Source organism: Simochromis diagramma, unplaced genomic scaffold (assembly GCF_900408965.1).
Source record: "Simochromis diagramma unplaced genomic scaffold, fSimDia1.1 OVJJ01000293.1, whole genome shotgun sequence".
NCBI lineage: Eukaryota > Metazoa > Chordata > Actinopteri > Cichliformes > Cichlidae > Simochromis > Simochromis diagramma.
This window is the reverse complement of record NW_024386801.1, coordinates 1,223,101-1,354,945: the sequence shown is the minus strand read 5'-3', so window position 1 is coordinate 1,354,945 and position 131,845 is coordinate 1,223,101. Positions and strand designations below refer to the sequence as shown.

General features: G+C 41.2%; 3 protein-coding genes and 2 long non-coding RNA genes across 10 annotated transcripts; 2 read left to right on the top strand and 3 right to left on the bottom strand.

Annotated features, from left to right (window-relative positions):
- Positions 1-17,280: 17,280 nt before the first annotated feature.
- On the bottom strand, positions 17,281-38,951 carry LOC120729433. Its single transcript, XR_005694936.1, has 3 exons — positions 38,622-38,951; positions 29,034-29,040; positions 17,281-17,292 (listed from the first exon to the last, which is right to left on the bottom strand). It is a non-coding gene; the product is annotated as an uncharacterized LOC120729433 (long non-coding RNA).
- A 292-nt stretch (positions 38,952-39,243) lies between these two features.
- Positions 39,244-95,471, bottom strand: si:dkey-246g23.2 (solute carrier family 66 member 2). Its single transcript, XM_040024977.1, has 5 exons — positions 95,193-95,471; positions 92,491-92,772; positions 92,155-92,288; positions 64,549-64,765; positions 39,244-41,084 (listed from the first exon to the last, which is right to left on the bottom strand). Exons 2-5 carry the CDS (start codon positions 92,697-92,699, stop codon positions 40,910-40,912), a joined length of 735 nt encoding a protein of 244 aa, XP_039880911.1. The 5' UTR covers positions 92,700-92,772; positions 95,193-95,471; the 3' UTR covers positions 39,244-40,909.
- On the top strand, positions 75,408-104,590 carry LOC120729432. Its single transcript, XR_005694935.1, has 5 exons — positions 75,408-75,567; positions 77,361-77,362; positions 83,675-83,689; positions 89,103-89,118; positions 104,580-104,590. It is a non-coding gene; the product is annotated as an uncharacterized LOC120729432 (long non-coding RNA).
- On the top strand, positions 95,619-97,624 carry hsbp1b (heat shock factor binding protein 1b). The gene is made up of 4 exons (XM_040024978.1): positions 95,619-95,783; positions 96,698-96,764; positions 96,900-97,026; positions 97,125-97,624. The coding sequence occupies exons 1-3, from the start codon at positions 95,739-95,741 to the stop codon at positions 97,019-97,021; spliced, it is 234 nt and encodes a 77-aa protein (XP_039880912.1). The 5' UTR covers positions 95,619-95,738; the 3' UTR covers positions 97,022-97,026; positions 97,125-97,624.
- zgc:173742 (DNA topoisomerase I, mitochondrial) lies at positions 99,158-127,858 on the bottom strand. Of its 6 annotated transcripts, none has more exons than XM_040024972.1 (20): positions 127,772-127,858; positions 127,312-127,439; positions 126,122-126,176; positions 124,397-124,443; positions 121,645-121,764; positions 121,402-121,489; positions 121,196-121,323; positions 120,964-121,079; positions 118,971-119,092; positions 115,267-115,389; positions 114,943-115,130; positions 114,519-114,663; positions 112,166-112,309; positions 111,422-111,607; positions 107,013-107,081; positions 102,132-102,246; positions 101,334-101,461; positions 101,002-101,102; positions 100,255-100,404; positions 99,158-100,067 (listed from the first exon to the last, which is right to left on the bottom strand). In XM_040024972.1, exons 2-20 carry the CDS (start codon positions 127,425-127,427, stop codon positions 99,965-99,967), a joined length of 2,244 nt encoding a protein of 747 aa, XP_039880906.1. In that variant the 5' UTR covers positions 127,428-127,439; positions 127,772-127,858; the 3' UTR covers positions 99,158-99,964. The 6 variants fall into 6 exon arrangements, with proteins under 6 accessions (XP_039880906.1, XP_039880907.1, XP_039880905.1 ...); XM_040024973.1 differs by having other exon boundaries at positions 127,735-127,830; XM_040024971.1 differs by having other exon boundaries at positions 127,661-127,776.
- Between the last annotated feature and the right edge of the window lie 3,987 nt (positions 127,859-131,845).

Genomic DNA, 131,845 nt, shown 5'->3' with positions numbered 1-131,845 from the left:
TGAGGGAACTGCTAAAACAAGCAAACACTTTGGCCAGTCCTTTATGCCATCTAACAGAGCAGACAACACATTAGTGAGGCAAGAGATGGAAACTGACGAGGTAGGCAGGTGGTGCTCTGTGTGTGTGTGAGAGACATTCAGCTTATTTAATCCCTCCATCACTACTCATTAACCTACAGCACAGGAGGGCTGGTTAGTGTATGCAACATGACACTGATCACACATGCTGGGCTAATAGTTCTGTGTTTTCTGTTTTGGTTGTTTTTATTCCTGCACAGCTGAACAGATTAGGCACCGCACTGTGACTGTAATGCAATATAACCTTTTAATGCTGTGTGTCACTTTCTTTTGCTTTATCACACACGTGAAGACAGAGAGAGAGAATCACTCGCACACCCACATGGACACATGGAGTGTTTTCAGTCTCAATTTTAGCACAGGTGGTAGACAGGGAACACCCAAGCTTCTAACATTAAACCAGCTAACATCTTTATCTGCTGCACTACCCCCTTGTATCAACTCATTTTCCCCTCAGGTCACTGTTATTTTTTTAATCTCTCACACACACACACCTGCAGCTGTCCACCATCCGTCTCACAAACGCCGCAGTGCTAACACAGACATGCACACATGCATGAGAAAACACAATGAATACCGCAGCCCTGCTGGTACTAATAGCAAGCTTCAGTCTGGCGGATTAAGACTTTAATCCCTCACAGGCAAGCAGGGTTGAGATGAGATCGCTGCAGCCAGCATCCAGGGGTCTGATCAGCAACGGCATGAGGTGCGTGCAGGAGAGAAGCAATGAGTCACTGGGCTATTTCAAAAATAAATAAATAAATGTTTGAACAGATGCTTTCACACTGATGGCTACCTGGAGGTCCCACACGATGGAGTTGTCAAACTTTTCCACCCTAAAAGCTGCCTCTGTTCTCTGTCTCTGCTCTGATTTTACAGTCTTTCTACTCTTTCTTCTCTCGGTGATTCTCCAACCAACTTCCCCCGCTGATATTTGTTTGATCTCAGTTCTACCGAGTTTTGATCAGGTTAACTGAAGGTGGGAAAAGACAGAATGCCTCTATGCACACAGGATAAAGACCAGTGAGGGGGGGCTAAGAGAACTGAGAGTAAAAATAGTCTCAAAATGATTAAATAAAGGAGAAGCATGAAGGAAGCCATTTGGTGGAGATGTCATCTGAATTTCAGAAGCGGGACCACTCCTCCTCCACGCCCCCTCTGGCCTCAGCCTATAAATCGCAACCTCGCGTTACGATTTGGCGGCAGCGTATTCTGTCAGTACATTATTCAGTTTACTTCTCAGGCAGCTGCTCGCCTTCGGCAATTTAACCAAGACACCTTCCGGGGCAGTCCCGATCAGGAAATCTACTGCCGTCTTCGCCGCACGTCTTCTCTCTCCTGCAAGTTGTGTGGCGCCCCATCATGTCCCACTTCCACCTGCATAGTCTCAGCCCAAAACGATTCAGCCCTCGTGCCGTCCTTCTGTTCTCTCCCGCTTGACCCCAGCTCCCGTACCAGAACCTCTAAGCCCACAATCTCCACCCCAGCATGCCTTCGCCTCACGGTTCAGACAGGCGGGGCAGGCCCATCACGCACCTCGGAGGCCGCACCATTTGCCACGACTTCTACGAGTCCAGCTGTTCCTTGCCTCAATGCCGCTATATTCACTGCTGCTCCTTTTGTGGCGGCAGCCATTCCCGCCCCGAATGCCCCCTCAACCCCACCAGCCTCCACCCCCATCCACATTCCAGCACTAGAAGTTGCCTCATTTAAAAAATAAATAAATAAATAAATAAATAGGTGCTTCACCCCCTTGATGGCTCCCAGTCATACCCCCTCCCACGTCACCACCAGCTCACGGATTATCCACTCCGAGGTCAGTTTTCTCCGAACTCGGCGCCCCTTCGTCGGAAGAGGAAACGCGGGACCTTTAACATCCCCGGAGTTCCTCGGGATAACCCTCGACGCTGAACGTTTCCAGGCTGTCCTGCCCATCGAAAAGCTCAATCGCATCACCCTTCTCCTCCAAAACTTCCTCCTCGCTCTCTCTTGCTTCAAACAACGGCTGCTCTCCCCGTTGGGACGCTTAAACTTAACCCTCACTTGCTTTCACCCGCTACATCCAAACCGCCACTCCTCGACTCCGCCATGCTGCATAGCCCTCCCAGGGCCGAATCGCGTCTCTGGCAACTTCTGCTCGCTAACTGGAACGGCATCGCCTTCTTCTCCAACGATCAGCTGCCCCACCCCGACGACGTCCTGCTCTTCACAGATGCCCCCCCTTCTGCCGGCTTTGGGGGCTATTACGGCCGAAGACATTCAGAGCCTTGGCGCCCTACGCAGAGGCAGCTCTGACCCCAGGTCCTCCATTTTCAGCCACGTCTTTCGAGATCTAAACCCCAGCATCGCAGAACTCATCAGCATCTCCCAGAGAGCGATTATAAAATAGCCTTGCAGCAAGCACATTGTTCTCCTATTGGACCGCTCGGAACACGTTCTATTCATCGCATCACAACTTCAACCTGCCCTTTCCGTCACTTGACATCGCAACAGTTTCCAGCTTCATATCTCATGAGCATCAAAATTCCCTCCATAAAGACGTACTTCAGCGGCATCAATCCCAACTTCAGATCTACAACATCGCTGCATCTCTACCCTCCAGCTGAAGCATAGCAATTACTTCCTGGCGTGCACACTGGAGGCCACGTTCCTACTCGCCTTCTTTGGCGTACGCTGTTCCGAATTTTAACTCCTCATCCTCAAAGTTCCATCCGACTCTTCACCCGTGCATGAGTGTCATCCACCCAGCCTCCAAAGACCGCTTTATTTTCATCCTCAAACGAAGCAAACCAATCAATCGGGCAGCACCACGCCTACATACTACTTCAAAATAAGACCCTCCGAATCACTAACCCTTTACCTCGACCTCAGAAAATCTCAGCACACCTTACCTTCAGATCCTCTGTTCATCACCGAATCTGGCCACGCCCCAATCAGGACATGGCTCCTCTCAAACTTTCGCCAAGCGCCCTCGTCTTCCGGGATTCCTCCAAATCACTTCCCTGGCCTTCCCTTCTTCACCGGCGTTGCGACTTCTGCCTCCCGCAAAGGAATCCCTGACCACTTAATCGAGCTCCTGGGTCGATGGTCATCACAAGCCTACCTGGTATACATTCACAACATTCTCCAAAACCTCCGTTATGCCCAGTCTTTGCTCCTGCAGGGGATGCTGTCTTTGGGGGTTCTGCCCGGCCCGAGAGCCGTTTCCAGTCCCCTTCAAGGCCTTCCCCAAACCGCAGCACTAATCACACTTCCTCATCCCTCGTTGCTCATCGTTACCAAGGGAGTGGTCCCTGCTAGTGAAATTAAGAAAACAGAGGTAAAGCACTGACAATGCAAAATATGTTTGCAAGAGGGCAAGGAAAGGACCGGCTGATGAAACCTATGGCTGATGTAGGTAGACAGCATTTACATAAGGTCCATTTCAATTAGTGTCTCTAACATCTGAGTTTGTATGATACAAAGATAATCTTGTTGGTTTCTTTTCCTATGAATTAAACATATACGCAGCGTTTGATCCACCATGTTTTGCCTGAAACTGTCACTGTGGACCAAAAATTTAAGAGCAAAAACAAATCCTTTGGTTTGCACTTGTCTTGTACACTCTCAGGCAAAAAGAAAAAGAAACCACAACAAAGAAAAAATAACAAGCAGGCTCGTGTATATTTGAAGATGGAGACATGAGGAATCACAGCAACAGCAGAACACTCTTTAACAGCGTTTAGGCCCATTGACCTTATTAGCTCTGACATTGCACCACGCGTGGTTTGCAGCTTGTAAGACTATTGGTGTCCGACCCACAACAAGAAAACATATGATTTTATTCTTATAGCCTTTTAACATTGTTGGTCTTTAATTGTAATATTTGAGAGCAGCAGTAACATATTTATTTCACACAGTGTTTTATCAAAGAACCTCCAAACATCCCAGAGCACAACTGACAGATGACATTATTTTTGGCATAAAAACCAAGGTGTACCAACAACATGCATGTTTGTTCGTGTAATTCTTGTTTATATATTAAACACACACACAGACACACACACACAGAGTGGGTGGAGAAGAGCTGTGTTTCATAGAGTCAGAGTGCTCGAAAGAAAAAAACACGACATTAGATGAAATCCCCGATTTCAGGGTCTGGTCATCGTTGTCTTTAGATTAGATTAAGCTGGACTCATCATTAATCCAGTAATCATTACTAACGTCAGCCTCGTTAATAATAAGTGAAGGCGGATTCGCAGAATTCAAATGCATATTCCTAATGTAAAAATATTCAGACCTGCACACCCTCCAGTGGGCGAAATCACTCGAAATGAGCCAGCGTTGTGTTCGCTTCTCGGGATCATTTATATTCAAAACAGGTTCATAGCTTATCAACAAGGCTCCCTACTGACTTCAAAATCCTATTCAGCATAAAAGAAAATCCTATACAGCGGACCGCGTGGTAGGCAAAGCTCACCGCTGTCTCTGTTTTCGCCGTGTGTCCATCCCTGACATTAATTTAAATTTCTTCTTTTCATCCCACTTCAATCACGTCCAGTTAAAGATTCCAGTTTGGTCTGTCTTCTTCTGGATCCAGCCCACATCACTAATTTACTTTTAAGTAATTAAAGTCAGCATTGGAGGAATATTAAGGTAGGTCAAGTAGTTAATATTCAGGTTAACCGCAGGGCCCTCTGAGGGGCTTATTTCAATTACAATCACTAAGCAAAGTTGAAAGGGCACTTTGTTACTCTGCCAACTTTTGAATGAATTTTGGTAGTAGTAGTTTTTGCGTAATCAGCACTGACAACATACCCTCGCCAAGGTGAGAGCCTGAGGATTTAAAATAAGCAACCCATCGGAAACCTCCACCCTCATCTTTTCTTCCCTTCTTTTCACAGGGAAGCTATCTTTAAAAAGACTGCTCCAAAACTATCAAGCAACCACTGGAAAAACACTCAACACTCAATTTGTGTCTCAGCTGCTGGCTGAAAGCTTTGCTTCTGCATATTGTAAGAGCCCAGAGATGCAAGAAGCTGCCATCACCCAAAAGAGGAGATGTAAAAATGCAGAGATGTTGCTGTTCTTGGCCCAGAGAGATGAACGATCTCATTCTGGAGCGATTTCTCAGCTAAAAAAGGCAAAGCTTTGAAATTACTTTTGACCTGTTCCTCAATCTTGGCTCATATATTCCCACTGCTACATTCCAGATTTTAGAGATGATAACAAATCAAGTAAAAGCACTCGGGGAGTCTAGTTTTTATGTCCTTGATGACGGTGTAACCTGCAAAATAAATAATTGCCACATAAAGTTTGCAAGAGTTATCTGAGAGAAGTTACTGAGGTGTAGCCTGTTTCATCAGAGCTTTGGTCAGAGGTCGCCAGCGGTGTTTTTCCACCCCTCTACCGTGAGTTCATCCCTGAAGTTTCCTTTCTAAAAGGTAACCAACGAAACAGTATCTGGATGGTTGGAAACACAGTGACTCTCATTACACTCTCAAGCTTTTACGTGGGTATTCTTCCCTCTTATATCTTGTTACAGGAAACATAATACACAGTAACCTGGGATCAAAACAGAGCTCTTAATACAGTGATAGCATCTCTGGCAAGAAGAAGAAGAACCTAATCTAGCCAGGTTATTACCTGGCTAATTAATTATGTTAATTAAATAGATACTGATTCTTTGACAGAGGGAGTTAGTTGGTTTCACAACTCATGTCGTACCTTTACTTAACATTCCCACACATTAGATTCTTTCTCTGTTCATCAGTATTATGAAGTTGCTACTTGAGGAGTATGAAGCAGCAAGTAAGCTTCTCAATGCACGCATGCACACACACACACACACACATAAAAAAATAGTAGAAAACATGGGCTTCTTGCTAGTTTCTTGCTTCATTTCTGAGGTCAGCGCGACTCTTGAATGGATTTTCAAACTCTGGCAGTGGTGCACGGATTCACACATCCCTGAAAATAAATCCACACATGGCTGCAGGGATCGGATGCTCGTGCAAAAGTTACTTTTCATGTTCCTTGTTTCTTGCTTCAGCCTGTAACACCATTACATATTACATATTCTGAGGACATCATACCCGACAGCGTGGGCATAATTGTCATGCACCAATCTGCATATCTCTGACGTCATTATGCAGCTACTATTTACATTCATGATTTAATAAAGTGGAAGAAAAAATATGGATGTCAAATGAATTCATATCAAGCTGAACTATACAGAATAGACTCAATAAACATAAAACTGTGCAAAAGTCTTGAGCCACCCCTTCCCTCTGTCAGGGAGTCAGACTTTAGTGGTCATGAGCAAAAGTTCTCACAGTTTTCTGAAGGTCTTCCATTGTTTTCATTTAGACACCTAAAGGCAACTAACTCAGGGAACAAACCAGTGTTGTGTCTACAAAAAGCAGACAACTTTTTAAACAACTACAGGAAATAAAGTGTTCATTTTAAAATATTGTATGTAACTAATTTTGTTTGACATTGTGACTCAAGCACCATGAACAGAGAGTCTAGTTAAACAACCTGAAGAAGAGGTTTCTTTGACAAACAGCTGCTGTCATGGTTCTGGGTCCTTTTGATGCAGCATTTTCAGTCTCTGGTGCTTTGGTGACATTTTTTATTATGTTTATTCACTCGCTGGGCCCACACTCTCATTTTAGGTTTGGTTAGGTTTTTAGTGGTAAAGGTGAAGGGCTTGGTCATGCATTGAGCTGCGGTTTGGGGAAAGCCTCGAAAGGGACTGGTGGCGGCTCCCGGGCCTGGCAGATCCTCGTGTACGAAATAGAAGTGAAGAAGTTAAAGAACTGAAAAGGGGAGGGAGAGTGGGGCACGTGAACGCGAATGAACGGCTTGTAGAACTGCGGGAACATGTATAGATGAGAACTGGAAGGAGTGCGTTTGGAGGCGTGGCCCCGCTCCTGAAACTGCGATAAACATACAATTCTTGGTTACAATCCTGTTACATTTAGTTTCCAATTAAATCATCTCCAATTATTTAAGGCTCATGTAGTTAGTCCTGAGTTTCTTCCATGTTAGTTTCTTATACATTTAGGTTCCCGTTGTGTCTTTGTCCTCTGTGTCCCCTCCGTGTGTCTGAGTTTGTGTGGGTCTTTGTGTCTTGTTTCCCTTCCATGTGTTCATTCCCATGTTTCCCCAGCCCGTCATGTCTCCCTCCTGCGCTCCCTTTTTCCCTTCTTTTTCTTGTTCTGTTGTATGTTCCTGTGCCATGTTGGGAGTTTGTGTCTTTATGTTCCTGTTTTATTTTGACAGTCTTGTGGTTCATGTTCAGTGTGTTTAGTTTTGCTTCCTCTGTCTCGTTTTGTTCATTTGTCTCAGCTGTGTTTCCTGTTCCCTCGTCATTGTATTGTGTATTTAAGCCTGTTTCCCTCAGCCCAGTGTCGCGTTCTCTCTCATTCCTGCTGTGTATTGTTAAGAAATATATATTTTTAATGCTTATTTTCTGATTATATTGTTTTATGTATTTTAATATGAGAGGCCTTTAGAAACTGAGCTCAGAGGAGACGAGACTAGGTTAAGGGTGACAGGTTGCCCTGGCAACAGACCTCAGAAAGGGGAAGTTATTGCAAGCTGTACAGGAAGCTAAACAGAAAAAGAGGAAGCTACTGACATATAAGGAGCTGTTTGTATCGAAACTGAAACTGTGTGTGACGTCTGAAGTACAAAAATAACACCTATATGAGACTCATGTTGAGCTTCTAATGTTAGAGTTTCTGTAACAGGCTTTGGGCTGTGCAGGGCTCTCTCTCCCGGAAGATGATTGAATAAAGAATTATAAATGTTTTGACCACTCTGAGTCGGGTTTTCTCTGTTCTATCATGGGGATCAAAGAATCAGCGTTAATAGTTTCTCCCCCTGTGTTTGTTGTATGTTTAGGTTCCAGAATTCCAGTTTAGTTTAGTGTCATTTTGAAACACCTGCACACCAGCAATAAAGCTGTATTTCTGAGTTTCAGTCGTGCCTGTGAGTCGGGCATACTGCACAGCCAGGATATGACATATGTGCAAACACCTGCTAAATCACATTTCTCTCTGGTTACCTATTAGCTTACTGGAGGTGTTGCTGCTGCTCTGTGAACAGGGTCAGACTGAACACAACCCTAAAAGAAGCATGTCTAACTGACATAAAAAAAAAAAAAGGCCAAAAGTTTTCCTCGAGAAGGTCATCTGATGATTTATGCCACTGCCACTAGAGACGGCTCCAGATACAGGGGATTATTTTGCCCTTTTAAAGTGGAAAAAACTTGAAGTGAACTCTTAATTTTGGTTCAGCAACACAGTACCACCACCATAAAATAGCAGGCTCAGGATACCCAGGGAGCATATGGAGAGGGCTGCTTGCTGGTATTGCGACAGCGACAGTAACTGATAACAGCGATTTAACAGGCTGATAACCTTTGAAACAGGGGTTGGCTTTGAGGGAGGGAGGTAGTAGGTTCCAGCTTTTACAATATATACTTTTCTTTGCAAACTAGGAGGCACTTACAAGTTGAAAAATCTAGCAAAGAATAGTTGCTTTTCTACTCAGTTCTTCTCCTTTGCAACAACAAAATCTTCAGTATATTGAAGAACTGTTCGTGCACCAGTGAAGATCATATTTTCTGTTTGCTTGGTTACAATCCTGTTACATTTAGTTTGGGCTTTGCATGTAAGAATACCCACATGACTCATGTAACTTTGTTATCAGAAACACAGTTAGGTGAAGAACATTTTAATACTAATGAGGTTCACTGGAAGTTCAGCAACGTGATTGGGTATAATGTGGCACTGCATTACAAACAAGCATGATTCTCTTGTGGAAATCACTTCACGGGCTCAGGGACACATTCAGGAGTCATGGTCTGTGAACACAGTTCACCATGCCTTCCACAAATGCAGGTTAAAGCTCCGTCATGCAAAGAAGAAGAAGCCATTTGTGAAAACGATCCAGATGCCACTGTCTCTTCTGGGCCAAAGCTCATTTAAATTGGACTGAGGCAAAGTGGAAACTGTTCTGCGGTCAGATAAATCACAATCTGAAATTAGTTTTGGAAAGCCTGGATCCACGTCCTCTGGATTAAAGAGGAGAGAGATCATCTGTTTAGTTATCAGGTCTCAGAAGCCTGTATGTCTGATGGTGTGGAGGTGCCTACAGAACTGGCAGTTTGTACATCTGGAAATACTGGAAGGTATACGCAGGTTTTAGAGCAACACATACATCACCTGCTGGTATTATACAGTTCATGTACTGCTAATACTACAATTCCCAGAATGCTCTGTTGGTGTTTTGGCTGCAAATACAATTTTTATTTAAGAAATGAATTCCACTGATGTGTTATTTAATTGGAATTTCGATTTTGCATGTTATATATATTGTTTAGTATTAAGCTTTGCTTGTTCCATTCTCAGTTTTTCAGCAAAACTTGTTTGAGTCCATAAGAAAAGATTCCTTGTTATATTTGGAGGAAGATTTTTTTTCAATGAATGTTAATGTTAGCCCGCGACTTTGATCCAGTTTTGAATTTTGGCCCACTGTGTGTTTCAGTTTGACACCCCTGTTTTAGAGCAACACATACATCAGGTCTTTTTGCATGGTTCAGCAACACCATGCTAATCGTCATACTGCACTGAAGAGGCTTGACTCTGATCCTGACCTTTCACCTGCAGAAAACATTTCAGGCATAATGAGACAAAAATACAACAAACTGTTAAGCAGCTAGAATGTTGTATCAGACAAGAAAGTTCAAAATGACCTGTTTTTCTTAAAATGGCACATTTTCTTTGTTTAAATAAGTGATGTGTTTTCTATTTTGTATTATAAATAAAATACAGATTTATTTGCAATTCAATTTTATTCATACAGCGCCAAATAATAACAACAATCACCTCAAGGTGCTTTATATTTTAAGGTAGACCCTACAATAATGCATACAGAGAAAAACCCAACAATCATATGACCCCCTATGAGCAGCACTTTGGCAACAGTGGGAAGGAAAAACTCCCTTTTAACAGGAAGAAACCTCCAGCAGATCCAGGCTCAGGGAGGGGCGGGGCCATCTGCTGTGATTGGTTGGGGAGAGAGAAGGAAGACAAATCATTGCACTCTGATAAATTCTGATTATAATAGGGTTATTATTTTATTGTGTGCATTTGTGCTTTAATGGTTCAGACAAAATTTTGGAGAAGCATGGATCAGGCCTGTCGTGAGAGCTTGCAGACTCAATGTTATTACAGACTCAGAATAGTAACTAACACCTTAATTTATTATGCAGCTTTTAAAGTTAATAGTAAGGTGAAAAGTACATGTTCAACCATAACCTTTCAGCTTTTGATTATCATTAAAATCATATCACCAACCATGCATTTCTTAACTGCTTATCCAACTGTGGTGGTGGAGGGGTTAGATCCTATCACATCTGGACAGGTTGCAAGTCCATGACACTGCAAGCTTATCTCTAATCTAATAAGCAGACATATGGTGTGAAATGTTACATAAGCATTCTTCTGTCATGTTTGGCCATGTTAGCCTTTGGCTGCAGTGCGTGCCGCTGTCTTTCCAGTCATGTGTTTGCACTTTTCTCTGTTTATTCTGGGCAGCATGGTGTGTGAGCATTAGCTGCCCTCATTGTTAATCAGAGTGTCCCCTCTAAACATGTCAGCATGTTATAACACAGCTTGAGAAGTCATATTTTAAACTAACTGCGCCTGGGTTTGGAAAGGTGAGGAAATACAGACAAGTGAAATCAGTCTCCGTGACAGAGAGGAGAAAAAGAGGAGACAGAGTGCTGAGAAGGTGCTGGTAGAAGGTGAGGACTCAGACGAGTTTGGGTTATTGAACACCTCCATCACAGCACAGCGTCCAACAGTAAAGCATACGCTCATGTTGGGTTAATGTGCGACTTATCACAGGCCCCAGCTTCTTACTGTAGGTCTCACTCATTTGGATGGAAATGCATTAAGTGTAGCTGGCCTGCAGTCTGGCTCACTGTGACAACAGCGTGTGTGTTATTATTACAGCCTTATCAGTTTGGTACTCTGCTGCTGCCTTCTCTGTCCCGTTTGCTCTAATGGGATGCACAAAATTCAGTATTTTGCCGTGACTGAAAAGCCTGTTTCTAACACTTCTTGAGCATTTTGATTTGATAGTGTTAAACGCCTACATCATCTGTGGACACAACAAACATAAAGCAAGTGAGTCACCAGACAGACCATCAGCATCATCATGAAAGTGATGAGTCTCAGTTAGCGCTACTGTCATTATCCTACGATTCGACTTTAGCTTTTGAGGTGTTTTTGAACCTTTTGTGCAAATATACTTTGTGAAGATCTTCAAGGCTGTCCCACTCCTGTTTGAATCAGTGACCTTTATTGTCATTATACAAAGTAAAATGAAATTCAGTTCGGCTTTCTGTAAGGATAAAAGTAACAATAAATAGAATGAATAAATAAAAATAGGCGAGTTATTAAAGATAAAAATAGACTTAGCTGGAAACTTAAGCCACACTAACAGAGAAGAACAGCAACATTGTAGAGTGTTTATTTGAACAGTGTAATGTGTCAATAAGAAGGTCAAATGTCTACAGTGCCACATTGTGCGTTTGCATTGAAGTTTCTATCCGTGTCATATATACAGTCAATTGTGTAGCGTGATGAAAACTGGGGTGGTGAAAGTTTGAAGTTTGTATTATTTTTTGGATTCAGTCTTAGCTTCACACCAGCACACGGCTGCAGGGATCAGCACACAGTGCCGCTCCTCATTTCCTCATCTTTTGTTGGGAAAGCAAGACATTGGTGCAATGATTAGTTGGAAATATTAGACGGTACATCGGAAAACAGTTTGTAAGGCAAAAGCACAGTTTGTACGCTTCTAACAAGCTTGAAAGTCAATGTCTGGCATGACCATCTTCCCCTTAAGTAAGAGTACTTGTCATTTATTTAAGAGTCTTCTAAAACAGTTCTCCAGTCTTCTTAAAGGACATTCGGTGTTTTTCGATGTTGGGACCATTCAGGTGTACATTTACTGCAGTGGCAGTGTGTCTGGGATCACTGTCATGCTGAGAAATTAAGCCATTGCTAATCAGACACTTTCCAGATGGCATTACATGATAGATTAACATCTGGCTGGTACTTTTCTGTCTTCACTAATTCCACCAATTCTGACAAGATCTCCGTTTTCCTTCCATCCTAAAAAAAAGACGATATCTAAATAAAAACTAATGCATGAGGATAAAAAACGATGCGCTGTATAGAAAAATAAGAAACTTTGCTATGTGGAGCAACTGTCACTGGTAAAAACATAACAGTCTTTTACACTTTATATTTAGTCAGTTTTAGGTTTCGTCTGCTACGACAATGATATTTGGTACATATGATCGACTAAAACTAAGATAATTTAGATGCCTTAATTATCGTCACGTTGAAGCGACTGTTGTTGTGATTTGGAGCTGTATAAATAAAACTGAATTGAATTGGAATATAAAGGTTAACAAGCAGTCAGTGTGTTTTGTCGCCATTATTATTTCACTTTGCTTTGTGGTATAACGTGCCCTGAGTTGTGAAAATATAGTTCCTCTGTTTTTATCCTTTGATAAGATCAACAGGAAATGTAATCTTAATGGCCTCTCTCTCTGACGAGATCCACTCTCCCAGTACGAGAGAGTGCTTCCCATAATGTTATCGACTGTTCAGGTTCCACATTATACCTGGGACAGTGCTGCTTATTAACCTGCTGAGTATCAGCAAAACCCAGTAAGAAACAAGTTTCTAAAGTTATAAACTAAACTGAAATTTACATAAAGATTTACAGTTTTAAAGCTAAGCTTTGTGCAAAGGTGCTAAGCTGAGCCCATCAAAAATGCAAAACACATACATGATGGAAGTCTGCCTCCTTTAAGCACTGACAGTCTGACTGTGGGGAATATGTTTACGATGCACAATGTGCGAATGTTGAAGGAATCAAGGACCTCGCTCTTGGTCGCATCCCATTACTTCTACGCTTTCCTGAGCCGTGAGGACATCAAGATTGATCTCTGTAAGGTTGGTGGTTTAACAGCAGACGTTCACATGAAAGTGGTGAAAAAGGCTTACAGAGGTAAAGATGATCCAGAGGTGCACAAGATGACGACGTTAAGGGGGACAACTACCTTTGAATCAGGCCTCACAATATTTCCGAGCACACCTTGTGTTTGTGGATTTGAGATTTGTGGGACGCTTCAGTCAGCAGTCACTAAATTCCTGATGAAACCAGATCGCTTTGTGAGTTTCTGAGGCCTTGAGACTTCAGAGTGTGTTTGCGTGTGTTCACCAGTAAAAGGACATGCACACGTGTCCTCATCAATACATTCACGACTCTAGCTCTGAGCCGAAACTGAAACACTAGTTAATCTAAGAAGAGCAGAGTGGAACAGGCAGAGGCAGACACGTCAGCCGCAAACAGAATAACAACACAAGTCAAAGGTGGTAAAAAATAAAGACGTCTTCCTCTCAGTCGTCTCTCACCTTTCTTTGTGACTCTTCCAACCAAACAGTACGATCAACTGCAGCTTCAACACCAATTGGGACAACAATCAATATAATTCAAAAACTCATTCAGCTCAGTGGGTTTCTGCTTGAGTGAAATGTTTGTTTTGAGGCCCAGCCATCAATAATGTATCATACCTTACATATAGTCCTGTTTTAAAATTGATTGCGATTAATGGTCCAAACAGAAAGCCTTGACTGGAAACAGGAGAGTGGAAACGATTGATCCGAGTTTTGCCTTTCTTTTGGCTTTCTTTGAGTGCCTTTGTGAAGTGTTCGTTCTTTGTCCTAAGTTGACTCCAGCATCATAGATCAGGGTCCTGACCAAGAGTTCAGATGTGTAGACCTATCTTACTATTTGCATAACCTGATGCACAACACCTGTCACCATTTGACACCCTGGGAGTAAGAATGGGATCGTCCTCTTTTTGCATGCATGACAGCAGCTTTTGAGCGTGGGAACAATACGTGTAATTTTGCCTGTTTGAAGTTTGCTCTTTCAAACTCTGGCACTGGAACTCATCAAGGAAACAATGTTCAATGCCTGCAGAGTTTATGAGGAAAACGGCTGTGCATGCATGTGTGAGAAGAAGAGCTCGAGTGATAAAACAGTCCCCTCAAATGTACACGAGGTCGCTCACGCTCCTTTAATCAGTCTTTCCAGGTTTCCTTTTACTCGCTGCTTTTGTTCTCATTTACTCAAATTACACTGTGCACACATCAAGCAAGGGCATATTTAATTATAATTAACCTATGATTATTGTTCACTGTTGAATGGTACAAAAATGCTGCACAGTGCATCAACATATGGATGGGCAGAGCTATTCTAGGGAGGCAGCTGTTCTGCCACAAGACTCCAAACAAGGCAACTCGGTGCCACTGGCAAACTCGATGGTTCAGCAGAGAACCTACTGTTCACAACGAGAGTCAGAAAGCAAGAAAAGAAGAAGAGGAAAAAGAGAATTTTAACAACTTTTAATGATGTCCTGGTATTTTTTCAACAAATGTCTATAATTTCTATTCCTTTTATCCTTATTTACAAAACAAACGAGGTCTTGTTCCTTTTCCAAAGTAAACAATATCTTCAATTTTATAGGATGCAGTAATTGGCTCATTTGTAACCTTCTGGTTTACATCTGCAGTTTCTGATTGTTCGCATAGACAATCAAAAGATGCAAATGCAGAATAATGCATCATGTTGCTCTAGTTTAATCAGTGGACTTTTTATTTTTCTCTGTGGATATTATATGAAGAAATAAACAAGCTGGCTGAACGTCATGTTCAAATGCCAGCGGAGTTCCTTTCAGCGTGTGATTCACAACTTTTCACTTTGAAGAGGGAATTATATACATATATACATATTTATGTCTATACTATATATAATCCTGCCCTCCTCCCACTCAGAAGCTTCTGCCCCAACATTTGTCACTCATCATGATAAGCTGTCTACATTCAATAAATGTCTAAAATGAGGCAAAAATAACAAACTAAACCAAAAATACAGCAAAAGAACAAAAGTAAAAAAACCTGATCTCCTACATACTTATCAGCATATACAGCGCTGTGTTCCTGAGTTCCTATTTTTTGCATATTTGTCTTACATGTTTCAGATCATCCACTTCAATGTTAGATATTGATAACCCAGGTAAAGAAAATGTTTTATTTCATTATGAAGGCAAAAAGGTGATCCAAACATTCCCGACCCTGCGTGACAACAAAAGAATCGTCCGTAATCAAAATAATAATAGGTGGAGCAGGTCATCTGCTCACGGACAGGTTGGTGGTTTGATTCCTGGCTGCTCCAGTCTGCATGGTAACACATCCTTGGACAAAGATACTGAACCTTACATTGCTCTCTGATGTTTTCATTGGACAAAGATACTGACGAATGTCAGATAGAAAACATCAACCTGAATGAGGCATGTTGAATAAAGCACTTTGAGTGACTGAGTACAAAAATGCTTTATGTGAATCAGTCTGTTTAAAACTGATAAGCTTGGCAAGAAGGACTCAAATCGGTGTTTTGTGATAACAGGCAACAAGCTTTTCACATTGCTGTGGAGGAATTTTGGCCAAATCGTCTTTGCAGAATTGCTTTAAGAGCACAAACGGCCTGTTTAACATCACACCAAAGAATTTCAATCAGTCTAGGCATTTATTGGACCACTCCAAAACCATCATCTTGTTAGGGTGCCTGGGGCGTCGACCCAGTGTTTTGTGTTTTTGGTTCTTTGATTTAGTTTATTTCTTTAGATTCTAGCTTTCTTTGTTTTATAGGTTATTGGATTATTTTAAGTGGAGTTTCTTTGTGTGGGTTTTGTTACAGTTTTAGTCTTCTGGTTTTCTGTCTGTGATCCATAGTTGCTGTCTCCCCTCGTCAAGTCCGCGTCTCTGTGTTATGTTTCCTGTTTTGCTTCCCCTGTCTCGCTAGGCCTGATTTGTCCCTGCTGTGTTTCCCTCCTGTCTCGCATTCACTGATTGCTCCCTTTGTGTACTTAAGCCCTGTGTTTTCATCTGTCTGTGTTGCGATCTACCCTCATTCATGCTGTGTGTTCTGTCTGCCTGAGTTTATTCATTGTATTTTGAGTTTGTTACTTTGAGTTCAGCATTAAAGCTGTTTTTTGTCTCCGGAGTCTGCACTCTGGGTCCAGCGTTCCTGCCTGCACACAGCCTCAACATGACAGATTTTGGTTTTTAAAGACATTCAGAGGTGGACTTGCTGGTGAGTTACGGTCATTGTTCTGCTTCATATCTTGAGTGCAGTTGAGAGAGCAAATTTCATGGCCACTATGGTTCTGAACCGGAAAGAAGCCCCAAACCATCACCCTACCACCGCCGTGTCTGACTGTTGGTGTGGTGTTCTGCATTAGTTTTATGCCAGATGAAACATGAAACCAGCCTCCCAAAAACTTCATCTTTGGTCTTCTTAGTCCACAGAATATTTTCCCAAAAGTCTTGGGGATCATTAAGATGTTTTGGGGTTTTTTTTGTTTTGCACATGTCAGATGAGTCTTTGTGCACTTTTTGGTCAGCAGTGGTTTTTGCCTTGGGACTCTCACATGGATGCCATTTTAGCCCACTGTTGTCCTTATTGTTGAACCATGAACACTGAGCCGAGGTAGATCCTAATAAATAAAATTATATTTCAACAACTCCATTTCATATTTACATGAGTTAGTTTTGATCTGAAACAGCGTGACAAATATGCAAAAAATAAAATAAAAATTCAAAATACGACTAAAAAAAAATACTGAAAAAAGAAATCAGCAAGGAGGGAAAAGGTTTGTGACAGCGCTGTATACCAAACTGTGTGCACAAATGTAAAATATAGAAATAGGTTCTTATTTTTATTGTGATAACTGAATTTAATATAATTTCTATTTTGCATTGATGTTAATAAATTTTTGAAAAGTTTAAAGACTTCACACAGCCTTTGAAGTCCGTCCAAATAGAGAAACAATAATTTTATCAATAAATTTAGTTAACAAGTGTTTCCAGTATGAGTCCTTCTTTATATTAAGGGCAGAAAATCATCCAATCTATTATAGTTTCATAAACTCTGCCACTGCCAGATATTCATGTTTATATCTGAAATATGGCAAATAATGATAAATTCTTTTTGCCACTGGTGAAATTTCTATACAACGTTAACTAAGCGTGAAGGATAATTCTGGTTTATTTCACTTTCCTGTGGCTCAACCAGCTCAGATTGAAAGACTACTCAGCAGAGCAGTAGTTACTCCATTTTCCCAGCTTTTGTAAAAACCCAGTATAATTTACCAGTAAAGATAAGTGTGCCTCTGACAGTCCTGCATTGTAGTGAGTTCTTCACTTATTTTGGCTTCTCTGTGAAGGAATTCAGAAATAGTGGTTTCAGTTTTCTGCCAATGCAGGAGAGATGATTGGAGTTTAAAGAGAAGTATTAATTATTTCCACAATACCAATAGAGTCAAACACACCAATGAAAATTGAAGGAGAAAGTACATGAAGGTGGCTTGAAGTCAGTTTCCTATGCCCGAGCAGAGCACTGATGGTAAGGTAACAGGAGCAAAAGAGGTAGAGGTATCAGAGGTAAGCAAAGTGTCAGCGTGATGAGAGGATGATGGGGAAATATTAGACCTGATGGCAGCGACCTTATTTACAAAATAGTTCAAAAACTCATTACAATCAGATTTAGTAGAAACTGGTACACGAGGAATATCAGACAATATTCTTATCAAACAACATTTTAGGATTGTTCTTTTTTTGAAGCTATAAGATTTGCTAAATATTCAGTTCTGGCATTTTTTATCATGTCGCTAAGTGAGAAAATTGATTCCTTGAGATGAACCTGATGAACCTCAAGCTTGGAAGCCTTCCATAAACATTCTAACTTGCAACAATATCGCCTAAAAGTTTGATTAGTTTCATTTATTCAAGGACAGAAATTTGAAGAATGGCCAACACTTTGTTTCACAGGTGCCACTGTATCTAAAATAGATTTGCATTGATTGTTAAAAGACAAAATAAGTGAGTCGATGACACTATGAGCCATGCCCGAGTCAAACAGCAGAGCCTTTGGATCATTAGTTTGGGAGGTGAAGGATCCAGGTCAAACGACAAACCAAAAAATATGCAGTGATGGTCACCCACATGCACATATGTTTAAATCCAGTGTGTGGCTCGTTGCACATACAGTACTACCAGCAGGATGATTTTTAAAAAACTGATGATTTAAAAGTCCAAACAGCCAAGTTACCAATTCTTGCTCAGAAGAGGGAAGAACAGTCAAACATCACATGCTGCAAAGAACAAGGGTATCCATAATAATCAGATAATGAAAGGATTTCCACTCTCTGAATAAGTGTCTCACTGTAACATACAGCAAATGCATAATTTATGGTTTTGACCATGACTCCCAACATGCAGCTCAGCACACTGACCGTTGGAGCTGTCATTTACTTGCATGGATGTCCCATTAAATGTTTTCCATTTCAGGGATTTATTCAAACTACCGTATATCATAAGCATTTTCAGCCTTTTCCTCAGTACGATCAGACTCTGGCTGGAGAAGCTTAATGAAATCAGAGCCTGATGCTTTAAAGCAGAGTAGCAGTAAAAGGATAATCCCTAATGCTCCAATGCTCCACACACACACACACACAAATATACATGAGAACACACACTCACCTGTGGTATCTCTTATTGATTTCCATCTTCTCAATTGCCCAGCATTAGATTTCTCTTTTGGCTCAACGTTCTTAAAAGAGACAAAGCAAAGGAAGCAGCACGACAAAAGGCCACGTAAATGTAAATGTGTCTCATGATCGAGCACGATGACTACCCCACTTCACCAAAACACCCTGCACATTTCATTGTGTTTGCATGACTTGTTGGAAAGTGAGAGCGAAAAGTGCAGCAAAAAAAACAAAAGAAGTTCTCTGCTTTTAAGCCGAGTGTTTGAGAAATGCTCTCTTCTCCTCTCACTCGCCTGTCTGGGCTTGTAGAGCCAGTTAATGATTCACACTGGGAACAAGAGGTCCACAAAGGCTTGCAGTGATACAGCAGAGGAGACTGTTATAGAAAGCTAGGTGTGTGGGAGGGAGAAGTCCACTCTGTCCGTTTCACTCAGCCGCTCGTTCTTTCTCTGCTGCACGTCGCTGACATCAGTGGAGAGCGAGAGAAAAGAAAGACAGTAAGTGTGCAATTGTGCGTGTCTGACCTCATGATGCTTCCATGCAAGCCGTTCATGTGGGCAGGTAAATCACACAGAGGATTTGAGACTGGAAAAAGGTTGAGGAGTTGTTTACAGCAGCAGATAGGAGTGTGTGTGGGGGGGGCTTTGTAATGGTGACTAAGTGTGCTTTTGTGTGTCCGTGTATAAATAATATTGTACAAGCACATGTATGTGTACAGTATGTGATCTGTAAAGCAGCTTTTTCGCATTTTTGGTCATTTTTGTGTTTTCAAACACTGAATTTATTTTGGATTTTCTCTCTTCCACACACAAAGTAAATATCCAAACAGGCCCAAACAGACACAAACAAACTGTACTTTGAATAGATGATGCTGGTAACACCAACAAGCTTGTGGAATACTTCTGGTTGGATATTTGACCACTCTTCTTGGCAGAACTGGCTTTTAAGCATAGTTAGAAATGTTGAGTGGTTTGCGATCGTTGCTTTGGGAAGGCTGTCCAAGAAACTTAACGTTAGCCAAACTCAGCTTTTACATGTGTTTGGGATTATTGTCCTGTTGTGTTGTTTTAACCATCGAGCTTTTGATTTCATGTGAAGTTCAAGAACTGGGAGGTAGGGTCCTCCATCATCACTATTCCAGCTGGCAGCAAAACAACCCCAGAGTGTGATGCTACCACCACCATGCTCGACAGTGTTCTCAGGTTAAAAGTCGCACCTTCACTCCTCCAAACATACAGGTTGTCATTGTGACCAAATATCTCAATCATAAAACATTTTGTTCCTCCGTGTGGGCAGGTTCTTTTTTTCTATAAAAGAAGCGTTAAGAGTCCAAAATGACCATGAGACCATGAAACGACCACAACTGAATGTCTCTAAGGCCCATTTTCTGGCTCCGTTTTCTCAACACTTACATGCAGGAAAATTTTCAGTTTTACGAAACAAAAGTTTATGAATGTTATTATAGTGGGACTTCTGTCAACACCTGATTCATAGAGCATTATATGGATGGACTCTTTGTGCCAGTTCAGAGTATTGAGTGTAAAAAAAGAGGTTCCTCTGTGAAATCACAATGTCACCAAAACCAAACAAGGATTTAAAACCTGGAATTATTATTATGTTCTTGGATATTAATGATAACCTCCTAATACACAGGAAATAGCTGTCTTAGTGTGAGGAGTTAACTGGGAAAGTTTTGCAGGGAGAGCTACAGCAGGGCTAGAGCCAACCTGAAAAAAGGCATTAAGAAGGCCAAGGCGGACTATAGGAAGAAGATCGAGAACCACCTGGAGAGTAAGAACAGCCGGCTGGTGTGGCAGGGTGTCCAGCAGCTGACAAACTACAAGTCCAAATCAGGTATGGCTGAAGGTGACCCAGCATTGGCGGAGGAGCTGAACATCTTCTTCACACGCTTTGAGGTCACTGCACCCTATGCCTCAGAGGAACAGCTACACCATACAGCCCACAGCAGCAGTACCATCATCACTCTGGAGGAGCATGAAGTGAGGCGCACTCTGCGGGCTGTTAACCCGAGGAAGGCAGCCGGCCCAGATGGTGTACCAGGACGTGTGCTGAGAGACTGCGCAGACCAGCTTGCCTATATTTTCACCAGGATTTTTAACCAATCCCTTGAACAGTCAAACGTCCCACCCTGCCTCAAGACCTCCACCATAATACCCTTGCCCAAGAAACCTCATATCTCTAGCCTAAATGACTATAGACCAGTGGCACTAACCCCGGTGGTGATGAAGTGCTTTGAGAAACTTGTGCGTTACCACATCACAGCAGCCCTACCCAGCAGCCTTGACCCACACCAGTTTGCCTACAGAGCAAACCGATCGACAGAGGACGCCATAGCAACAGCACTCAATGTAGCATTAACACATCTGGAGAGGCAAGGAAGCTATGTGCGTATGCTCTTTGTGGATTATAGCTCGGCATTTAACACCATTCTTCCATACAAACTGGACGCCAAGCTAAAAGACCTAGGGCTTCCTCACAGCACCTGTAAGTGGATCAATAGCTTCCTCACCGACCGCAGACAGAGAGTGAGAGTGGGATGTTACACATCTCCAGCCCTAAATCTAAGCACTGGGTCGCCACAGGGCTGCATGCTTAGTCCACTGCTCTACTCGCTTTATACACACGACTGCACCCCCGCCCACCAGAGCAACACCATTGTAAAGTTCGCAGATGACACTACTGTGGTGGGGCTCATATCTGGGGGAGATGAGTCTGCCTACAGAGATGAGGTGGAGCGGCTGTCTTCATGGTGCAAGGATAACAACCTTCTCCTAAACACGAAAAAGACCAAAGAACTCATAATTGACTACAGAAGACACAAGACAGAAATCCAACCACTAATCATCAGCGACGACTATGTGGAGAGGGTGGCAGACTTCCGCTTCTTGGGAGTCAGCATAGAGGGAAACCTATCCTGGAGTGTGAATACCTCTGAGCTACTGAAAAAGACACAACAGAGACTGTACTTTCTGAGAGTGCTTAGGAAGAACAACATCACACAGAGACTGCTGGTGTCTTTCTACAGAGCCTCCATCGAAAGCATACTAACGTACTGCATAGGCACATGGTATGCTAGCTGCACAGTGGCTCAGAGGAAAGCACTCCAGGGAGTAATCAACGCTGCCCAAAGGACAATCGGCTGCCCTCTCCTCAAACTGAAAGACCTACACAGTTCCCGCTGCCTCAAAAGAGCCCATAACATCATAAAGGACACTTCACACCCTGGACACTCCATGTTCGAACTGCTGCCTTCAGGTAAATGGTATAGAACAACATACACAAGGACTAACAGACTCAAACACAGTTTCTACCCAATTGCAATATCATGTCTCAATGCTACTAAAAGTAGATGACTTTCATTGCCCCTGTTGTCACTTGTGCCCTTGATGTTGGAATGCTTTCAGACATGTTTTGTTGGATGCGCTAACAAATTGACTGATGGATTGATTGTTTGAGTGATATATCAACTAGGTCGTATGTTGAGTGTCTGTATGGGGCCTTAGGCCTGGATTGCTTGGGTGTATTTACTGTATGAGAATACTGTATTTTATATGTATTTCTATCTTTTATATCCTATCTATTATAGTTTTTAAGTATTTATCTTTCGTGATGTTGCACTGACCGGAGACATCTTTCAATTTCATTGTACTTGTGACAATGACAATAAAGAATATTCATTCATATTCATATTCATATTCATGATGACATCTTACATTTAAAATTCACTTTCAGTAGCTGGGACCACATCCTCTGAACGATGAGCGGAGGTAGAGGGAGTATGAACTGGTGCTGCGGTTTGGGGAAGGCCTCGAAGGGGACTGGCGAAGGCTCCCGGGCCGGGCAGAACCCCATGTACTAACGAGAGGTGAATGAAGGAAGGTGGAGGAGAGAAGAGGAGAAGAGAGGGGGGAAAAAAGGGGGGGGGGGACATGAAAATGACAACAGCAGGTATTGGAGAAGGAGGCATACATAGTCTGAGGTTGGAAGGGGCGTGAAGGAGGAGTGGTCCCGCTCCTGTAATTCAGACGATATCTCCACTTAAAATGTTGTGAAATTATGAAATTGACTGTTTTTTATCTTGTTTTGTTTTTTCAGTAATTATCCTGTTCCATCCTACTTCATTTTACCGTGTATATTACCACATGGTCATTTAAAAGTATATTTTGTCCGTGGAGCCATTTCTCTGGGTGCTTGTGTTTTTTCCACATCTTTTCTTTTGCTTTTCCTTTTCCCCGTTCCTATTTGCCTTCATTCCTCTTTTCCCAGGTTTCACCTTCAGATTGGTTGCCTCTCTTCCAGCTCTCGTATTGATGACACAAAAAGAAACATTGTAACCTTACCTTGTCATTCTTTGCCACATTTCAGGGATAACAAGCAATGTAACGGGGAAAATAAATATGGGTTTTGTGTAATAATGTATTTGATTCAGTCCGTCTCAAATAACAGTAAAGTAAGATGTTTTTGAGCGTTTCTTTCTATTTTAATATTCAGGCAGAGGGTTCAGATACTCTTGTCTCCTGGTGCATTAAGTCTAATCTTCCCTCTCTTATTGATGTATTTTTGGTTTCCTCTACATTTCACATTTTTATTTGACCCACTAGAAATGTAAAAATAATAATTAGAGTCGACTTAATTTCTTTACATTTCTAATCTGATGTTATCTGATGTATCTAATCCAAGATGCATCAGTTAACATCTGGCCTTTTAGAAAGCTCTACAGGCGTTATACAGAGTATACACAGAAATAGTTTTGCACACACGTGCATTAGATTTACATTACAGGAAATACAGACTGTGGCACATGTTGCTGTAAAATCAGTTTCCCGACAGCATCAAACATGACGGCCGTGCATACGTCTGTGGAGGACAGTGTTTGAAAGAAAGGTGTGAAAGAGGTAATTGTTATTTCATTGTGTCAGAATAAAGGTTTACTGTGATGGAGAGGCCAAAAGATTTTCATCACCTGAGCCGTGCACGCTAAATATCCTCACAGCCTTTTAACGCTTTATTTCATCTTTATGTTATTTTCCTCCGTCTTTGTCTTGTTGTTGCTTTTCTTCCGAGCCACTTTCTGCACATTCATCCTTACTGCTCCTTCCTCCCCCTCCTTCACATCTCCTACTCTGTTTTCTCATCCTCCAACCATCAGGTTTCTCTCTCGGGGTGAAGCAGGGGAGCACACCTTTGGATTTCTGAAGGACTGACAAAATTTGTGTAAAAATGTCACTCACCCCTTGCCACATACTGTAAACTCACTACACTGTGAAACATCACATATGCACGCCAACCACCTTCAGAAACATATCCTATCCTAAAATGCTTTAATGGCTCCAGAGTTGAATAGTTTGGTAAGGAAAGATAAACTACACATCTCTGTTGGTTTGCCTCACAGAACATTACATTTAGCAAATTTGAGCGCTAGTACTACGCTTGTAGTTTGTCTCCCTTTAATAGACTCACCAGCTTTCTTGGCAGTGATACTTACCTTATTGCCTCTCTGGTGGTTTGATGCCAGGCGGCGGTTTTTCAGCCTTATTCATTGTATGGCTACATTAGAATACATCGAAGCCAAAATAATGTGTTTATGAATGCCAATGTATCATTAGTGAGTACAGTAATTTTACACAGCCAGAAAGATAATAAATAGAATTTAAGCCATTGAAAAATTTCTAATAATCTCATGTTTAATACTTTCATAAGTGTGATTAGAGATCAAGTGCAAACACTGTCACAGCAGCACAGGTGGGTTTCTGTCTTTTTACAACGGCTCAGTTTATTTAACTCTCCAAGTGTCCAGTGACAGTGGCTTGGCTTTCACAATGACCCTGCTGAAGCAGCAATCATTGCTAGTCCCATTAATCATGAAAATGTCTTTATATGACATGTATAAAAGTTTGCATTCAAAAAGCATCATCTTGATGACACAAAGGCAACTTGTATCTGTTTATTTGTATTTTGTTTGGTATGTTTTCCTGCCAACATAACAACAAAGCTGTAGATACAGCTTCATTCCCCACACTGGTAACAGAAATTTACAGCTGATTCAAAATATTTTTTTTTACATTTATTCAAAAAAGAAAATGTATTTGTATTTTCAAATATTTCAAATAGATTTTAGAATTGAAAGTCTCAGTAGGCAGAAATCTAGAAGATGTTTGAACATGAGCGCGTTTTGAATGCATATAAAAACGTGGTATTCAAACCTCATGCATCACTCTTTACAACAATCACCTCATCTGGCAATTGGACAAAGTCTCCCATCACATGCCAGATTTTCCAAGGCCTGAGTACAGAGCATAGAGGAGGCCACTCTCAGACCTTACAATATTCTGATCACTGCTGCCAAAAACATGCTAAACCACTACTGGAAAAAATTCAGTTGCAATAAAGCTGTATGATATGATAAAGATAGAAAGGTACTGGCAGCACACAGTTAGCTGGCTTCGAGAACAGAGGACAACGTTATAGGAATGCCTACACTGCTGCTTTATTTTACTTCACTTTACAATGTCAAAACAAAGCCACAGCATTACAGGCAGCAGAGAGCAGCAGGACACAGTTATCACAACCTACTTCAACCTGTTACTAAAGGAAAGCAGTCTGGAGATTCTCTAATGCCATCATATCATAACAGGAAGCCGCTACCTCGCAGTGCCATACTGTGCTATAACTGAACCACAGGGTCCTTGACATTTATTGAGGTAAGTGTGTAGCAACCATATTGTTTTGTAAAAGCAGAGATACTGAAAACAAAGACACTGGGATAAGAATCTCAATGATTTCTGTTAGTATTTATTGTTAGTTTAGACTAGGCCAAAGTAAAGAGTCATGCCTTATGTGATTATTTCAGTTATTTCATTATTGATGGGTTTATAACAAGGTCAATTGTTTCTGGAACTAATGTATTTTAAACAAAGCAGATTAATATCACATACTCAGCTGTCTCGATGAATTAATATTCTGTAAATTTGATGTTTTCTGTTGAACACTTTGAGTGACATTGAACATCTCTCCTCATTATCCAGGGAGAACCTTTTAATTTATGAAATTAAAAACAAGAGTAGTTTAATGAACTTGTGTATCTGCTCTGACTTCCAGCACGCGACTAATGATTATCGGTGACTTAATGTCAGGAAGCTCTGCAGAAGTTGATGTTATCTTGGCGTGCACATCACACAGATGACCTCTGGATAAATCCTCATCAGCCACATGCTCTGCGATGTGCTATAAAGCCTGAGGTCATCACGCTAATGCAGTATCATAACATGCAAATGAGTTCAATACCCACCAGTGAGAGTCAGTAATGGTGTGTAAAACCTATGGACTGTAAAGTATCGCAGACAGCCACTCTGCCTCCTTCAAAAGTAACGGTGGGAGGAAATCAGTTTGTTGCTGATGGCCATGAGGGTTTTGACCCATATCATCATCATCATCATCATCACCTTCAGCACTGTCACATCTAGCACTGTCCTCCTCCTCCTCATCATCATCCTCCTTTCTATTCTGGCTTAAATCACCTATTCAAAAGAGAGTTTGGGGGCTAATAATGATGTTCAGTGGTACAGTACACGCGGCCCCTTTGTTTCATGTCTTTCAGCATAAAAAGACAATGTAACGACCTCACCTGAGAGCAGAAAATAATGTTCTGCTTAACTGCCAGATTAGATGAGGTTTAATTTGAATCTCAATTGAGGCATAAAAACAGAGGGAGGGAGGTGAAAAAGAAAGTTGATTTGTGTGTAGAGGGGCTGGATTGATTAAAATGTTCCACAAAGAGGGACTGCAACGAAGGTGAAGGTATTGACCTCAATCTAATCCTGAGCTAATTGCTCAGGGAATGGAGGAACTGAGTGTGAATGCACAAAGCCCTGCTGTCTTCATCTGACCCTAAAACACTGAGCAAGTCTGAGAGGTCTTTGGGTTAAAAACACATTTGAAAGTTTGAGGAAATCTTCCCCCGTCTGCTGCTTTTTCTCTCGCAGTTTGTCTTAGAGAGGAGAAAACAGCTGGCGTGAATGTATCTGTGTGTGTGTGTGTTTGTATGAGCGTGCTGCATGCGTGACCTTCCATGCCGATTGCAAATAGAGGAGAGAAAGCAGTAGAGTGCTGCCGAAGCAATCATGAGGCAAAAGAGCCTGTGGAACTGCAAACACACCCGTACAATCACAAGCACGCACACACACTCCTCTGAGCCAGAGAACATATGGGCAAACAACACGAAATGCTAGCTATTCAGTCCTAAATTGAGGGCCAGCTGTGGCACACTGACAAGGTGGATATTTCACTGTGGGCCTGCACTCCTCTCTATTAAACTAACTTATGGAGTCATTTAATGTGGCTCAGAAGTGGCTCGGGGTGCTGGTGCTGGTGGAAGAGGGGGAAGCAGCCACAATGGCTTTCTGAAAGCATAGCATAGCATGCATTCCTGATTGCAGTGAACTAAAAGTATTTTGTTATTATTATTACTTGTTCATTTTTTATTGAATTATTTCTATAAGCCCAGCTTATCCTCAACACAAGAAATGCAATTTAGAGAGTTTACACAAACACCGTTACAACAAATGTTGGGTGTTTTTGCTTGATAATTTAAATACCGCTTGAAGTCAGTTATGTTTTCTAATCACTTATTTTTAATTACTAATAACCATCCAATCCAATATGCAACAGACTGGCCACCTGTCCAGGGTGCATCCCGCTTATTGCCCTATGGTAGTTGGGATAGGCTCCAGACCCACCACCATCTCAACGGCGAATGGATGGATGGACGAATGGATGGATGGACGAATGGATGGATGGACGAATGGATGGATGGACGAATGGATGTATAGATGGATGGATGGAAAGATGGATAGACGAATAATGGATGGATGGATGCATGGATGGAGGACCAGATGGACGGATGGATAGACAGATGAATGGACAAATGGATGGATGGACAGATGGATGGATTGATGGATGGACGAATAGACGGATGGATGGACAAATGGATGGATGGATGGACAGATGGAGATTGGATGGATGGATGGACAACTGGACGGACGGACGGACGGATGGATGGACGGACTGTTTGTCCTAGTCTCAGTTCTGATCGAGGATGATTTAGCATAACCCAACAATTTAATGACAATGGGGGATTTTATGCAATGGTAAAGTTGCAGAGTCAGTGATGTTTTGCTTTCTGTCATATCTGTGCATGCCCATTACAAAGTCAGAGAGAGACTTTTACTAAAAAACTCAATTATGTTACAATATACCAGTAGAGCAGAACTACTGCAGAGCTTAAATCTCATTTTCTTCTTCAGAAATGTGTTTTTAATAGTCCTGAAAAGTAATGACGGAAAAAAGTGGCATGGCTTGTCAAAAGCGGTGTCGTTAGAAATATATTTTACTGCGGCGTGACCTTCTCAACGCTCTGCCAACTGTATGTGAGTAAAAGGAAGTTGACGTTTATGTAAAAGTCTTTTTATTCTCATGTATTGTCCTGTCCTTGTATAAGCTGTTATTTAGTTGACGTTTTGTTTAGTAGTCATTTGGGTTTCAGTGAAGTGCATCCATCAACATGACAGGAAATACTGGAAACATGAACAAAGGTCTCTGACAATCACTTTCCATCAATTTCACCCATTTTGATCCCATTATTTACTGTATTGTTTCCTCTTTGTGGGGGTAATTTTCTTCATATCACACAAGAATCTGTATATCTGTTGGTGACCTGCAATTTTCCACTTTGACAGGCGTCAAAAAACTGTACCATAACTATAACTGTATTGATATAGACAGTCAGTAAAAGCCAGTAAGAAATCTCTTATAGTACTGACTTAAAAAATAGATGTCACGGCCAGCGGGGCGAGCCGTGTGTAATTTATTAAAGGACCCAAGACGCAGGCACTAGTGATGTGAGTGGACTTTTATTGAGGAGGATGACGTACAACAAAAGGCAAAGGATGGCGAGAACAGAACTGAAAAAACCTAACTGGGAAAACTAAGAATAAAACACCTAGAGACACAAACGGAGATGCAGGGAGACGTAGACAGATGCAGGGGGAAACACAGGATGACAGAGGGAGATTACACACAGGTGGGGAACACAGCTGGAAGTAGTTGACGAGACGAGACAAGGGAAGCAAAACTGAATATACTCACATAAGACACGGACCTTCACAATAAAACAGAAAACGGGAAACATGAAACAACTACACAAAGACGCAGAGTAGACACAGAACTAAACCTACACTAAACATGAGACGCCAAACCTAAGAACGAATCCCTTAACAAGAAGAAACAGAAACAATAACGAGTTTTCAATAACGAACAACTGACTTCTTCTTAGCACTGATATGATGTGCCATCTTCCTTAAAACTCATTGTTACTGATTATTCATTGCTTTAAGCCGAGCATTTAGTTCTTTGCTTTTGACTGCGAGTTCTACGTTTGCCCTTTATTCTGTTGGAAGCTGCTGCTGCTCTGTTTAGCTGCCTTAATTCATGTCTTTTGGGATGTGTGAAAAAAAATCTGAACAATCTGAGTCACACATTTTAAAGCCAGTGTCAAAAATTTTTGTCTGAGGAAAACAACTTTCCACTTGACATTCTCCAGCTCTTGTGCATCGAAATTGTGTGTTTGCTGAATACTTCACTTTCTTCTGTTATCGTCCCTTTCATGAAGTATCTGTTTATCGTCTGGCTCCACTGTAACTAATGTCCTCGTTCTACTAACATGACACTTGCTATACTGCATTCTCCATCATGATAGACAGCACACACCCACATGAGTGCACACTCGCGCGATGTGTAGCTTGCAGGCATCAAAACACCATATGAAGGATAAAAACTGGCGTCACCAACAAAAAGAACCTGCCCCCTATGCTGGGCTCATGATTCCAAAATAAATCTGAGTGAGAAGGAGATGATGCAAAAAAGAGCTATTTGGCCATCTGTGGACTCGATCTTCAGATGTTGAAATGTCAGTGAGAGCAAAGAAAAACATGAACTCCACAGGGGAACAGTTGGTGAGCAAGGGCAATGTTTATCCCGAAGGAGACTTTGATAAAAATAAGCCTTTCTATTACAAAACAGACTGCAGCATCCCGTCTCATATAGAGATCAGTGCATAAAGCATCCATCAGAGTGTTTTCAAGATTTACTGAGTGACCTGCACTTTGGTCTGTTTGGTTCTGACCTCCAGGCTGCTGCAATAGACCCTGTGCACGAGAAAATGCTAACTTCCTGGTTTGAGACCGGATGTGAGGTTGTACATTTCCGGTAGCTTTACTTTGCGGTCTATCGCTACTGTGAAGATATCCTCCAAAATCATGTCCAAAACTCGAAAAAACGAAAGATCGCGTTAAGTTACAAAGAGCAGAAGGTGGGAACACTCACCACTGTTGTGTCATGAAGAATCTAATGATCAATTTTGACGTTTAAAGAGTTTAGATCGATCAGTTGTTTACATCACTCAACACAAGCAGAACTGCATCACTGCAGCAGAAGACACATCGTCCACATTCAGAAGCACATCTCTGTATAATGACTGGTCTGATGATTTAAACAGGCAAATGTTCAGCATTCAAACTACAGCTGAAGAATAGTCAAACCAGATGTTTCCCGTTATGTCGAGATCAGCTGGTCAAGTACACACCTACACAGCATGTTAACAAACCGTGGAAAAAGCCACACAAAAAATGAATGATTGCTGGTAACGGTTTCTATACATTAGTATGTACGAAGGGTATGTTGTGACTTACCTTCAAAATTACAGCGGTCCCTCGCTATAACGCGGTTCACCTTTCACCTCGCTGTTTCGCAGATTTTTTAGTGCAAGTTTGCATGCTTGTTTTTTTTACATCACATTGTGTCCTGCGTCCTGATCGCTGCAGACGATCTCCTCCGTGACGTCTCTCCTGTACAGTACAGAATCGCTGCATCGATCGCTAGCAGTGTGACTCTGAAGTGCAGTGCTGTATGTCCACGATGTCCACGAAACGTTTTGCACCGTCAAAAAATAAAATTGGCTACTTGATTTCACCTCTCACTGGTTATTTTTAGAACATAACACCGAGGGACAGCTGAGAAACCTAACATTTGAATCCCTTTTCTCTTTTGCTCTGAGGCGCGGGGAAAATATCGACAAGTCGATGAACATCATTTACAGATATATTGGGTAAATGCCCGAGACATCTATAGAAATGTAAATCGCCGCTTGATTCATTCATTTGCTTAACTTGTTTTGGACCATAAACAAGGCGCGAATAGGACACCGGAAACAAAGCTCCCCACAGGAGTTTCCGCACCGGAAGTAGCATATGCTAACGTGCACATGGTCTATACTCCAGATGAGTCCATGAGATCAGGACTTTGAGCTTCAGTCTTTCGGGTCATTTCTTCCTGGTCATGCTGAGCTGAGTGGCACTTGGCATTTTATGCCCGTCAAACTCTTTGATCGTTGGAATTTTTCATAAATTTTACTAAAGAAATGGAAACAAACCCTATGATTTTGTGACAAAGTGCCTAAGCATGCAATTTAAAATAGTTTATTTGCTAAGGTGCTACAGACACCGTTTCATCCTATAAGTTTGACTCCTCTTTATGCTTAAATGATTCACAGATCAGTGATATTAACAAAGGAACACAAAAGAGCTGAACTGAAAATGAGTCGAAAACCAGCCAGTGTCCAAAGAAGAACTGCAGAAAACCTAGCAAACCTTTGCTCAAGACCACTTTAACAAACTAACCCATAGTCTGGCTCCTTGGAAAATATGAAAAAGCAGTGGTTCAAGACTTTTGAGCAGCACTGTTCAAAACAGTCAAAATAAGCAGCAGCAACTAGTTTTGCACTGAAAATCTGATGTGATGATTTTGTTGATTAATAGATTGTTTGCACTGCAAACTGTTTAAATGTGTTAATATTAAAAATTCCCAAAGTTATTACATAGAATTTAAGTGTACTAAATCATTTCCTGCTTATTTTATTTCGATCAGCCACCCAAAGAGTAACCACAATCTGGATTACATGGTAGAGTCTTACCAAACTGATGCTGTCTCCATATCTAATCTGCACAGAAGTTGGGATACAGTGTTCAGTATAATCATCATTTTGAGGATCTCCTACTTCTTTTTCAGCGATGTTGTTCTGCCATATCAGGAGACACGATTCACTCGATCCATGATGATCCACGAGATGCCTCCACCGTCAAACATAAACACAAGGTCGAAACTTCCAATCTGTCACGGAGTACAAGTTTAAACCTCACATGGACGTTTCAGATGATTTTTTAATCTTTTTAAACGAAGGGTGGAAGAAGGTCAGCTTTTGATTTCATTAAATTCTCCAACACCTGAATTTTTAAAGATTCCTGAGTGTTTTTTACACTTTGTCCTTCTCTTTTCCCCCCTACACCTCCTCTGTTCTCCACAGTCTGTGACCTTGGAACAACCTTCTCCATCTTGAGGGTTTGATCCTGTCCCGGCCTGTCATTACATACCTGGGGGGTTGACTGTCCCGTACTGCAGGAACATGAGGCGGCCCCTAAACCCAAGCCATCTGGATATGCTGCATTTCCCAAAAGTATACAGTTTGACTCGTGCTTTGTCTTTTCCTCAGGTGCCTCATACATCGTGCACTTTACTCTTGTGTTTTCAATGTCATCAGCTCTGTGAGTGATGACAGGGCAGCCAGCAGAGAATCGTTCTCTTCCTCTTTTCCATTTTACTCTGAATTTTCTCTCCAATTTATTGCTCAATCTCCAGGCTATAGAGCATCCCAGACTGGACGACCATCTGCTTATTAAATTCTACAAAATACAGAAAGATTTTTTTCTGTCTGTCCATCTGTCATTGAAGACTCTTGTCTTGGTGCATTATCCTCCACTCTTTGACCAAAGAAGTGCCAAGGGTCATTAAAATGCAGTAAAATGCTTTTATTAGTCTTGATAACAGGATAAGAAGCTGAATTTTTTTTGTCATTCTCAAATGGAAGAGCTCTCAAAACTCCTGTGTCACATACCTGGGCTTATTATTATGAGCCCATCAGCCTGCTTTGAGCTTGAATTTTCAGAAGCGAGTTGTATCCCTTTCTCTCTCCTGCTCTGCTTTTTTTTGGCCTAATTTATGTCGTAAGAAAAGGTAAAAGATGAAGAAAACGTCCTATGAATCCTCTGTAGTAATCAGTGGGGAACCTTCACATGGATGTTGTCCATTTTCCAACATGTCCTTTTAGGGATTATGCTGAGCTGATGTAAGACAGGCTTTTCAAAACAAACACATCTGGCTGCTGCTGATTAAAGTGCACGCCGTTATCCAAATAAGGGATAACTTTGGAAAGGAGACGCTCACTGCAGCTGCTGATGGTAGTTTGGATCGTGCATTACATCAAACTGTTGGCTACGGTTGAGGAAGCATTTAAGTGTTATGATGAACAGTCGAACCTGTAGGTTATTTTAAGCCAAATCATTAGGCTACATTATACATCAAAATGTGACAAGAAATAAAGATTTAGGATCTATCAAACTTTAATTTCAGAATGAGAACTATGGGAGAGAACTGTACAACTGCATCTTTATGCTGCTCAACCAATATAGACATACAGTAAAGCAGCGGTCCCCAACCCCCGGGCCTTGGACCGGTACCGGTCCGTGAGTCGTTTGGTACCGGGCCGCGAGAGTTGAGGCTCAGGTGTGAAATGTCTGGTTTTCAGGGTTTTTATCGGTTTTCAGCGTTATTTTGTTATCGTTTTTATCGTTTACTCGGTTTTCCTGGGTCTTTTCACGTGTGTTATGAATAAATCTTCTTTTTTTCGGTACCGGTACTAGTTTTATTTTGTTGTATTTATCCGCGACCAGTGTTGGTCAAGTTACTTGAAAAAAGTAATCAGTAACTAATTACTAATTACTAATTACTTCCCCAAAAAAGTAATCCCGTTACTTTACTGATTACTTATTTTCAAAAGTAATTAATTACTTAATTACTTAGTTACTTTTTTAAAACACGATTTACAACCTGAATAGGTGATAAAGCGATAGATCTTTCAGCCCAATTCTACTTTTTCTACATAATCCATCATACAAAATGTAATCAAATGGAAAAGTCTCTTTTTAAAACTTGTTTTATTAGTTTTAATCTTTTAACTTTATGCATCAAGCAAAAATTTAATTATCTGCAACATTCTCTGACTGGAAGAAATTAGTTTAATATTTAAACCTATTTTCTGCACATTCCAGCACAGAAAATAAAATATTTTTTGTGTTTACACTCAGTCTTTCAAATAGATGCAAATAAAACACAGCAGAAAATAAATAAAGTCAAAGACTCAGCGGTCCTGTTGCTCTATTTTCACCTATAAAGCAGGAGTGGTGTAGGCGGAGGTTTACCCTGGTGCAGGTGTGACGCGGTCAGTGGAAGAATCCGCGAGTTTCTCTGTGAGTTTCCCATTACCTCGTAGCTACTCGGTGCTTGCTCGGAAGTTTAGGGGTTTGTTTCGCTGTAAAAAGAAGTTTTCTTCCCACGCACAGCGGACACTAATGTTTTTGTCACTTTTTATGGAATCAAACTCAAAGTAAGGTCAGTACTTCCACGCTTTAAACGCTGCACGCTCATACTCTCTCTGCACTCGATATATGATCCATTGTTGATCTGCACACAGCTGTTGTCACGAACGTCGCACTCGCTTACGTCACTGTCATGAGACATTCTCACAAAAAAAATCACGGTTTTAGTAACGCAGTAACGCAGCGTTCCTACGGGAAAGTAACGGTAATCTAATTACCGTTTTTGCAATAGTAATCCCTTACTTTACTCGTTACTTGAAAAAAGTAATTGGATTACAGTAACGTCCATCTCTGACACGTTAAAGGCCGGTCCGTGAAAATATTGTTGGGCATAAACCGGTCCGTGGCGCAAAAAAGGTTGGAGACCGCTGCAGTAAAACACAGCTACACAAGGGTTGATAGCGCAGCAAGAAGGTCAAATCCACTGATTGGCTGAAAACGCTGTGGAGTTTGTGCTTTCCTGCGTGTGCGTGCTACTACAGTCCAAAGACATGCATGTGGCTCCAGCCCCGCTGCAACCCTAAACTGGATAAGTGGAAGGAAAGATGTCAGAAATATGAAGAAATATTGAGACCTGGTGATTATGGAGTCCATTTGAGATCTATGGAGGCCATTGTCATATTCAAGAAACCAGTTTGCGATGATTTGAGCTTCGTGTTATTCTGCTGAAAGCAGCCATCAGAGGATGGGTACACTGTGGTCATGAAAGGATGGACATGTTCAGCAGTAATACTCAGCAGGCTGTGGTGTTTAGAAAATGATCAGTTTGTACTAAAGAGTCCGAGGTGTGGCGAGAAAATATCCCCAACACACTTACGCCAACAACTATTGCTACAAGGCAGAGTTGTTTACATCAGATTCTGACTCTAACATGTGAATGTTGCAACAGAAATTGCGACTGATCAGACCAGGCAGATTTTTTCTGCTCTTCTACTGTCCAACTTTGGTGAGCCTGTGCCAGTCTCAGTTTCCCGTTCTGGCTAGAATGGTTACTGTTACTCTTGGCTTCCTTCCTCCTGCCTTCCTGTTGAAGCACCAATTGTGGTCTGCTGGTGTAGACCATCTCCTTGAAGGTTTTTAACAGAGCCCTGCCGCTCACTGGATAGTTTTCCTTTTTCAGATCATTCTCTGTAAACCGTAGAGATGGTTGCATGGGAAAATCCCTGCAGATCAGCAGTTTCTGAAATACTCAGACCAATCCGTCTGGCACCAAAAACCATGCCACGTTTAAAGTCACAGCCATGTAATTGGCTAATTAGATATTTAACAAGCAATTAACCAGGTGTATGGCTAATTAAGCGGCTGATGTGTTTAAATAGAAACTGAATGACTAGCACAAGACACATGAAACTAACCTCAGCAGAGAACTAGGACAAAGACAGGAAGTAAAACAATAGAAGAAAAGCAAAGAAAATAATTACCAAAATAAAGCAGGAACTCTGTGTAACAGCCAGGAGAAGCATATGTAAAGAACTAGAGGATGAACAACATGAGGGTAGAAACAATAAGGACAGTTATCCTGTAACACATAAACAAGAATCAGTGTTTTAAGAAACATGGCGTATTCATTATTATTCAATATTCGTCACCTACGCTGCCAATAACTTCTGTGCCTAGTAGATGAAATCTGGAACACTTGATGGGGATGAAAAGTGCACTTCCTTTTACTGCATGACGACACGCCGTCATTAATAAATGGAGCAGACCGGAGCAGAGCAGACCTCGTGGACATGGGGTGCAGGTGAACTATTTCAGCCCACCTCATCCATCATTAAAACACAAGCCACTGTAAAGACAGACATGTTGGAATTATCAGCTGATGGATGGGTGGATGGAAAGACGTAGCTGATGGCAGGTGGTCAGATAGATCCATTATGAGATTTATGATGAAACATTTTAAAACCCATAGACAAAGTCATGACTGCCATCATGCTATGTGATACCAATGAGACACACGTTACAGGTATCAGGATCAGATACAGCGTTCAAGTTCAAGCCTGCATTCCAGTTTATCTATTATTAATGGATGTACAAGCCAGGCCAAAACATGAATCCACTGAAAGCACAGCTGTTTTACACGTGAGCTGTGGGGCGTAGCCGGGTGTGCCGGAGTGTCTTAAAGAAATATCCACACGCCACGACCAAGGGGGTCGTACCCCGTGCATATGGAACATGTAACGTGTGGAGAGATAGTCTCGATATGCTAGAGACCGACAGGTGCAGCACACATTCTGTCCTTGTCCAACACTCAAACTATAGCCAGCTTCCTTAATATTTTACTATCCACGCTGCAGCGCTCCTCTTTATTGCTGTGAGTTATCTTGAACCAAGCGATGCCGTAACCATCTGCGTGTGTGATGTTGAATTAGGTAGAGGGGATTAAAGCCTTGGAGGGACACGAGTCTTAATTAACCCCCAGATCTTCAATTCCGTGCGTTCAGCAACAGAAAAGTCTGAACTCTACCTCAGTCTTTTTCATTATTTATTTGGTGCTCAATCCTTTTAAATAAAAGAATTCAAGGTTTTCCCTCTGCACTTTATCTCACTGCAAGACAGCTCGACTGGGACCTGTTCTGTAGAAAAGATATATCTACTGTACGGGAATGTAGAGAACATATATGTGGTTCACGTCTGGTGTTTCTAGCTAAGCTGTTGGAAATGTTATATGTTAGATCTTAGCCATGTTAAAGCTAATCACTCAGACTACCAGGCTTCTATTCTGCCTGTCAAACTCTTTCTTCTTCACATGCTTCACATTCACAGAGTTCACAGAGACAGAAAGCACACAGCACTACACCATGGACTCAAAATAGTTTATATTTGATGATGATAAATATTTCACATACATACATAGAGCTGCCATAAGACAGTAAAACGCTCAGACATTAACATTTTTGCAGTATTTTTACATACCTGATGTCACAAACTCTTACATTTTACATCAGAGTTACATTATATTCATTATATTCCAGTGAAAAGTTACTTTGTTTGTACTTTTGGTTCAACAGAAAGGATCTTTTGGCTTATTATTGTTACACAGCATATCCTCCCTCTGCATGCAGAAAGGCAACAAGTAGATTTACCATCATGTGAACTTCACTGATTATCACAGCTGAGGCGCATGTGTGTGTGTGTGTGTGTGTGTGTGTGTGTGTGTGTGTTCATTTGTCCTGCTGTCCTTGAGAGGAAAAGGCTACAGAGCAGGCAAATGTTAAACTAAAGTCGGTGCAGGGTGCTATTCTGAGCCTCTGCAGAGGAAAAACAATATAAAGATACACATCTGATGATAAGAGCATACATGACACAGAACTGGAACAAAATACAGCTGTGGTGTGCAGGATAGAGGCGATAAGCCACATGCAGCTTACAACATGGCAAACAGATCTGAGATATGTGGATTTAAAGAATGCATGCAAACTTGGTCTGTTTCTAAAGCAGACCAAACAATATTTTTTTATTATTGAGCTAATGGTACCGACATGCTGGCTGCTGCAGGCTGCTGCTGCTGCCTTCATTATAAAAACCATAACAGCAAAAGCGGGTAATTTAAATATGATGTTCACTGAGATAAACAGGTGTAGATCAACTAATGGAAACTGGTGAGGTAAAAGTGTGGAAGATTTAATCAGCTTGAAACTTCATTACTTAATTAAATCATGCAAGTGGAAAACTAAAAAGAAACCTGTTCCGAGTACTGATCAGCTGCTGGGACTGATGTATTTGACCCTGCAGTGTTTTTGTAGGAGGAAACTATCAAGCAGTAGGTAACAGAACCACAACTAACCTTAAGGCTCTATTTTTAAATTGCTGTTTCAATTATAGACAGAGCCTCTGAATAAAGTACATGTGAACTGTTTTGCATATTATAAGCTGCAGAGAATGCAGAGTTTAACTGCGTCTGTTATGGCTGCAAGGTTTCCCCAAAACCTATTAAACAGAGAGCGCGTTCAAACTGAAGATGTGAAAACGTGAACCTCGTGGAAAACACTCCAGCCGCTGCTGCCTCTAAAGCCGAGCTCATCGGAGCTTTTACACGGAAGCATGAAGGAACTAAACCAAAGGTTAGCACGTTTTCCGTGCATTACATAACCTTTGCCCCATCCAGCAGCACATTTCTATGTGAGTGGAGACACTAAAGTGGGTCTGACTTTCTGAGAGACTTTTTTGTAGCCATTAGTTGATGTACAGTTTTATATAAAAGTCGGGGCATCCCTGAGAGATGTCGTCAGCTACAAGTCATCCTTCACACATGAATTGTCAGCCCGTCTTCTTGCAGACCACTTTTGTGAGACAGGGCTCACACGGCATGTTGTTCAGGTTGAGAGACTGCAGGGCTGTTCCAGAGGTTTCAGCTGATGTTCCTCCTGTGAGTCGAACTTCACTGCAAGACGTCTGCATTCAGAATCTGCTGATTTTTGGCAGAATCCATTGATAACTTTGGATTTCTGAATCACTGGCCCGAATCCACTTAAATAAGGGCAAACCAGTCTTAAATTAAGCTTTACTAGGAAGCAAATCATTCATTAACCTCCTAGGACCTGGTGTCCACACATGTGGACGTCACATTTTGGGTTGTCTAGACCAAAATACTAGATTTTGCTCTACAAGGGCCTGAAATCCACTTACGAGGACATTCACGTAGATTACTGATTGGCAGCGCTAACTCGAAATTTCGAATTGCTTTTCTCAAAATTTTGAGTTAATATCTCGAAATTTCGAGAAAATAACTCGAAATTTCGAGATAATAACTCGAAATTTCGAGAAAATAACTCGAAATTTTGAGTTATGGATCTTTTTTTTTTTTTTTTTTAGTGGCGGAAACGGGCTTCCATACCAATCAGCCCAAATAGCAAAGAGAAATTAAAAATGCTGCTGTGGAAGAGTTCAGGTCTTAGGAGGTTAAATATTGCTAGAATTTGCTTTTCTAATATTTTAAAAACTGACCCTAGATAAAATGAAAATGAAATATTAAGCTCTGTCTGAAAGGAGTCTTTGTTTTTGATTTTGATTTCTATGGTTTCGCTTAAATGTCATTCAGACTGTGGAAATGATGAGCTGGAAGCATTTTCGGTTCTTTTCACAGCATCCGCCTGTTTTCAGTGCATCGGCTAACTTCAGTTTTAGACCCTCAGTTAGCAGCTTAGACACGATTTTAATGAGCTATTTTTAAGTGTTTTACAGGTAAATCAGTGCATATAAGCCTGATTATGTTTTAAAATGAGGAAACAAAATTTGAAAGACACATAATTGATCTGGAACAACGAGACCGGAAGAAAAAATAATAATTTTTGCACCACTTCACCTCTTGGACTAAAGCGAAGAATCAGCCACCTGCAGTTAGACTGAGTGACCTATTAAAATCACAGCGAGTGTATTAATGAGCCAATCAGAAAAGGAAATGATTGTTAAAAGAAAAGTTATTTCCTGTTGCTGAAAATAAAATCACCTTTGATTTTAACGATGGGCTTGATAATGAAGGGATTTGACTTAATGATGAAGTTTAAGAAAACTGAACACGAACAATTGACCTTTTTTAAATATCTGTTAGCAGCACACTTATTATTTACTGGGTGTGGACACCATCTAGTCAATAACCAAGGTAAATATATATATATATATAATCTTTCCTCCTTTTTGAATGAGGAAAAGATGAGCGAAAAACAGCTTAACCTAAATACACTGGCAGAAATTGCAATAGCACAAAGATTCAGTAACACTGTCCCCTCGAGAAGTTTAGTTGCCCTGAAGTCTGCTGTGTTTCCGATGCCCGTAACACATTTTGCAGCTGAGGAAAAGTGCAAACCATCACTGCCCACATTTTTCATATTTCTATGTATACTGTGTGGAGACATGTACTGCACGTCAATCAAACCACCATACATAACACACAGATTGATGGCCTGTGTAGATTACTCCATGTACATTCTGAAGCTTTGGCTTGGCTCTCGATGCCAACGGCGAAAAGCAATTTTAGCTGTACTAACACACCAGAGAGAACGACAACCTCGCACACATGCAAAGGCACAGACAAGCTCACATATTATGTATCATGAGAAACAGTCCAGTGAAGTGAGGAGTGTGAAGTGGGAGAGCCATCAGTCAGGCAGCAGGGTCCAGTGAAGGCCTACCAGTGCAGGACTGGTTGTTACGGTTGTTACAGAAGCACATATTTGTCGTTAGTGAGCTGCCAATATGAGTAATGCATCCTCCTTACAATTTCCATGCCCACTACACTTCAGGAGACACGTAGCAAAATAAGGACAAATGTACAGGCAAATGCATTTAGGTGCTAGGGCATGATTAAAGATGCTAATGCATGAATTTTGGCTTTACGGCGTTTACAGGTCACTCGGTTGGGTCTCTTTGACACTAGGATAGTATGAACAGTAAAAGAAGTGAACAAACACACCAAAGAAACACAAAACAAACACACTATTTGACTTTGATTTGTCCTTACTCTGGCACTAAACATTAAACGTTATCAACACTCCAGCATGTTGTAAAGGGCGTGAAGTCATCAGAGTCCTCGAAACTTACTCAAACACTCTGGCTTTTGTGTTAGTCACTGTAACAGCCATGCTCAGCCCAGCTTGGCTCTTGTGTCTTGGCTGTAAAACAGGACCTGGAGGAGGATGGCGACATCAATCAGGATCTGGACTGAACCGCACACCCAGAACTGCGCCGGGCTTTCATTCATCACAAAATAGGTGGTCTTGAAGACGTCACCAGCTGTCCACAGCAGCACCATTTTCACACTGGAGCAATGGAAACACAAAGAGACAAGTGTGAGCTTTCCTCAAAGCACTGACATTTTGCAAACTGGCTTTCTTGCTCAGCATTAGACAGAAGATAGATGCTAGTGTGCTAGCATAACTGGAGCCAGTTAGCATAACTTAGCATAAAGCTAAACGTCAAACCGAGAGCAGTTAGTCTGGTTCTGCTGGGTTGTACCTACCCGCTTATTAACTCATCACTCATAAACATGATATAAATCATTTGTTAAATTTGTACTGAAAACAACAAGTGTAAAAATGACAACTCCACGTTAGGAAGGGTTATGAGTGAGAAATGTATTGACTGGCAACCAATGAAGACTCCAGGAAGCACCAGCATACCCTCCAACATGCCCGCTGTTAAGGTGCAGGAAACTGCTGCAATGAGTATTGCGCAGTCTGACGTTGGGGTGAATTTGCTGGGACATCCACCCCAGGGAAGATTGTGGCATTGTATTATTAACACACAGCTTAATATTCCAGACCAGCAAACTGCCCAACCCTCTGCTTTATAGAGGTGGTCACATCAGCTCATGATTAATTAATCCAGTGCATTTGATTAGTAGCATCTAGCTGCTACACAGCCTCTTAACAAGACAACACAGAATTTAATGAAAAATTCTTTTCACGTGACTCTAACCTAAAATCATGCATGTCAGTTTCACAGTTCAGCTGTACAGATGCAGCAGATGATTATTCTGTCAGTTGGCCTTGGAGTTGCTTATTATCACTAACTAATTTGCTGACTTCAGGTGAATATTTATCGCACAGGCATAAAAGGAGGGGAATGCTTTTTCAAGCAAACAAGTTTTTATTTCCCAAAATATTAAATTATTACCTTAAAATGCTTTCTTTTATACAGCACACAAACAATCCTCCTGTTGATTAGGCTTCCCCAAAGAGTCCAAAATAACAGCACTATCAGCCAAAAGTAGCTTTTTGTTTTCATTTGAAAAGTTTAAACTGATTTTTTTATTTTCTTGATTAAGTTCCCGCTGTCTAAGCAGCAGCAGGAGAGGCAGTGAAAAATCATTAGTCAGAGTGAAGTTTAGTCTAAGCTTCTGATTGATCAGAGCAAGTTAGAGAAAGCAAAGGAAAGACTGTCGGAGACACGGGGCTGAAAAGAAAGACTCGAGTCATCAGCCAAGCTGGCAGCCTGCTCCTAACACGGGACCTTGAAGAAGTCATCTGAAAATTTGCGAAAAGCACAGTACAGAAATCACCGTCTCATCACTGCTTATTGCACTCTTCCATCAGTTATTCACACTGCCTTCTCAAGCTTTTGCCTCCTTCCCACCCTTTTCTCCTTTTTGTTGCAGTCTTGACTCATTTACTGTCAAGCTCCTTCAACTCTTACCCTTCATGCTCTATGCTCTTACAGCACCTCACTCCCACTCCACCTACTCTCTGCTCTCTCCTCTATTTTTTATTCTTTCTTTGTGAACAGCAAAGACCCATAGGCATGAATGTAATATGAGTTTATTCTTTTTATTAGAGCTGGCTGGGCCTGGCCAGGACAATCAGTCATCAGTGAGACATACAGTAAAAGGGTCACACGGGAGGCGGTGAGGGAGTGCAGAGAGACAGAGACAGAGAGGCTGCGGAAAACAGAATTCATCCAGCATGCAGCAAGAAAGAGACGGGGCTAAGACGAGCCAAACCACCAGAGAGAAAGTGAGGGACCTCTGCGAGCGGGACGGAGACCTCTGCGAGATCGCTATGGATGATGAGTGTGTGTCGAGCACAGGCAGCCTAATGACCGTGGGGACGGCAGTCCTGCACTATCCTTCAGCTACCCTTGCAGAGCGGCATCAAACTCTCCCCTGGGCTCCCTTCAGGCTGATGAGGAACACAAACAAGCTCGCCCTGCCATAGAAATTACTCAAGATATGTGTAACTGTACCAAATGTAGATGGTTCAGGTTATATGTCTTTGTGACTCTTCTGCACAGTGACGCATTTTAATGATTCAATTTGAACACCTTTTAAATAATAGCTTCATTTAAAGGTGACTTCCTTTAAACCAAGTGTTCTTATTTTGACAAACAGGCCAGAGGAAGTGAAAATGATCTCAGCCATTTCTGATATAAGAACCGGAAGAATGCACGAGTCCACTGTAACCAGAGGACAGCATCAGTTCACTACGCTACCAATGACACACGAATGGTTAAACTTTCTCATTTTTAATTCGTCACAGATCAGCTGCAGATGACAGTCTCGCTCCTATGCATGCTCGTAAGATCACAAAGGATCCTACCAAAGGTCTATTGTTACAATGAACTCAGATGACTCACTCATATTAGAGCGGTGATAATCCAACCGCGACTCGATTCCTTTGGACACTTTTATGTCTGGAGAAATATGTGACTCTTTTTATGCTCTGATATAGCCCGAGTCCCTCTGGAAACTGTTTCCAACTTCATTACTCTATAGGCAGCTTTTTTGAAACCCCTAACTTATCTGAATGGAGAGAGTAATAGCTGTAATTTAAATCATCAGCAGGACATAAAAATTGCACATATAGGTACCGATTAAAAAAAATGCTTTAAAAGTTTGGGAATTTTCTGTCTAAAATACATTTTAGAAGGTTATACTTTTACTATGCATATGTAAAATTACGCAAAATCTATGGCACAATCCAGCATTCAGTCAGTAACGAGAAGTCTGCCAGCCATGCATCAGTGCAACAACGTGCTCTTCTAAAAGGTTTGTCATTCAGGCTGTTGACTGGATCTGAAGGATTCTTCACATTTCTATTGAGTTTTTTTTTCTCAGCAAAGTTTCAAAGTCACAAAATGTCTTTTATTACCAACTTCACTCTGAAAGCTTTAAAAACATTCCAGTGTCCATCTGACTTGGCTTCATCCAGTTTAACCAGCTCAGGCTCATAAGAACCAGGCTATTCCCACTGCTCCCACAGGCTGATCAGGGAGTGTCAGCGGTGTGTTACGCTCCCCTAACAATTTAAACTTTCGGGGTAAACATTCAACGGTTTGATTGAACTGCTCCAAAAATAAGCAAGCTAAGGAATTTTAAATCATTGTGCTTTTACTTCACTCTCTCTCTCAGAGACGCCAGTACTCCTCAGGGAAAATACTTGCTTTTTGTTCAGCTGAAGTTCTTTTTCTTCAAAGAAGGCTCTTAAGTGACGCTGAGATTTCTTTTGCTGTTTTATCTCTGCTTTTTTTTCCTTTCACTGAGCCACTTTTTCCCTTTTCTCCATTGTCCTGCACAACTGCCATCTTTGTTTTTACTGACTCTGTCTTTCCCTTTACTCTGCTCCTCTCCATAGCATAAAAAGGAACAAAGTGTTATCTCATTATTAGTATTTAAAAAGACTTAAAAGACTTATCAGCTGCTACTCTGAACCATTTGCACTGTCTGGTCCAGGTTTGGCCCAGAGCTGGTATTTAGCCAGCACTGCTACCTGACTTCTGGCATGGTGAGTGGTATGTCATCCAGATATGGCCAGGCCTGGCATAGATGCCACTGTCTATGTGATGGCATGCCACATCTGGCTCGATTGTGGTTTGGTTTATGTGGCCAGGCTCATAGGAAACGGGTCTGGCCCAGATCTGGCATCAAGCTGGTACTTCTGACTGACTGGTGTCATGTATCTCAATGATGGCACTGTTTATGTTCCTATTTTCCTATTTTTGTTAGAAGACCCAAATGCCATGTTGCAATACTATACTGCTATGGTAGCCAACGTTTCAAATGCAGGTTTGTGAGTGTACACTTTATTATGTACTATTATGTTCTGGCACATGTTGTTATTACATGGCTTGATTAAGGTACACATTAGGCTGACATCTGGGGCCAGAACTGAAACTGTTCTGGGCCAGCACAGGGCCAGCAGTGTGTCTGCAACTGGCCTTGTGCTGGCCCATGTGTAGGCCACCTCTGTTAAACCAGATCTGGGCCACCAAAGGGCCGTCATTCTTTGCGGTATGTGGGCCATGTGTAAGCACATTGTGTGGGCCAGATCTAGGCCATACCAATTTTGCTATCTGGGAATGTGTAGCCATGTTCAGAAGGATAATATGCCATGTCACACAGCTCAAATCATATCAAACTGGTTTTCTGAAGAAGAAAACGAGTTCACTTCACTCAAATGACTTTCACAGATCTCAATCCAATAGAGCACCTTTGGGATGTGGTGGAATGGAAGACTTACATGATGGAGTTGTAACTGAAAAATCTGCAGCAAGTGTGTGAGGCGATCATGTCAGTGTGAACCAAAATCTCTGAGAAATGATTCCAGCACCAGTGTTGGTCAAGTTACTTGAAAAAAAGTAATCAGTAACTAATTACTGATTACTTCCCCCCAAAAGTAATCCCGTTACTTTACTGATTACTTATTTTCAAAAGTAATTAATTACTTAGTTACTTAGTTACTTTTTAAAAACACGATTTACAACCTGAAGAGGTGATAAAGTGATAGATCTTTCAGCCCAATTCTACTTTTTCTGCATAATCCATCATACAAAATGTAATCAAATGGAAAAGTCTCTTTTTAAAACTTGTTTTATTAGTTTTAACCTTTTAACTTTATGCATGAAGCAAAAATTTAATTATCTGCAACATTCTCTGACTTGAATAAATTAGTTTAACATTTAAACCTATTTTCTGCACATTCCAGCACATAAAATAAAATATTTTTTTTTGTGTTTACACTCAGTCTTTCAAATAGATGCAAGTAAAACACAGCAGAAAATAAATAAAGTCAAAGACTCAGCGGTCCTGTTGCTCTATTTTCACCTGTAAAGCAGGAGTGGGGTAGGCGGAGGTTTGCTTTAGTGCAGGTGTGCTGCAGCCGTCAGTGGAAGAATCCGCGAGTTTCTCTGTGAGTTTCCCATTACGTCGTAGCTACTCGGTGCTTGTTTGGAAGTTTAGGGGTTTTTTTCGCTGTAAAAAGAAGTTTTCTTCCCACGCACAGCGGACACTAATGTTTTTGTCACTTTTTATGGAATCAAACTCAAAGTAAGGTCAGTACTTCCACGCTTTAAACGCTGCACGCTCATACTCTCTCTGCACTCGATATATGATCCATTGTTGATCTGCACACAGCTGTTGTCACGAATGTCGCACTCGCTTACGTCACTGTCATGAGACATTCTCGCAAAAAATCACGGTTTTAGTAACGCAGTAACGCAGCGTTCCTACGGGAAAGTAACGGTAATCTAATTACCGTTTTTGCAATAGTAATCCCTTACTTTACTCGTTACTTGAAAAAAGTATCTCTGTCCAGCACCTTGATGAATTAATGCTACAAAGAATTAAGGAAGTACTTAAGGTAAGAGGGGCCCTAACCCCATACTAGATATAACTAACGAAGTGTCAGTGAGTGTATATGGTCATGTGGATATGCTCAATGGGACTCTGCACCCAAATTTGGGTATAGGTCAAGACAAGTGAGCAGCTCATGGTGAAGAAGAGGAAAAAAGAAGAGTAAAAAAGTTGAAAACTACACCCACGAGAGCTCTTAGAGGTCAAAATAATTTTACATAAAAACGTCACCTGCTGCATCTCTGACGACAAACTATTCTTGGTTTATTTCACTGAATGTCTATTTCTGTCCTCGTTTATTCTTCTGCCTAATCACAGCTTCGGTTTTTCCGGCAAGCCTCTCTGCCGGAGCCTAAACCCCACCCTGCCGAATACTCCGAGCCCCGCGTTGACTCATTTCTTTGCTCAGGAGACAGCAAACATCATTAATGAGGAAGAGTCATTAACAATGTAATTAAGCAGAGTGGGTCATCTGTACAGAAGAAGTCTGCACAACAGAGTGGGAAAATGAAGACAAAACACCAGTTTGAGGTCGTTTGTGTCTCGCAGGCACGCGCACAAACTCACAAACATGCTTCCCACGTGTTACTGTTTGTCATGCTACTCTCATGTTGGTCCATCTGGCAGAGACGCCGTTTGTGGCTCACTCGACAGTTGATGAAAGACATACAGAACAAACAATTGAACTTGGTCCTGATTAAGGCTTTGAGTGCCCGCAGGGAAAAGGCGTGATTATGCTATTGATTGAGAATACTAAGTAGCTTTGTCACACACACACACACGCACAACTCAACATCACCACTTTGTGTTAAATTGTACTAAAAGGGAAACAGAAACAGGGTGTGTTAAAATGCACATTTTCTCTCACATTCTCACCAAAACACACACACACACATGCACGCAAACACACACACATTGTTTACATAAACAAATAGCAACTCCAGCATCATCCTGCAGCATCCACCTGAGTAATGAAGGCTTTTAAAAAGCCAAGCGGTTGGCAGCTTCATTCAACGACCAAACGCCTTCATCTGAGCTAAGAGGCTAGAAACGGGAGAGGAAAGGGTGAAATCTTGAACTGTGTGTTTCAGGTGTGGACGTGGACACAGGAGGATACGGGAGACAAAATGAAGAAAATTCCCAGAGATGGATGACGACGTAACCAGGCAGAGGAATAATAAATCTGAAGAGGTGTGAGAAACGAAGCCACCCTGATGGTGATGGAAGCGACAGGAGAGGGGAGAGAGATGGAGAAACAGAGAGGGGGTCTGATTGCACTTTGCTGTGGCTGTGCGGTATGTGAGCCTCGCAGTAATGGGACTGTGTATTGAACGAGCGCTGCCAGGCCACCTATTAACTCCTCTAAGCGCCCAGAGTGGACAAGTGGAACGCTACTACAGGAAGCAGGGCTGAGTGACATTTAGAAAGAGAGACAGAGAGAGAAGGATGAAAGGAGAGAGAATGAAAAGGACAACGAGTCAGTTTGTGCTATTTTCTAATTTCACGTCCCAAATATTTACAAAGACGCCTGGTGCATCTTTAAATGTCACTCTGTGAAACAGAATCTCAGCATTTCATTTCTGAATTCCTTTGCAACTGCTAAAATCAATTACAAACTGTAACGTCGCCTCAAAGCTGGCGGCAGACAGTTTTATCTGTGACAACTCAATGACGATGTTTAAGACAGAGAAATAAACCTTACAGTGAAAACTGAAGCTGACTCCAGGCCCTGTGTTAACCAAAACATTCCCACCGGTCTGGGTTTCAATTCATGCAGGTGTTAAATGCCCAAAGCAAATATGTGGCAAGGTGAATTTTAAGGTGAGGACATTGGACAACACTTGCAACGACCACAAAAACAGTGTCAATCAAGTTATTTCAACTCATTTAGTTGAAGACTCCAAACATTAAAGATAATAAGTAATCAGACATCAGAATGTATATGGAGCCAATAGAACCTGACTACTTTTAGGTTTTAGCCAAACCAAAGGGGAAGCTAAGGGAGAGGAGGAGGACGAGAGGAGAAAAGTGCGACCGCCTTCATCAAGAGCAGAAAAGAAATCCGGCTACAACCAGGTTTCTGTAAGGCAGAGTAAATCGATTTGTTGATCAATTATTAAGTCATGTACCAACAGAGACTTGGAGGAGAGAGACCTAATATTTAATAATCCACATTTCACTGTTTTACTCTTTGGTAAAATAGGCCCCTGCACGGTATGTACCACCGGCAGATAGCGGAGGTGGCTGATATCCAGAAATCCTACCAGTGGCTGGACAAAGCCGGACTGAAAGACAGCACAGAGGCACTAATCATGGCAACACAGGAACAAGCTCTGAGCACAAGATTAGGGTTCTGTCATAGACGGTAGTAACCAGACCGAAAAGCAGCGCACATTTAGGTGCTTTTTTTCCCAATCGTTTTACATTTCCGAGGATAGTAGGCGGGGCCAGGTACGTACGTTCTTTTAGAGCAGAGCTACAGATTAAAAATGCCCAAGGCGAAGCGGTCAAAGTCTGGCTGTACTTCACAGCAAAAGATGCAAACTCAGCAGCAACAAGTGCTTTAAGCTGATACTGTGATACTGTCAAAGGAGGTAACACCTCAAATCCGATGAAACACCTGGCGACGCATAGTGTTTTTTTTAAAAGCCGAGAAATGCGTCGTATTTGATAGCTTGCTGCGAGACCTCACACCGAGCGCATCTACTGCGGGTGTGGTGCCTGTTATCGGACCCGGAGTTAGCAACATCCCCCAAAAACCCGAAGAGGAGAGTCCTGGCCCCTAGCCCTGCCAGTGTAGCAGAAATGATGAGGATGATGATGCAGCAGCAGCCGTTCTTCTCTGCGTGAGTAGCTTAATGTTGCTCGTGTGTAATTTACGTTGAGTAGGCTAACCACGTTATTACATTAATGCATGTAAGGTGAACTAGCAAACATCATCATAGCTACATGCGGCTGTCTTCTTGTTTGATGGCAGATGCTCCCTTCACCCTGGCCAAAAAGGCTAAAATGACCAAAGAAAAAGTGGGAAACAGTTAAACATGAGAGGTTTTTGGACAAAGTTTGTGTTTTTTCCATTGTTTAAGCACTGCTTCCAGCCAAGAGTGATGCCATATATGCCCCATAGCTGCAGAAAAGGCTAACATTGTTATCTTTTTACAAAAAAACAGCTGAACATGAGAGGTTTTTGGACAAAGTGTGTGTTCTCCATTCTTTAAGCACCGGTTCAAGCACCGGTTCAAGCACCGTTTAAACACCGGCACCGTTTCAAAAGTACCAGTTTTGTACTGGTATCGGATAAAACCTAAACAATACCCATCCCTACACAAGATCCATAGAGGCTGGGGTCTATCACACCAGGCAAGACCCCAGGTGCAGGATGTGTAAAGATGCCCCTGAGACAATCCAGCACATAACAGCAGGGTGCAAGATGCTAGCAAGCAGGGCATACATGGAATGCTATAACCACGTGGCCGGCATAGTGTATAGAAACATCTGTGCTGAATATGGCCTGGAAGTTCCGGGGTCAAAATGGGAGACGCCCCCTAGGGTGGTGGAGAATGACCGAGCTAAGATCCTGTGGGACTTCCAGATATAGACGGACAAAACGGTGGTGGCTAAATAACCGGACATAGTGATGGTAGAAGAAGACGGCCGTAGTGATCGATGTAGCGGTTCCGAAAGACAGCAACATCAGGAAGAAGGAACACGAGAAGCTGGAGAAATACCAAGGGCTCAGAGAAGAGCTCGAGAAGATGTGGAGGGTGAAGGTAACTGTGATCCCAGTGGTAATCGGAGTACTCGGTGCGGTGACTCCCAAGCTAGGCGAGTGGCTCCAGCAGATCCAGGAACAACATTGGAGATCTCTGTCCAGAAGAGCGCAGTCCTGGGAACAGCTAAGATACTGCGCAGGACCCTCAAGCTCCCAGGCCTCTGGTAGAGGACCCGAGCTTGAAGGATAGACCGCCCACAGGGGCGAGGGGGGAATATATATTTATATGTATACCTCCTGCCCTTCTTCTAAATGCTGGTAAAGCTGGTGTATAACAATGAAGATAATAGTAGAGTCATTGGCAAAGTGCCACGTGACTTGTAATAGAAACTGAGTCACACTTAATAGTTGCCTTCACAGTTGTTTCTCCGCTAACTGTCCTTGATTTAGATAGATTTGTCTGTAGATTTTTCCACAACGAAGAGCCAAAATCTTGCCCTCGGTATCTCAGTAGAAAAACAGCACATTTCCACTGCTGCTGCCACTGAGATAAATAAGCAGCTGATCCAACCCACAACAGCTTTAAGCTTTGAGCTGGGAATCACACTTTGCATCTGAGACCTAAAAAAAAGTCTCAATGGGAGGGGGGTTCAGAAGGTCCCAGAAACTGCTGATCCAGTACAAAGCTCTGTGGAAAAAGGCCCACTGGAGAAACAGGGGCTGATGCTTAAAAGCTTTGAAGAGCTTCAGATCCCCTTTTCCATCTTTATTTTTTAAAGCAAACATGCATGTGTGCATTGGGTTAAAATGTGTGTCCACACATGCTGTTTTAAGTGCGTGTTCACATGTGCACCCACACATGCGGGTACTGGTGAGGTGATGTAGCAGCGGGGCTGCAGCTCTCCCCGAGGGAGGCAGATAGAGACGAAAATCAAAGGGCCCAGTGAGAGAGGAGCCTAGCTGCTCTTAACGCACTAACTATGAATTATGCATGTTGATCGATCGCACACAGGCAAACACCGAAAAGTTCCCAACCTGCCAGAAAAAGATGGATTCTGCTAAACAAAATGAAGCAGAAGGGAGGAAAGGAGAAGAAGGGGTGTTACACAGAGTTTGCCTACGGATATTTTATATCCCTCATTGGAGTATGTCAACAGGACAGAATAGATGGGGAAGCTTTTTGGTGCTGGCTATTTAAATATATTTATTACATGTGTAATCTTGTGTAATCTGAAAGGATGCTCTAGCATTGCTTTTCAAATACCACCTGATTCAAAGCTAAACAAACGTATTTCATGCAAGGCTGTCAAGACACTGCACACTGCATTCAGATTAAATACAGTGACTAAACCTTGGTGTGGCACACACACATTATTAATGAATGAGAAACATCTCATTCATTAATAATTATAAATGCAAGTATGTTTTTCAAAATCGGTCAACACGGTTTGAAAATAATTAAATAATATTTGAAAAAACAAGATGTGCCAGAATATTAAACCACGTCATGCTGCTAAAACAGCTTTGACTTGTAGATGTCATAGAGCGGTTTCAGACACACACAGAAGAGACTTTAAATTTTATAAAGTGCGAGGCTGAAATTCAGACTAAATGTTATGGTCCACACAAGCTTTGAGATCTGGGGAATTCAAAGGCCCTGCATCAAATCCTCTGCTACCAACTGCGGGTTTATTTTTAACTTTGACTCTCACAATCTCTCAAAGCTCATCCAGTCTCGAGGTGACCGCGTCTTTGAAGCTGTAGCTGCTAAATGTTGGAACAGCCTTGTTCAACCCTCAACCCTTCATCTCTCGCTATAACGCGGTTCACCTTTCGCAGCCTCGCTGTTTCGCAGATTTTTTATTTTTTTTGCAGCGCATTGTCTCCTGCATCCTGATTGGCTGTAGACCATTGTCAATCAATCTCGCGCCGTGTCTCCTGTACAGTACAGGATGCGTTCAGCTTGTCAAATTTACATAAATCTTCAATTTCTAGCAGTGTGACTCTGAAGTGCTGCACTGTATGTTTGTAAGTTTTCTCCCCAACAAACACAACAATGTTGACGAAACGTTTTGCACCGTCAGAGGCTCCTGCGCTAGCACCCAAAAGCCAGAGGAAGATGCTAACCATCGCACAAAAAGTTGGACTTCTGGACATCCTAAAGGAAGGTAGAAGTTACTGTATTTTTCGGATTTTAAGGCACATAACGCGAAACAAAAGAGTCAGATGAGTCAAATTTTACTCAACTCATTCTTCTTGAAATCAAACCTGAAAACAGGGTTTGATCTTTGGTTTCTTTCTATAATACTGGACGTATTTTTCTACGAAGGTTTTTAACTTTGAGAGTTTAAACAAGTGAGAAAAGTGTGAAAATGTTCCTGCCTGTCTGAGAAAAGTGTATAAAGTGCGTAGTGCGGGGTTTTACAGCCTTAAAACATCTAGAATAATTGTAAAAAACATAAAGTTGGCTACTTTTATCTATCGCGGGTTATTTTTAGAACGCAACTCCTGCGATAAACGAAGGACTGTATCTCTAAAAAACTTCACCAGAATTTCTCCATTTTATTGTTTTTTTATTTTTACCTTGATAATAAATTCTTCTCTGTCACTATGATAACAGCATCGACGGCATAGAAGAGCAGAGAAAGTGAAGGCTGAGGAGCCCGGTGAGAAAAATGCTTTTATTTATTAAAAATGAGAAACTTTTATTGTCATCACAGTAATTCAAACTTTATTCACAGTACTGGAAAGTTTACAAATCAGCTTAAAAGTTTCTCACAGAAATTTCCCTTTCTAAGGCACATTTTTAATTTAGCATCTAACTGATAAAGAATGTTATAAATAATCATTAATTAATAACAAAATCTTTATTTATTATAAAACATTTATGTTTTTAAATGGAATATCTGAATAGGTGTACAGAAGCACAGCAATCATTCCAATGGTAAATTGCATTACCCAGTGCAGGTTTATCACGTAAAGAGGCTAATTGATCATTAAGAATAATTCTCGTAATTATGCTGGCACAGCTGAAAACTGTTTGTGGTAGGGGGCCTGATCAGAGCCCAGCAGCAAGAGGAACAGATAGAGGGAACTGCTGACAGGCGCAGAGTGAGACACAGATGTTGTGCGTTGGTTGAGTACCATCTTTTCTTTCTTTCCATCTGCAGTAGTGTGCTGGCACTCGGGGCTACGAATATACACAACAGGAGAATAGTGAGAGCGCGACGGCTCATATTCATCACCGTTTAAGTTAAACTGCTGCTAAAGGAAATCTGTGTGAGAGGACAAAACATGTCCTAAGAACAAGCCAAGCTGCTACAACAGGAGTCCCCATCTTTTTATTTCGATTGTGGTGTGTGCCTGTGTGAACATTGGCATCCTCAAAGAATGACCTTTGACCTTAGATGCAGATGGACAGTCGAGTCTTGTCCCGTGGAGGTGGCTCTTCTATGCTGTGCCATACGTTCATGAAGTGGCTGTTTGGTCTCTCCAATGTAGAGGTCTGGGCGTTCCTCGCTGCACTGCACATGGTTAGACTACGATGAGCTGGATGACTGAGAACCTTCGCTGACAGTTTTAACACAGTTGCTTTCGGACATTGAAATGATGCGTACAAAAGAAAGAGCAATAACAACAAAGGGCAGGCTGAATCTCCTAAATCACTCTTCTCCAAATACAAATAAGTAAAGTAAAATGTGTCCAGGTAAAAATAAAGATAATTAAAAGCTAGAATTACCGTCTCATCGGGCTTATTAGCGTCGCTCATCGGGCTGCTGGACCAATTATCTTATGTCATGGAGAGACATCGGTCATTTATTCACAATAATCGCTATTTCCCTTAGATCACAGGTAAGAATTTATTCAAATAACAGACCACGATCACCTAATGGGTCTTCAAACTGTGCTCAAGCTCAGGGTTAAGGTGTCATTTGTTTTAGAGGCAATAACCTGTGAATTTAGATTGATTGTGAGGTAGATGAGCATTCTGCTTCTATTAAATCTTCCATCACAAGGTAGCAACAGCATATAAGCAGGACACAGAGTGACAACATTACACTCGTTGGTTCCTCTGGGATATAGCTCTAATACACAGGTCACAAATTGCTTAGAGGTCTTAGCGCTGCCCCCGAGAGCCAGACTGTAAAGGTAAAGGTACTGGTTGAAATGGCCTACAGGTAATGGCCACGGTCCCATTACCATCCCCAGTAGGAGCGTTATTAACGCCTGAAGAGTGTTAACCTGAGCTGAGAGCAAGAAACAAGGTGTTAGAGTGTATGTGTAAGAGTGTGTGATAAAAATGGGGAATAAGGGACAGATCGTTATGTACGTGTTATATAATAGCTTAGTCTTTCAAGTAGTTCTGTTCTCACATTCATGACAATAAAGAAAATTTAACTAAGAGAGAAAAAGAGTAGAGGAAAGCCCAGCACTGTATTTGTCTGCATACTGTCAGTGAGAGAGACACACGGCCAGCGTCAGCGTTCCCTTTACTGTCACAGAGTGACATTGTGAAGGTTGGAGGCTTTGGTGCAGAGCTAGCAAAGGAGAATGGGACAGGAAGCAAAAGTGATAAACTTTAATGAGACGAAAGAAAAAAACAGACACACTCCCCAGGCAGCTGAGCAATCACACACACACACACACACACACACACACACACACACACACACACACACACACACACACACACACGTTGTTTACATAAACAAATAGCAACTCCAGCACCGGTTGCAGCATCCACCTGAGTAATGAAGGCTTTTAAAAAGCCGAGCGGTTGGCAGCTTCATTCAACGACCAAACACCTTCAGATCTAAACCTGAGAACATTACATAGTCAGTGTTTACTAAACAGCAAGAAACCAGTTTATTCTTAGGCATCAACAGCACATAAAACTGATGATTATGCAATTTCTACTTATTTGAAAGATGCAAAATAGTAAATTCATTAAATATTTAAGACTGCTTTCATACCTGTGTAGGAACGACAGTCGTAGCCACTTATTAGTTTGAAGCTGTTGGTTTGGCATTTGTCTGTTGCTGTCTTGGTTTTTTGAAACTGTACAAACACAAAGTGGATCTGCACACTATGTACACACATACAGCAGCAACTTGTCAATCAAAACGTAGCCGAGCAGTGAAACATTAGATACCAGTAAGTACTGCAGTCTGTGTTGCTTGTTATAACACAATAATACAATATGACTACGTTTACTGCATGAAGGGAGCTTGAAGCTACTGAGAACAGACGCTCACTGAGGCCATAATTCAAGTGACATCTAGAGTATCACCTGCTTGGCTGTCAGCACATCCAAAGCTATATGCCTGACTACATTAGGAGTCCCCTCTCTCTGACATTGTATAGATCCAAGAATGAAAAATGGCTCTCATAGGTTTGGAAGTGCTGATGGACACATAAACAGGTAGGGCTGCCACAAACGATTATTTTGATAGTCGACTAGTCACCGATTATTTTTGCGATTAGTCGACTAATCAGATCATCATCCATTGGATGTACAGCATACAGCTTATTGCACCAGCAGCATCTGCTCTTATATAACTATCATTAGCTTACAGCTTTAAGTGTTTAAGGTCTGTGCTAACTAAAAATAAAGACAAGATGATAGTTTATTAAATTTTAATGAAATTTGCAGATTGTTTCGGTGAAGTTTAATAAACTCCTTGCTATCTAAAATATAACAGGACACCGGAGTAAATTCTCCAGCATCTCACACTTCTGATAATCAGCTGTCTGCTTGACGTTTATTCAGCTGTGTAAAAACTATAACTTTAATCAGTTTTTATCAGTTCCCAGAGTCAGAACCAGACACGGAGAAGCTGCATTCAGCTTTTATGCTCCTTATATCTGGAACAAACTCCCAGAAAGTCTCAGATCAGCTGAAACACTCAGTTTATTTAAATCCAGGTTGAAGACTCACCTGTTCTCAGCTGCATTTGAATAAAGCACCAAATCCACACTTTTAAGCTTAAATTTCAAAACTTACATTTAACTACTGATTTTATCTGTTTTGATTTTATCTGTTTTGATTTTATCTGTTTTGATTTTATATACTGTTTTGTTTGTTTGTTAATTAGTTTGTTTGTTTGCTTGTTTTAATCAATTTTAAATCATGCTTTTTATTTGTTTTTGTTTCTAATGTCTCTGTAAAGCACTTTGAATCACCTTGTTGTTGAATTGTGCTATACAAATAAACTTGCCTTGCCTTAATCTCAGCCAAACCGATTTACTCAGGAACAGATAAAATACTAAAAAAAAAAAAAGCCAAAAATAACATTTTCAAGTTATCTAAGTGACTTATATATCATGTTTAACCTGAGTAGCGAAAGACGGCGGTGGGTTTGAAAATGATTTGCTGGGAGTCCGGTGTTCTCACGGCTCTAGAGAGCCTTGCCCCCGGCTCGCTATCGAGCTAGTGGGTAACCGACGTCTCCGAAAACGTCGGAGCGCTTTTGAAAATATGCGGTGTCTTGATAAACTGAGCAGATATTTGAGGTTTACACAGCTACATTCTCGCCTGAAAATATGTTAAACGTTTATTTTGTGACCCAGAAAGAATAATAAGAGTAATATTAAAACTAACTAGCTGCCGCCATTGTTGGAAACTGAGCTGGGCTGCGCTATGAATTCTGGGACGCAGCTTCTTCTTCTTCGGGGTTTAACGGCAGCTGGCATCCTTGTACATGCAGTGCTGCCATCTTCTGTTTCAGTCCGTTATTACACTCTTAAATCCTGCTACTTATTCCTGCGTCTTTTGGGATCTTACAAAGCTTCAAACGACGCGTCGACTATTAAATCAGTCATCGACGATTCTGACAGTCGACGTAATCGTGACTAGTCGACTAATCGTGGCAGCCCTATAAACAGATGAGGACTCCCATCTGGATTATGATGTTTGCAGAGGACACTGTGATCTGTACTGAGAGTAGGGAGCAGGTGGAAGAGAGCCTGGAGAGGTAGAGGTATGCTCTGGAGAAAATAGGAATGAAAGGACAGAATACATGTGCAAGGAGTAGAGGTGGTGAAGGTAGATGAGTTTAAACACTTAAGGGTCAACTTGACATTACCACAAAGCAATAGGCAGCAGTCAAGAGAGGTGAAGACACGGGTGCAGGTAGGGTGGAGTGGGTGTCAGAGGTGATTTGTGATAGAAGGACAGCAGCAAGAGTGAAAGGGGATGATGACAAGATGCTAGTGAGACCTGCTGTGAGGTATGGTTTGGGAGACGGTGGAACTGACAAAAAGACAGAGCACGGAGCTAGCAGTTACAGAGTTCTGATACTCAGACAGTCACCAGCCAGATTAATAATGACTATTTCAGAGTGACAGCTCAGGTTGAGCAATTTGGAGACAAAGAGAGGTGAGATGAGATGGCTGGGACACGTGCAGAGGAGGGACGGTGTATATGATGGGCGAAGGATGCTGAAGATGGAGCTACCAGGCAGAAGAAGAGAAGACTCATGGGTGTATTGAAGGAGGACGTGCAGAGGGTTGGTGTGACAGTAGATGTCACTAAGGATAGGATGAGATGGAGGCAAATGATTCAATGTGGCAACCCTTAAAGGGACCAGCCGAAAGGAGGAGGAGGAAGAAAAGGAGAAGACGACGAAAGCAAAAAAACGGGTTTCATTTGATTTTTGGACCCCAGAGACAAACAACAGTTTACACATTAAATTCAAGGTGCAGACCAGGGTCTCTTGGGGGACGCCATGAAGTACAACATGGATTTCTTTTTAATCATCAATTCCTCTCACGTTTCTCCTCTTTTTAACAAGTGTCTCTAACCTGTGCTTTCAGGTCATCCTCATTGATTTGGAGCTTCCACCTTGTCTCTTGATAGCTGACACTAATTAGATTTTGCTAATGACATTAACCCTTTGGATTAATACTTTTTCAAACCTACACCTAATTTTCCTTGCCAATCACGTCAGTCAGGCTCATCCAGTCTTTTGCTTTTTTGTTGGATTTTTTCTTCACTGAACTGTCACCTCTTTAATTTTCCTAGTATTAGTAGTAGTAGAATGAGTGTGCACACATATGCACAAATGAAAAAATGTTGCCTGGAAACATATTAAACAAACTGTCAAATATACTCCATGCTTCTTTCACATCCTTTACTTGACTTTTCCATGCATCTCCTGGAAAGTCATTATTTGGGTGACCTGGAAAAGGTGCGTAGTCCTTCATGAAACAGATCCATACACTCAGCATCACACCTCTGTAATAGGGCTCAGGGGAATGTGAGTGCACAAAAACAAGCTACTGTTACACCTGGGATAGCATTAGAGCAAGTGTTGATTGTGTGCCACACCGTCGTGTGGAAAACAGTGTTTAATATCTAGAAATTGGAAAATCCTCACGTATGCATCGCGAGGGATCATCTGTGCCGTTTCCAACCGTCAGCAACATTTGTGCCATAAAGCCAATATCTATACTGAAATTATGAAATATTCCTGGTGAAAATGCATAATCTTGTGGAATGAGTCATCCAATACTGTGCAGTATTACTCTATGATTAACTCATACCTCCTACATAAACACAGCTGACTTCCTTTTTTATTTTTGGGGACTTTCACGTATCTGAGTTTAAGGATTTGATGCTCCCAACTTCAAAGACCTGTTGTGTTGCCAATCTTTGTGTGATGTTCAGGTTCAAGCCTAGATCCTGAGGACGTGAAATGGTAAATAACTGCGAGAGAACAGTAGATCATAAAACAGCAACTTGAAGATAAAAATGCAATCAGAGATGCAGGTGGTGTAACACAGTATGTGCAGGTAGTTACAGAAAGCATGGATGGCAATCTGAAGTGGAAGTGGGGACATACTGAAGATATAAAGCTATACGGTACACACCGGTCACTCTGCTGCTCAGTGCAGACAAAGCAAACGTCTCTAATAGGAAATCATTGACAGTATATCACGGGTCCCCTCTCACCTCACAACACACTAAAAATAGCTCCATAATTCTTCATGTTGGAAAATATAATGCAAATATTTACACAGCAAAACCAATCAGTTCATGATATTTGAAATATTAATTCATTTTTATAGTAAGTGCACATGGATCAAAACATCAGTTATAAGTCTACTGCTATAGCTAACAATCTGCACACACAACCCCGTTCAGCTATCTTAGTGAGGACCTTCATTGACATAATGCTTTCCCTAGCCCCTTACCCTAACCCAGACCTTCCCAAAGTGTGGGGCCCGCCCCCTAGGGGGGGCGCAGAGCCATTGCAGGGGGGGCGCGGTATGAAATTGTTCCCCCTGTCTAAATCACGGACAAACAGGATCCCACAGCTGTTTATGTTTTTGAACCCATTTTGCACAGAGAGGCATTTTTGAAAAATGTATTGACAGCAATGTTGAATATTATTACACAGGAAAAAAACAACTACACGTACAATAATCACACCGTGACGCCTCTGCCTTTGTAAATGGAGGGACAGTAACTGTGTGTAAAACCTGCAGACAGTCAGATTAACAGTATTTTGTCTCTATCTGCCATTCTGCAATTCATCTCATGTAAAGAATAACGTGGCCACAGCGTGACGTGAAAAAAGGCGCATACCTTAGACTTGCGTGACCACTTTCTGTATTCCTCGTCCACACGTAAACGCAAAAAAGGAGTTTTTAAAAATCTCAGTTTTCAGTGATTTGAAACGCCGTTTACGTGTGAACGAAACAGCTGCGTTGTCAAAAACACCCATGTAGGTGCGGACGTAGCGTAAAAGAGTTAATAGTTTATTTTATTACTGCCTGTAATTTATTGCAGTTTACTTGTATTTGCTTAATTGTTTACTAAATGTTTGAGGTGTGAAATAAACCGCAATGGAGCAAAAGATGGGTGTTTGTGGCTGGAGGATGTGTTTGTGCGTGTGGTGGGGGGGGTGGTGGACATTTTTCTTGTAAAACAAAGGGGGGCCTAGCAAAAAAAGTTTGGGAACCACTGCCCTAACCATTAAAAATGAATGCTTAACCCTTACCCTAAACCTACTCATAACCTAATTGTAACCCTGACACTAAAACCACATTTTGAGCCTCAAAAATGGCTTTAAATGCCTTCAGATTTCTGAGGACCGGGTTGTGTGTCCTCACAAGTGACTGTTGGTTCTCACAAGTATAGTAGAATGCAGATTTCGGTCCTCACAAAGACAGCTAGACAGGAACACACATACGCACGTTATATATACACACACACACACACACACACACACACACACACGTTATGTATCCATTGTGCATTTTTACAAAAAGGAATCTCGACTAAAGGAAAACAAACCCCGCGCCGAGGAGAGTTGCTACTTCCAGCTGACCTCACTGTAATTTCCTAATTTTAGCTCTTCTTTCTTCACTACGCTCCCCTGGTATGAATGTTAACCAACTTCAGTAACTTCCTGAAAACCTCATGAAAAGATGCCAGTCGTTTCCTAGAGATTAAAAGTATTTTTTTATAAATGCATATTAATAAACACACAGATTTTATACTGACGACAGACATAATAAGGAAATAATGATCATAATTAGCATGAGGTTCTGTGCCATTAGGAGTGTAATTGATCTCACAGTCATTTACCTGAGAGGCTAATAAGCATGCTCACTGACCTTAACTCACTCTGACACAATCTTAACTGGGAAAGCATTCATAATGTAAGCTGAGGGTTTTGTTTGCCTCCCGTTTCCACCTTCTGCTTTCTCTTCTCATTCAAGGTGACCTTGAAACCTTGAATTTTAAGTGGGGGGGGTGACCCAAACCTAAGGGATCCCTTTTAAATGTCGCTTTTAAAAATAATTCTATACTATATCTTCTAAGGCAGACCTTCCCAAAGTGTGGGGCCCGCCCCCTAGGGGGGGCGCAGAGCCATTGCAGGGGGGGCGCGGTATGAAAAGGGTAAAAAAAACAAAACGCTTGGACACTGCTAGCACGGGGCGGCCACACAAACGCAAAGCAGGAGATGAAGCATCGCTGAATATGTTTCCAAACCAACTTCATTCTAAGCCAAAGACTAGAAAATATGGTGAAGCAGATCTTCCCTTTGGCTTCACCTGCACAAGTGCCGAGGTAGGTCTCCCTGCAGGGTTGGTTTTCCCTTCCTCGGGAGCAGCACTGGGCTGTTTAGATCACGGACACACAGGATCCCACATTCTTGATTCTTAGTTCACAAACACTTGTTGTAATGACTAACTACTCCTGACATGTTGGAGATGTTTGCTCTTTATACAGTAAAGTTACAGTGAGATACAAATAACATCAGGCTGATCCTACCACGATTTGTTCCCCCTGTCTAAATCACGGACAAACAGGATCCCACAGCTGTTTATGTTTTTAAACCCATTTTGCACAGAGAGGCATTTTTTTGAAAAATGTATTGATAGCAATGTTGAATATTATTACACAGGAAAAAAACAACTACACGTAAAATAATCACACCGTGACACCTCTGCCTTTCTAATGGAGGGACAGTATGCGTGTATGTAAGCGTGTAAAACCTGAAGATAGAGACAAAATACTGTTAATCTGACTATCTGCCATTCTGCAATTCATCTCATGTTAACAATAACGTGGCGCACAGCGTGACGTTGCGTGACCAACTCTGTATTCCTCGTCCACACGTAAACGCAAAAAAGGAATTTTAAAAAATCTCCGTTTTCGGTGATTCGAAACGCCGTTTACGTGTGGACGAAACAGCTGCGTGTTCAAAAATACCCGTGTAGGTGCGGACGCTGCGTAAAAGAGTTTGGAGATTATTTTATTACTACCTGTAATTTATTGCAGTTTACTTGTATTTGCTTAATTGTTTACTAAATGTTTGAGGTGTGAAATAAACCGCAATGGAGCAAAATATGGGGTGCACGGGGGGGCGAACATTTTTTTTGTAAAACAAAGGGGGGCCTAGCAAAAAAGGTTTGGGAACCACTGTTCTAAGGGATCTGTGGACTCCTGTTCATTGGTGGTAATGTTAATGCTAATACTAATAACTGTCACTCATATTTTGGTGTTTCCTGTCTTTAAACAGACAGTCGGTTTTGGCACGAGACTGATTTAGTTTTAGTCTTTTGGAGAAAACCTGCATTTGCTCTGGTCACATACTAAAAGCATCTAGGCTAGCTTTCTCTGTGACGTTTTAGATATCTGACAGAAACTAATGCTAAAGCTGAATCCATTTTACTTGCAATATACTTTAAATATTAGAGCAACATTAGATTTTTAAATTCTTCATTGTTAGGGATGTGAATTGATAGAATTTAGAGATTCCAGTTCCATTATCGATATTGCTTATTCAATTCAATTCAATTTTATTTATACAGCGCCAAATCACAACAACAGTCGCCTCAAGGTGCTTTATATTGTAAGGTAGACCCTGCAATAATACATACAGAGAAGAACCCAACAATCATATGACCCCCTATGAGCAAGCACTTCGGCAACAGTGGGAAGGAAAAACTCCCTTTTAACAGGAAGAAACCTCCGGCAGAACCAGGCTCAGGGAGGGGCGGGGCCATCTGCTGTGATTGGTTGGGGTGAGAGAAGGAAGACAGGATAGCAGACAATCAATCTGATTGGTTCTCACTGGCTCCACTTTGAGAGTCATCACCATCGCTAGGCAACATATCAAATACAGAAAGTAATTCATCACAAATCTCATTTCATTACTTTCCCATTTCTCCATAAAACGACTTGAACACATTGTCTCAAAATTACCATTTAACAATATAAACCTTCAAGCTACAGATGCACACAACACAAATCCCCAATGACACACATATGATCTTTCTCTTAGTATTGGGGTATGAAGACAAAGCTGACACCAGAAAGCAAAGATAAAAACCAGCGCAGCGAGAGTTTGATGTGATCATCACGGTGATTCTAGAAGCAGAGCCTGGAGCCTGAGAGCTCATGTTGAAGTTCAGGGTCTGACTGCTGAGCTGGGATCAGCAGACACTCAGTCTTGGCTAGCTTAGCATTAGCATGTTGTGTTAGCAGCATAACCCAGTTGTTTCTATCCGTGATGCGACTTCGTGCTCTCGTCCTTTCGTGCAATAAGAATCAAAGTGACGTCCCGGTCCACGCTGTAGACTGTGACACTATTTTCAGCCTCTGGCACACAAACTGAAATCAACAAGTGCAAGTGGAACTGAGTATATATGTTAAACCGATCTTTGATCTTTCACTGAAACTTTTACTAATCAGAAGCTGTAGTGTGCAGCTCTGCAGATGTTGTAGGGCACTAAGGACCAGATTTCATTAGTAGAGCAAATTAAGTGAGGTTGCAATCACAAAAATGCTCTGATGGGAGTAAAAAGTTCTGCAGATGATCTACTAACAATATGCTAATTTACAAAGACTCAGACAGTCCATTTAAATAATGCCAGCATTCTACCGAGAGCACCGCAAATTAGCAGATCCCCAAATCAGCAAGTTGAAGAGGGTGCAAGTAGCCCACTAACCAAAATAATGGAAAGCATGGTAACTCAGATCAATGAGAGGCAGCTGAATGACAATAAGTTTTTGATAATCTTCCAGATCGTGGCAACAGTTCTCTGTACAAGCAGACACATTCTGCTATACATCGCGTATCAGGACTCTCCTTCTGCCTCAGCTCAGACAGTCGGTTTAGTTAAGATCTGCTCTGTTTTCATCCAAATACTAGTGTTCTTGAAGACTGGAAATATGTCGTGCACGGCTCTAAAAATGCAGGGTGAAGAGCTACAACACACAGCCAGAGCTCGGGCACGATCCTCACACCTTTGAGTGATCCACCAGCGCTGATTACACACTTGTTTTTAAAAGCCTCTCATTCCAAGTAAATTTACACTCCTAAGCAGCAACTATCACAACCAAGTGGGACACAAAATAACACATGCTTCTTCTTTTTACCCTAAATTCAGGACAATTTTCACAAACTTGTGTGCTGCGAACCAAAATAAAGCACATTTGCATGATCTGATCTGAAACTCTTACAAAGCAAACACGATAAGTCCAACTACAAACAATACATCACAAACATGATGCTGGCATTAACCTTTTAAAGCCATGAGACAGTTTTGTGCTGACACATACTGTTAGTAAGCAGTTCACAGTCCTAAGACTTGTAGGGAAAAAAATTATTAATTTTTTAATTTGTAGGTTTTGAATTTTTCTGTTTGGCTTTGAATTGTTAAATAAAATAAATTAAAACAATTTTGTTATAATTATTGTCTTAAAAGAATTCAAACATTTAAAAAATGATTTCATTAGTGAAATTAAGATGCATGTGACTCTCCATTTTCTTTTCACGGAGACTTCAGTAGCTATAAATGACCTTATTAGCATAATGTGTTCATGAGAATATAAATCACTGCTGAGACTCCCTGACATGACTGTGCCTCTGTATGCCAGTGTGAGGGCAGTGAGCAGAGCTCTGTTTGACCTTGGAGCACACTGTACCTCATGCCTTTTGTGGAGCGATTATGGAAATTCTGCAGCAGCTGCGGGACGCCCAGCATGGCCTCGAACATCACGGCCAGCGAACCCAAAGTCTCCACAAACACCACAGAGTCCAGCAGCAGCAGGGTGATGACTGCACACACGACGGTGAAGCCGAAGCAGAAGAGGAGGTAGTCCTCAAAGGCGCTCCACTTCCAGAAGTAATGCAAGTTCAGGTCTATAATCGGGAGATACAAACGCAGACAAACATTTACTGGTAATCGACGGTTTTTGGACTCTAGTCAAAAATGAAAGAAAATGGTGACGAGAGGAGAACAGAGAAAATGAAAGATTCTGAAAAAGAGTCAGAAACAGAAAGCAGAGAAGATGAAACAGAGATAAATGTAAGCGCGTGTGTGGCTGCTGAAGGGTAACGACATGCTTACGCTATGTGAGGATGGGAAAAGAAGAGTGATTGAGACAGGTGCAAAAAAGAAGGACCAATGAGCACATTTCATTACAGGATGCATAGAATTCTGCAAAGACGGCACTAAAATCACTGAGCACATGCATACGTGAATGTAACAAAGAAAAACGAGATTCTCAAAAGCTTTAACATTTCTATTACTTTGTAATAAATTGAACTTTAGCGAGGCTGAGCTATACATTTAAGTTTATTACCTTTAAACCTTTTCATTGACACAAGCGTATTTATCACGTGTGCCGTTACAATTCAGAGGAAAATTAAAAGACCACGGCGTTTGTTAGCTTGCAGAAACATTAAAGAAAAAGTGAGTCAGTGTGACTGTGAAGTAAAATTGAACACGAGAACAGCCACACTGTGGTCTAGCAGTTTCTGTCCTGCCATCTTCAGTAACAGCGGCGACTCCACGTGCTTCAGAAGGAAATCTTATGAGCGGGAACATTAGGCTCACTACAGCTGAATTCCCATCAACCATCAGTGTTGTACCAGTGGACCATTATATGAGATGATGGATAATCTCTCATTGTGTATGTATGACCGTGGAAAACCGGCTGACATCAGCTAGAGGGGATTGATGACTAAATAAGAGCGCATTAGTTAGTGTAGAGACTGGAGCACACCGTGTGCTGTGAAGCACCTGACCTCTCCGCCTGAGGTAGATACTTTTCAGACGTCCAAGTACGCTCGCTTCATGAGCAAAAATAGGGGCGTGTAGGTGTGTAGATGCAGGTGATTTTAAGCTCACAAACTGACGTTTCTGTGTCAGCTGATGTTTTTTACTTGTATGGTTTGAATGATGCTTCTGTGCTCTATCCTGGTGTCTACTGTGATCTACTCGATGAACAGAAAACAGTCATTAAGAAGACGTCGGACACACAGATGTCTTCAAATTGCATTTTGGTTCAACCAAGACGGTAAAATACAGATACTGCATTCAAAATGACACAAAAGAAAAAGAAGAATCTATTTCATTCCAAATTAATCAATTCATCTTTTAAGAATGAATTAATCCAGACTAAGACTTAAGGTGGAATTAACCATTTAGTTTGCTGTCAGCTAAACTAAAAATGAATCATTTCAATTCAGTTTCATTTGTATAAGCAAACATCCCAGCATTCACACTCCGACCCCAGACTATCAAATCAAATAAGAGAAAACAACGGAAGAAATCTGAGGAAGATCAACAGACATCAGTCCTGATTCCAGTTAAAATAATCGAAGTATAACAATTAGAGACAGCAATGCTATAAGAAAAGAAATGATCGCAGACTCACAACATTCATTAGAAACTTATTAAAGGTATTAAACTGCATTTTCTTTACTTGTGTCAGATGAATAGATCAGACATGCTGAGAGTCAAACTTATTGTTACGATTCAAACACAGCAAGTTTCTGTTACTACGTTAAGCTGATATTTGTACTCTTACTGTGTCCTTAATCAGGCAGTACAAGTGGAGTCAAATGTATATACATGTAGAAAAGTTATATGATAACTTTCTTCTGAAATATTAAACAACACAAGTCTATTAGTGGCTTTTATTTCTTCATAGTTTATTAAAAATCTCATCCTGACGTGTTTCCATCTCACATTCGGTGGAAACACTTCACACTGCGGTGGCTCATTTCAGACAAGCTGAACTGTTTTGTGGGGTTTTTGGCTGGACCATCACTACCTTCCTCACCTAGTTTCACATGTGCCACATCTGCTGAATGTCCTCGTTCCCAAAATGAAATTCAGTGCACACTGCAGATGCATGAGTGGTCAGAATGGGACTTCCAGGAACTGAGCTAATGAGAACCAAAATACTGGAAGTTGGATTTTTATGTGTGGAATCGCAGAACTTTCTGATCGCACCCTGACGACGGTTTTGCACGACTCTTGCTTTTCTTGGCGGTGGTGACAAAGATACGGGAGTCAATGTTTCTGTGTCGCTCAGAGAGAAATGTTTCCAGCTCCTCCGTCTGAACAGGGACTTTTCCATTTCTAACCGTACACGCGATACATACGTGTGGTTGTGCAGAATAAGCACGCACATGCATCAAACACCTGACTGGGATATTTTTGATTTCATTCTTGTACGCTGCATCTGCTGCGCTGTCTTGGGACACACAGAATGAGACGTGTTGCAACAAGTGCTGCATGTTTGCGGCAAACAGCAAATGTGATTAATGGCTTTATTAGAACATAGCAGACACGTCACCCCCACACAGGGTTCGCAGCTTTCTTACACACATGCGACAGGACAAATATCGCCTCTCTGGACAGACTTGTGTCGTTCATCACAAACTATGAGATGAACAGAAATTAGAAAGCTTTTAACAAAGCATATCGTTATAATTAACACCACTGAAATCTGTCAATAATATCTTTAAGAACGCCAGCGGGCTCATTTCCCTGTTAGCTTTAACTAAGCTGAAACCCCCAACGTAAGACTAGAATATCCCTTTCCTCCGTAACTGGACCGTGAAATAAATAAATCAAGCTGAGAGTGAAGAAGTAAACAGTCCATCCGCTCCTAAAGAAGACTAATCTAATATAACAATATAATAATATAATAATAGCGTATGTGTTGGTTTTGGACCTTATTGTTGTGTCCGATTTTCATCTGAAGGACTTCTCTAAACCGGCTGAATATCCTCAATGTGCTTGGCTCCAAGGTTATTATCGTTAACGAAAACTAACGAAATAACAAAAACTAGAAGTGAAAAAACATTTTCGTTAACGGAAATAAAAATAAAAACAAAAAAAGGAAAACTAACTAAAACTGTAACCAGTGTTCACAAAACTAACTAAAATTAACTGAATTTATAGCAAAAATGTGTTTAGTTTTCATTGATGTGTGCGTGTCCTACAATAGTCGAGGGTGAAAATGAAGTTTAGTTTCCAGATTTTTTCTTGCTGTGTCTCATTGTGCCAGCAGGTGGCAGCACGTTAGTCGAGTCGTCTGTGTTGCTGCTCCGCCCACGCGCAGAATGATGTCAGGAAAAGTCGGGAGAAAGCGCCAGAGTCCAATTTGGGATTACTTTGAATATGACTGTGTTTTGGATAAAGCAAGTGTCTTGTAGTGGAAAGAGACAAATTATGAGGGACATTTATAAAGGGAAAAAAATCCCACAAACCTTAAAGTGCACTTGAAAAGCTCACACAAGAAGGCTAACCTAGCTTACCTTGAGAAGGGAGCACACTCAACCCTCATCCCCAGAAAACAGAAGCTAACCCCAGGCAAGGCAGCGTGATGCATCCCGAGACAACAGGACGGGGACATCTACATAACTGTGTGAGTCAATTGCCTTCAAAAAGTTTATCAATTCACATGAACCAAAATTACGAACACCCGGTGCTGCAAGAGTTAATAGTCTCATTGGGGCCAAGATATACATTTTACAGTTGCCTGGTATCAATGGTTGTTCATCTGCCCTTATTTATTTATTTATTTATGTATTTATTTAAAGAACCCATAGGTGGGAATGTGAGTTGTCTGTCTCTGCGTGTTAGCCCTGCGACAGACAGGTGACCTGTCCAGGGTGCAGTATGGTAGCTGGAATAGCAACATACCCAAGGATGAGCAGAAGAGCATGACTGATATGATGAAACTGGGATTTTGTTACACTTAATTATTGCAAACAAAACTAAAACTAAACTGAAACTAAGGATTTTCAAAAAATAAAAACTAAACTAAACTAGCAAACAATCGGTAAAAACGAATTAAAACTGATATAAAATTGAAAATCTGAAGTCAAAACTAAATAAAAATAAAAACTAATGAAAATTGCAAAACTATTAAAACCCTGCTTGGCTCTCACAAAACTCTGTCAACCTGAAAATAAACCAGGAAGTGCAACTTGATAAAGTTGGGCATCATGCTGAAAACCACGTGTAAGACATAAATTAGACCTGCAGGTTAAATCTGCTGTCACAGACTTCAGGTCAAGGTCAACGTAAACTGTTCCTTTCTTTAATCACTGACTGAGTGACTCAGATTTCTATTACGCTCAAAGTGAACTATCTGCGGTATGGGCTAGAAGAAGCTGGAGTGACTGAAGAACAGTCTTCAGTCACTCCAGCTTCCCCCTCACCTGAAAAACCTCCTTTTACTTTCAGATTAGTCCCAGCTTCAAGCTTATCTTTTGTTTACAATATTAAAGACCCCCGTCGACTCGCAAATAGCGTCTTAATTGTTTTAACTGTGTTAATTTGTTGTTTTAATTACTTCTTAATAGCTTAATTTCTTTGGACTGTTGTCTGATTTTGTGCAGCCCCTCAGACAGCATTTGTTGTGTTTCATGCTCCGCACGAATAAACAGACCTGACTTGAGCTACTGCAGCCACCGGCGCTTGGCAGAGGGAGGGAAGTGCCAGGAGAGGTTGGCCTTTATCACAAAATTAAAAGCTGCTTCATTTCCTTAAGAATGAGGCCGAGGTGGTGAAGTATCGAGGCGCTGCACCAATGAGAGTAGTGAAAACCAGTGTCACCTCTCTGTGTAGCACTCCTTTCTGAGCCTCTCACATGTTACATTTTCAATTTTTGAGCTCAGCTTAACCTTCCTTCTGCTTATCTGCAGCACACACGCCAAGATGCCAAAAAATGTTCTTCTCTTGTTCTCTTCCTGAGAGCTGCAATCTATTTTCATACATTAAGCAACACGCCGACTTCCCCTTCTTTATCACTGCACCCCCCTCTCTCTTTTGTAAAGCCTTTAAAAAGTACAACCAAGAGAGAAGACGACGTCTTTTATGGAGTCGCTTCTATTATCCTCCTGCACCGTTCTCTGACCACTTCACCTTTTCCCTCACGATATTGGAATCCTTTCGTCGGGAAGGGCAAGTGACCGCCTTTCTCAAAGAGCTCCCTCCTTGTCTGGTGGGCCTGAAGACCAGAGGCGCACTTCAAAGACCCCAGAGACTCCGAAGTGCCAGGAGGTGAGGAGGCACTCTTCCTTGACACAGAGTCTTTGTTTACACAAAGGTCATTGGAGATGAGACAATTTAATGAGTAAAAGACATGTCGACACCTGCGTGTGACGTTATTCTGGGAGGAAGTGTCTCGGCAGGAGGAGCTACAGCGTACAACTCCAGACATTATTTCAATGGCTGTTTGACGCAGGCTGCACAGAGGCTGGAAAGCATATATATATAACTGGAGAAGGTGCCTGAGTCAAAGAGTAGACCTGAGATATACAGCAGAGAAGCTAAACTAATTTCCCATCAGGCTTAGCAGAGAGAGAGAGCAGCGTGGAACCAAGAGCAGAGACAGAGATGGGAATTGACACTGACAGCTAGAGAGCTTTGAGATGTGCCGACTCAGCACTGTCAGTCTGCGTGTACAACGACTTAGCTCTGTGGAGTCTGCTCTGTGTATTTTAAGATGTGTGAAAGTTGCTGTTTGACATCTCTTGTAGGCTGTCTCGTTCGCCGCTCGGCTCGCTGGCCTAATCTGCGGATGGATGGGACTTCTTGGATGGAGTGGACTTTTGAGATCGCTGTAATGGGTAATAATGGATTGGATTTATACAGCGCTTTTCAAGGCACCCAAAGCGCTTTACAATTCCACTAATTCACTCTCACATTCACACACTGGTGGAGGCAGCTACAGTTGTAGCCACAGCTGACTGACAGAAGCGAGGCGGCCATAGTGTCTTGCCCAAGGACACAACGACCAGGACAGAGAGCCCGGGGATCGAACCGGCAACCTTCCGGTTACAGATGCGCTTCCCAACCCCCTGAGCCACGGTCGCCCGGGTAAAGACGGTTTAGATAACGCAGGCAATGCGAGCAACTAACTTCCTCACCGTATTCTAATCCAATCCAGGAGCTGTGGTCGGCGGCCGTGTCAGAATCTGCGAACTGAGCCGCAGTTTGGTTTTGCCTCCTCGACACAGCTCCACAGAATACCGACAGCACGAGGAACAGACACGCCTCCTTCATAGGTTTTAATGGGGACGCTGCAGGAGCTCTGCAATCATTTGGATGGGCAGAAAATCACTGAACCAGTCGAACGCTCTCTCTCACACACACACACACACACACATCTACAAACATAACTAAATAAATAAATAAACTGCCTTCCCAGCAGATTACTGTCTTGAACTAGTTTAGATTTTGCTCGCGATGGATGAACACACAGCCTGTGGTCAAACTTTTACTATATTTGAGTCGAGTCACGCTGACTGAGATGAAGATCACAGATTATAAAATCTATTTAAAATTCATTTTCACTTCAGCACAGAACAATTCAGTCAAAAAAAGTAATAAAAAGCAGAATATAAAAAGGAAGCAGCGATCACCATTATTTGAAATGACTCTAGATATTACCAGTAATGTTTCATATGGACCCTCATCCACATCAACAGCTTCATTTCACCGTCCTTTTTTAACACACTTGAAACTCTTCTTAGTGAAGAACAATTCTGAGATGCAACAGTACAGAAGAGCGGGCAACTGGACGCTCTGAAGTAGCTATGCATTACAAGAGTTATCTGTGGTAATAAAAGGGGCTATTTCTGTGAAATATGAGGTGATTTTCTGAAGAACGTTACCATCCGTGCTCAGTCGTTCAAGACAGAAAACATTCGACCCTTTAGGATGGCTCCTTAATTGACGTTTCCAGTTGCCAGGAAAGCTCCAAGTAAACATGTTTTTGTTCCGAGTATGTGGGACACGTAAAAAATATAATAAACAACGAAACAGCGGAAGTTGTGAAAATGCCATTAAGGTCGTTTTCAGCATGATTAATTAACAGACTGCTTCAGGCTGGTCCTTTAAAGGAAAAGAGGTTAAATCTCATCATCGTACATCACCGAGGGAATTCTCAATGTCCACTGCAATTAATGCAATCTTTTTAATTTCCATTAGCTTCTGTCTGTTTGCGCGATACCTTAACAATGTTTTGTTTTAATTTCAATTTGTGTTCTGTTGCAGCATCTTTTCAATTTACATTTTAATACGGTTTTCTATTTGTTGCTTCACTGCCCAATTTACTGTAAGTATGTCTTCTATTTTAATCTTTTATGTCCAGCACATTAATAAAATAACTTGTTCTATAATCCCACGGAGCACAGCGGTAAAGTCTCTCATCCCCGCATGGCCACATCTGGCAAAGCTAAAAAGCCTGCGTGCATCTTTTTATAAATATCTACTCACAGAAAGAACACAAATTTGCATAATGTTCTGTGTATCATCAAAGTCATTCATGCAAAAACATCCAAGTAATGCATTCAGCAGTCGATAGTTCTCAGTGGCTTGCCTGAATGCCTAAGGCTAAGGCATTGTGAGCCTTTTAACAGAGGCTTTATGATGGAAAAGGTTTTTAAAAAGGTGCCGTAAGCTGAAAGGCTGCAAGGTAAGAGAGTCACTTGGGTTCACACTTTTGAATCTCTCCATTTCTCTGGGTTTAGAGCGTCATGTGGCACTCTTACTTGAAACTGAGATTACTTGGCTGGAAAAGCAATCCGTCAAGGGAAAGCCATAAGATGGCTAATGATAGCCAATCAAATCTATGGGCTGGAATATCAATGCCCCCAAGCTGTCGTCAAAATGTGAACACTGGCATTAAGCAACTGGTTTCAGAAAACTGATTCTCTTCCCTCATGGAAATCGGTCATAGTGGAATATCTAAACCGAGTGGAACAAACAGCCGATTCTTCCTGAAATAAAGCAACATAAGGACAACAGCTGACTTACCACATGTGAGTCCGCGTCTCTACCTCTGTGTTAGGTGAGGGTGCTGCCTTAAGCATGCAGGATACAAAATATACCCACCAACAATCAGTGAACACCCCACACTGTGACGTGGTGCATTCTCAAATCAGGCATCACTAGACCTGGAAGGTTAAAGAGCTCTTAACGTCTGATGGGATGTGTTGGACTTTTCAGTTTCCAAATCAACCACCAAACAGCTGTTCCTGTGTGTGCAAAAGATAATACAGCAAGTTGTACTCCGGGGGTGAAGGGTCAAAGGGCAAAGGTCAGACTTTTTCTTTGTACAACAGAGATTAGCAATGCTAATGTTAGCAGCCAGTGCAGCAAAGGGCAAACAGCCGACGCAGCAAGAGCTGATTCTGTCAGCTTAACAGCACACTCAGGAGGTATTACATGAAAGATTATGATGTGATACAACAGGAGACTTAATAAAATGATTTCCTAAAAATGAATAAACAGTGAATGCAATACACCACGACGTTACTATTACCATTTAAATGAGTTATTCTGCTTTGCAGTCCTTTTGGCTACTACAAGAGAAAGACACATTCTGAAAAATACTTAAGAAAATAAGGAGCTGAAAGTCTTTTCTTTGTGGTTTTTAGCAAACAGTCATTTGTCAACAGCATTTTTGCTGCAGTAGCACTTTTTTGAAGGTGGGAGGCTTTGACCTTCCTGTGATCCATGACTGATTTCTCCACTAGTGATTGTTTTTACACCCCGTGTGTGTGTGTGTGTGTGTGTGTGTGTGTGTGTGTGTGTGTGAGAGAGAGAGAGAGAGAGAGAGAGAGAGTGTTGTACATCTGTGAGGGTGTGTGGGTACCAGATTGTGTGTGTGTGTTATGTCAGTGAAGACCTCCATCTATCAGTCCAGGTAGATGCTAACTGAAGAGGAAGGCGTGTGTGTGTGTGTGTGTGTGTGCATGTGTTCTCTTTAACCTTTGACTGCGATGAGGACTAACTAACGAGCTGTATTAGCATTAATAACTCACAGCAACATAGAAGAGTAATTGTAAGAGCTTCATATCACAGCATGTGCTCCTTCACTACTTATGCAAAGAGTCGCTTTGCATACCTGCAACTTCTATTTCAGCTTCAGGGCCGCTCACAGTTTTAACGTACTTTCGAACTCTCACATCCTCGCCACAATCCAGTTTACTTTTCATTCTTACACTAGTTCCTTTGTCAGTCTCCCTCCCTGAAAGTCGGCGGACGGCTTCCACCTGCAGCTCTGAGATAAACAAGAGTGAGTCAGTCAGCTGTGCATGCTGTGCTCAAAAACGATGACCCCCGTCTGCACAGGCCACCACAGTCAGGCTCTCGCAAGACTCAGTGCAATTTTTGTGTTTGTGCGATTATTTCATCGTATTCAGTTCAACATAACGAGCCTTAGAACAATAAGTACGAGTACATTTAAAATGAAATGAAACAAAATTATATACAGTCGGCTCGGATAAAGTGAGATATCCTTGATATCTCACTTTATCCGATAGAAGCAGTACAACACAGCTAAACTGTGCAACCAACCTCAAGTCACAAGGAGCACTTGGCACATGTTTCCATGACTCTTATCCTCCCTCAGTCCTTCTGTGTTTCTCTTACACTGTAAAATCCATTAAGCAGAGAGAATCAAAATTTAAAAGCTTTTTTTGCTGCCACTGTCCTTCATTTGCCCCAACAGCAGCTGCATAATCCTGTATCTTGCCTTGCATGCCCGTCCAATCCGTAAATGTCTTCAACCTTTTTGAAATTCCCAAATTTGGGTAAGTCTGAAGGTAGTTTGGCCTCAAGACACTTCAGCAAGTTCTTTTTTAAGTTGTTTTTTTGCTTAGAATTTGCTGTCTGCAGCAAAATGAAAGCAGAACATTGGTTCAAATTAAGTGCTGTTGTTCTTGTGTTTCACATGTTTTTCAGATACAGGCTGAGTGAGCAGCTGTGCTTTGTTACTGATGCCAGTTGATAAGCCGTCACCCTCTAATCCCAAACACCGAGGCCCGTTTCTAACATCGCTGACATAAAAGACGAAAAGTCCTCAGTTTCTCCAAAGTAGTCATTTTTTATTCATTCTTTTCTTCTCAGAAACTTTAAAGATAATAACAGACGGATCGGAGTCTGTTTTCAGCAGGAGCAACTTCAGGTGATTCAAATGAAGCAAAACATCCGTGGCCTCGCTTCTATTTTTTTGCAGACTGGCACTTTCAGCCAGTGTTGGCAGCTCATGCTGTCAGAGTAGCACGAGCCTGAGCTGTGAGGACTTGTTTGATACGTCAGAGCACAGAGCTGACGCTGAGCTGCAAAGTCCAGCAAAGTTGACTGTGCTAATGTCCCTTCATGCACCAGGATAAGTACAAGAATAACAATGTTTCTGTTGCTCTCGCTGCACTCAGCACATTGCATGAGAAACGAAAACACATCTGTGAGTCTATGATTGTGTGATGTTCACGTACACCTGCTCCCAGACAGAGTCAGCCGCGTAATGTCAGCTTTGTAGCTTACGATAAAAAACAGTTCCTGATGGGCTTATATGGTGAAGATTTTAGAGTTATGATACCTGTCTCAAACAGTACTACACAATTATTACTATTAATATATCTTCTATCACAGCGGTCCCCAACCCCCTGGCGACGGCCCGGTACCGGTCCGTGAGTCGTTTGGCGCCGGGCCGCGAGACTTGAGGCTCGGGTGTGACATTTATGGTTTTCAGGGTCTTTTCCTGTGTTGTAGTTGTGTGTCTCATTTTGAAAGAAATGTTTACACATGACCATAGCGACCAGAGAGCATTATGGGGCAGAGCGGAGGACGTTACTCTCAGTGTTGTAGGCGCATTTCAGGAGGACGCTGCTAATAAAGTTACACAGTGAATTCATGTTTATTATTATATTTACAAAATCATTTTATTTTGTTGTATTTATCCGCAACACCTTAAAGGCCGGTCCGTGAAAATACTGCCTGGCATCAAACCGGTCCGTGGCTGGGGACAGGCGGGGGACCGCTGAGCTATCAGTTAAAATATTCAGGAGCTGCATTTTAGCAAATTATGTGGCATTTAGTAAGCGTCTGCCCTCTTTACCCATTTCTGTCATTACACGTTACACCAAATATCTCTGCTTAAAAACTCTTCAGATTAAGGCAAAGCTATTAGACATTTTGAAGTGGATGTAGGCAGGCAACAACATCCAAATGTCCTGGATCACTCAGGCTCCTTCCATTAGCTCCACAGCTCTAAAGCAGCTCCGTTCTGTGTCCATACAGCAGATTCAAAAGGGCTGTGAAAGACTGAACAGTTGAATTCTCCAGGATGGAGAGTGTCTGATGGATGACAACCGGCATTGAGGCCGAAGCACTGAAATGCTGTGACCTTGGTGCTGAGGATGAAGGAGTGGAGTGAACAGAAGCGAGGAGGTGTGGTGTCAGCGGAGCACTCTACCCACTCTAATCCACACTGCGAGAGCATGACAGACACAGAGAAGCATGAGATCAAATTAACTACACTTTGGCTCTGTTGGTCTCTCGTCCTGTCTTGACGGTCTCTCGCAGACACACAAACACACACATGATGTGCATGCACATACACGGTGCACACATATGTAGAACACAACCCGTTTCCTCTTTTCTCTCCCAACTTTCCGCTTAATGCAGATTCACTCACACACAGACGCTCTAATGCAGTCAAAGCTAAGCGTGTGTGTGAAGGTGATCTGCTCTGATAATAATCAGCTGTTGACCAGATGGAAGAATCAGGAGGTCCAGATAAGGAAAAAGGTACACACTGTTTATTAAAGCTTTACTAGGGCAGATACATTATCAATGGGAGGCTTTCTTTCTGTTCAGATAAGCAGGTGTTAATCAAAGATAAGCAGCAGTACTGTTCTTTGCTGCAGACCACTGGGTGTGACAAAAGCTCTCTTGACCAAACAACACGACCTTCATGGCAGAGATGTGCTACGTGGGCCGTGTCTGTGTATTAGTCTAAGGGTTATGTTGGAAGAAGACCTCTTAATGCTTTAATGCTGTGCTTTATTAATATGTGCAGATTCCTGGAGGGGAATAAAGCCTTAAGTGAACATATGATATACACAGACCAGCATTACAGGGCAAAGACTTCACAGCACTTGCAAAAATAGAATGTATTGACATTACAACATTATGTAATGTCATGTAATGTTAAGCAACAGAATTAGGAGCGTTCATAAACCACGTTAAACCCTCCCACATGTCTAAAAACTCTGTTCACATTAAATAACTGGACTTTCCTTTGAAATACTGGAAAATATCAGACTACGCAAAAGCATTAAGGCTGCAGGACGACTTTTAGCTGATCTATGCAAATCTGTACCAATGACGCATGTAAACATGTTGGGATTCACATGCCTGCAAACTCAGGAAGCTGATACAGCGTGGTTAACGCTGTAGATGTTTGAACAGCCCTGCACATTCCCCGCCCGGTCACAGAGCTAGGAGTGAGGTCGTGCACGCCGTGACTGCGTGGATCACATGACATGAGCAACAGCGGCGAGAGCTCCATCTACGTCACCGCCGCGACCCCCCTGCAGCAGGAACACAGACCTGATGCATGAAAATATAATCAGGTATGTTTTGCAATAGGCTGACAAATGCAGCGTTATATTTGTACAGCTGCACTTTTGTCAGAAGTACTTGAAGCGTGCAGGTGGAGAATGCAATAAAAATGTTATCATTTTATAAATGAATCCAAATGCTCTCACAGCTCGTACAAAGATGTAAAGGAATAAGAAGAATCCGGACCTGACAGTGTGATCTTCTGCCAGATGTGCATTCATGTTCAAAAGCAAAGAAATTTTTAAAAAAATGTTTCCGTAGATCCAGACAACAAAGACAACAATAAGACAACAATAACAACGATGTGCGTCGACTGGAAGTGATACACGAGTTGGCAACTTTAGCGAGATACACAGGACGTCTGTATCCACAGTGTTACACACACACACACACACACACACACACACAGGTATAATTATCACATTACTCAGTCAGAGAGCACAATTACAAGCACAGCAGCAGCATTAAGTCATTATTTCGCTGAGAAACACTGTTCAAAGATAGCGCCCACAGCAATTTAATGAGCGTTTATCAGCAGCTCTTGATACCAGGTGTCCACAGAGCAGATGTTCTGCTACTGCAGCAAACAACAGCAGATATGCCAAGTACACAACAAATACACACTTATAAGCATGAAATTGTGTTATGTTCTTGTGTTTGCAGCCCTGATGTTGTCAATCAGAGGGAGGTTATCTGCTTCAGCTGGCTTTTTTAACATTTCTACACAGCGGAGAAAAACATGGGCGACTACTGACTGCCAAAGGCTAATAAGCTGAATCTGGGCTTATCTTTAGGTGCAAACATAGCGCTTCATACGAACCCTAAAGGACCTCAGCCGACGGCGAAAAGATTTCCGCAAAAAAATCTTCTCAAAAGTCATCACTCAACACGCTGTCAGACACTGATCTAAATAACAGGCGACGTGCATCGGTGCTCGTTGTCATACCGGTACGTACAGCAGCCTGAGCATCAGCAGCCTGAGCATCAGCAGCCTGAGCATCAGCAGCCGGGCAGTTGCTGCGAGATTGCATCAGTGTCCACTTGTTTCAACAGAGTAGATGAATGAAGAAAGATTTATAGGGTTGGAGAGATGAGCAGGAAGTAAAAATAAATAAAAAAGTTTGTGCAAATAATGCAAATAAGGATGTCGGGGAAAACAGACAGACGACTTACTGTGGAGAGAATATTTTACTTTTTCTGAGGAATCTCAGCTGATGATTGAATGTGTCGCCTGCTTACGACAGAGCGACTCTGACGTTAACTGCAGAGCCAAGTTACATATCCAAACATTCAAACAGCATTTTGGTTTCCAGACTCAAAACTTCTTTTTCTCCTAAATCTAAGAGAAGAAAATCAATCGTCTAAAAGCGGAACTGAAAACTCAATAACAGCACGGCGTAAAGTTCACAGCGTGAACTCGAAAAGATTTAAATCATGGCCGCACTGCACTGTGTGCCATGTGTTAAATGACTCGCGCGACATTCAAATAATAATTAAACATTGCCAATCGCTGCCTTATTAAGCATCAGTGTGTACTAACACTGTCTGTGCTTCCATCGCTTCTGATAAACCGGAGCTGTTTGTGGAGTGCCTGCTTTCAGAAAACTGTGGAAGCAGCAAGAGATTAAAAATTACTCATCCAAACAAGAACGAGCATAAACAAACAATAATGACACTCGCATCACCTGGTTGTCTGTTTTTGTCTCTGTGATATCCTGTTTCCTCAGTGGCATTGCAGTTTGTCTAGCCATTTCTATCACGGTCTTATGATATTAGTGGTGTGTGTGTGTGTGTGTGTGTCTGTGTGTGTGTGTTTCAGGGCAGTCCTCCAGGCACCGATGTTCTCAGGAAGCGCTGTGTGACATGCTGGAGACGAGTCTAGCATCTCGTAGATGGCAGAGTGCCCAGGGCGCAGCATCACCTCTCCAATTAGGACAGCAGGAAAGCTCCCTGCTACATCATCTACTACACACCACTGGAAGTTCCTGCTCCTGTGCAAAAATTATTATCTCTAAATTGTTGTAGAGTTAACACTGAAAACTTTGGCAGATTTGACTTTGTGGCAAGTTTGAGGTGGAGCTCAAACTGTTGTGACTCGTGTGGTTGACACGAGGACAATCGGACTACGCGTTAAATCCTGTCACAAACTTCAAAAACAGGCTAGAAATGACATATTTGGCCAAATATCCACATAAATGTGGATACTGATAAGGAAGAGTGAATATTCTCAGGACAAAACCCTCCTCACATGGAGACCACCGAACACTTTGTTCAAAACGACTCCATGTCCAGACATTAGCGTCCTCACATCCACAGTGGAATGTCAAAAAAAGTTCAGGGCTACAGTAAAAGCAGGTTCGGTCTTAGTGAGAGGCAGAAAGTTTTCTAATGAGAGAGCCTGAGGGCTTTTAAAATTTGACTCATATTCCCTCTGATCACGCCTGATCAGAGCGCAAAACCTGAGCGGTGAGAGCGCGAAGGAGGAACGGCTGAGGCCAACTGCATTTCAGCACAACTGGATGAGGAAATAATGAGCTTAAACCTCACAGCAATCAGTGTTTATTACGCAGCATCATTGTCTTTGGGAAGCAAATGACTAAAACACTAATACGGACCCACGAAGAACTGTGAGGTGTTTGTAGCAGCAGCATAGAAGGAATTCTTAGAGGTGCCAGCTGTCCATGATCAGCATTTTTAATGTACAGCGCTATGAAGACGCATTTTCCCCCGTCATAAGTTTTTGGGCGTATTTGCCACGATTACATGTTTCAGACCATCAAACCAATATCGTTCAACTAAAGACAAAAAATGCAGTTTTTAAATGACGATTTCACTGCTGACCAGTGTGCAAAAGTTATTTCCTCCCTTTTAAAATCATGAATTAACTGTTATTATAAAACTGAGTTCCAATTGGCTGGATCTGATTACTGTTAGACATGATGAATCAAGACATTAGTGTCTGACAAAGTGAAGGAGGAAAGATCTCGAAAAAGCAACACATCGTGCCACTAACTAAAAACAACTATCAGCATCATCTATCAGTCTGGAGTGGGTTACAAAGCCACATCTAAGGCTTTGGGACTCCATCAAACCACAGTGGGAGCCATTATCCACAATGGAGAGAAAGCCTCTGGAGGGACAGCGGTGAACCTTCACAGGAAGGGAAAATTACTCCAAGAGCACATCAATGACGGATCCAGGAGGCCAAAATAGAGCCAAGAACAAAAGAACTGCAGGCATCACCTTGCCTCAGTTAAGATCAGTCTTAAAGAAAGGTGGGAAAAAATGAGCCAAATGGCATCCACAGGAGAGTTCCAAGGCAAAAAGCACACCGATGACTGAAAAGGATACTTCACTCATTTCAGTTCACATGATCTCAGAATGGTAGCGTGGACACTGATGATAGTGTGATGTTTGCTTTCTGTTTCAGGACCTGAAAGTTCCCGTAACTGATGAGTGTATTTTATACCAGGAGAATGAGCAGCGATCAGTTCATACCCTGAAAATTCGAAGGCACTCAGGTACTGCAGCGTGACAAAGTTTGGAAACACCTGAAAATCCACCTCTAAATGGCTAAAAAAGAAAAAATAACAACCAATGAAAACTTTGGAAAGGCCCAGTCAGAGTCAGACTCTCATGCTTGAAAAACCTCCAGTGTGGCTGAATTAAAACAAGTCTACAAAGAAGAGTGGGCCAAAATGTTTCCACAGTGATGCAAAAGACTCACTGCCAGTTATCACAAACACCACTGCTGTTGTTGCTGCCAAGGGTGGCAAAACCAGTTATCAGGTTTAGGGGGGATTACTTACACAGAGCCAGGTAGACTCGGGTTGCTTTTTCCCTTAATTCATTCAGAAATGCATTCATTAATACATAAATCATAATTTTGAAACTTTTTATTTGGGATATCTTTGTTTCATAGTCAAATTTGCAAAAAAATAAGAAATCGAGTACAGAAAAATAATTTTCCAGCTAATTTGTGAGTCTGGTGTGTTTATATCTGTATAATCAGTTTGACTCAGACGAGCCACTAAAACAAATCTTTCTTTCCAGAAATCTCAGACAGACAGATGAGAGCGGAAAACGGATAGACACCGACAAGGAAGCCAGCTAATTATCGGTTATTGGCTGATCAGGATACACAGCATAGAGCGTATCAGGAGCTAGCACCATGACGGAAAACTGAGAAGGAAAAAGATGATAAAGAAAAGTGGTTTCAGTTCTTTCTTGAGTATAAATCAGATCAAACAACATTTACACGAGTGGTAATTTTATATTTCATTCTTTGTAATTCATAGAGCACCGTCTCATTTACCTAACTTACATGGTATTGCCTCCATCTTCAGTTAGCATCTACCTGGACTGATAGATGGAGGTCGTCACTGAAAATAACACACACACAGACACACAATCTGGTACCCACACACCCTCACAGATGTACAACACCCCCTGAGATTGTCCTTCTCTCTCTCTCTCTCACACACACACACACAGCAGACCACACTAACAGATGGGTAGATGTCCGAACCTCTCTTTAGGCACACACACCTGTCAGGTTATGTAGTGGAGACGGATGTGATGGATGCTATCTGTTTGTCAGGTCTTCTCCGTAGTGTTGGTCTAATGAGGCGACACCCTGTCCTGACTGACACAACCAGGTCAACAGGGTCAGAGACAACTCTGTGAATTACTAACCCACATCCATAAATAACCACAAGGTATCAGGACAGACCAGAGGGGTTTCTCTTCTGTTAGCAAAGCCCTGCAGGGCATCAGGTAGTTCAATTAAAACGGGCATTCTGATTTAAACTCGATCCAAGTTTCAGAAAACGTCTCTAAAAGAAGACTGATGGAGCTGCTCCATGGGCAGAATCAAACCAGCTGACAAGCTGCTGTAAACTTTACACTGAGGCACAGCTATGGGCAGACATGTTGGTTTAGGGGTAGGCAACTCCAGGCCTCGAGTGCCGGTGTCCTGGAGGTTTTAGATGTGTCCATGATCCATCACAGCTGATTTAAATGGCTAAATGACTCCTCAGCATTTCTTGAAGTTCTCCAGAGGCCTGGTAATGAACTAATCATTTGATTCAGGTGTGTTGACCCAGGGTGCGATCTAAAACCTGCAGGACACCGGCACTCGAGGCCTGGAGTTGCCTACCCCTGGTTTAGAAGAACCAAATCCTCTCTTCGGAAGAAATTCCGAGTGGATGCCGCGTCAGACGAGTTGATAGCAGGCTAATGCGTGCATACAACTGGAGTATAAAAGAGCTACAAAAACATTTTTTGCCTGTTGCAGCTGAAAAGTTTTACATGGGCGTGAAATAATCAGAAAAAATCAGGTCCTGAGCGGTGAACCAATCCTTTTTTTTCCCCAGAGTATGAAAAAACTTCACACTGTCACAGACAATTTGCCAATATTGTAAATGGAATCATCTGAAGCCATATGAATGCACGATTATTCCCGACAGTGCCACCAGGCTCCATATCACAGCACTGATCTGAAAGAGCCACATTATCAAAGACTTTCTTATGTGCACATGTGACCCATGAAAAAGCCTGTTGCACCAGTACTGTTCCTGCTAGGTTTATGTGTTACATGGTACAAATCTAAAAAGCCCATAAACTTTGAAAAATGCTAGCTGCATGATTGGGAACAAACCGCCCCTGAGGGATGAACCGTCGCCTGGTCCATGAGACCAATGGAAGAGTCGTCAATGTTCTGGTTTTATTACCAACCAAAAACCTACTGCTCCTGTTGCAAATGCAATATATAAAAATAAATGAATAAAGCCTTATCAAATCCAAAACTAATTATAACACTTATCTCTCGTCTCAAAAATGTTTTCTCATTGCTACTTTCCTTTGAGCTTCCGGGAACAAAAATTATCACTGCAAATACCCCCCCTCGTTTTATTTGCATTTTTATCTATCCTGTTGGAGTAATCCAGTATGCCTGGCTGCTAATAAAACACCTCTCACCTAGCTGACTTCATTTGACTTGCTAATATAACTCAGCTGTTATCGGGGCTTTAATTAAAACACATCACTTTGAAAGTGAGCAAAACACTTTTTTCCTGTTGCAGGATATGTAAATTCAATTTAGGCCGCACATAATCTCGGTCAATGTTTGTTACACCTGATTTGTGCCACCGCAGTGATGCAGATGTGCGTGAGCAGCGGTTTTCATTTAATGGGCTGCTCTGTGAGTGTGTTACTGTTGTGGTATGTTGGGCAGAGCCTGAAACTGCAAGTTATTTGTTCAGCACATCATGTGAAGCACCTTTAATACTGAACGACACACAGAGTCCGTCGTTGGACGGTGTCTGTTCGTTCAGCTTGTGTGCCCTTATAGATGAATAAAAACAAACATAGGAAAATAAAGACAGTACACAGTAGAATTAGTCTTGAGACCACACAGTTTTTATCTGAAAAAAGATACTTTCTCAATATGATAACGAAAACAAGTTGAGGGTTTACACCAGAGAACAGTGAACAGAAGTCATTTACTGCAGGAGGAATAGGGCTGCCAACTTTTACCTGCAATAATTCAGTTGCACTGCTCTTGAACGGGCATCCAGATGAATCTCATGCACAGGCTAACATTGAGCCCACCCATACATGTGTCTACAGTCATGGTAAATAAATAAAGTAAGCATTCTTTCAAATCCAGGATTTCACATATCAGTACATTAGAAAAACAAACAGAAAATTGGTCTGTAGCAGGTTTTACAGTTAGGTCACTGCAACAACATAAGACATACTAGACTGTGCCATTATTATCATTTTTATTATTATTATTGTTTATGCCAAAATATAGAATCAGTGTCTGTTTCTATAGCAATTAGGATGTTAAGTAGCAGCCAACTGCTGTTAACAGAATGTGCTTGCTAATGATTATCTGATCCTGAGCAAGTGTGAGCACCTTTTTTTAAACCAGACGTTTTGGCAGTTTGGTGGTCCGGAGCGTTCCGGCTGTGTGTTAACACAATGCAGTGATCTCACATGAGCAATTGTTGCTGCCCAACAGCCTGGGAAGGATTGCAAGTCAATTTCCAACCAATTTCCAGTCCATCATTCTACAGTCAGAAAGGTTATTCACAGGTGGAAAACAGTTCCCAGTCTTCTCAGGAGTGAACATCATAACAATTCCCCCCCTAGGACAGAACATGCAACGCTCAGAGAAACTGCAAAAGAAAAAGAGCTGCAGACTGAGACTCTACAGGTCTCAGTTAGCATGTAAAAAGTAAAAGTTCATGACAGTACAACTAGAAAAAGCCTAAATGTGCATGGCTTGTGTGGAAGGGTTGTCAGGAGAAGTCTCCTTTTGTTCTAAAAAGAACGAGGCAGCGTGGCGAACGCTTGTAAAATTCCACCTAAACAAACCACAAGACCTCTGGAACAATGTCCTTTGGACACTGATAAAGTGGCAAAGTGAAGATATATGGCCATGATGTACGGAGCCAAGTTGGAGGAAAACTAAACACAGCATATTAGCACAAACACCTCACACCAACTGTCAAACACAGCGGTGGTGGAAGGGTGATGATTTGGCAGCCATACAGGACCTGGGCACTTTGCAGAGTTGACGCTGAACTCCTCTGCACACCAAAATGGGCCGAGCTTTAGCCGTCAAGCGACAGGTCAGTGAAACCAAGCACAGCATCAAATCTACAACAGATTGGCTGAAAGAGAAAATAATCAAGGAGCTGCAATGACCTAGTCAAAGTCCAAACTTCAAACTTATTAAAATGCTGTGCCAGACCTTAAAACTAGCGATTTATAAATGAATACCTGCAAACTTCAATAAACTGAAGCAACTTTGTAAAGGAAAGTGGCCCAAAACGCCTCCACAACAATGTGAGAGACTGTTGAAGTCATACAGAATACTTTACTCTAAGGAAATTATGTGGTTACAGTTGCTCCAACAGACTGAACTCAATTCAATTCGATTCACTTCAAATTTATTTTATTTATACAGCGCCAAATCACAACAACAGTCACCTCAAGGTGCTTTAAGGTAGATCCTACAATAATACATACAGAGAAAACCCAACAATCAAATGAGCCCCTATGAGCAGCACTTTGGCGACAGTGGGAAGGAAAAACTCCATTTTAACAGGAAGAAACCTCCGACAGAACCAGGCTCAGGGAGGGGCGAGGCCATCTGCTGTGATTGGTTGGGGTAAATAATACAATATTTTACAAAGTTACAAAATATAAGAAATAGCTTTATCCAGAATACTACAGAGATTAAATATATATGATTGAAATTTTACTCTAAACTGTAAAACAACTTATCGCTGCTTAAGGTGGTTCTATAAGCTGCTTAAGCTGCTTAAGGTGGTTCTATAAGCTGCTTAAGCTGCTTAAGGTGGTTCTATAAGCTCAACTTTCCCATACTGCTTCTGTATTTAGCCTTAGTTTTCAAATGTTGTTCATTTGGGTTTTTATTGAAATTATTTTAAGACACACTAAGGACCACATGATTCATCATTGTGTCCTGATACATAAAACATTGGTACCTTTACCTTGACTATATGTGTGGCTAGTTAAAAAAATTAAATAAAATCAAAGGTTTGATGTCACTTTAAAAAACTATTCAAGCTTACTCCTGATATCAAACAGAACCTCAGCCCTGATTAGTCTCTTTCTTTGAGATAACCACCACAGTGCTTCAGTTGTTGGACAGCTGATAATAACTAAAGATAGCATCCACAGCGACTTCACATCAAGTGACAAATCTGCATATAGTTCAGAAAGAGCTGCACAGTATGAGCTGGATATGTAGCAGAGACATAAGACGGAGATTAGAAGAGCTTTGGACACAGACAGTGTACAACAAGCTGACGCTACACAGGCTTACTAGTACACTAAGTCTGACCTGTGTCTAACTGCTGTGACAGGATAACAGCTTTTGGCTAAAATACAAGGACCGCTCATCCAAATAATTTAAATTCAACAGTGCACTTCCTCGAGGGAACAGAAATATACACCCACCCAGCTCTACAGCAGACCTGATGAACAGATGCTAGAAAACAACAAAGACACACACACACACTTCATTTATTAGAGAGACAACAGTGCATCAGTCTCATTAACTACGGCCTTCATCAATAACTTCATTAAAACCTTTGTCAGCAAAAGCTGAGCTGTTGAACTGTATGAAACTATGAGTATATGTTAAAGTTGTACTTGAATTAATATTAGTATGTTAACACGAGCAATTTCATCAAGTACAACACGACCATAACTTTGATGTGGAAATTCAAAAACAAGTCAAATATTCAGCTTCCTTCACTTTTTATTTTGATGCGCTGAACCCACAGGTGTGTCTCGTGTCTAATTTTGATCTATTAATTCATTGAAATTGTTACATTCTAAAATCAAGTTAGCAGTATTGTTTCAAAGAACTGCGGCTGCATCTGGCAGCTATGATCTGAATTTATGAGGCAACAGAGGACAGAGTAGCAGTTCATTTTATCACATTAGAGACGGTGATTCGTGAACACTTCAACAATTCCTATCATGCTTCCACTGTCTTGAGTGATAATGCTTTTAGGGAAGACCACAGGGTCAACGCTAGTTATCAAGAGCCCCGCCTCTTCTGTTTATAGTGAGGTAAGGTCTCACTGGCCTCCACAAACAGAATGTTAAACAGCAGCTGTTGCTAACTTTCAAACGCGCTTTCTTCACACAAACGTAAGCTGCAAGTACAACGTTAAATGTGTGTGCTTTACCCGTTTCAGCCAACAGAGGAGGATGTTGTTCAGCTTTTATGGTGTTCCACTTTCAGTGACCTCACAGTAGCTCAGTAATTACACTTCATTAGATATTCTTGACTTGTTTTAAATCAAGTTTTTTTTATCCAGCCCCAGAATTCTCTTCTTTCACATACTCAGAGTTACTGTCTGCACCAATCTGACACTTAGCCTGAGGTCACGTGTGTCTTTGAATATATTCAGACCCCTTACTTCTCTATCTGGCTTCAAACTCCTGCATTATAAGGCCAGGACTGCTAATGTGGCACCCTGGGGCAGGTACTGAAGACTTTGCAAAGTCATAACTCTGAGTGAGCACAGGCAGAGACTATGACAAAGACTCAAGAACACATTTTAACCACAAATATATGAAGTTTCACCTCTATGAACGATTATGCAGAGGGCATCAAAATGGGCAGAGTAACAATGCTGATGCAGACGAAAAACAGATTCTGTTTTCTGCTGACTTTTCATCCTGATATCACTGCATCATCAATGGATTAAGGAGACAAAGAGCTACTGTACAGGATGCAAACACACACACACACAGACAGACACACAGACAGACACACACACCTTACACATCTAGTACAAAAATAATAAATAATAATGAAGGTGACCTGACGAGAAAATCCAGGCTGTGTAGTTGTGTTTGTTATCTCTTAGCTTGGCTTCACTTCTAAAGTCTGAGCACTCCTGGTGAGATAGTCTGAAGAAACTTCCAGACTGTGCTACAGTTTGTGCATAAAGCCAAAAACAGCACTTCCTTTTTCACATGCCATGATGTAGTTACTGGCACTCTTTGGTTGTTTATAAGAAAGCCGGAGTGAAAAAAAAAGTGTGGGCATAAAACTTGCACAACAAGCTCATCCTTGAAAGAAGCGAGCTTACTCATCTGACTGACATTTCTCTTTGTCGTGCCATTCTGGCAACAACTTTATACAATTACCTGTTTTCACGTATACAACACAAAAGGAGGAGGCACTGTTACCGGGCAACAATGGCTTTACACCTACCCTTTGAGGAGAAAACAATTACAAATTTTTACTATTAACCACATCTTAGTGACAGAAACACAAAAAGGAACTCCCAGTCACCAGTTTCAAACCTATTTGGAGACGCCTAACTGTGATTCTCATAAGCAGTGGTACTTTCCTTAATTCAGTAATCACATGACAGGTGATGCGCTTGTAGGAGGAAGTTCGTTGGGCATCTTTCTTTGCCTTTAGACAATAATTCTGATGGCAAAAGAACCAAACGGGACAGGCGGGGGGAAAAAAAAGGAGGGGGTTCTGGTAATAATGCCGGGAGCAGAGTTTTGAACCAGTTGAAGCTTATGGAGGGATTTTTGGGGGAGACCATGCTAGAGAGAATTACAATAGTCAATGCGGGAGGTAACGAGACTATTAAACAAGAATGGACGCAGACTGGGTGGAAAGAGAAGGACGTAATCGGTTAATGTTGCATAGATGGAAATAGGCAGAACAGGTGAGATCACTGATGTGAGATTTATAGGATAGTGAACTGTCTAGGATGACACCAAGGCTCTTAACCTGAGGAGAAGGGAAAACTGTGGAGTTATCAACAGTGAGAGTGAAATGATTTGCCTTCAGTGGGTTGGATTTAGTGCCGACAAGAAGGAGTTCAGTTTTATCCTCATTGAGCTTAAGAAAATTAGGATTTTAATTCGGATAAACATTCTATAAGAGAAGGTGGGAGGGAGGAATCAGGCCAGCGGGAGAGATTTAACTGGGTGTCATCAGCAAAACAGTGAAAGGAAAGATGAAGTTTATGGAAAATGGTACCAAGAGGGAGGATGTATGTTATGAAGAGAAGAGGGCCTAAGACTGAACCTTGGGGTACACCAGAAGTGACCGGGAATAGACGATCAAGGAGATATGATTGGAACCAGGCTGGGGGTGTGTCGGAGACGCCAAGAGAGGAAAGTCTGTTTAGAAGGAGAGATCGTGTCGAAGGCTGAACTCAGATCCAAAAGGACAGGAATGCTGAGAAGACCAGAGTCAGCTCTGAGTAAAACATCATTAGTGAACCATAGCCTAAATGGCACAGTGGTCTACAGATCTTCAGGGGTGGAGATATGCACATTATGCTAATGTTTTGGACACAAGGATGTGAAATCCAGAAGAAAAACCAAACCCATCTCCTGTGCACGATATCACATCTCAGCATCCAGCTTCAATGGCAGCGTGCTAACACACGAAGCAGCTGTCGAGTGCTTTTTCACCAGCTGTTTTCAGCTTTGTGATAAGAACTAAATACTGAAAGGAGATCATTGATAAGTCTTCACTGTCAGGATATCCATATATACATGTAGATGGAAAGTTTCATATTATATAGGCAATTAAGTGACAGCTCTTCCTATGTGATGCTGAGGAATAATGCAAAAAATAATGTAATGAGCAATTCATAAATTACTTTCTATAAAGCGTAAAAAGGTAAGTAATACACTGGACTATGTAATATTGTAATAAGAGCAATGTTAAAAAAGAAACATTTCACTATAACTAAATATATTTAGGAACGCTACAACAATGTGTTGGTATAGCCAACAGAAAAGAAAGAAAAAAACTTTCAGCGCTGCAAAATTTTAATCTTTTTTTAACTGTGGGAGAATGACACTCACAGGAGACATGCAGTTCTCTGTTTGGCCTCAGTCAGTCAGGTTATGTTCTGCTCGAGTGTGCTTTGAGGCAGTGGAAATGAGGTTAGTAGGCAGATGACAGAAGTTGGCATTAAAGCAAGTGGATCAGAGATGACCTCAGCATGGACTCTGGCAGTCTCAGATATCTGTTCATAAAAGTAGAAGTTAAGGAAAAGAAGTGGGAGCCCTTGAAACTGCAACAGAAGGATCGACAGGAGGAGGAGAGGGGAGAGTAGAAGAACAGTGGAGGAAGGTGTGAAAAAAAAGAAGAAAAATGAAGAGCAGTCAGGACTTCTGAGCGAGGAGCTAAGAAATGAAGGAGCCACAAAAATAGCTCCGTATTTGTAAACCACGCCGACATGCATCATGGTTAGAAGTAACTATTTTACATAGAGGTGACCCTGATCTGTTGGAAAGACTTTGCACAAGAAACATGGAGGGAAGAGCAGGCAGCTGGGGAGAAGAGCCGTTCTGATCTATTCTTGTCCCGACCCCACCATCCCCCATCGCAACTGGACCTCAGAGCTGCCCTTAAGAGAGAGCGAGGGGCTTAATGTGAAAGAGTGTTCATGATGTGTTTTAGCTGATAGTGTGATTAAAAAATGAGGATCGCTTTAAATCAATCGCTCTGTTTCCTCTGATTAACAGTTTACGCCTCAGTGGCTTGCAGGCAGAATTGTTGTTCACTGCTACACGTTCACAAACAGCTTATATGGAAATCAGACGATCCACCTCCACTTACAATAAACTATTTTATTCACCACAAAAACTGTTTGGCGTAGGCTGAAATAATATAAACAGAGGGGGGAGGGGGGCTGCTGATGAGTAATAGATCAGTTCTTTGTAAAGGCAAGAGAAGCACAGTCTAACATAAAGATGATCATTACTCTCCTGTCTAAACACACACACACTCAGTCTGTAGTTCCTCAATCAAAACTCATTTAGAGGGATTTGCCTCTGACAGCCTAACAAACAGACATGCTTTCTGCTCGTCTTTACAAAGAAATATTCTCCCTGTTTCATATCCATCAACCTAAAATCAGTTATCGTGATTTATGTCTTTAATAACACATTGTGCTCTGCATGATCAGAGTATTACAAGATTCCATTATTCAGTTTTACTTCGTTGTCTAATAAAACAAAAAAAGAAAAACTGCACTAAGATTGAATTTCTGTCAGGATATTTGCAAAGGCAATCAACTCTTTTTAGTCTGTAAAAAACACAATTACCTATAAAAGACAGCAGCCTATAAAAAGAGACCCTGTAAATAATCTTGGTTGGGTTCCCCGTCTTGGCATCACACACACACACACACACACACACACACACACACACACACACACACACACACACACACACACACACACACACACACACACACACACACACACACACAATTCAGAGGAGACACTGATATTGGTGCGCTTAATCTTAGCTCACATCATCTGCTCTCACTCTGTACCAATACGTCATCCACAGCCTCCTAAGAAACACATTCACATGCTTGTGTTTCCATCACATTTCTTATACTTTGTGCACACGCACTCTAAGAAGAGATATCCTGTAATTCACAGGGTGGGATGGGCCGACATTCTGCAGACCTGCTGCCTGTGCACCTTAAATCAAATCTTTACCTTGCTGTACTCTTTAATTCATGTTATGAAGACATATTTGTCACAATGCCACCATGTAACCCGGCTTATTTCCACACAAACTGACTAATGGCTGATTTAGACGTCTGCGGTAGCGTCTACGACGTAACCTACGTTTAGTGGTCGACGTTGTTGCCGACATTTATACTTGTGCTGGTGCATATTCACCTTATGGTTGAGTCCTGGTGCTTTACATGCAGTGCCAGCAAATAGAAACAAATAAAGTGCCTTGTTCATCCCTTCACATCAATTTGGACAATTTCAGTGATCTCACTCCAGAATTTTGCTTTTATATTAGTTTCCATTTTTTCACATTGAGACAGTGATTATTGATAAATTAAAAACTAGCTGCAGGCTGCATGAACATGACATGTAGTTACATTTCGAGGGAGGTGCACTTCAGGTTATGCCATAAGGTTAAAGAAGGGTTTGCAGTTATAGTGGATGGTCTCTGTCGTGCTTTGCACTTCTTACACATTCTTTAATGTGATATTTTAATGATATTTCAAGCTTTACTGTGTTCAGTGTGTTTGCGTATTCGTCACATTGGAAACTGAAAAGAAGAATTCAATATACAGAGGACAAGTCAGAATATAAAAAGTAGCTCTCATAGGTAAGGTGTTTTGAGAACAGCAATCTTGCAATGTTAGCTTTTCCACTAGCTCCCTCTTTTGGAAAGAAGCAGGAGTTCTCGCCTAAAACTGCTGACACAGGGAAGCATTGAATGTTGGATGCATCACTTGCTGTAATTGTAAATGCTCATGACAGTGATTGCATGGTAAGCTGCGGTTACCTGAAAGGCGATGCTGCTTGGTGCTTACTCTGTTGGTGTTTTGCACAGTGCAACAAAGGTGGAGCATGGCAAACATGGTGAGAATCATGACCACACTCTGAAGCAGCAGGGTCAGCTCAAACTGCTTCCCTATCCTGCAAGAACAAGACCAAGGCAACCAAAATCAATCAGGACTTTAGATACAGAGCTCTTATAGATCAGCATGTAGTCCGGTAGGATCAGCTGTATTTAAATACAGAGCCTCAAGGCCGACATGACAGGTTAGCACCTTTAAAAGGAATAAAACAGAAAAGCAAAAGGATAAAAATTATGAGTAAAGAACAAATGCTTTCTTACCAGAAAAATATACGCAAGATGTTAGCTATGAGCAGCACCAGACAGACTCTGGTGGAGAATCCCTCAGTGTTGCTGCTTTTCTGGATCTCCTGATATTGCGGCACATAAGGCAGGGCTCCCCCAAACACCATTACGAATGATGCCAGCCAGGAGAGCAGCGTCCACGAGCCCTCCATGTCCTCCTCCTGGAGAACCACCTCGGCATCCATCACAGCAAGGGAATATTACGAGTGTTCAGGAGGTGGATGAGTAGCAGTAGGAGATCTGACAGACAGCAGGCCACTGTCAGAGAGTCAAAGTAATGGGAGGTCAGCAGCGTTATCATTAATGGGCATTATGAGGCGCCCAGAGTCACTAACCAGAGACTAACATTGCCCGAGTGCAATTAAATGCCTCATTCTTATATCTCACATCACAATTTTCATTTTTATTTCCAGCACTAAATCTCTTACAGGAAAGTAGCCCGTGCATGATGACCAAAACAACCAAACTTACATAAAACATGAAGCAATATACTTTCATATTAGAGCCAAAATGATCTCAGTCAGCTGATTCTGGCCTATCAATGCACACATACAATGCAGGCATACATACTGCTTTTAAGCTTCTTTATGCAGAACATAATGTTGAAGTAGACAACTATGTCATTGTTGCATAGTCTGTTACAGTTTCACATATTTGCTGGTTGATTAGTCAAAAACAGCTGTTAAATGTTTATCTTTTTATATTTTTTTAAAGTACAAAAGGCTCATTATTGTCCAAATACAACTTCTAAATGTTGGCAGTTATCTTATTTTTCTAATCGTTTTACATCCATTTCCATCAATCAAAATCATTCAATAACACATCTTAGGCAAGCTCTGCTGTTACAGGCAGGCGTAGTAGTGATTCCAAACAGATGTGCAGCAAAGAAAAGGTTCGTTTTTATTCAGGTTTTCCAACAGTTAGAATAAATGGACCCATGACTGTCTGGAAATAGTATACTGTACTTTAATTCATTACATAAATATATAGAGGACAGACAAGTAACAAGCAAACTACTTTTCTATTATTTAAACTTCTTGTCTTTTATAGTGGCCACATATCAGAACAGGGATCACAAGTGGGAGTCAAAGGTCTGGGAATGTACAGCAACAGAGGACGTGGACTGCCAGGAGAGGTTAAACAGGCACCGGCTGGTGAAGCTAGGGGCGTTACTAAGGTGACCAGTATGGGATGTGTCAGTAACATCTACCACACTGTTTAAATAACAAGTCAAAATGCATATCTGCACCGACTTCTGTCAAACTGCATACACCAGCTTTTCTTTTTTCTTCTTAGCTTAAATGTTCAGTTAAACATATTCTATTACCAGGCTGTCTTCATAACAAAGGTCCTGTAATTCAAAATGTTTTCTTAAATTAAATCTTCAAATTAATATTATTATTAGCAATGCAAAGTGACTACTGTGACTACTTGGCATGGTACTTTAAGATAAGATAAGATAAGATAAGATAACCTTTATTAGTCCCACACGTGGGAAATTTGTTTTGTCACAGCAGGAAGTGAATTTTATTTTACTTTATTACAAATGGTCACAGTAGTTCCCTTTTCCCTCCAAACAGTGTTACAATATGTTTCAGTAAATTTGATTTCATACAGTTCCCTAAAACTCCAGTTCCCTATTGTTGTTCTTCAGTAGAAACAAAACAAAAACAAACGTGTTTTGTGTACACAAAACCCTGACCTACACATGCTGAACAACAGTGAGCAGTGGCGTCATGCTTGTGGGTACTGTTGTGTTCCTGTTCAGTAATGACTGTGTAATATTTTCATTATCAAACCTTGAAACGCGCTAGAATGAATGTGCTCTTTTGATTGGTCACAAGGCTCAGCTGACGAATCAGTCAAGCCTGGAAATCCAGTCAGCACTGGGTCAACACACTTTTGTCGTGATAACACAAAACCCTCACCAACAGGTTCTCTTCTTGTAAGACTGCTGCTGTTAACCGTTTCTCCTCAACGTAACAGCAGATGCATTGAGTGGAATCTCCTGTGTACAGCCTGATTAACATCAGAGGGCATTTATTTGTAATAAGGACATAACGGCTGTAAAAACACCAACATTGCAGAAAGCATTTTAAAGGTGTGATGATTAACAATGCAAAGTGAATGAAAACCTGCAGCAGACCTTTAACACATTCCATAAAAAGGTTTCTACGTGTTTTCCAAAGTTAAATATTATTCAGGAAATTTAACAATCCAAGGCGTCTCCAGCTACTTCCCTCCGCCTGCTGTAGAAGTTAACCATCACATGAGAGCAGCCCAAATGTGATGGACTACATCTGATAACACAACGAGCTTTGTTACGTAAGCAAAGCATAGCTTCTTTGGGTTGGGCTAACATGCCTGAACTTCCAGACATCAATTTTAGGCTACTGTGCCAGCCTCAGAGTAACAAGACACAGAGGCCCAGCATTCACAGCGAGTGGTTACATTGTTATAAACAGATGAAGGTTTCGTATAAGCCTGTGCAAATAAGAACTTTTAAGGGCAAAAATTAAATCACCTGAGAAAGTCTACCGTTTTCTATAATAGTAGAGCGAGCTCACAACGCGCACGGTGCGCAATGGGGCTGATTCTGTATCGCCCCTTATAAGGATTTTATACCCTAGTAAGTTCCCTAATTTAAGAGTTAACTTAAAACTTCAAGCTTTACTTACCAAGCCTCGTCATTCACTTTCCGCCCGTTTGTAACATAAACAAAACCCGCACACGAATTCTTCGGCGTCAAAACACACCGGGCTCCCGGCAGCTCCAACTTTCAAATCCAACTCGTTCAGATGAGGAGAAACGTGCGCGCGCAGGCAGGCGCACACGCACTCGCAGGCAGGCGCACACGCACACGCACGGATACATCGACTTCTATCTTTTGTTTTAGTTAATACAGATTTAACAAAGGTTTTTGTGTGCATGTTTCTATGACCCGGACGCCTAAATGAGGCAGACTACTGCACTGAACAAATATCTGAATGTCAGGAGTTTTATGAAGCTACGTGGGGTAAATAAAATCTACAACTCTGTACTGCCCATTCAAAACTCGCTGTACTTTGGAGCAGCTCTCGCGAGATTCTCTGTGCTTTGGAACAGCTGACTGTGCTGTGGGTGTTGTGCGAGATTGCTTACTTCGAGTAGATAGCAAAACAGTCGCTAGATAGCGGTTTGAGTTTTTGTGCTGTTTAGGCGCTGATAATCATTTACATCACAACATGGCTGAGACGGACCCCAAATCGGTGCAGGACCTTACCAATGTGGTGAGTCGTGATCGCGAGGCAAGCTAGCTTTAGCCACAGTAGCTTAGCCTTAGCTAGCAAAGCCAATAACAATGCTAACGATAGCAAGCTATCTGAGCTAGCAAATTTTAGCACTTATGCGGTGTTTCGTGGATTTTGTTTGGTGTGTAAAACTCTAGAGTTTTACACACCAAAGTGTGTGTTGAGCTTGTTGCATCCAAACCACAATCCCAGACTTTAGCTCCAGAATGTTATGTAATGGTCAACCGGTCATGTAAATGGCATCACCAAATTCCAACGAGTAAACTGCACAGAATTATGTAAAAGTTACCTGCAGTACATTTTCTATTCTTATTCACCTGGCACTTATATATAGTTGGTTTCCCTTATCAGTGTCTGACTACTGAATATCGCGCAGTTTCACACAGACCTTAAAATGTACAGATTATATGTTAATGATTCTTTTAGTGTTTCCTATACGACAAAGCCTGCGTAGGCAGTGTTTGAGTGTTGCCATAGAGATGGGGGTCAGTGAGAGACGTTCAGCTTCAGTAAACCTCGCAAACGTTTAAAAACCACCTCCGCTAGTTTGAGTCATTTGTTGTTATGCATTACCTAGTTTCCTACAGTCGTATTCACACAGATTTAAAGAAGCTGAGGATTAACTTGACTGTTATGTGAAGGAGATGCAGAATGAAGAGATGGGGGGGGGGGTGCGCTGCAGGTGTACTTGTTACAGTAAATCATAGATCCATAGTCAAGCTTTTAAGTTGTTGGCATAGAAACAGATTCACCATTGTTCACGCTTTGATTCACAGACCATATGCTTAAAAGTGTTTGTATCTGACAGTGTTATGACTTCACTTTATATCTCCATAAACTTTAACTACTAAGTGGCTCCAGTTTCATAATTTCTGCTCTTTTCCCCTCCACAGGTTCAGACTCTGCTGCAACAGATGCAGGACAAGTTCCAGACCATGTCAGACCAGATCATTGGAAGGAATATCCTAACAATCATCTAAAATGTTGTATTGATTATATGCATCAAAGTTAATAATTGTAGGCTGGGTCATTTGTTCCGTGTTAGCTGACTTTGTGATTTCCAGTTGTAATTACCTGCCTTAACTAATTCTCCACTTGATGAAATGAGCACACGTATTGATGACTTGGAAAAAAACATTGCTGACCTGATGACCCAGGCTGGTGTCGAGGAGATCGAGGCAACACCAGAAAAAGCTAAAGAGGGTCAAGGATCATAATGAAGGTAATAAAGTAGTCGGCACATCTAGCTTTGTCAGTTTTCCTGTAAATATGTTGAATGTCAGCTTTAATAGTGAATGTTTTTCTAAATCTGTCCCACAGGTTCCTAAATCACAAGGCGTGAAGTCGGTCCTGTATTCAGGAGCAGCAGACTTTTTCCATTCTGAAAATGACTAATATTGATTTGGTGTGTCGTTGTGTGAAATGCTTTTTTATATATTGTGAAATGGTTATGTAATGACTTGAAAATTTGAACGTTACTTGTAAGCTAGAGTAGTGTGACATGCCCTTCAGCACCTCAAGTGCTCATGTGCAGGATTGCAGATTTAGCGTACTAACCTGGAGGTTATTTTCATATACATGTATATCAGTAGTTGAATTCCTTGACACGAAAGCAGACAGTGTTGGTTTTGCCCTAGCCTCTGACGAGGACTAAAACTTGCAGGCTAACAGGTTAGTACAAACCTCCAACCCAGTGTCCGCACCAACACGGTGCAGCGAATCTCTAAAGCTAGCAGTGTTTCACAGTGAGCACTGTTACAACCATTGTGTGGGATGCATTCCAATCCTGATAGTCTTCTATTAAAGCTATTTAATACACGGCTGTTTGTCATGTATGGTCAATATTTGGAAAGAGGGGTGCACTATGAAGTGAGATCAGTGAGTTATTGGAGTTGGTCAAACTTAAAATCAGTTTTCTGTAATGAAAACTGATTTTAAGACAAGCGGCTCTTTTAACCTAAGTCACTATGGTCACTTAACCTGAAGACGTAAGCCGCTCGGCCGCAGGTTATGTTCAGAGTTTGTTTTAAAAATCCATATTTTCAGAGGTTTTTTTTTTTTTTTTTTTTTTGGATCCATCGCATTTTTAAAAAGTGTTATTTATACGCATGTTCGGGGAATAAGTTTTATATGTCACAAGTTGTTAAGCTGCACTTTAGTGGAACCACTAAAATCATCGTCAGGAGATTGCATTATGTATGTGCATGTTTATCTTAGTGAAACAAAAAAAGTATAATGTTAAACTTTATTCCATCTCTTTCCTGCTTATCCAGTTCAGATGTGTGTGTGGGGGGGGGGGACTGGAGCCTATCCCAACTATTTAGTACAGCGGTGTCAAACTCCAGGTCTCGAGGGCCGGTGTCCTGCAGGTTTTAGATGTGTCCTTGATCCAAAACAGCTGATTTAAATGGCTAAATGACCTTCTCAGCATCTCTATGTTCTCCAGAGGCCTGGTAATGAACTCATCATCTCATTCAGGTGTGTTGACCCAGGGTGAGATCTAAAACCTGCAGGACACCGGCCCCCGAGGCCTGGAGTTAGACACCCCTGATTTAGTCCAGCATACAGAACCCACACAAAGAGTACTAATGTGAAATTCATTTCGCAATCTGCTGACAAATGAAAGCGATTTGTGCATTTCCTTTACATCAGGCACATTTAATGTATCCAGTCTAAAAGACTCAGAACTATTTCTAAGGTGACAGCACTGAAATTACACTCAGCAATAACATAATAAATTCTAATGTTTACCACTTTATGCACCAAATCCAGTTTTTACACCATCTGATAACGTCTGAGATTGGAGTAGATGGCACTTGGATCATTTTGCGTGGACACAGAGTCACGATGTATGAAACCCCTTTTTACACGAGCGCGCACTGAGCTGAAAACAAATCTCTTACTGGAGTTTTAAGTTTTGTCAAGCCAGCTACGGCAAAGACAGCCTGCCTGTGTTAATGTTCTTCGTAGCATACCCCTCTGGTGCTGACAGAATTTTTAACAATACATCCAACTCCGAGGTGCTCTGCATTTTTCTGTAGTTTTGTTTTTTAAACCAGAATCGTATTTTCAGATGCAAATTCTGTGGAACGTCTCAGTGTTGCATGGTTTTTAAATCTATATTGTTTATAATGTAATGAAATTATAATCAACCTCTTAGGTTAGGACAGTTTGTAAAATGTAAATAATAACAACGAACCGGAATCATTTAAACCCTGCATGTTGAAACTTCATCATGAGCACCACAGGGACACCAAGGGTTTCAGAATTAATAAGGACAATGACACAGCAAATAAGTATGTGAGCCCATCATGGACAGTGCATAATATATTCAGATGTATGGAGTGACACGGCACAAAAATAAGAATCTCAGAAGCACTTATTGTCATTAAAGACTCTGTCATCGCATCCACAGATGAAATTATCTACTGTAAACTTTAGTGTGCTATGAACTGGAAAATGCAACTTTTACTTTAAAAACTACACATTTAGTCTCATCAGTTCAAGAAGAGGTCACGCAACACGCTGGAAAACACCGGTCATAAAAGTTTGTTTAAATGTATTTCTGCCCTTAAATAAAAATCAGCGCATGCATATATTTTCATTGATTTTTTCCAAAAAGCAAAATCTGTTGTCTTTGTACCATTTTAATTAAATATGGGGTTTAAAGGATTTTAAAGTTACTGCCTTTTTATTTGCATTCTAATCAGTGTTTCCCATTGTTCATTTTAAAGCACTGTGTTTAGAATGAACTGGCCCTCAGTCTTATACAAACTGTCTTTGTTAATGCAAACCGACACCAGCAGAATTATGCATTTGAAACAACACTTCCCCAAAAGTGGTGTTTAAGAACTCGTGACAGCTTCTTTGGCCCGTTACTGCCTAATGGGAACCTTTATTCAGATTAATGCAAACAAAAACATACAAACAGCAAATAACAGCAGTTTTTCCAAAGAAAGTGTCGAACAAAAACAAACACCACTAAGCAAAAGCACATTAAGCACAGCTCGATCGTACCACACAGTTATAAGTACAACATGGGCAGTCTTTGAAAATACAATAAATGCAGCATTGAAGTACTGTATGTAAAATTAACGGAGTGGTTCCTGAATTGCAGCTTATGTCGCCTTTTAAGACGAGAGACTTGAACAAGTTTTAGGTTAGAACTCAAAGTCTGCCTCTGTCATGTCGATGGCCCAGGCAAACTTCTCCCGTTGGGTTTTATTGTAGATTTTCTCTATAGGTACCTCCATGTTTTTACACCTGAATAGATGGGAGGAATATTAAAAATGAGCCTAAACGTCTTTATTCAGGTTTAGATCTTTTCACCTAGAAACAGAGGTACACAGACGGTAAAGTTGAAACAAACCAGCTATCACTTCTGAGTCTGAGGGAAAATATCAGTTTACATCTTGTGTTATATATTTAACAGCTGGTAGTGTTCACTCACCAGGCCACGGATATCCGCGGGTCTAAGTAGTTGAGCTTTGAGGTACCCAGAGCGATCTGTTTGTTCTCTTCCCTGTCGGTTGCCTGGACCTCCAGCTTCAGCAGCTGCTCTTCACAACGCTTCACTGCTGCCTTTTTCCGCTCCACCAGCCTGACAGAGAAGGAATCATCACTGGTACAGATATGTGTGGATGGAAGAACCTTTTTGTATCACTTCCTCTCACAGTGTAACAATTAAAGAGGAGTTTGTGTAAATATTTGAAAATAGTAGAAAAGACCCGAAAACAAACATTTTTACTGGGGGGGGAAATAAATCTGATGTTGTCATTGCAAACGCATTCAAAGCTGTTCAGCGCTTTCTTATTTACCCTGTGATGAAAATATTAGATATCATGAAACCATTCATTGCCTGAGGGTCACTCGAATGAATGAATGAATTATATTCTAAAAATAGGAGGCATACAAGAAAAAGGAAAGAACGATGACGTAACTCCAGCAGTGCACCGTGGATTCCACCGCAACCATTTTAAAACCTTTATTCTGATCTCGGGTACACACCTGTAAAGTTTCATGCTCTTGTTTTTTTGGTTGTATTAAAGAAAAAAAAAGGTTCAGGACAGAAAGATATCAGGTATCTGCCAAAATGGTTAAAGCTACTTCGTGGTAGCCCTCAGTCCAACGCATGGACAGGACAAAATGTTACCAAAGCTTCTCTTTTGTCCCCCTCCACACCACTACTGACACTCACGCTTGCAACTTCGGGTCGGAACTCCCCTTCGTCTTGGCCTCCTTCTTGGCCTGTTTCAGCTCCGTCTTGGCTAAGGCCAGCTGCTCCTTCCTGGCATCAATCTGGGTGGAGAACATATGGATACAAGCTCTCACACAGGCACCACATTTAAATTCAACATGTGACAGGACAGGCTGTGGATCCACTGTCACTTGAATTCTCATCTGTTCTTCAGTCAATTAACAATGAGAAGAATACAAAAAAGTATGATGCTGACCTTTCTAATCTAATTTAAATTACTGTGTCCAATAAAATATAAACTGTAAAGTAACTTTCAATCAAGCTGCCCTTACCTTTGCCTGAAGGTTAGCCATGGATTGCTCAAAGGTCTTTGGCGGCGCCCGCTGGTGGTTACACAGAATAGCAACTGCTCTGTTAGCTCGATTGTAGGACAACAGTTTCTCTGCCACATTGTCAGACTCTGAGGAACGAAAAAAAAAAGTAATTTGTATTTAAACAAGGAAAAAAAATCCAAGTGAGAACAGATATCAAACCAGAATTATGCACAGAAACTATTAAAGAGAAACTCACGCTGACACACCTAATGCCATTACCTCACACAGCGACAAAACATCAAGCTTCAAGTCACATTCATACAATTGCATTCTCCTATTTCATTTATACACGTGTATTAACTTCATCTATTCCTCCTGTGGTTCACACAACACTGCCTGCAACCACATGTCAGCCTGCATATTGGCTCTCAGTGGCAAGCCAGAAATGAGACGAGTATGACACTTCTATCTCTGAAAGGGAAAAATCATGGCCGAGGCAGCCAATGGGACTCTGATAAGAGCGAGACCGAGATGCACGGCTCTGGGTTTAGTGATAATGTACTCCTGTCATAACTGAGAAACCCGACTGACATCAGGATACCTTGAACTAAGCCGGCTAAATATAAAAGAGGGTCATTGCAGTGTTTTCACTGGACCCTGTGACACAATGAGCTGAACTGATGGCAAGTTACATTATTAACCCCCCTGAACCAGCACCTGAGGAACACGAGCCACCGCTTTAAAATGCTCATGTGTGGTGCAGAGCATTTAAAGTCAATTTAGACTGTTACAGTGCAGCGAGCAGGTGTGACTGACTGTTTGTGAGCTCCTTAAGTTGCTGCTGCAGAGTGATGGAGGCGTTGTACGTCCTGAAGACTTTCGCAGTCAGACCGGGCATTAGAGAACTCAGGTGTTTGTTCAGAACGCTGGTCTGCAACGAGAAACAGGAACAAGAAAGAAAACACAAATCAACACATGCCATCTACCACTAGGTGGCACTGTGGTAATGTGCCACTGCGGTGGCAAAGCATCTCCATCTTCCAAATAAATCAAAATAGAATCTCTGACTTCATTATCATCATCCATTAGATCAGATCATAATTCTATGTCTCACTGACATTTCTGCAGGTGTTATAACAAGTTTAAGTTGTATATAGCTAGTTTACATTTCCATTAACACCTGAGAAACAGCAGTCTTTACAAAACAGATGAAACAGAGTTAACAGTGTGAGAGGACTCACTGGTGTTAAAGCAAAAACCATATGCTCATGCACACACGGCAGTTTCAGGTGCAAATATAGACTTGATGAGGAAGGCGTCACATGCATTTTGAATATGGATGAAAGCATTCAGATGTGAAGCAGAAGTAATTCTGATAGTCTATAATAATGATGCTGGTTTAATCATCAGGATCAGGACCTACTGGGGCCACAGGCCTGTATCACTGTGTCTCACTGCAAGCTGAGTGGGTGTTTTTCCATGTATACATATAGTGTATGTGTGCATGTGTGTGCTGGAGCACGAGCACGCAGGTAGAAGCATCTGCTGCTGTGGCTGCCTTGCTAACGAGCTACCTAACTCTGGCCCTACGATGCTAATGAAGGAGTTTGCAAGTCTATGGGGCGAGTACGATACCTCTCACACCCCCAACTCCCTCGGCATGGTGCGCTGTGTGTGTGTGTGTGTGTGTGTCATCCATGTCTTCTCCTAAGGCGTTATTAAAATGCGTCATTACCACAGTTCTAATTTCCTATCTATAATACAGGATGCAACATACTGGACTTTCTCATTAACATACTGCTATCCAATTTGTTGTGATGGCTACTAATGCCAGGGAAATATCGACTATTGCCTTTCTACATCACCTATGATGAGGTGCTTTTCATTTCTCACTGGGTCTAATTTGTGTGCATCGGTTCCTCGGCCAAAAAACAAAACCGGTTCCTATAGATGGGTAAATGATACAAAAGAGTGGAGGGAAAATGTACCGAATAAAGGAGCTCGTAAGGACCACAACACACTGCTGGTTGTAATTTAATTCATCTTTGTAAGATGTAGTTATTACAGCTAACCTGAATGATGTGGAGTTCAGTAAAGAGGCTTCCAGAGAAGCTGAAAATACCTGCAATTTCAAAACAGATCAGACACCCAGACCTTAACATAATGTCTGTCTATGTGTGTGTTTATCTGTGTGCATGCTCATAAAACCCACAATCACCTTAGCGAGGCATTCTGCAATCATATTGATGAGCATCAACTCTCGTCTTTCTCTAAAATGTTATTCACTGAGACACGACACTGAATGCTTAGAGATGTGAAATCTCACGGCCTACAAAGCAGCACCATAAGAAGGAGCAGGCCAATGAAAAAACCCGAAACACTCACCCTGGTCTCCTTCAGCTTCACCCTCCACAAAATTAACGATTCCTTTAAGTGAATGCATTTAACTAAAATACTGAAATAAAGAATTTAAGTTCATCTGCCCAGGATGTTTTGTCCTATTTGAGACTCTAGCTCTTCTTTCACCATCAATATGTGCAGCTTTTAAACAAATTTAAACAAAATCTCCAAATAAAGAAATAATGAATGTGCTTTGTCACCCGCGACCAGTGTGCAAATCTTAAAGGTTCATCAAGAAAAACAGCTGGTGGTGCAATTTCTACGGTCTGGTGTAGGGCTGGGTATCGTCACTGATTTCTAGAATCGATTCGATTCTGATTCACAAGGTCCCGAATCGATTCGATCCACGATTCGATTTGAATCTGGGAAATTTTGACAGTCAGAAATATTATAATTCAGATCAGTAAATTTACATATTTTTGTATCTATTAAAAGGAAGCTGACACACGCAAGACTTTATCAAAGGTGTGAGCGTCACAGCAGAGGCCTTTGTGTTAAAGCAGCTAAAGATAAAACACAGAAAAACATGAAGGTTTTCCTGTTCTGGGATTTTATAAAAATATTCTGCAGTACATCAAAAATGAAAGAAAACCATTAATCAACTTATGAACGTTACCTCTGACGTTACAGCGGTTTGATTAGAGACACGGTTAAGCGTTTTGCATTTTGCATAATTTTAAAAAGTTTAAATTTGTTCAGTATTGAACGGCAGAAATTAGGTTTACATTTCAGAAGTATTTAAAGGAAAAAAAAAAAAACAGCGGCCGACAGCCTGTAAACAACGGTAGACTTGTGCGTAACAAGCAAGCGAATAATGAAGAAAACAGTACAGAGAGAGAGAGAGAGCTGTGCATGAAGTGTGAGTTTATCTTGGTGGAAGCAAAACAGTAAAAGTCAGAGGGAATTCATGATGATGTTTATGTGAAGCTTAGTTTGGATCTTCTTTTGCTGCTGGTTCAGTCAGTTTTATTTTTATTGTTTGGAGAGAGATCGGCGCAAAAAGGGCGTGAACACAAAGCGCGGACCCGCCAACAGATCAGAATCAGCGAGCTGTCGGCTTTCAGCCCCGACCGTGTCCGTGCCGTCGGGTGAGAAAGGCGACGTCTCACTGATTCTGATCTGTTGGCGGGTCGGCGCTTTGTGTTTACGTCCTTGTGCAGAATCCGTGTCCCTGCTCTCATTTACCGTCTTAGCTGTTTGGCGGTTGTTGAAATTTTGTGAGATTTCATTCTGTCATTTCGGGCAAAATAAATTTATATTAAAAAAATCGATTCAGGATTTTAATGAATCGATTTCACGTTATCCAAGCCAGAATCGATTTTAATCGGTAAATCGATTATAAAAACCCAGCCCTAGTCTGGTGCCATTAAGCTACGAGGGATCAACACGGAGAACCAATCGAACAAAGAAAGAAACACGATGGAAATACGGCAGCAATATTAGCATGATTTGAGGAACACGCACACGCACACTCCTTGAAATTCATCATGTTTTCATTTCATTGCTTGTTTTCGTTCTTCACTGATGTCTAACTCATAAGCCTCGTCTCCTGATGTCTTTCCTCCAGTCTGTGTAGCTGAGTGCAGATGCAGGAAAAATTAACTTTCTGCTTTTCTAAAATTGAAAAAAAGCAGATAAAAACAAGTTTAAATCGTGCCAGCAGGCTTCAACTAAGGCACTTTCCAAGCACAAAAAAGTACTTGTCGTTATCACGATCTGCACCATTTCTGCGATAGAAATCTTTTCACCCAGCCGTCTGCCGCAGCATTCAAAACAAACACTTTTACCTCGCCATCCGGCTGAACTACACAACATTAACTAGCTTGTTTTGGGGACGCTGACAACTCAGCACTCCTGAGTCTGTTTGAGAATACATCATTTAATCGACAAATGCAGCAGCTTCAATGCTCCTATTCTGCCCTTTTGTTTAGGCTGCGTGTTCTATAGAAGAAGAAAACTCGTGCTGGTATAATATCATCAGTGTTGCAATAATGAACAGCAAACTTATGAGCCAAGCTGATTTGGGTACATGTCAGAATCTCCCCCCCTCCTTACATTTCTACCCATCTTCCATCCCCACTCTCCCTTTCTTCTCAGCTGCCTGCCTGTCACCTCTCCAAATTGCCCTCCCACCACCTTCCCCATCCTTTTTTTCTACCCATCATCCACCCTCTCTACTAAACCACCCCTCAACTGGACCATTTGGCACTTTTCTACTGCTTCATCTACTACTACACACCTCTTCTGCCTCTGCTCTCTCGGTGTCCTGGCCTTTCCAGGTGTCAATCAGGCCTGCCCTCTGCAGCCATTACCATTCCACCTCCAACAGACACTGACATTTCCTGACACACACAGGAGGGCAGAGAGCAGAAGCACCGTACTCCCTCCTTCAATTGCTCCATCTTTCTCATCTCTTCCTCACATTCCTGTCCTGTGTTGCAACATCCTTCTCCTGCCTGTCAGTCTTAATATGCCAAACACGTGACTGGCTCTCTAATCTTGCACATGAATCTTAATCTGCATTTTCTTCTGTATGTTTTTATACAACACTGTTACTCTGAACATATCGCAAAGTCAGGTATTTTTCAGAAATCCAACTAAGGTCACTGTCCTGTCGTCGTAGATGCTGCAGATACAGAGTCAGGACATTATCGGTTATTGTCTCAAACAGATGAGTGAGGTCGTTTTCGAGAAAGCCGAGCACTCTGTGAGGCTTTGCCGTCTGCCTGAAGCTAGAGGAGAAGGTTCAGAGGATGCCACATTTTGATGTGTGGAAATTCATCCGCCCAACATGTTCACTCTCAATTTCCACGCGCACAGTTTCATTTTTATCTGCCAGGGTCCATCCCCTCTCCCTTTTGAAACTCCCTTTCTGCTTTCAGTCTCCCCCCTGCTTCCAATATTCGAGCCCTTCTCTGCACCTCCCATTTCCTTAATTTAGCCCTTTCATCTCTCCACACCAACAGCTCATCCTCATTCAATCTCATCTCTTACACCTCACAATTTAGTCCCTACTTTTCCCCTCACTGCAGCTTTCTGTCCCTAGAAAATATAAAAAGTGTAATTCTACTTTGCTTCCACCATCTTTTTCTGTTTTCTTAAAATATTACTCGGGGGGGGGGGGGGGTTCCTCACCCTTTTTAAACAACCTCACACTCAAATCAAACCTACTGCTTGCTTTTGACACCAACATTTGTGTAGCAGCTGAAAATGTGAACAAAACAAAAACTCATTAATAGCAATGATCATATAAAAGGTGCAACATGTTAGAGGAGATGCATGCTGAGACAGACTCACATTTAGGCGGTCAAAGAGTTCGTCTCCGGGCTGTTTATTCTCCAGAAAAAGTTTAAGACTCTTAAACACCTGAAAAGAGATGCAGGTAAAGTACATCAACGTGTATAGAGAGAAATAAGAACATTTAATACATCTGCACAGGTGCTGCAGTAGATTTTTCTTGGGTTTATGTTTCATTGGTGGATTCTGGCTGAAAAAACTGATGAAATTAAAAAAAAAAAAAACCCAAACAGAAAATATTTTCTGACAGGTCTAAAAATACCACAAAACTACAGGTACACACACACACAGAGTGCAATTGTGGGGCACGTTTGGAGCCTCGCTTCATTTGTCCATCTCAAAGCCAGAGGATTAAAACTGGCACAATTACATCTGACATTTCAAGTGACTCTGTGGGTTTCACAGATGCATCCTTTCCCCAAATAAACTACTAAAATATGCAAGACACCAATTACGAGCCACAGATGTGTTGCCTCATAAAACACGCTGACATATTCACCGGCTGATTTGTGTGTCAATTTTGTTTCCTTTGAAAGACGAGCTGCAAATATAAAAAGCAAAGCACCGATGCTTTGGGCGTGAGATGTAAATCAGTATGTGTCTGTATGTATGCATCCACATGTGTCCTCACACTCTGGGTCTTTGAAAAAGTCAGGCCGTCGTCCAAGTTGATACAGCGGTGGCCACGCACTGACAGCCTGATGCTAACAAACAACATACAGGACTTCCCTTTAAAATGATTCGGTTATTTATTCCAGTACTTTTTTCTATGACTCGAAAAAATTGAGAAAAACTGTCAATGCAAAATGTACGGGATAAGTGAAATGCATATGATAGCATTCAATGTGTTGGGATATCTCCAGATATTAGAACTAAACATTCCTCTCTTCCATTCTTGTTCCATTTTATTCCTGGTGACATTTAGCAGCAATCTTACTGATTTTCCGTGGAATTGATGATGCTAAAATATGCAGGGACTAATTAATTCTAGCTCATGTGATGCTTTTGAATGCACTCATTTGAATAATTATACGTTCTGCCAAGAAACAAAACACTTTGGCTGTCAGGTGCTAACATTTCTTTTCCCATCTCTGCAACAGATGATAGCACTGGCTGACACCAGAGGAGGAGTTAAAAATTTACATATGCATATATGCACGTGTGCGCACACAGACGCACACAGACACACACATCCGCACGAGACAGCTGTTTGACAGACTCTAGACTTCTTTCTTTTGTCAAGTTTTCAGTCACATTTTGTTCTTCTGTTGTGATATTTGCTAACCTGCTCATTAAGTCTGCATTATCATTTAGTGCATCAGATACAGACACGACAAGGTCCTGCAAGTCTGAGGCAGCCCCTCAATTCTCTGCACTAATGTCCAGCAAACAAACATCGAGACTAATTTGGCAATCGTTTGTGACAAAACATGATGAACCTTCTTTTAACTGTAATCAATCAGAAGCGAGTTTCAGTTATTTTACTAAAGTGCTGTCTCACAAAAGTTGCCTGTTATGTGTCAGGACAGCGAACTGGAAACAATCTGAGCAGGTTTCTTGTCGCTACATTGTAAAACGGCTCTCTGGTGACTTTGAAAGTAAGCTGTTTGATTTATCATCAAGAAGGCTCGGAAAAAAAAAAAAAAAGAAAAAAAGAACTTATAGTCATGTGAGGTGACATTAAAAATGAGGTCTGCTGACAGATCCTATTAAGCTACGTTGTAGCAAATGTAATACCAAGTGTTTTGAACTAGGAGCAAAAGTACAGGTTATCTGCATTTGTATGTGTGCACAATAATAAATCGTTTGAATACACCTTTATCTGTAAATACATGGCAACACAAGCTTAAACTTGCAATACCATCTATTTCCCAGAACTACATGCATATCAGTGCAGCGTCCAGATGACAGAAGCAGCACTTTATGTAAGCATCGTGCTGTGGTTCTGGATCCGAGAGCTGCAGACTGAACTACTCAAGCAGCCTGACAAATTAAACCAACACAGCGATCCAATCCACAACTGCATCCCTCGGACAGATCTCAGTTCCCTCTGCGCTTGGGGCTCTGCACACATCGACATGTGTGACCTTCTCCACAGTGAGTTGTGCCAAAAACCAAAGGGCAAAACCTTGATTATTATAATGATATAAACTGGACTCAGTGGCTTTTGCTGATGTCTTGTCTTACTGAGAATGGACAGATTTGCCTCACATGAACTACATTAGTAAAGACTTTTCCAAAACAGCGTTACTGTTTACAAACGGCAGATTCAGGGCGCTGCTCCAGGAAACATCTTCAACAAACTGAGTTTAAAAATAAACCGAGCTGAGTGACTAAGATCTGTAATCTCTGTAATAGTTTTCGGTTCCTGAGCAGCTGAGCAGAGTTAGAGTGAACAAACACAGTTAATTGAACTGAGATGAGCATGTGCACGAGTGGACGAAGGCAGTGATGAATCACCATGGCAACGGGTAAATAAAGAGCAGAGCCTCCGTTTTAATCAAGCAGATCAAAATATATGAACACGTCTCAGCGCTGAGGATTGTATTCATTTAAAATTTAGTTTCAAACATTATTTAGTAAACTTTAATGTACTGACGATCTTTAACAATCTCAAGTTCTTACAGAAGATTTCATTATCTTTGTCATTACTGGATGAAATGTTGAAATGTTTTCCAGTATAACCACTTAATATTTAATAATATTTAACCATGTAATAGCAAACTTCATTGATAGCTGATTGGTAGGGCTGTAAGACAGCAGAACTGGGAGCCTGCGAGAGTTCAAAATGACTATTTCACATTTAACTGGGGAAAAAAAAAAAAAAAAAAAAAAAAAAAAAAGGGCAGAATGAACAAATAAATAATAAGAAGTTTCCGGGCTGTTAAAGAGCCATCGACACGTTGATCGGCTAGATTTTAAACATTTCAGCTCAGTTTTGGACGAAGGCTGAGCCGTTTTAAATAAGCCACTATGAATGGATCCTGACGGGATAAGACTTGGAAATGCCCGGAGCCAGACTGGATCCAGGTATGATCCAGTCTCAGTTTGTAATCTTGACCCATTTTGGAACAATCATGCATGTGGACTCCAAACTGGACAGTTAGCAGATCCAGTCCTGGTTTAGAGGAGTTTCAGTGGAAACTATGTTGAGTTTTCAGAAACTGTACAAGGACTAAATCTCAATCTGAACACATTTCAACATGAAATGTAATCAAATTACAATCAGACCTCCTGCATCGTGTATTTAAAAAGTGATTTTAAAATGTATTAGGTTCTGTTTTAAAGTGATTTCCTCCTCAACTTTTCTCAAATATTATATACTATTCATCATCTCCAGGATCCCAATAGTCATTTTTCTATCTGTGTGACGTCAGTGTTTGATTTTATGATTCGCCTACAACTTTACAGAGAAACGTTATTACGGGCAGTGATTCCAGTGCAGGAATTAGCTGTTAGCTGCATCACAGTCACACAATTAGAAACTTACAAAGTTTATTCTAAGCTGATCTCTGTCCTTGTATTGAGTACCGATAAACTATAAAAGCAGTCACACAAAAAAGACAAGGAAAATGTGAACTAACAGCTAACAGGGGTTTTAAAACTTCTACAAATGAATTCGCTCTGCTGTGCCGTTTGATAGCAATTTTATGAATGACGAAATAAAACAGCTGGTTCAGGTGCAGTAGAAGCAGAGGTCAGAGGGGAGAAAACCTGAGTCTTTCCCCAGTAATTGACTCTCTCTGGAGGAGAAAACCCAGAGTTTCCAGGGTGTTAGCTACTGAAACAAACAGCACTGCACCTCTAATCAATATAATCATCACTGCAGGTGCACTTAACAAGTGCATGTACTTGTTAAGGTAACGATATTGCTCATAAGCACCATAATTAGTGACCATATAAAGTATTAAAACAGTATTCTGTCACAACATCTGGCTGGCTCTGTTTTAGCTCGGGTCTGTAGCCCAGCTGTAGCCCAGTAAGTCATTCAGGCAGTTTGTTTGCTGTGTGTAAAGCGGCTCATCCGTCTCTCCTCCATTCAAAATTCCCTACACACACGTTATAAACTAAGATACATTAAGCTCCAGTTTAAAATCAAATCAACAAAGATACCCTCCTGTTCCTCCTTCTTCTGATGATGAGATTAGTGTAGCTGCTCCCCACACACATCCATGATTTCAAAGAGGAAAGAGCTGCCAACATTAGCTTGTGTGGTTGTGTGTGTGTGTTACAAGTACAGGTTTATGCAAAGATGCGCACATGATTATTATCTTAATGAGAAACCAGGCTAAAAATTGCCTCCATTTGTGATCTTAGAGCGATCACGCTGACCACTGTGCACCCATGAGAACACTGTTTAGCATCGACCCGTTTAAGTGCCAACGTGTTTATGTCATTTCTTCCTTTACCTTTTTGATGACAGGAACCTTGTTGTAGTAACGAATGCAGTCTTTACCCAGGAAGTCAAATTCCACCACACATTCGTTGCCATCCAGCTGCTCATGCAGAGTGATGTGCTCAACACGAAGCGAGCAGCAACCCACCGTGTCCGCCGTCTCTCCCTCCTCTTTCTCATTGCCAGCTCTCAGGGCCAGCTTTTTGGGTCAGAGGATACAGAGATTACCACAGATGCAGAAGTACACGCCGAGCTTTTCCATCACAAGGTACACAGCACGCATGCGAGTCAGACAACCGTTAAAATATATACACGTACTAATAAAAAGACCTTCGTGACAAACGAAATAAGACAAAAATGGCAACTGAAACAGTTTCTGGCATGAGCCAAAAGCAATCACGTCCTCAATCCATCATTTCACTTCTTACAGACTGAGATAATTAGCTTGAAGTCTCTGGAAGAAAATGGCTACATGTAATCCATTTACTTTGCAAAAGATTTTCATCCAACTATGTTGGAAAACAGAAAAGGCAATCAAGACATACTGAATTGATTTCCAATATCTTCACTTTGCTCCAGCCCATTTACACGGCCACTGCAGTCGTCAGTTTTTCTCGACATTCATGCAAACATGACAAGCAAAGCTACGACAGAGGCCGTGTGGACAGAAATCAGAGAAGCTCACGTGTGAAAGTTTCTTTCTAGTTCTGCTGTGTGAACATGTAACAATTTGTAATATCAGTTGTGCAACCCAAACCTTGTCTATGAAATACAGCGCCACAGCTCTCTGACGTGTAACCATCTGTTTGGACTTTAGATCCTGGAGGTACTGGTAACGGATGTCATCCACGCGTGATTTCAGTTTCCGAGCAACCTCATATTTCTCCCAATCCTTCTCGCCCTGCAAGAAAGAAAGGCAAGATAAGCAGGAAGAGAGAAAAGACTAAACATGAAACGGAAACACGAAGCAAAAGTGACAGGTGATGACAATTATAAAATAAAATGATGAAAAAGTGGTTTTCCTTTAAAAGCCCTGAAACAATCACTAACACGGGATCTTCCACTATAAGACAACATTCTGTGTCTGCTGTTTGCTTCTGGTTATTTATTGCTATCTACATACAATTAAACCCTCCATCAGTCAACGTGCCGATACAGTCACGGAGAACTGTGGAATAACTTAACCTTTATGCATGAAAGATGGAAAGGAAGACGAGTGAGCAAACAGAGCACAGAACAACAACATGTTGCAAAGGTTTACTCATATTGGATTATCAAATTCAATTCAATGTATTTACACAGCGCCAAATCACAGCAACAGTCGCCTCAAGGTGCTTTATATTGTACAGTAGACCCTACAATAATACAGAGAAAACCCAACAATCATATGACCCCCTATGAGCAGCACTTTGGCGACAGTGGGAAGGAAAAACTCCCTTTTAACAGGAAGAAACCTCCGGCTCAGGGAGGGGCGGGGCGAGAGAAGGAATACGTAATAAAAGACATGCTGTGGAAAAGTAATTACCAATTTTGTTTAAGAATATACATTTTATGCATTATAGCTCAACATAATGTGTAAAAGTGTTCAGGTTTGTGATTGGTTTGTAAATCTGTGCTGTGTTTATGCTAACGTTTCATTTAAATCAGCTCTGTGAATAATATCAGAGAGGCAGGACAACAACCATTTGTCAGCTGGCAGATCTGGAGCTGAACTGACAAAATGCAAACCATTCAAATTATTTATTTTATTATAACTTGGTTATAGTGTTATTTGCATTCCCCTGCACTCTTTCTGTAAGGTTTTGATTCTTGATTTACCTTCTGCGCAACTCTGCAGCACAACAGTTCGTCTAATTTTACAGCCAGCCTCTAGCCTGGAGGAGGATGTTGCACGAGCAGCTAATTTCACTTCTTTTTCATTTTTTCTCCAAACTTGCAGTCTGCAGAATCAAACTAGTTCAAATGAGGAAACTTATCAGTTCTACTCACTTTGAAGCCACAACTTATTTCACATGTAGTTCCACCCATGACTTGTAAACAGGTTCTTAGGAGTTTCACTTTAAATATTCTATATCAAACGTTTGGTGCACATGCAGTTTTTGGTGATGATGAAAATGGTGTTTTGAAGTTCTGCTTTTTTGCTTTTCCAGTCGGTTTGGTTTTGCTTTTTACGTTCAAAAGGGAAAGAAAAAGTAAATCCTTTGGAAACGGGACGCTTCTGTTACATTTCATATTTTTAATGTGGGATTAAAGCATTCACAATGTTGGTTGAAGGAGTCCACAGAATGAATAGAGAGATGTTTGGTGACAGATCAAACAAAGCTTGAATGTTCTGAATGATGGATTCCAACATTTATCAAGTTATCTTTGAAGGACAGTGGCTAAGTGTTTGCTCACCACATGAACAACAGTAGAAGATGAGCGAAACACACAGCAAAATATCTTTATACTTATTTATTCTTTTCTACTTAAAATGGCATAATGCGAGCTAGGAAAATATCAGAACTGAAGCACTTTGACTGATGCATCTCAAAAATTTATTTATATCATGTCCATTACATGTAAAGTGAAATGATTCAAGCCTTTTGTCATTTTAATCTGACTTACAGCTTGTGAAAAAAATTAATTTCAAGTTTGAGAAAATGAAAATCAAATATTATGTTGATCCTGCTTATCTCAGTTTAGTTTGATGCAGTCACAGTGACACACCAGCGGTGTTACTGCTGTACTTGATTGACCAGATAACTCAGACGACCTGAGGCCGACAGAGAATTTATCATTTAGTCAGAAAAGAAAATGAGAAACAGGCAAGTTAAAGGCTGTTATCAAAGCAGCCAATAACAGTGAAGCAGCAAGCCGATCGGCTCCATGCGGCACACAGTGAAGTCATTTATGGTAAAGAATCATCAACCAGTGACTGAACACATGCTTCAGAAGTTGGATGTTTCTGTATTTTAAATGTATGAATTGATCTTAGTTAATATTCTAAGAACTGTGCTGCCAAAGTAGTCTGAACTTTGTTGAACCCAAAGTCTGCAGCATCTTGACAGCATGTTTCTTTGTACCCACTTGTATGTGCATCCCCCCCGATTATGCAACAGATAGCTCACCTTCAGTTTTGAGTTGGCATTAAGCATGATGTACTTATTGGAGCCCTGGATGTTTTCAGTCCAGCTGACGAGCCATGTCACGGTGTTATCGTGTCGAACTTCCTTCCAGTGGTGCCCAGCGGGTGGTGCGGGGATACGAGATTCTCTGCCAGAGCAAGAACAAGTGCAATACAGTATGTAAATGACCAGCACTGCTGCATAGCTCAAATACAGATTTAAGCCTAAAAAAAGTAACAAAAAAAATAATATTACTCATGTTGATTTGAACAAGCCTGTGATTCTACACATTTAAACAGTTTGTATCAAGAACTTGTTTCTTTGAGTGAAAATGTCACTGCTCTGCATTGAGCCACAAGGGCACACGGAGAGGACTGAAACTAAAGCTGTACTCAACTATACACTGATTTCACAATCACACTCTCACTTGCTGCAATTGATGATGACGTCCTCTGGTTGGATTCTCTTCTTCAGCATGCCTTGCTTGGGATGCTCGCCTCTACCTCGGAATAACCCCGGAGGCTCAATCTTAAAATTGCCAATGCGTTCTTTGTGGTGGTCCAGAAGGCAGTAGCCGTATTCATCCACTATCTTCTGGTTTGCCTCTTTCAAAGCCTACAAAAAGATTTCAGATACAGATCGCGTTACCTCAGAAACGGACAGGGCGCTCCTCTGGACTTACTCCAGTTATTACGCTACACATTATGAAGACAGCAGCATACAAATACAAAGAAGGGAACGCGAGCTTTACCCGTTTCTCCTCCTTGGACATATTTTTCCTGGCCTCTGTCTTGGCTTTATGCATGGCATGGATTTCTCCAAAGTCACACTTATCAAGTTCTTGAATCAGTGACCTCTCCTCATGGGTCATTTCCTACACAAGCACAAAGTGTGTTGAGGCATACAGTCTCATTTCAAGTCTGAGAATATCAGCAGCAACAAAAAGAGCACGCAAGCTATTAACCAAAACAATCTGGAAGTTGTAGTGAGCATTATTCTTTATTTTTATATTTACAGAAAAAAAATAACATGATGTAAATGGTTCCAATGAAAGTGATGATAGAATAACTGCAGAAACTGATCGTGTGTCTTCGCCTCCAGTGATGCAAACAGCAATTACACTGCTGTAAAAATTATAACAACTTCCATTTATCCATTTAGTTTCTCACACATTTCAGATCAAACAAATATTAGAGATAATCTGAGCAATTAAAAACTGCACTTTTTATATTATTTAACTGATGAAAGGAGGGGAAAAAAAAACAAAAACAAAAACAAAACTATCCACACCTACCCGTTTCTTGTGAAGACGAACACCCACCTGTTAAATCTGATTAACCACAATTTTGGAAAGCTGAGTTCAGTCTCACTGACCACACCCACTGCAGATTACTGCCAGACGCGTTTAAAAATACACAGCAACACATCATGCCCAAAACCAAAGACACAGTCAGCAGGACGATGATTGGAAACATAACAGCAAAACGGCTCAAAAATAAAATAATGAATGTTTTGAAGTGTCCTAGCCAAAGTCCGTACGTTAGGCCGGTTAGGATTCTCTTGGCACTCGTGCTCAAACACCTTCCACTGTGGCTGAATTAAAACAATTCTGCAAAAAAAAAAAAAAGAGCCAAAATTCCTCCACACCAAGCCTGACAGTCAGACCCTTGATTGCAGTTCTCGCTGCCAACGGTGCCACAAGCAGTTTCAGATTAGGTTTGGGCTTTTCTGCCTTTAATAAATGAAATCATCACTAACTGTGTTATTAGGTTTAAGGGGCCGTAACTTAATCACATTAGGCCAGGCAGGTTAGGATAGTTTTTTCATCACCTGAATAGATGAACTCATTTAAAAGCTAAATTTTATATTTAGAATGTAGTTTTAATAAAAACAGAAACATGTCAGTGTGACAAATATCAGGAAGTATCAGAAATCAGGAAAGGGTCAAAGACTGTGTTGTGATAAAGTCAGCAGAAGAAGCTCTTAAGAGTTCTGTACAGAGCATTGCTTTGTTATATTTACTGACCAGTAGGGCTGCCACAAACGATTATTTTGATAGTCGACTAGTCGCCGATTATTTTTGCGATTATTCGACTAATCAGATCATCATCCATTGGACGTAAAACGTACAGCTTATTGCACCAGCAGCATCTGCTCTTATATAACTATCATTAGCTTACAGCTTTAAGTGTTTACGGTATGTGCTAACTAAAAATAAAGACATGATAGTATATACTCCAGCATTTCACACTTCTGATAATCAGCTGTCTGCTTGACGTTTATTCAGCTGTGTAAAAACTATAACTTTAATCTCAGCCAAACCGATTTACCCAGGAACAAATAAAATACTGAAAAAAAGCCAAAAAAATAACATTTTGAAGTTATCTAAGTGACTCATATATCATGTTTAACCTGAGTAGCGAAAGACGGCGGTGGGTTTAAAAATGATTTGCCGGGAGTCCGGTGTTCTCACGGGCTCTAGAGAGCCTAGCCCCCGGCTAGCTATCGAGCTAGCGGGTAACAGACGTCTCCGAAAAGCGCTTTTGAAAATATGTGGTGTCTTGATAAACTGAGCAGATATTTGAAGTTTACACAGCTACATTCTCGCCTGAAAATATGTTAAACGTTTAATTTGTGACCCAGAAAGAATAATAAGAGTAATATTAAAACTAACTAGCTGCCGCCATTGTTGGAAACTGAGCTGGGCCGCGCTATGAATTCTGGGACACAGCTTCTTCTTCGGGGTTTAACGGCAGCTGGCATCCTTGTACATGCAGTGCTGCCATCTTCTGTTTCAGTCTGTTATTACACTCTTAAATCCTACTACTTATTCCTGCGTCTTTTGTGATCTTACAAAGCTTCAAACGACGCGTCGACTATTAAATCAGTCGTCGACGATTTTGATAGTCGACGTAATCGTGACTAGTCGACTAATCGTGGCAACCCTACTGACCAGCTATGAAAACAGAGTGCATAACCTTTGTCTATTCATATAACAAATTAACGCAATAATGCATCATTAAAAACAAAAACAAAAAAACTAGATGAGGAGGATTCAAACAGATCACCGACCTTTCCTTTAATTACTCATTTTTACGGAGGTGAAGCAGAGTCGAAAAAAAAACCCAAAAACAACTGGTGCTGTCATAAAAGGCTACAGTACTTTCTCCTAACAAGCCATTTAAAAAGTGGGGACAGTCAAAGCTGCAGTTTTGCATCACAGAAACATAAGAAAATGTTACAGCTTTGCAGTATTTAGCACTTTTAACAACACATCACTCCCAGAACTACAGTAGCTATGAATGTGAACACTGTAAGGTCACTGCTAAGCAGGCTAAATAAAGAATCCTGACACGCCAGGCGGAGCAGCTGAGTTTCAACTTTAATTGCCAAAAGTTGTTTCACAAGGGGTCACCAGAGGTCATATCAGAGGTGACCAACAGGGCAAAGCAACTCTGTTTCAGCTGCAGCTCCAAGCTGTTGTGATGCTGAAATATCATCAGTGGCTTTCAATGTGCTGTCTAGCTGTAGGGAAAGAATCTGTATTTCATGACATATTGCTAATAATAATTAATGATCAAGTGTATTAATAAGTTGTCACTTACTGCCACAGAGGTGCTTTTTATAAACAGTGCAGTAATAATCACACAAAAATACTGACCGTAATTTGAAATGCACACAAAATGGTTAAATATTTCACTCACACACACACACACACACACACACACACACACACACACACACACACACACACACACACACACACAATCCATCATGGGCACAAACTTTAGGAATAAAGGAAATGACTCTCATCCATCAAACTGATACAGCCCAGTTTTGTTATCTACCGTCATAGAAGATGAGATGCAAATAGAGACCTACACATAACCACACACACACCTCCAGGAACACTGACAGCGTGGACAGGCAGTCAGTCTGCGTGTCTAAGCATGAATGACACCCGACAGTGGGCGGGCACTGAGGGCAGCGGAGCGAGGAGAGTTTTTTCCGGCTATAATAAAACAGTTTAATTGGATTTGTTCATATGCAGGAGAGCTAGTTGTCTGGATTAGCATATCAATGCCTTCACATAAATCGTATTTTCAAGTGCATTGAGCACTAAGCAGCGCAAAATTAATTCTGCATGATATGCCTAGGGGCTTGGCACGGTGTTTTTTCCATGCAGAGGACACCCTGACAGACACCAGCGAGCATGTACCAGTCACACTCGTCCTGTATTTACACACATACAATCTATTTATGATGCACTCACACTCTAACAAAAGGCTGGAACATACGCAACTTGCAAAACTGTTACATGAAGACAAAGTTTGCAGATGTGGTGACACCAACCCCGGCTGGCTTTGGAGTCACCAGTCTACTGCAGCACATTTTAAACTCATAATCACACCTAAAGGTAACTTACTCCAACTTCCATGATGCATTTGGCTTTACCTTTCTCCAATCTTTAAAGAAATTCTCGCGGAACACCTTCTTGGTGGTGTACTCATGATCCAGCATCTGGGCAAAGAACACCACCACCTCTTCTGCCGCCAGGCTCAGCTTTACCTTTTTACCTGCACACAAGCAGCATCACTTACACTGAGATCATTTTTAACAGCATTAAACCAACCAAGCCTTATTGTCAGAACTATACGTTTATCGAGCCGTACTAGCAAGAACACAAGCCTTTGGGAGCTCGGGGTCCTCTGAAGATCCACCACCCAGTACCACCCCCACCTTAGCTTCTTCAGGCTGTCAGACTAGCCCGTGGATACAGGGAGGTAGGATTAGAGGCAAGGACAGTGATCTACATTCAAGTCCACTGCTAGGACCAACCTTTAAAAACATGCACGTGCAGGAATTAACAGATCAAACCAAGTCCCCGTAGGACCCCGTTTGCAGCTGGACTGCTAAACAAAGCAAAAACAATTACAGCCATCAATCAGTATCCAGCTTCAAACACGTCTTGAATCCTAAAGGCCCAATAGTGTGCGGCTATGTCTTCTGTGTGAGCAAACAAAGTCAGGATGTGTGTACGCTAGCGTTCACAAGATTGTCTTAAAATTACAGTCCAAGCTCAGACCTCATCCCGAGCGAAACTGTGCGGCTGCACCTTTATGCCCAATGAGCTGAAGCGACTTTATAAAGTGTAACCTGAACAAACACACACACACTTTAAACTTCTGCAATATAAATGGCTCATAAGAACTAGTATAACACCCGTCAGGCTCCATCATATGTCCAATGACATTCTGGACATTTGTACGAAATACAGAAAAAGGAACTCTTCTCCATTGTCTATGGGAATGTCCTAAAATTCAGGAATTCTGGAAAGATGTCACCAAGTGTTTGTCTGAAGTGTTTAAGGTTAAAATCCCCTTAAAGGCTAAACTGTGTACCGATAAAGCAGACTAAATCACTGGACTATGGACTGCTTCGAGCCTGAGGAGCCACTGCACTATGCTGGACAAGTATGGATGCAGCCTCCATGGGACTCTGGAAGAAGGAAATCACAGATTCATACATTGCCATGGGCAAACAACGGCACTTTGTGAATATCTGGAAGCCATACATGGATATCACAGGGAGTGGAGGTTATTCATGAGCAGGGAGGGATTCCTTTTTTGTATCAGTGTGAGAGCCGTGTTCATTTCTACACGTGATCTTGATGCAGGTCTGAAGTCTGGGTGTGTGAATGTGAGGGGTTTAAATATCTGTTTGTATTGCATAAAGAAAATTTCACAGGACTGCATGAGTACCTTTCAGAACTGCAATGTAACATTTCATTATTTTTTTTCCAACAGCAACTGATGATGTTTCTTGGAAAGGACTGCTCTTCTACAAAACTAAGCCGTGACCAGAGCAGCACTTAAACTAAAGAGGATGGAGCTTTGGTCTTGGCTCTGGAAGGACACTCATGAAGGTTTGATAATCAGTCTGAAATCTTTCTAAAAGATAGTTTAATAAACCTTTTTAAAACCTTCTGAAGAAACATTAACAGACTATCCATCACTACCTCTCGAATCGACACTGAACCTTTTTTCTGTCTAAAATTGAACTCACTCTTACATTTTATTGATTTGATACATAACTGGTAATCCTAGATTAGGAATACAGACAATCATGACGTAAATTATTGGCATAAAATGAAATTCTTGTATAATTATTTATTCATAATTTTTCTAGGACAACTGTAACGCTCTCCATAAATGAGACCCACACAAGGCTTTTCGTACATGAGCTGATTCTGGCTTTTAGAGTGAGGCAGGCGTATCAGTAAATGATGTCGGTAATGTCTGACTGCGCTGTATAGAAGCAGAGAAGCCTACACTGAAGTGCATCTAACTTGTAAAATCATTTAACACCGTCTCAACAGTATCTGTAAGACACAAAAGTAGAGCTCCTGTACCCCGTCACCCTTGTTTCAATCACACACTCAACTGACCATTATAGTAGAAGTGAACATTGTCAGGTAAAGGCTGGTACTCAGGGGGAAAGTAGGGTCCTTTGTGTTCCAAGAACTTCCATTTTACCCCATCTTCATACTTCTCTTCCTCCCACCTGACAAAAACCAAGATGATAAAAAAGTACAGATGCATCAGTGAAAGTTAAAATTGCACTTTGTGTTTGTATGTGTGGGTGGGAAGAGCGTCCAGATGAAAAGAGCACTCCACAACCATCTCCAGCGATTCTGCTCCTCCTCCTCCTTCTTTTTGATCTTCAGCTGTCTTGCTTCTTCAATCTCCTCCTTTGTCTTCTTACTTTTTTTTGACACAGCCTGCTCTTCTTCCTCCTTCTTTACCATCTGTGCAGAAGAGAGAAAAAACTCACCATGAACCATGTTTCTCGTGCTGAGATTACCCCGATGGAGACAGAAGTTTACCTTTTGTGTTCTCTTCTTTGACGTCTTTGTCTGAGCCACTCCATCACCTTCTTCTTCGAGATGACGTTGCTTCTTCTTCTTCTTTAGGCTGCAGGCAACATGGGAATGAAAGAAACTTAATGGCTTGCATACAAAACTAAGTGAATTACTCATGAAAGGTACATTTTTCTGCAGCAGTTTTCAGTAAAAGTGATGAAGAAAAGCCGATGACAAGGATTTTTTTCTAGACCTGGTCAGACTTACGTGGGTGAATTGGCAGAATCACTGGTGCCTTCTTTGGGGTCATCTTTAATTCTTTTCCTTTTCACTCCTTTCTTCTTTGCTGTAAAAGCATCATCCTGTGGTTCCTGTTTCACAGATTCACTGAACGACAAAATGAACAGTTTTTAGCTACAAATGTATCCACTCTGTAGCATCAGAGTTACACATTTCTGCTGACATATTAGCATAATTATTAAAATACTCATTCCAAAGTGCAGCTCTAGTCTTGTGTAACTTAACAGCAAGCCTTCAAAATTTAATTCACAATTTTTAATTTGAATTTTTTGGACCCAAGTCGGACCTTATTTTAGTTTTTTTAAGACTTAGACTAACACATTTCTGAATTCTTATCAAGTGTTCTATATTTTATTCATTTTTAATCTCACTTGAGTAGATGGTTTTGTATCAACTTAATAAAGTTAATAACATGCAGAATAAAAGCTTGATGCCTTATTTTTCACTGCTGCCCTCCAGTTTGGCGTAGAAAGAAAATCTTTAAGCACACCGTGATGACTCACTGACCATAAGAAATCAAGCATAATTGTGGTAATTGAGTAAAATTATCGACAGTAATGATAATGACATAATGACAGCGTTTAGAGATTTTAAAAAGGAGAGAAAAAATAAGGAGTAATTACACAAGTGCAAGCCTGGATTTCCCTGCAGAGTGAAGATTTGATGGCTAGAGAAATGGCCCAAATTAAGAAATCAACAAATTACAGTCACTGCTGCTAATAAAAATTAGTTTTCTCCTTTTCCTCCCACAACATTCTGGAAAAGAACAAAATGTGGAAAATGTAAAGCAGCGTAGCACATAATTGCCAAATTGGCATACTGATCCAAATTACAAGGCACTATAGTAGCAACTATTCACTGTGCATTTATCAGGATAATGTTCTTTCTGCTACAGCAGGACCCTGATGCTTTCAGATTGAAGGTAATGAGCCTTTCCTGGGGTTCTCAGGTCTATGACTCCATCCGGTCACTGCACCCAATACTGTATGAACTCAGGCAGAAAAACAAAGATATCTGTTTTACAATACAATTAGAATAAAGTACCAGTATACCCCACAGAATAAAACAAATATAGAATCACCAATTAACCCAAGCTAACGTCTTTGGACTGTGGGAATGCCGAGTACTTGGAGAGAATCCACACAGCTCACAACATGTGACAGAAAAGTGGACTCTGTGCCTGACAACCTATCACACTGTTGTGAGTTTCAGAAACACTGAAACAGAACACAACCAGTAATTATCATCATTAGTATCAGTGAGTCTTACTATGATAAGTTGTGTTATTGTAGCTACTTCGACATAAATCAGAAGCTACATCACTGGAACACTTTAGGCATATTTGCAAAGCTAATTTCTACAGTAACGTTTCAGTTGTTGTACACGCTGTAGACAATAAGACACCTTTATATGTCATTACTGACCTTTATGGTCCATCACGTCTTTAATCAGACATTACAGTCATTTTCATTGTTGCACTAAAAATGAATGAATTTAATGATTGGCTATTATGAGTCAGAAGGAAGCCAGGCATTGAAGCAGAGATGATGTATGAGCTTTTCCTACATTTTAACAACATTAAAATCACAAAAATAAAAACAAGACATCATTCCCAAAGATTTTTTTCCCACCTGCTCACAGCCGAAACATCGCTTAACATGAAGTCATGATCCTGACAGAAGCAGACGTCAGCAGTTTATTTCACAGTATGAAGAGAAGGATTTGAGCCAAATGCAGCCGAGCTGAATAGATTAGTTAGTGAAGGTTCACTCTGTGTAAGGCTTTATGGAGGAAGTGAGGGATTTTTAATGTAACGTGTAATATGCTCACTTTGGAAAAAGACTATGAAAGGAAAACGCTTTATCTGTCGTTCTGTTCTCTTTTCAGTCAAACTTTGCAAACGTAAGAGTACCGAGGTCAAGATGTTCAGTTCAACTGCTCAATGAAAGGAAAAAAACGGCGCTCTAGTAGAAACGGTTATATTTTTGTGGTATACTGCACCACTGAGCAAAATCCATAAAAAGCTATAAAAAGGAGGTTGGGTCACTGTGTGCACTGACATTTACGGTCTGTGGTTCTAATAGCCTTATGTTTCTTCACTAACTCTGCTGCAAGGCCTTAACTTTGCTCTCTGCACGAAACCCACTCAACTAGCACAGTTACCACCTGAGCCTTTGTGGGGGGAGAAAAAAAAACTCTAAAGGGAAACATTAAAAGCCAGAATTTCACAAAACGTTTTTCCATATGACATCTCCTTTGAAATGTCACTCAGAACATTGGGTTGGGCTAAATCCACATCTGGGAAATAATCCATTAACAACTCTATGGAAACACTGCTGTGAAACAGATTTGACGCAGCGGGCCTTCGGCCACAGCCTGCCATCCTGGCAACACCCCGCTGAGCATCCAACTACTCAAACTATGCAGTCTCATTTATTTCACTGCAGACAAGCCAAAGATATTTGTCGTCAGTGCACAGTAAAATTAATTTTCTGAAAGACAACATAACACACTGTAGAAAATGGGAATGCTTCTGTCCAGGGACCGTGAACATCAAAACACAAGAATTAATTTTTCATCACCTCGGGAGGGAGAAGGAAAAAAAAAAAAAAAAAAAAAAAAAAGGAAAACTCTGGCACAGTTACACCAAAGCTTAGTGAGATTATTATCTCAGCATTTCAACAGTAATCCAGTGCTGGTAGCAGGACTTTTACCCTACCTGATGCTGCTGGATGATTCAACATTCTCCATCTTTGGTGTCTTGACCTAAGGGAATAACATAGATTAAAGCTCAAGGACAGACAGCTGGACCTTGATCTCATGCAAAGCACCAGAAGTGTTAAAAAAAAAAGTGTGACTCATTTCTTTCACATCTCTGTAACAGTGCTGCACCTCAAGGTTACAAGCTTGGGCTTTTCTTAAATAGCAACTTTTTCCCAGAATAATCAAGATTCCTTACAATGAAACAATATCTACAGTCCTTAAATCTATCCGGTCGTTAAGTCTGACGTCACTAGCCGTGTCTGGGCCTAAACTCCGCTGCAGGTCCATATATCAAACGATCACTATGGCATTACTGAGAGTTGAAAAACTGTCTAAAGTCTTTCATCTTTAATAAAATGATCAGCGTTCTGCTCTACCAGGTGTAACAATCGAGTTTAACATCCAGGCATCCATGAAAACGGAATTTATGACATTTAACGGAGTTAGAAGTTAGCATGAAGTTAGCTCGCTAGCTTCTATCTAAATACAATATAGCATGTCCTGACTGCGGGGTTTTGGAAACAAATTCAAACGTACAGCTCTGCTATCACTTCCAACATAAATGAAGACAGAAAACTAAACAGCAGTGACGTTTGTAGGGTTACTGAAGTTTGGCTAGCTGGTATATAATGATGTGCTACGTGACCGCTAGCGACACAGCTATGTTAGCATAATATAAACAAGCTAACTTTTTTCCACTTGATAAAAGTTAACGTGAGTGTTCTCGGTGGTCAGGAACAAACATAATCGCATGGCAGGATGCTGTAAAAGGACCAAACTTCAGCCAGGAGAACAACTGAGATAATCCATCCACAATACGAGGTTAGTCATTCATATACTGCTGCATGGGCTGGGCTGTAGTTACATCCTAAGGTTTTAAAAACTGAGCTTAAATAAATGATTAGCGGTAATAAAAGCCGAGGGAGGTCAACAGTGATCACTGACTGTTTTAGGAGCTTTTTGAGATCAAATAGAAGAAAATACAAAACATTAAACATGTTAACAACACAAAAGCCATATTAAACGCAGACTACTTTAGGCCCGGAAGTAGGATTCGTCACGTCATCACTTAACTACCCGATAGCATCGGGTTATGTTACACACTGTAATACAAAGTACTATTATTAATATGCAAACAGTCAGACCAGAGCTTCCCAAAGTGTGGGGCCCGCCCCCTAGGGGGGGGGGGGGCGCAGAGCCATTGCAGGGGGGGCGCGGTATGAAAAAGGGGAAAAAAACTAAACGCTTGGACACTGCTAGCACGGGGCGCCCACACAAACACAAAGCAGGAGATGAAGCATCGCTGAATATGTTTCCAAACCAACTTCATTCTAAGCCAAAGACTAGAAAATATGGTGAAGCAAATCTTCCCTTTGGCTTCACCTGCACAAGTGCCGAGGTAGGTCTCCCTGCATAATTGCTTTTCCCTTCGTCGGGAGCAGCGCTGGGCTGTTCAAATCACGGACAAACAGGATCCCACATTCTTGATTTCTTGATTCAATATTTTTCTTGTAAAACAAAGGGGGGCTCAGCAAAAAAAGTTTGGGAACCACTGAGTTAGACAATGGAGTGGGATTTGTTCATGTTCATGTGGAATATGCATGAGTTATAGGCGGACACGAATGATCCCTCCCCACTGGGTCACATTTCAGTGGCTGATAGGCCGCTTTTTAAAAATTACCTTTTTATGAGATTTTCTTTTATCCATGTTCTCCGTGGCTTTAGTTGGATTTGGGCTGTTCATCGGGATGCCACGACAGACGAAAGGAAAAGAAAAATGCTGTTAATGATGCCGTCTTTGAAACAAGACAAGTCAGAGAAGCGCTGCATTAACAGACAGTTAGAGCTATGCTGTTATCAAGTGAAGGCTTGAGGGCATATTAGGATGATGTTAGACTCGTGTCCACGCCGAGATACGATTATTCTAGACAGACAACACTACAAAATGCCACCAATCAGACAAGCAGTGTCCCAGAGGAGCCTCCCACAGCCCTGAGCCTGCTTTTTTTTTTTGAGTTGTGACCTTTCCAACCTTCAGAGCAGGATGCCAAATGAAACTGAGCTGTAATTACTCGTCTCTTTTTTAAATTACAAATCCCCAGCATCTGAATGAGGCAGTTCGCCAGTTAAAGCAGGAGCCACTTGCTCAGGAAAATTAGTTCCCTGAGTCTTGTACCTGAGAAGGATAAGTTGATCCTTTATCAGTAATTCAGTCAGTGTGCCATGAAATAACATGAGGCTAGCTGTCACAGAAAGCCGTCTGCTCTGCTGCCAGTGCCGCTTTCAGGTGTCTATTCATCTCTCTGCTCTCATCAATTACACAAGCCAATGACAGATCACTCCACATTCATTTGTCTGCTCACATATGCATGCTAATAAACGCATCAGATATCAAAGTAAATTAATTTATTCATATGAAGATGGAGTACCCACTGTACACAGTGAAATTAATGCATGCACTCAATGGCATCAGCCTGCGTGACAGCTCAGCCAGTACAGCAGTCTTCCAGTAACACTGTTTCCCCCCATTTAGCGGCACCCATACTGCCATATGGCTCAACTTATTCATTAACATTTTTTAATCCAAATTAATTTGTCTCCACATTCTACAACATGAAAGGCAAAGCTCCCTGCGAAAAACAGCTTTGATCTGGTCCCTGTGTCGACGCTGAACAGATGTTGGACGTGCTTCAGTCAGGTCACATGCATGTATCATCTGGGAGCTGCAATCACGACACGGTGGCTCGGGGAGCTGATTTGATAATGGCCCCTCAGTCTCTCATGATGGAATAATGATAAAGTGTTCGCTAAACTGCGCCTGTCATATACATGTGTGTATATACAGCTTTCCAGCAGACACGCAACACTCACCTCTTCTTGATGTTATCTCCCCCAGCTCCTGCGCGTTCACTGTCACTCAGTCTTTTCAGTTTCGTCGCTTTGTGCTTGGCCTTCTCGTCTTCTTTAGCGTCCTTCTCCCGCCCCATCTTTCACACGGTCTTTGGCAGAGCACAGAGAACATTAAATAGCATACTTGCAACAAATAGACCAGGAAAAAAAACATGCTTTACAACATTTAGTCGTTCTGTAAAAACGTGGCCTTGAAGTTAATCAGTTAGCTAGCAAGCTTCAACAACGCCGGTGAACTTAAGAATACATTTGTTAGCTTACAGAGAATTTTCCCTTCAGAAACTAATAACAAGCCAGTAGAAGTTCGTACTATCAGTAAACTTCCTCAGCACTTGTAGTTTTAGGAAATAACGGGTTGCTTTCCGTGTGCAGTAGGCTACAAACATTTTACGCGGTCTTAACAAACAGCGCTGAATCTCGCCTGGTTATTTCGCGTCACACCCAGCTGACTTCTGATTGGGTGACGAAGTTTGGTGACGCTACACCTGTGAACTCTCTTTACAGGGCAGCCTACCTTACCTGCTGGCAGAGGTGGAGGAGCCAAAAAATTGTACTCATTAGTAGCACTACCTCAACATAGTTTTGCTCAAGTAAAAGTAGAAAATGGCTCAAGTAAGAGTAAAGAAGTATTTAGTAAAAAAAAAAGGCTACTTGAGTACTGAGTAACTGATCATAACATCTGATTTAATGTTCAAAAATGAGACAATCAGACAGACAAAAATATAAAGTTTAGCCCAACTTTGCTACATGTAAATAACATGATTACAAAATAATACATCTAAGCAGAAGAAACACTTTTCCAAATCAATTTTTGTTCAATATAAAACACACACACACACACACACACACATATTAAAATTGGGTAAAGTACTCCCAGTGATAATATATGGTGGCACAACAGGCTCAGCAGATAGAATAGAATTAAATCAACAAACTTTATGTACAAACAACAAGTGTCGCTTTGACACAAACTGTAGGTTTGTGTCTGTGTCTCATTCATTTTTGGTTTAAACTTGTTTATCATTCATTCAGTGAAGTTACTCACACTGACTAGAGTAGCCAGCAATTTTTCTCAAGTAAGAGTAGCAATTTATAATAATATTACTCAAGTAAAAGTAAAAAGTAAAACTACTCCTAAAAGTAATTGTTTTACAAAAGGTTACTCAAGTAAATGTAACTGAGGAAAGGTAATTAGTTACTACCCACCTCTGCCTGCTGGTAACATGTAACTATGGTTTTTCCTGTAGCTAAAATAGTCACAAGTTTAAGTGTTTGCAACTTTGTACAAACTTTGAACTTGGTATTGCCCCCTGCCCTTTCTTGCATTAAGGTAGCTTTGTATCTTTTTTTTTGTTACTTAAAAGTCTTTGATAAGCATTTTTGAAAAATGTTCCCATCCTGGAGTTAGAACATTGGGGTTCTTTGACATTATTTGATCTGACAACACTGGAAAGGATGGCACGAAGCATCAACGATCGAGATGATTAGAAAGTGATGAGTAACAGATGAATATGTAATATTTTAAAATGCTATATGTAAAGCCTTGTGACACTTGCCATGTGGCATGTTAATAATGAAATTCTTGGTGCTTTGCATTGAAAATAAAAGCATCCATGGTGCACTAAACCTACCATATATTACTATGAACTGTATCTGAATAAACTACAAGAAAAAAGTTACACTCACTGAAGATTAAGCTTACTTAAACCTTAATGAGGCTGCACCTCATTAAGGTTTAAGTAAGTAAGGATCAAGCTACTTCACATTTAAATCTTCCAGTTTGACACTTGGTTTTGTCACATGGTTGCAGCATCATTATATCTCAACTGTGAGTCTATTTTTCTATTCTGTCCAATCAATTTTCTTTGCTTTCTTAGCCCATCCTTTACTAACACAAGGATGTATTACTTTGTGTTAAACCCAGATGCAAATAGCTACAGTATATCATTTGTGTTTCCTGAACCTTGTGTGAACCTTGTGTGTGTGTATGTGTTAGACACATACACACACACACACACACACACACAATGTCAATAAAAATATTACATGATGGGGGCGAACCATTAGCCACACAAACACAAATACCTCAAAACAGCACAGTTCATGTGATATTATACATTAATATGTGGCAAACCCCTCAAACATATATGAACCTTCTCTTTATTCATTTAATTTAACCCAAATATTGAGAGTACTGGTTAATTCTATTTTAAATTTTTAAAAATTAGTAAAATAAATAAATACAAATAAATAAATGTTTGTAAATTGAATTTGCTTAGGAATGTGTGATGGATAAAAGTAATTTTAAAATTAATCTTTTCACTTCTCAGTGGCTATACAACATATGTTCTTTCCTGTGAATCCCCTTAATTGCCAAGTCTTGGACTCAAAGCAGTAAAGCAGAATCAGCTGTAGAATTTTTTACATGGGGGGACAAAGGAGGGGCAAGAGGTCTAGGCAGGGTGGCACATGCCTCTTCAGTGAAATATGTGAAAATCCCCTATATGTAAATGGAGTCGACAAAATACCCACAAAAACACAGTAAAACTTTTTATGGTATCATTATGTCTTCTAAGAACACAAGGATAGTTTTTTGACACAGAAATGTCATTACAAGCTCAGTCATCCAGGTAAGGAAATCCCAGAAAGCTGATTCTGTTCATCTGGACATTTTCAGTGGGAGAAACGTTTCGTCATCATCCAGGTGACGTCTTCAGGCTCAGCTGACTGCAGGTTTCCCAACCTTATAAACAGGACATTTGCACAATGATTGAAAGCAGCACCACTGACAACAACAGGCTGTGAGGTCAGTTTCTTGATCATTATTGTCATGACTATTGATCAGCAACCACTGTTCGATGACTATTGATCAATGGCCATGAGCACCATTCACAGAGAGCTGGGGAGTGGCTGCAGTCAAAGCATTGTAAGATGGTGAAAGATGAACCCTTTGCAGCTCTAAACACTGCAAAACACTTTGGATTTGTTGATAAGGTGAGAGATGTCATTATGGAGGCAGACAAAACAATGGGCTTGTATGATGTTACATCTCTCTTCACTTGTGTTCCAGTCACTGTAGTTTGTAAGAGATTACAGTATCACCCCAACTCAGCAACAAGACCACTCAGCACTGACCAAGTTTGTTTGCTCTTAGAACTCCACATATTTCACATACACGGGTCAGTACTACAGGCAGAAACATGGGTGTGCCATGGGTCCCCCAGTTTCACTCATTGTGGCCAACCTATACATAAAAGAATTGGGAAAGAGGGCTCTGCCCACCCTTGCCCCCTTGTAGATCCGCCTCTGACTCAAAGCTACTAGTTCTCATTGTGGTAATACTTATTGTAGATTTCAGCTTTGGTCACATATGTAGAAAGATTTCACTGTATTGATTAATTGATCTAGAACGCAGGCATTGCCATGTTTATCTATAACACTAAACTTAACAAACAGCGAAATACAAACAGTGACATCATTTGTTACGTGTTTTTATAGTGATCTCCGAACTGTAACAAACAGCCGGTGTTGTTCCAAAAAGTGATTGCCTGTCAAAAACTGATTTCCGGTATTTGCCAAAACTGATTGCTCGTATTTAAACTGCTATAAATAACTTGTTGCTCTAAAACAGTGGTTCCCAAACTTTTTTTGCTGGGCCCCCCTTTGTTTTACAAGAAAAATATTGCCCCCCCCCCCCCAGTGCGCGCACGCACACGCACAAACACATCCTCCAGCCACACACACCCATCTTTTGCTCCATTGCGGTTTATTTCACACCTCAAACATTTAGTAAACAATTAAACAAATACAAGTAATCTGCAATAAATTACAGGTAGTAAGAGATTAAACTGCTAACTCTTTTACGCTACGTCCGCACCTACACCGGTGTTTTTGAAAACGCAGCTACACGTAAACGACGTTTAGAATCACTGAAAATGGAGATCTTTTAAAACTCCTTTTTTGTGTTTACGTGTGGACGAGGAATACAGAGTTCATCAGGCAAGTCAAAGGTATGTGCCTTTTTTCACGTCACGCTGTGCACACGTTATTGTTTACATGAGATGAATTGCAAATAGAGACAAAATACTGTTACTGTTAATCTGACTATCTTCAGGTTTTACACGCTTACATACACACAGTTACTGTCCCTCCATTAGAAAGGCAGAGGCGTCATGGTGTGATTATTGTACGTGTAGTTGTTTTTTTCCCTGTGTAATAATATTCAACATTGCTATCAATACATTTTTCAAAAAATGTCTCTCTGTGCAAAATGGGTTTAAAAACAAAAACAGCTGTGGGATCCTGTTTGTCCGTGATTTGAACCGAGGGAACAAATCGTGGCAGGATCAGCCTGATGTTATTTGTATCTCACTGTAACTTTACTGTATAAAGAGCTAACATCTCCACCCCCTAGGGGGCGGGCCCCACACTTTGGGAAGCTCTGCTCTAAAATATGTGAAACATATGTCAAATGTATCCCTCATGATATCAAGTC

Excerpts from the sequence above, each read along its gene's own strand:
- si:dkey-246g23.2 (XM_040024977.1), bottom strand. The coding sequence starts at position 92,699 with ATGGATGCCGAGGTGGTTCTCCAGGAGGAGGACATGGAGGGCTCGTGG. Across the intron at positions 92,289-92,490 it reads ATCTTGCGTATATTTTTCTG|GATAGGGAAGCAGTTTGAGC; the intron begins GTAAGAAAGCAT and ends TTGTTCTTGCAG. Across the intron at positions 64,766-92,154 it reads CAAGCAGCATCGCCTTTCAG|ACCTGAACTTGCATTACTTC; the intron begins GTAACCGCAGCT and ends TCCCGATTATAG.
- hsbp1b (XM_040024978.1), top strand. The coding sequence starts at position 95,739 with ATGGCTGAGACGGACCCCAAATCGGTGCAGGACCTTACCAATGTG. Across the intron at positions 95,784-96,697 it reads TGCAGGACCTTACCAATGTG|GTTCAGACTCTGCTGCAACA; the intron begins GTGAGTCGTGAT and ends TCCCCTCCACAG. Across the intron at positions 96,765-96,899 it reads AGACCAGATCATTGGAAGGA|TTGATGAAATGAGCACACGT; the intron begins ATATCCTAACAA and ends CTAATTCTCCAC.
- zgc:173742 (XM_040024972.1), bottom strand. The coding sequence starts at position 127,427 with ATGGGGCGGGAGAAGGACGCTAAAGAAGACGAGAAGGCCAAGCACAAA. Across the intron at positions 121,765-124,396 it reads GAATCATCCAGCAGCATCAG|TGAATCTGTGAAACAGGAAC; the intron begins GTAGGGTAAAAG and ends TTTGTCGTTCAG. Across the intron at positions 102,247-107,012 it reads AACTCTTTGACCGCCTAAAT|ACCAGCGTTCTGAACAAACA; the intron begins GTGAGTCTGTCT and ends TTCTCGTTGCAG.